Here is a 121,896-nt window from a genome sequence, read left to right as displayed (position 1 = left end):
TTTAATTTCTGAGCTTCCGCGGCTCAATGGTTAGCGCGTTCGGCTGTTAACCGAAAGGTTGGTGGTTCGAGCCCACCCGGAGAGGTGTTGTGAAGTCTCAGATGTAGCGTGAAAAGTCAAAGTTTTTCAACAATACCTGACGACCATTTAATTTCTGAGCTTCCGCGGCTCAATGGTTAGCGCGTTCGGCTGTTAACCGAAAGGTTGGTGGTTCGAGCCCATCCGGGAGCGGTGTTGTGAGGCCTCAGATGTGTCGTAAAAAGTCAGAGCTCTTCCACAATACCTGACGACCATTTAATTTTTGGGCTTCCGTGGCGCAATGGTTAGCGCGTTCAGCAGTTAACCGAAAGGTTGGTGGTTCGCGCACATCTTGGAGCGGTTTTGTGAGGTCTCAGATGTGACGTAAAAAGTCAAAGTTTTTCCAGAATACCTGACTAACATTCAATTTTTGGGCTTCCGTGGCGCAATGGTTAGCGCGTTCGGCTGTTAACCGAAAGGTTGGTGGTTCGAGCCCATCCGGGAGCAGTGTTGTGAGGTCTCAGATGTGTCGTAAAAAGTCAGAGCTTTTCCACAATACCTGACGACCATTTAATTTTTGGGCTTCCGTGGCGCAATGGTTAGCGCGTTCAGCAGTTAACCGAAAGGTTGGTGGTTCGCGCACATCTTGGAGCGGTTTTGTGAGGTCTCAGATGTGACGTAAAAGTCAGAGTTTTTCCACATTACCTGACGAACATTTAATTTTTGGGCTTCCGTGGCGCCATTGTTAGCGCGTTCACCTGTTAACCGAAAGGTTGGTGGTTCGAGCCCACCCGGGAGAGATGTTGTGGGGTCTCAGATGTAACGTAAAAAGTCAAAGCTTTCCAGAATACCTGACGAACGTTTCATTTATGGGCTTCCGTAGCGCAATGGTTAGCGCGTTCAGCTGTTAACCGAAAGGTTGGTGGTTCGAGCCCACCCGGGAGAGATGTTGTGGGGTCTCAGATGTAGCGAGAAAAGTCATAACTTTTCCACAATACCTTACAACCATTTAAGTTCCGAGCTTCCGTGGCTCAATGGTTAGCGCGTTCGGCTGTTAACCGAAAGGTTGGTGGTTCGAGGCTTCCCGGGAGAGGTGTTGTGTGGTCTCAGGTGTAGCGTGAAAAGTCATAACATTTCCACAATACCTGACAAACATTTAATTTCTGAGATTCCGTGGCGCAATGGTTAGCGCGCTCAGCTGCTATTCAAAAGGTTGGTGGTTCGAGCCCACCCGGGAGCAGTGTTGTGAGTTCTCAGATGTGACGTAAAAAGTCGGCGTTATTCCACAATACCTGACGACCATTTAATTTTTGGGCTTCCGTGGCGCAATGGTTTGCGCGTTCGGCTGTTAACCGAAAGGTTGGTGGTTCGGGCCCACCCAGGAGAGGTGTTGTGGGGTCTCAGATGTAGCGTGAAAAGTCATAACTTTTCCACAATACCTGACAACCATTTAATTTCCGAGCTTCCGTGGGTCAATGGTTAGCGCGTTCGGCTGTTAACCGAAAGGTTGGTGGTTCGAGCCCACCCGGGAGAGGTGTTGCGTGGTCTCAGATGTAGCGTGAAAAGTCAGAGTTTTTCCACAATACCTGACGAACGTTTCATTTATGGGCTTCCGTAGCGCAATGGTTAGCGCGTTCAGCTGTTAACCGAAAGGTTGGTGGTTCGAGCCCACCCGGGAGAGATGTTGTGGGGTCTCAGATGTAGCGAGAAAAGTCATAACTTTTCCACAATACCTTACAACCATTTAAGTTCCGAGCTTCCGTGGCTCAATGGTTAGCGCGTTCGGCTGTTAACCGAAAGGTTGGTGGTTCGAGCCCACCCGGGAGAGGTGTTGTGTGGTCTCAGGTGTAGCGTGAAAAGTCATAACATTTCCACAATACCTGACAAACATTTAATTTCTGAGATTCCGTGGCGCAATGGTTAGCGCGCTCAGCTGCTATTCAAAAGGTTGGTGGTTCGAGCCCACCCGGGAGCAGTGTTGTGAGTTCTCAGATGTGACGTAAAAAGTCGGCGTTATTCCACAATACCTGACGACCATTTAATTTTTGGGCTTCCGTGGCGCAATGGTTTGCGCGTTCGGCTGTTAACCGAAAGGTTGGTGGTTCGGGCCCACCCAGGAGAGGTGTTGTGGGGTCTCAGATGTAGCGTGAAAAGTCATAACTTTTCCACAATACCTGACAACCATTTAATTTCCGAGCTTCCGTGGGTCAATGGTTAGCGCGTTCGGCTGTTAACCGAAAGGTTGGTGGTTCGAGCCCACCCGGGAGAGGTGTTGCGTGGTCTCAGATGTAGCGTGAAAAGTCAGAGTTTTTCCACAATACCTGACGAACGTTTCATTTATGGGCTTCCGTAGCGCAATGGTTAGCGCGTTCACCTGTTAACCGAAAGGTTGGTGGTTCGAGCCCACCCGGGAGAGATGTTGTGGGGTCTCAGATGTAGCGAGAAAAGTCATAACTTTTCCACAATACCTTACAACCATTTAAGTTCCGAGCTTCCGTGGCTTAATGGTTAGCGCGTTCGGCTGTTAACCGAAAGGTTGGTGGTTCGAGCCCACCCGGGAGAGGTGTTGTGTGGTCTCAGGTGTAGCGTGAAAAGTCATAACATTTCCACAATACCTGACAAACATTTAATTTCTGAGATTCCGTGGCGCAATGGTTAGCGCGCTCAGCTGCTATTCAAAAGGTTGGTGGTTCGAGCCCACCCGGGAGCAGTGTTGTGAGTTCTCAGATGTGACGTAAAAAGTCGGCGTTATTCCACAATACCTGACGACCATTTAATTTTTGGGCTTCCGTGGCGCAATGGTTTGCGCGTTCGGCTGTTAACCGAAAGGTTGGTGGTTCGGGCCCACCCAGGAGAGGTGTTGTGGGGTCTCAGATGTAGCGTGAAAAGTCATAACTTTTCCACAATACCTGACAACCATTTAATTTCCGAGCTTCCGTGGGTCAATGGTTAGCGCGTTCGGCTGTTAACCGAAAGGTTGGTGGTTCGAGCCCACCCGGGAGAGGTGTTGCGTGGTCTCAGATGTAGCGTGAAAAGTCAGAGTTTTTCCACAATACCTGACGAACGTTTCATTTATGGGCTTCCGTAGCGCAATGGTTAGCGCGTTCAGCTGTTAACCGAAAGGTTGGTGGTTCGAGCCCACCCGGGAGAGATGTTGTGGGGTCTCAGATGTAGCGAGAAAAGTCATAACTTTTCCACAATACCTTACAACCATTTAAGTTCCGAGCTTCCGTGGCTCAATGGTTAGCGCGTTCGGCTGTTAACCGAAAGGTTGGTGGTTCGAGCCCACCCGGGAGAGGTGTTGTGTGGTCTCAGGTGTAGCGTGAAAAGTCATAACATTTCCACAATACCTGACAAACATTTAATTTCTGAGATTCCGTGGCGCAATGGTTAGCGCGCTCAGCTGCTATTCAAAAGGTTGGTGGTTCGAGCCCACCCGGGAGCAGTGTTGTGAGTTCTCAGATGTGACGTAAAAAGTCGGCGTTATTCCACAATACCTGACGACCATTTAATTTTTGGGCTTCCGTGGCGCAATGGTTTGCGCGTTCGGCTGTTAACCGAAAGGTTGGTGGTTCGGGCCCACCCAGGAGAGGTGTTGTGGGGTCTCAGATGTAGCGTGAAAAGTCATAACTTTTCCACAATACCTGACAACCATTTAATTTCCGAGCTTCCGTGGGTCAATGGTTAGCGCGTTCGGCTGTTAACCGAAAGGTTGGTGGTTCGAGCCCACCCGGGAGAGGTGTTGCGTGGTCTCAGATGTAGCGTGAAAAGTCAGAGTTTTTCCACAATACCTGACGAACGTTTCATTTATGGGCTTCCGTAGCGCAATGGTTAGCGCGTTCAGCTGTTAACCGAAAGGTTGGTGGTTCGAGCCCACCCGGAAGAGGTGTTGTGGGGTCTCAGATGTAGCGAGAAAAGTCATAACTTTTCCACAATACCTTACAACCATTTAAGTTCCGAGCTTCCGTGGCTCAATGGTTAGCGCGTTCGGCTGTTAACCGAAAGGTTGGTGGTTCGAGCCCACCCGGGAGAGGTGTTGTGTGGGCTCAGGTGTAGCGTGAAAAGTCATAACATTTCCACAATACCTGACAAACATTTAATTTCTGAGATTCCGTGGCGCAATGGTTAGCGCGCTCAGCTGTTATTCAAAAGGTTGGTGGTTCGAGCCCACCCGGGAGCAGTGTTGTGAGGTCTCAGATGTGACGTAAAAAGTCGGCGTTATTCCAAAATACCTGACGACCATTTAATTTTTGGGCTTCCGTGGCGCAATGGTTTGCGCGTTCGGCTGTTAACCGAAAGGTTGGTGGTTCGGGCCCACCCAGGAGAGGTGTTGTGGGGTCTCAGATGTAGCGTGAAAAGTCATAACTTTTCCACAATACCTGACAACCATTTAATTTCCGAGCTTCCGTGGGTCAATGGTTAGCGCGTTCGGCTGTTAACCGAAAGTTTGGTGGTTCGAGCCCACCCGGGAGAGGTGTTGTGTGGTCTCAGATGTAGCGTGAAAAGTCAGAGTTTTTCCACAATACCTGACGAACGTTTCATTTATGGGCTTCCGTAGCGCAATGGTTAGCGCGTTCAGCTGTTAACCGAAAGGTTGGTGGTTCGAGCCCACCCGGGAGCAGTGTTGTGAGGTCTCAGATGTGACGTAAAAAGTCGGCGTTATTCCAACATACCTGACGACCATTTAATTTTTGGGCTTCCGTGGCGCAATGGTTTGCGCGTTCGGCTGTTAACCGAAAGGTTGGTGGTTCGGGCCCACCCAGGAGAGGTGTTGTGGGGTCTCAGATGTAGCGTGAAAAGTCATAACTTTTCCACAATACCTGACAACCATTTAATTTCCGAGCTTCCGTGGGTCAATGGTTAGCGCGTTCGGCTGTTAACCGAAAGGTTGGTGGTTCGAGCCCACCCGGGAGAGGTGTTGTGTGGTCTCAGATGTAGCGTGAAAAGTCAGAGTTTTTCCACAATACCTGACGAACGTTTCATTTATGGGCTTCCGTAGCGCAATGGTTAGCGCGTTCAGCTGTTAACCGAAAGGTTGGTGGTTCGAGCCCACCCGGGAGAGATGTTGTGGGGTCTCAGATGTAGCGAGAAAAGTGATAACTTTTCCACATTACCTTACAACCATTTAAGTTCCGAGCTTCCGTGGCTCAATGGTTAGCGCATGCGGCTGTTAACCGAAAGGTTGGTGGTTCGAGCCCACCCGGGAGAGGTGTTGTGTGGTCTCAGGTGTAGCGTGAAAAGTCATAACATTTCCACAATACCTGACAAACATTTAATTTCTGAGATTCCGTGGCGCAATGGTTAGCGCGCTCAGCTGCTATTCAAAAGGTTGGTGGTTCGAGCCCACCCGGGAGCAGTGTTGTGAGTTCTCAGATGTGACGTAAAAAGTCGGCGTTATTCCACAATACCTGACGACCATTTAATTTTTGGGCTTCCGTGGCGCAATGGTTTGCGCGTTCGGCTGTTAACCGAAAGGTTGGTGGTTCGGGCCCACCCAGGAGAGGTGTTGTGGGGTCTCAGATGTAGCGTGAAAAGTCATAACTTTTCCACAATACCTGACAACCATTTAATTTCCGAGCTTCCGTGGGTCAATGGTTAGCGCGTTCGGCTGTTAACCGAAAGGTTGGTGGTTCGAGCCCACCCGGGAGAGGTGTTGTGTGGTCTCAGATGTGACGTAAAAAGTCAGAGTTTTTCCACAATACCTGACGACCATTTAATTTTTGGGCTTCCGTGGCGCAATGGTTAGCGCGTTCGGCTGTTAACCGAAAGGTTGGTGGTTCGAGCCCAACCAGGAACTGTGTTGTGAGGTCTCAGATGTGACGTAAAAAGCCAGAGTTTTTCCACAATACCTGACGAACGTTTAATTTTTGGGCTTCCGTAGCGCAATGGTTAGCGCGTTCAGTTGTTAACCGAAAGGCTGGTGGTTTGAGGCCATCCGGGATCTGTGTTGTGAGGTCTCAGATGTGACGTAAAATGTCAGAGTTTTTCCACAATACCTGACGAACATTTAATTTTTGGGCTTCCGTGGCGCAATGGTTAGCGCGTTCACCTGTTAACCGAAATGTTGGTGGTTCGAGCCCACCCGGGACAGGTGTAATGGGGTCTCAGATGTAGCGTGAAAAGTCATAACTTTTCCACAATAGCTGACAACCATTTACTTTCTGAGCTTCCGTGGCTCAATGGTTAGCGCGTTCGGCTGTTAACCAATAGGTTGGTGGTTCGAACCCACCCGGGAGCGGTTTTGTGGGATCTCAAATGTAACGTAAAAAGCCAAAGTTTTTCCACAATACCTGACGACCATTTAATTTTTGGCCTTCCGTGGCGCAATGGTCAGCGCGTTCGGCTGTTAACCGAAAGATTGGTGGTTCGAGCCCACCAGGGAGAGGTGTTGTGTGGTCTCAGGTGTAGCGTGAAAAGTCATAACATTTCCACAATACCTGACAAACATTTATTTTCTGAGATTCCGTGGCGCAATGGTTAGCGCGCTCAGCTGTTATTCAAAAGGTTGGTGGTTCGAGCCCACCCGGGAGCAGTGTTGTGAGGTCTCAGATGTGACGTAAAAAGTCGGCGTTATTCCAAAATACCTGACGACCATTTAATTTTTGGGCTTCCGTGGCGCAATGGTTTGCGCGTTCGGCTGTTAACCGAAAGGTTGGTGGTTCGAGCCCACCCGGGAGAGGTGTTGTGTGGTCTCAGATGTAGCGTGAAAAGTCAGAGTTTTTCCACAATACCTGACGAACGTTTCATTTATGGGCTTCCGTAGCGCAATGGTTAGCGCGTTCAGCTGTTAACCGAAAGGTTGGTGGTTCGAGCCCACCCGGGAGAGATGTTGTGGGGTCTCAGATGTAGCGAGAAAAGTCATAACTTTTCCACAATACCTTACAACCATTTAAGTTCCGAGCTTCCGTGGCTCAATGGTTAGCGCGTTCGGCTGTTAACCGAAAGGTTGGTGGTTCGAGCCCACCCGGGAGAGGTGTTGTGTGGTCTCAGGTGTAGCGTGAAAAGTCATAACATTTCCACAATACCTGACAAACATTTAATTTCTGAGATTCCGTGGCGCAATGGTTAGCGCGCTCAGCTGTTATTCAAAAGGTTGGTGGTTCGAGCCCACCCGGGAGCAGTGTTGTGAGGTCTCAGATGTGACGTAAAAAGTCGGAGTTATTCCACAATACCTGACGACCATTTAATTTTTGGGCTTCCGTGGCGCAATGGTTTGCGCGTTCGGCTGTTAACCGAAAAATTGGTGGTTCGGGCCCACCCAGGAGAGGTGTTCTGGGGTCTCAGATGTAGCGTGAAAAGTCATAACTTTTCCACAATACCTGACAACCATTTAACTTCCGAGCTTCCGTGGGTCAATGGCTAGCGCGTTCGGCTGTTAACCGAAAGGTTGGTGGTTCGAGCCCACCCGGGAGAGGTGTTGTGTGGTCTCAGATGTAGCGTGAAAAGTCAGAGTTTTTCCACAATACCTGACGAACGTTTCATGTATGGGCTTCCGTAGCGCAATGGTTAGCGCGTTCAGCTGTTAACCGAAAGGTTGGTGGTTCGAGCCCACCCGGAAGAGGTGTTGTGGGGTCTCAGATGTAACGAGAAAAGTCATAACTTTTCCACAATACCTTACAACCATTTAAGTTCCGAGCTTCCGTGGCTCAATGGTTAGCGCGTTCGGCTGTTAACCGAAAGGTTGGTGGTTCGAGCCCACCCGGGAGAGGTGTTGTGTGGTCTCAGGTGAAGCGTGAAAAGTCATAACATTTCCACAATACCTGACAAACATTTAATTTCTGAGATTCCGTGGCGCAATGGTTAGCGCGCTCAGCTGTTATTCAAAAGGTTGGTGGTTCGAGCCCACCCGGGAGCAGTGTTGTGAGGTCTCAGATGTGACGTAAAAAGTCGGAGTTATTCCACAATACCTGACGACCATTTAATTTTTGGGCTTCCGTGGCGCAATGGTTTGCGCGTTCGGCTGTTAACCGAAAGGTTGGTGGTTCGGGCCCACCCAGGAGAGGTGTTCTGGGGTCTCAGATGTAGCGTGAAAAGTCATAACTTTTCCACAATACCTGACAACCATTTAATTTCCGAGCTTCCGTGGGTCAATGGTTAGCGCGTTCGGCTGTTAACCGAAAGGTTGGTGGTTCGAGCCCACCCGGGAGAGGTGGTGTGTGGTCTCAGATGTAGCGTGAAAAGTCAGAGTTTTTCCACAATACCTGACGAACGTTTCATTTTTGGGCTTCCGTGGCGCAATGGTTAGCGCGTTAAGCTGTTAACCGAAAGGTTGGTGGTTCGAGCCCACCCAGAAGAGGTGTTGTGGGGTCTCAGAAGTAGCGTAAAAAGTCATAACTTTTCCACAATAACTGACAACCATTTACTTTCTGAGCTTCCGTGGCTCAATGGTTAGCGCGTTCGGCTGTTAACCAATAGGTTGGTGGTTCGAGCCTATCCGGGAGCGGTGTTGTGAGGTCTCAGATGTAACGTAAAATGTCAGAGTTTCTCCACAATACCTGACTAACATTCAATTTTTGGGCGTCCGTATCGCAATGGTTAGCGCGTTCAGCTGTTAACCCGAAAGGTTGGTGTTTCGAGCCCACCCGGGAGAGGTGTTGTGTGGTCTCAGATGTAGCGTGAAAAGTCAGAGTTTTTCCACAATACCTGACGAACGTTTCATTTATGGGCTTCCGTAGCGCAATGGTTAGCGCGTTCAGCTGTTAACCGAAAGGTTGGTGGTTCGAGCCCACCCGGGAGAGATGTTGTGGGGTCTCAGATGTAACGTAAAAAGTCAAAGTTTTTCCAGAATACCTGACGAACATTTAATTTTTGGGCTTCCGTGGCGCAATGGTTAGCGCGTTCAGCTGTTAACCGAAAGGTTGGTGGTTCGAGCCCACCCAGAAGCGGTGTTGTGGGGTCTCAGATGTAGCGTGAAAAGTCAAAGTTTTTCCACAATACCTGACAACCATTTAATTTCTGAGCTTCCGTGGCTCAATGGCTAGCGCGTTCGGCTGTTAACCAATAGGTTGGTGGTTCGAGCCTATCCGGGAGCGGTGTTGTGAGGTCTCAGATGTAACGTAAAATGTCAGAGTTTTTCCACAATACCTGACTAACATTCAATTTTTGGGCTTCCGTAGCGCAATGGTTAGCGCGTTCAGCTGTTAACCGAAAGGTTGGTGGTTCGAGCCCACCCGGGAGAGATGTTGTGGGGTCTCAGATGTAACGTAAATAGTCAAAGTTTTTCCACAATACCTGACGACCATTTAATTTTTCGGCTTCCTTGGCGCAATGGTTAGCGCGTTCGGCTGTTAACCGAAAGGTTGGTGGTTCGAGCCCATCCGGGAGCGGTGTTGTGAGGTCTCAGATGTAACGTAAAAAGTCAGATTTTTTCCACAATACCTGACAACCATTTAATTTCCGAGCTTCCGTGGGTCAATGGTTAGCGCGTTCGGCTGTTAACCGAAAGGTTGGTGGTTCGAGCCCACCCGGGAGAGGTGTTGTGTGGTCTCAGATGTGACGTAAAAAGTCAGAGTTTTTCCACAATACCTGACGACCATTTAATTTTTGGGCTTCCGTGGCGCAATGGTTAGCGCGTTCGGCTGTTAACCGAAAGGTTGGTGGTTCGAGCCCAACCAGGAACTGTGTTGTGAGGTCTCAGATGTGACGTAAAAAGCCAGAGTTTTTCCACAATACCTGACGAACGTTTAATTTTTGGGCTTCCGTAGCGCAATGGTTAGCGCGTTCAGTTGTTAACCGAAAGGCTGGTGGTTTGAGGCCATCCGGGATCTGTGTTGTGAGGTCTCAGATGTGACGTAAAATGTCAGAGTTTTTCCACAATACCTGACGAACATTTAATTTTTGGGCTTCCGTGGCGCAATGGTTAGCGCGTTCACCTGTTAACCGAAATGTTGGTGGTTCGAGCCCACCCGGGACAGGTGTAATGGGGTCTCAGATGTAGCGTGAAAAGTCATAACTTTTCCACAATAGCTGACAACCATTTACTTTCTGAGCTTCCGTGGCTCAATGGTTAGCGCGTTCGGCTGTTAACCAATAGGTTGGTGGTTCGAACCCACCCGGGAGCGGTTTTGTGGGATCTCAAATGTAACGTAAAAAGCCAAAGTTTTTCCACAATACCTGACGACCATTTAGTTTTTGGCCTTCCGTGGCGCAATGGTCAGCGCGTTCGGCTGTTAACCGAAAGATTGGTGGTTCGAGCCCACCAGGGAGAGGTGTTGTGTGGTCTCAGGTGTAGCGTGAAAAGTCATAACATTTCCACAATACCTGACAAACATTTATTTTCTGAGATTCCGTGGCGCAATGGTTAGCGCGCTCAGCTGTTATTCAAAAGGTTGGTGGTTCGAGCCCACCCGGGAGCAGTGTTGTGAGGTCTCAGATGTGACGTAAAAAGTCGGCGTTATTCCAAAATACCTGACGACCATTTAATTTTTGGGCTTCCGTGGCGCAATGGTTTGCGCGTTCGGCTGTTAACCGAAAGGTTGGTGGTTCGAGCCCACCCGGGAGAGGTGTTGTGTGGTCTCAGATGTAGCGTGAAAAGTCAGAGTTTTTCCACAATACCTGACGAACGTTTCATTTATGGGCTTCCGTAGCGCAATGGTTAGCGCGTTCAGCTGTTAACCGAAAGGTTGGTGGTTCGAGCCCACCCGGGAGAGATGTTGTGGGGTCTCAGATGTAGCGAGAAAAGTCATAACTTTTCCACAATACCTTACAACCATTTAAGTTCCGAGCTTCCGTGGCTCAATCGTTAGCGCGTTCGGCTGTTAACCGAAAGGTTGGTGGTTCGAGCCCACCCGGGAGAGGTGTTGTGTGGTCTCAGGTGTAGCGTGAAAAGTCATAACATTTCCACAATACCTGACAAACATTTAATTTCTGAGATTCCGTGGCGCAATGGTTAGCGCGCTCAGCTGTTATTCAAAAGGTTGGTGGTTCGAGCCCACCCGGGAGCAGTGTTGTGAGGTCTCAGATGTGACGTAAAAAGTCGGAGTTATTCCACAATACCTGACGACCATTTAATTTTTGGGCTTCCGTGGCGCAATGGTTTGCGCGTTCGGCTGTTAACCGAAAAATTGGTGGTTCGGGCCCACCCAGGAGAGGTGTTCTGGGGTCTCAGATGTAGCGTGAAAAGTCATAACTTTTCCACAATACCTGACAACCATTTAACTTCCGAGCTTCCGTGGGTCAATGGCTAGCGCGTTCGGCTGTTAACCGAAAGGTTGGTGGTTCGAGCCCACCCGGGAGAGGTGTTGTGTGGTCTCAGATGTAGCGTGAAAAGTCAGAGTTTTTCCACAATACCTGACGAACGTTTCATGTATGGGCTTCCGTAGCGCAATGGTTAGCGCGTTCAGCTGTTAACCGAAAGGTTGGTGGTTCGAGCCCACCCGGAAGAGGTGTTGTGGGGTCTCAGATGTAACGAGAAAAGTCATAACTTTTCCACAATACCTTACAACCATTTAAGTTCCGAGCTTCCGTGGCTCAATGGTTAGCGCGTTCGGCTGTTAACCGAAAGGTTGGTGGTTCGAGCCCACCCGGGAGAGGTGTTGTGTGGTCTCAGGTGAAGCGTGAAAAGTCATAACATTTCCACAATACCTGACAAACATTTAATTTCTGAGATTCCGTGGCGCAATGGTTAGCGCGCTCAGCTGTTATTCAAAAGGTTGGTGGTTCGAGCCCACCCGGGAGCAGTGTTGTGAGGTCTCAGATGTGACGTAAAAAGTCGGAGTTATTCCACAATACCTGACGACCATTTAATTTTTGGGCTTCCGTGGCGCAATGGTTTGCGCGTTCGGCTGTTAACCGAAAGGTTGGTGGTTCGGGCCCACCCAGGAGAGGTGTTCTGGGGTCTCAGATGTAGCGTGAAAAGTCATAACTTTTCCACAATACCTGACAACCATTTAATTTCCGAGCTTCCGTGGGTCAATGGTTAGCGCGTTCGGCTGTTAACCGAAAGGTTGGTGGTTCGAGCCCACCCGGGAGAGGTGGTGTGTGGTCTCAGATGTAGCGTGAAAAGTCAGAGTTTTTCCACAATACCTGACGAACGTTTCATTTTTGGGCTTCCGTGGCGCAATGGTTAGCGCGTTAAGCTGTTAACCGAAAGGTTGGTGGTTCGAGCCCACCCAGAAGAGGTGTTGTGGGGTCTCAGAAGTAGCGTAAAAAGTCATAACTTTTCCACAATAACTGACAACCATTTACTTTCTGAGCTTCCGTGGCTCAATGGTTAGCGCGTTCGGCTGTTAACCAATAGGTTGGTGGTTCGAGCCTATCCGGGAGCGGTGTTGTGAGGTCTCAGATGTAACGTAAAATGTCAGAGTTTCTCCACAATACCTGACTAACATTCAATTTTTGGGCGTCCGTATCGCAATGGTTAGCGCGTTCAGCTGTTAACCCGAAAGGTTGGTGTTTCGAGCCCACCCGGGAGAGGTGTTGTGTGGTCTCAGATGTAGCGTGAAAAGTCAGAGTTTTTCCACAATACCTGACGAACGTTTCATTTATGGGCTTCCGTAGCGCAATGGTTAGCGCGTTCAGCTGTTAACCGAAAGGTTGGTGGTTCGAGCCCACCCGGGAGAGATGTTGTGGGGTCTCAGATGTAACGTAAAAAGTCAAAGTTTTTCCAGAATACCTGACGAACATTTAATTTTTGGGCTTCCGTGGCGCAATGGTTAGCGCGTTCAGCTGTTAACCGAAAGGTTGGTGGTTCGAGCCCACCCAGAAGCGGTGTTGTGGGGTCTCAGATGTAGCGTGAAAAGTCAAAGTTTTTCCACAATACCTGACAACCATTTAATTTCTGAGCTTCCGTGGCTCAATGGCTAGCGCGTTCGGCTGTTAACCAATAGGTTGGTGGTTCGAGCCTATCCGGGAGCGGTGTTGTGAGGTCTCAGATGTAACGTAAAATGTCAGAGTTTTTCCACAATACCTGACTAACATTCAATTTTTGGGCTTCCGTAGCGCAATGGTTAGCGCGTTCAGCTGTTAACCGAAAGGTTGGTGGTTCGAGCCCACCCGGGAGAGATGTTGTGGGGTCTCAGATGTAACGTAAATAGTCAAAGTTTTTCCACAATACCTGACGACCATTTAATTTTTCGGCTTCCTTGGCGCAATGGTTAGCGCGTTCGGCTGTTAACCGAAAGGTTGGTGGTTCGAGCCCATCCGGGAGCGGTGTTGTGAGGTCTCAGATGTAACGTAAAAAGTCAGATTTTTTCCACAATACCTGACGAACATTTAATTTTTGGGCTTCCGTGGCGCAATGGTTAGCGCGTTCGGCTGTTAACCGAAAGGTTGGTGGTTCGAGCCCATCCGGGAGCGGTGTTGTGAGGTCTCAGATGTGTCTTAAAAAGTCAGAGCTTTTCCACAATACCTGACGACCATTTAATTTTTGGGCTTCCGTGGCGCAATGGTTAGCGCGTTCAGCAGTTAACCGAAAGGTTGGTGGTTCGCGCACATCTTGGAGCGGTTTTGTGAGGTCTCAGATGTGACGTAAAAAGTCAGAGTTTTTCCACATTACCTGACGAACATTTAATTCTTGGGCTTCCGTGGCGCAATTGTTAGCGCGTTCACCTGTTAACCGAAAGGTTGGTGGTTCGAGCCCACCCGGGAGAGATGTTGTGGGGTCTCAGATGTAACGTAAAAAGTCAAAGTTTTTCCAGAATACCTGACGAACATTTAATTTTTGGGCTTCCGTGGCGCGATGGTTAGCGCGTTCAGCTGGTAACCGAAAGGTTGGTGGTTCGAGCCCCTCCATTAGAGGTGTTGTGAAGTCTCAGATGTAGCGTGAAAAGTCATAACTTTTCCACAATACCTGACAAACATTTAATTTCTGAGCTTCCGCGGCTCAATGGTTAGCGCGTTCGGCTGTTAACCGAAAGGTTGGTGGTTCGAGCCCACCCGGGAGAGGTGTTGTGGGGTCTCAGATGTAACGTAAAAAGCCAAAGTTTTTCCACAATACCTGACGAACATTTAATTTCTGAGATTCCGTGACGCAATGGTTAGCGTGTTCAGCTGTTAACCGAAAGGTTGGTGGTTCGAGCCCACCCAGAAGAGGTGTTGTGGGGTCTCAGATGTAGCGTGAAAAGTCATAACTTTTCCACAATACCTGACAACCTTTTAATTTCTGAGCTTCCGTTTCTCAATGGTTAGCGCGTTCGGCTGTTAACCAATAGGTTGTTGGTTCGAGCCTATCCGGGAGCGGTGTTGTGAGGTCTCAGATGTAACGTAAAATGTCAGAGTTTTTCCACAATACCTGACTAACATTCAATTTTTAGGCTTCCGTAGCGCAATGGTTAGCGCGTTCAGCTGTTAACCGAAAGGTTGGTGGTTCGAGCCCACCCGGGAGAGATGTTGTGGGGTCTCAGATGTAACGTAAAAAGTCAAAGTTTTTCCAGAATACCTGACGAACATTTAATTTTTGGGCTTCCGTGGCGCAATGGTTAGCGCGTTCAGCTGTTAACCGAAAGGTTGGTGGTTCGAGCCCACCCAGAAGAGGTGTTGTGGGGTCTCAGATGTAGCGTGAAAAGTCATAACTTTTCCACAATACCTGACAACCTTTTAATTGCTGAGCTTCCGTGGCTCAATGGCTAGCGCGTTCGGCTGTTAACCAATAGGTTGGTGGTTCGAGCCTATCCGGGAGCGGTGTTGTGAGGTCTCAGATGTAACGTAAAATGTCAGAGTTTTTCCACAATACCTGACTAACATTCAATTTTTGGGCTTCCGTAGCGCAATGGTTAGCGCGTTCAGCTGTTAACCGAAAGGTTGGTGGTTCGAGCCCACCCAGAAGCGGTGTTGTGGGGTCTCAGATGTAGCGTGAAAAGTCAAAGTTTTTCCACAATACCTGACAACCATTTAATTTCTGAGCTTCCGTGGCTCAATGGCTAGCGCGTTCGGCTGTTAACCAATAGGTTGGTGGTTCGAGCCTATCCGGGAGCGGTGTTGTGAGGTCTCAGATGTAACGTAAAATGTCAGAGTTTTTCCACAATACCTGACTAACATTCAATTTTTGGGCTTCCGTAGCGCAATGGTTAGCGCGTTCAGCTGTTAACCGAAAGGTTGGTGGTTCGAGCCCACCCAGAAGCGGTGTTGTGGGGTCTCAGATGTAGCGTGAAAAGTCAAAGTTTTTCCACAATACCTGACAACCATTTAATTTCTGAGCTTCCGTGGCTCAATGGCTAGCGCGTTCGGCTGTTAACCAATAGGTTGGTGGTTCGAGCCTATCCGGGAGCGGTGTTGTGAGGTCTCAGATGTAACGTAAAATGTCAGAGTTTTTCCACAATACCTGACTAACATTCAATTTTTGGGCTTCCGTAGCGCAATGGCTAGCGCGTTCGGCTGTTAACCGAAAGGTTGGTGGTTCGAGCCCATCCGGGAGCGGTGTTGTGAGGTCTCAGATGTAACGTAAAAAGTCAGATTTTTTCCACAATACCTGACGAACATTTAATTTTTGGGCTTCCGTGGCGCAATGGTTAGCGCGTTCAGCTGTTAACCGAAAGGTTGGTGGTTCGAGCCCACCCGGGAGAGATGTTGTGGGGTCTCAGATGTAACGTAAATAGTCAAAGTTTTTCCACAATACCTGACGACCATTTAATTTTTCGGCTTCCTTGGCGCAATGGTTAGCGCGTTCGGCTGTTAACCGAAAGGTTGGTGGTTCGAGCCCATCCGGGAGCGGTGTTGTGAGGTCTCAGATGTAACGTAAAAAGTCAGATTTTTTCCACAATACCTGACGAACATTTAATTTTTGGGCTTCCGTGGCGCAATGGTTAGCGCGTTCGGCTGTTAACCGAAAGGTTGGTGGTTCGAGCCCATCCGGGAGCGGTGTTGTGAGGTCTCAGATGTGTCTTAAAAAGTCAGAGCTTTTCCACAATACCTGACGACCATTTAATTTTTGGGCTTCCGTGGCGCAATGGTTAGCGCGTTCAGCAGTTAACCGAAAGGTTGGTGGTTCGCGCACATCTTGGAGCGGTTTTGTGAGGTCTCAGATGTGACGTAAAAAGTCAGAGTTTTTCCACATTACCTGACGAACATTTAATTCTTGGGCTTCCGTGGCGCAATTGTTAGCGCGTTCACCTGTTAACCGAAAGGTTGGTGGTTCGAGCCCACCCGGGAGAGATGTTGTGGGGTCTCAGATGTAACGTAAAAAGTCAAAGTTTTTCCAGAATACCTGACGAACATTTAATTTTTGGGCTTCCGTGGCGCGATGGTTAGCGCGTTCAGCTGGTAACCGAAAGGTTGGTGGTTCGAGCCCCTCCATTAGAGGTGTTGTGAAGTCTCAGATGTAGCGTGAAAAGTCATAACTTTTCCACAATACCTGACAAACATTTAATTTCTGAGCTTCCGCGGCTCAATGGTTAGCGCGTTCGGCTGTTAACCGAAAGGTTGGTGGTTCGAGCCCACCCGGGAGAGGTGTTGTGGGGTCTCAGATGTAACGTAAAAAGCCAAAGTTTTTCCACAATACCTGACGAACATTTAATTTCTGAGATTCCGTGACGCAATGGTTAGCGTGTTCAGCTGTTAACCGAAAGGTTGGTGGTTCGAGCCCACCCAGAAGAGGTGTTGTGGGGTCTCAGATGTAGCGTGAAAAGTCATAACTTTTCCACAATACCTGACAACCTTTTAATTTCTGAGCTTCCGTTTCTCAATGGTTAGCGCGTTCGGCTGTTAACCAATAGGTTGTTGGTTCGAGCCTATCCGGGAGCGGTGTTGTGAGGTCTCAGATGTAACGTAAAATGTCAGAGTTTTTCCACAATACCTGACTAACATTCCATTTTTAGGCTTCCGTAGCGCAATGGTTAGCGCGTTCAGCTGTTAACCGAAAGGTTGGTGGTTCGAGCCCACCCGGGAGAGATGTTGTGGGGTCTCAGATGTAACGTAAAAAGTCAAAGTTTTTCCAGAATACCTGACGAACATTTAATTTTTGGGCTTCCGTGGCGCAATGGTTAGCGCGTTCAGCTGTTAACCGAAAGGTTGGTGGTTCGAGCCCACCCAGAAGAGGTGTTGTGGGGTCTCAGATGTAGCGTGAAAAGTCATAACTTTTCCACAATACCTGACAACCTTTTAATTGCTGAGCTTCCGTGGCTCAATGGCTAGCGCGTTCGGCTGTTAACCAATAGGTTGGTGGTTCGAGCCTATCCGGGAGCGGTGTTGTGAGGTCTCAGATGTAACGTAAAATGTCAGAGTTTTTCCACAATACCTGACTAACATTCAATTTTTGGGCTTCCGTAGCGCAATGGTTAGCGCGTTCAGCTGTTAACCGAAAGGTTGGTGGTTCGAGCCCACCCGGGTGAGATGTTGTGGGGTCTCAGATGTAACGTAAATAGTCAAAGTTTTTCCTGAATACCTGACGAACATTTAATTTTTGGGCTTCCGTGGCGCAATGGTTAGCGCGTTCAGCTGGTAACCGAAAGGTTGGTGGTTCGAGCCCACCCGGGAGAGGTGTTGTGAAGTCTCGGATGTAGCGTGAAAAGTCATAACTTTTCCACAATACCTGACAAACATTTAATTTCTGAGCTTCCGTGGCCCAATGGTTAGCGCGTTCAGCTGGTAACCGAAAGGTTGGTGGTTCGAGCCCATCCGGGAGCTGTGTTGTGAGGTCTCAGATGTGACGTAAAATGTCAGAGTTTTTCCACAATACCTGACGAACATTTAATTTTTGGGCTTCCGTGGTGCAATTGTTAGCGCGTTTACCTGTTAACCGAAAGGTTGGTGGTTCGAGCCCACCCGGGAGAGGTGTAATGGGGTCTCAGTTGTAGCGTGAAAAGTCATAACTTTTCCACAATAGCTGACAACCATTTAAGTTCTGAGCTTCCGTGGCTCAATGGTTAAGCCGCTCAGCTGTTATTCAAAAGGTTGGTGGTTCGAGCCCACCCGGAGAGGTGTTGTGAGGTCTCAGATGTGACGTAAAAAGTCAGAGTTTTTCCACAATACCTGACGAACATTTAATTTTTGGGCTTCCGTGGTGCAATGGTTAGCGCGTTTAGCTGTTAACCGAAAGGTTGGTGGTTCGAGCCCATCCGGGAGCGGTGTTGTGAGGTCTTAGATGTGACGTAAAAAGTCAGAGTTTTTCCACAATACCTGACGACCATTTAATTTTTGGGCTTCCGTGGCGCAATGGTTAGCGCGTTCAGCAGTTAACCGAAAGGTTGGTGGTTCGCGCACATCTTGGAGCGGTTTTGTGAGGTCTAAGATGTAGCGTAAAAAGTCAAAACTTTTCCACAATACGTAACAACCATTAAACTTCTGAGCTTCTGCGGCTCAATGGTTAGCGCGTTCGGCTGTTAACCAATATGTTGGTGGTTCGAGCCCACCCGGGAGCGGTTTTGTGGGATCTCAAATGTAACGTAGCAAGCCAAAGTTTTTCCACAATAACTGACGACCATTTAATTTTTGGGCTTCTGTGGCGCAATGGTTAGCGCGCTCGGCTGTTAACTAATAGGTTGGTGGTTCAAGCCTATCCGGGAGCGGTTTTGTGAGGTCTCAGATGTAACGTAAAATGTCAGAGTTTTTCCACAATACCTGACGAACATTTAATTTCTGGGCTTCCGTGGGGCAATTGTTAGCGCGTTTACCTGTTAACCGAAAGGTTGGTGGTTCGAGCCCACCCGGGAGAGGTGTAATGGGGTCTCAGTTGTAGCGTGAAAAGTCATAACTTTTCCACAATAGCTGACAACCATTTAATTTCTGAGCTTCCGTGGCTCAATGGTTAGCGCGCTCAGCTGTTAACCGAAAGGTTGGTGGTTCGAGCCTAACCAGGAACTGTGTTGTGAGGTCTCAGATGTGACGTAAAAAGTCAGAGTTTTTCCACAATACCTGACGAACGTTTAATTTTTGGGCTTCCGTAGCGCAATGGTTAGCGCGTTCAGCTGGTAACCGAAAGGTTGGTGGTTCGAGCCCACCCGGGAGAGGTGTTGTGAAGTCTCAGATGTGACGTAAAAATCAGAGTTTTTCCACAATACCTGACGACCATTTAATTTTTGGGCTTCCGTGGTGCAATTGTTAGCGCGTTTACCTGTTAACCGAAAGGTTGGTGGTTCGAGCCCACCCGGGAGAGGTGTAATGGGGTCTCAGTTGTAGCGTGAAAAGTCATAACTTTTCCACAATTATATAAAAAAGACTTGGTTTGCCCAAGCCTTAAAAACAAAACGATAAGAGTTTTTCCAGTTGTCTGAAGCGCGGATATTATTTTTTTTCTATTGAATTTTAAGGACAATCCGTATTTTACTACTCTTTAGAATTTAATTCAATCGCCTGATTTTACTGCTAATGGATTAGTTTCCTATAAATTAATTGAAATAAAAAATTACTTATCTCAGATTTTTCAACAACAATTCCATTTTCCGGAAACATTTTATCATGAAATTTTCTCTTTTCAATGAAGAACGTACTTTAATTTTCAAATAATACTCTCATTAATAATGTATTATATGCGGTCTTTTCGAATACAAAAGGGGGCTGTTATCACCTTTCTTATATTTGATAAAGGGGTTCGTTTCCTCTTTCAGCACAGTCACAATTATTGAACTGTGTATATCAGTACTTGTGGGGAAGATTTTAGAAGTGTTGGTTGAGTTGCTATTTAGTTGACAACATTATGAAAACTTGATGTGTTTAAAACCTTTTGAAAGGAAAATTCTCGGAAATTTAAAAAAAAGAGTCAATTTGATTAAATTTACACGATATCCCTCAAAATAATAAATGCATGATAAAAAGTATCAGGAAAATGGAATTGTTGTTGAAAAATCTGAGATAAGTAATTTTTTATTTCAATTAATTTATAGGAAACTAATCCATTAGCAGTAAAATCAGGCGATTGAATTAAATTCTAAAGAGTAGTAAAATACGGATTGTCCTTAAAATTCAATAGAAAAAAAATAATATCCGCGCTTCAGACAACTGGAAAAACTCTTATCGTTTTGTTTTTAAGGCTTGGGCAAACCAAGTCTTTTTTATATAATATCTGTTCCTTCAGCCTTAATTTGTATTAATCCATTATAAAAATAATAATATGCTTGTCAAACTTCATTAATTCGATGTTCCAGTAAGATGTTCGTGAGCATATTGGCTCACTCCAAGTGCCTCTCATTATTTTATGGGAAAGATTAAAATTTTAAATTATTTGGCAGGGGAGTGTAAATTAATTCACCATAGATAGGCGGGTGGTAACTTATTTCATATAAAAAGGCGGTTGGTGACTCAATTAAGTTTAGTTGACCTTTTTGTATAGATTTAAAAAAAAAAGTTATTTCTAAACCACGCGCCAGCACGCGCACATTTCATTGAAAGTTTGTTATTTAAGAATTTCCTAAGATTCTTCATCAAAAATAGACAACGAGCTTTCCAAGACTCGAACCTGCAATGTTTTGCTTCGAATGCAAACGCGTTATCCATTACGCCACAAGCCCGTACTTCATAACAATAAAATTATCCAAGCATAGTATTTATAGGATTATTTCATTTATGTTGAATAAAAGATCTGTAAAAATAAACACCGATCTTGCCAGGACTCGAACCTGCAATCTTCTGCTCCAGAGGCAGACGCGTTATCCTATGCGCCACAAACCCGATAAAGGCTGAACAAAATGATATGCAAACAGTGTAATATATGTAACGGTTTTACCATGATTTATAAATTAATTAAAATAAAATACTTAGACTTAATTGTTCTTAATCAAACTTCAGAAGTTCAACATTCTATAAATGCTTAATAATTCAAAAGTGTTCCGAACCTTAACTTCGCAGTAGTTTCTGAGTTATTCGATGGAGTGGACCACCAAAAATCCCATACTTTTTCTATGGGACGCTAAGCCTAAAATCTGTGAATTATTTCTTTAACATTACGGGAGGGTGTGGGTTCTTATCTAGAAGGGCCTACCGGCCCTCTAGAATAGCTGACAACCATTTAAGTTCTGAGCTTCCGTGGCTCAATGGTTAGCGCGCTCAGCTGTTATTCAAAAGGTTGGTGGTTCGAGCCCACCCGGAGAGGTGTTGTGAGGTCTCAGATGTGACGTAAAAAGTCAGAGTTTTTCACAATACCTGACGAACATTTAATTTTTGGGCTTCCGTGGTGCAATGGTTAGCGCGTTTAGCTGTTAACCGAAAGGCTGGTGGTTCGAGCCCATCCGGGAGCGGTGTTGTGAGGTCTTAGATGTGACGTAAAAAGTCAGAGTTTTTCCACAATACCTGACGACCATTTAATTTTTGGGCTTCCGTGGCGCAATGGTTAGCGCGTTCAGCAGTTAACCGAAAGGTTGGTGGTTCGCGCACATCTTGGAGCGGTTTTGTGAGGTCTAAGATGTGACGTAAAAAGTCAGAGTTTTTCCACATTACCTGACGAACATTTAATTTTTGGGCTTCCGTGGCGCAATGGTTTGCGCGTTCAGCTGTTAACCGAAAGCTTGGTGTTTCGAGCCCATCCAGGAGAGGTGTTGTGGGGTCTCAGATGTAGCGTAAAAAGTCAAAACTTTTCCACAATACGTAACAACCATTAAATTTCTGAGCTTCTGCGGCTCAATGGTTGGCGCGTTCGGCTGTTAACCAATATGTTGGTGGTTCGAGCCCACCCGGGAGCGGTTTTGTGGGATCTCAAATGTAACGTAGCAAGCCAAAGTTTTTCCACAATAACTGACGACCATTTAATTTTTGGGCATCTGTGGCGCAATGGTTAGCGCGCTCGGCTGTTAACTAATAGGTTGGTGGTTCAAGCCTATCCGGGAGCGGTTTTGTGAGGTCTCAGATGTAACGTAAAATGTCAGAGTTTTTCCACAATACCTGACGAACATTTAATTTTTGGGCTTCCGTGGGGCAATTGTTAGCGCGTTTACCTGTTAACCGAAAGGTTGGTGGTTCGAGCCCACCCGGGAGAGGTGTAATGGGGTCTCAGTTGTAGCGTGAAAAGTCATAACTTTTCCACAATAGCTGACAACCATTTAATTTCTGAGCTTCCGTGGCTCAATGGTTAGCGCGCTCAGCTGTTAACCGAAAGGTTGGTGGTTCGAGCCTAACCAGGAACTGTGTTGTGAGGTCTCAGATGTGACGTAAAAAGTCAGAGTTTTTCCACAATACCTGAAGAACGTTTAATTTTTGGGCTTCCGTAGCGCAATGGTTAGCGCGTTCAGCTGGTAACCGAAAGGTTGGTGGTTCGAGCCCACCCGGGAGAGGTGTTGTGAAGTCTCAGATGTGACGTAAAAATCAGAGTTTTTCCACAATACCTGACGACCATTTAATTTTTGGGCTTCCGTGGCGCAATGGTTAGCGCGTTCAGCTGGTAACCGAAAGGTTGGTGGTTCGAGCCCACCCGGGAGAGGTGTTGTGAAGTCTCGGATGTAGCGTGAAAAGTCATAACTTTTCCACAATACCTGACAAACATTTAATTTCTGAGCTTCCGTGGCCCAATGGTTAGCGCGTTCAGCTGGTAACCGAAAGGTTGGTGGTTCGAGCCCATCCGGGAGCTGTGTTGTGAGGTCTCAGATGTGACGTAAAATGTCAGAGTTTTTCCACAATACCTGACGAACATTTAATTTTTGGGCTTCCGTGGTGCAATTGTTAGCGCGTTTACCTGTTAACCGAAATTTTGGTGGTTCGAGCCCACCCGGGAGAGGTGTAATGGGGTCTCAGTTGTAGCGTGAAAAGTCATAACTTTTCCACAATAGCTGACAACCATTTAAGTTCTGAGCTTCCGTGGCTCAATGGTTAGCGCGCTCAGCGGTTATTCAAAAGGTTGGTGGTTCGAGCCCACCCGGAGAGGTGTTGTGAGGTCTCAGATGTGACGTAAAAAGTCAGAGTTTTTCCACAATACCTGACGAACATTTAATTTTTGGGCTTCCGTGGTGCAATGGTTAGCGCGTTTAGCTGTTAACCGAAAGGTTGGTGGTTCGAGCCCACCCGGGAGAGGTGTTGTGAAGTCTCAGATGTGACGTAAAAATCAGAGTTTTTCCACAATACCTGACGACCATTTAATTTTTGGGCTTCCGTGGCGCAATGGTTAGCGCGTTCGGCTTTTAACTAATAGGTTGGTGGTTCGAGCCTATACGGGAGGGGTTTTGTGAGGTCTCAGATGTAACGTAAAATGTCAGAGTATTTCCACAATACCTGACGACCATTTAATTTTTTGGCTTCCGTGGCGCAATGGTTAGCGCGTTCGGTTGTTAACCGAAAGGTTGGTGGTTCGAGCCTAACCAGGAACTGTGTTGTGAGGTCTCAGATGTGACGTAAAAAGTCATAACTTTTCCACAATACCTGACAACCATTTAAGTTCCGTGCTTCCGTGGCTCAATGGTTAGCGCGTTCGGCTGTTAACCGAAAGGTTGGTGGTTCGAGCCCACCCGGGAGAGGTGTTGTGTGGTCTCAGATGTAGCGTGAAAAGTCATAACTTTTCCACAATACCTGACAACCATTTAATTTCCGAGCTTCCGTGGCTCAATGGTTAGCGCGTTTGGCTGTTAACCAATAGGTTGGTGGTTCGAGCCTATCCGGTAGCGTTGCTTTGAGGTCTCAGATGTAACGTAAAATATCAGAGTTTTTCCACAATACCTGACTAACATTCATTTGTTGGGCTTCCGTGGCGCAATGATTAGCGCGTTCAGCTGTTAACCGAAAGTTTCGTGGTTCGAGCCCACCCGGGAGAGGTGTTGTGAAGTCTCAGATGTGACGTAAAAATCAGAGTTTTTCCACAATACCTGACGACCATTTAATTTTTGGACTTCCGTGGCGCAATGTTTAGCGCGTTCGGCTTTTAACTAATAGGTTGGTGGTTCGAGCCTATACGGGAGGGGTTTTGTGAGGTCTCAGATGTAACGTAAAATGTCAGAGTATTTCCACAATACCTGACGACCATTTAATTTTTTGGCTTCCGTGGCGCAATGGTTAGCGCGTTCGGCTGTTAACCGAAAGGTTGGTGGTTCGAGCTCACCCGGGAGAGATGTTGTGGGGTCTCAGATGTAGCGTGAAAAGTCATAACTTTTCCACAATACCTGACAACCATTTAATTTCCGAGCTTCCGTGGCTCAATGGTTAGCGCGTTTGGCTGTTAACCAATAGGTTGGTGGTTCGAGCCTATCCGGTAGCGTTGCTTTGAGGTCTCAGATGTAACGTAAAATATCAGAGTTTTTCCACAATACCTGACTAACATTCATTTGTTGGGCTTCCGTGGCGCAATGATTAGCGCGTTCAGCTGTTAACCGAAAGTTTCGTGGTTCGAGCCCACCCGGGAGAGGTGTTGTGGGGTCTCAGATGTAACGTAAAAAGCCAAAGATTTTCCACAATACCTGACGAACGTTTAATTTTTGGGCTTCCGTAGCGCAATGGTTAGCGCGTTCAGCTGGTAACCGAAAGGTTGGTGGTTCGAGCCCACCCGGGAGAGGTGTTGTGAAGTCTCAGATGTGACGTAAAAATCAGAGTTTTTCCACAATACCTGACGACCATTTAATTTTTGGACTTCCGTGGCGCAATGTTTAGCGCGTTCGGCTTTTAACTAATAGGTTGGTGGTTCGAGCCTATACGGGAGGGGTTTTGTGAGGTCTCAGATGTAACGTAAAATGTCAGAGTATTTCCACAATACCTGACGACCATTTAATTTTTTGGCTTCCGTGGCGCAATGGTTAGCGCGTTCGGTTGTTAACCGAAAGGTTGGTGGTTCGAGCCTAACCAGGAACTGTGTTGTGAGGTCTCAGATGTGACGTAAAAAGTCATAACTTTTCCACAATACCTGACAACCATTTAAGTTCCGTGCTTCCGTGGCTCAATGGTTAGCGCGTTCGGCTGTTAACCGAAAGGTTGGTGGTTCGAGCCCACCCGGGAGAGGTGTTGTGTGGTCTCAGAAGTAGCGTGATAAGTCAAAGTTTTTCCACAATACCTGACGACCATTTAATTTTTCGGCTTCCGTGGCACAATGGTTAGCGCGTTCGGCTGTTAACCGAAAGGTTGGTGGTTCGAGCTCACCCGGGAGAGATGTTGTGTGGTCTCAGATGTAGCGTGAAAAGTCATAACTTTTCCACAATACCTGACAAACATTTAATTTCTGAGCTTCCGTGGCGCAATGGTTAGCGCGCTCAGCTGTTATTCAAAAGGTTGGTGGTTCGAGCCCACCCGGGAGCAGTGTTGTGAGGTCTCAGATGTGACGTAAAAAGTCGGAGTTTTTCCACAATACCTGACGACCATTTAATTTTTGGGCTTCCGTGGCGCAATGGTTAGCGCGTTCAGCTGGTAACCGAAAGGTTGGTGGTTCGAGCCCACCCGGGAGAGGTGTTGTGAAGTCTCAGATGTGACGTAAAAATCAGAGTTTTTCCACAATACCTGACGACCATTTAATTTTTGGACTTCCGTGGCGCAATGTTTAGCGCGTTCGGCTTTTAACTAATAGGTTGGTGGTTCGAGCCTATACGGGAGGGGTTTTGTGAGGTCTCAGATGTAACGTAAAATGTCAGAGTATTTCCACAATACCTGACGACCATTTAATTTTTTGGCTTCCGTGGCGCAATGGTTAGCGCGTTCGGTTGTTAACCGAAAGGTTGGTGGTTCGAGCCTAACCAGGAACTGTGTTGTGAGGTCTCAGATGTGACGTAAAAAGTCATAACTTTTCCACAATACCTGACAACCATTTAAGTTCCGTGCTTCCGTGGCTCAAAGGTTAGCGCGTTCGGCTGTTAACCGAAAGGTTGGTGGTTCGAGCCCACCCGGGAGAGGTGTTGTGTGGTCTCAGAAGTAGCGTGATAAGTCAAAGTTTTTCCACAATACCTGACGACCATTTAATTTTTCGGCTTCCGTGGCACAATGGTTAGCGCGTTCGGCTGTTAACCGAAAGGTTGGTGGTTCGAGCTCACCCGGGAGAGATGTTGTGGGGTCTCAGATGTAGCGTGAAAAGTCATAACTTTTCCACCATACCTGACAAACATTTAATTTCTGAGCTTCCGTGGCGCAATGGTTAGCAGGCTCAGCTGTTATTCAAAAGGTTGGTGGTTCGAGCCCACCCGGGAGCAGTGTTGTGAGGTCTCAGATGTGACGTAAAAAGTCGGAGTTTTTCCACAATACCTGACGACCATTTAATTTTTGGGCTTCCGTGGCGCAATGGTTAGCGCGTTCAGCTGTTAACCGAAAGGTTGGTGGTTCGAGCCCACCCGGAGAGGTGTTGTGGGGTCTCAGATTTAGCGTGATAAGTCAAAGTTTTTCCACAATACCTGACGACCATTTAATTTTTCGGCTTCCGTGGCACAATGGTTAGCGCGTTCGGCTGTTAACCGAAAGGTTGGTGGTTCGAGCTCACCCGGGAGATATGTTGTGTGGTCTCTGATGTAGCGTGAAAAGTCATAACTTTTCCACAATACCTGAAAAACATTTAATTTCTGAGCTTCCGTGGCGCAATGGTTAACGCGTTCAGCTGTTAACCGAAAGGTTGGTGGTTCGAACCCACCCGGGAGAGGTGTTGTGGGGTCTCAGATGTAACGTAAAAAGCTAAAGACTTTCCACAATACCTGACGAACATTTAATTTTTGGGCTTCCGTGGCGCAAAGGTTAGCGCGTTCAGCTGTTAACCGAAAGGTTGGTGGTTCGAGCCAACCCGGGAGAGATGTTGTGGGGTCTCAGATGTAGCGTGAAAAGTCATAACTTTTCCAGAATACCTGACAACCATTTACTTTTTGGGCTTCCGTGGCGCAATGGTTAGCGCGTTCGGCTGTTAACCGAAAGGTTGGTGGTTCGAGCCTATCCGGGAGCGGTGTTGTAAGGTCTCAGATGTAACGTAAAATATCAGAGTTTTTCCACAATACCTGACTAATATTCATTTGTTGGGCTTCCGTGGTGCAATGATTAGCGCGTTCAGCTGTTAACCGAAAGGTTCGTGGTTCGAACCCACCCGGGAGAGGTGTTGTGGGGTCTCAGATGTAACGTAAAAAGCCAAAGTTTTTCCACAATACCTGACGAACATTTAATTTTTGGGCTTCCGTGGCGCAATGGTTAGCGCGTTCAGCTTTTAACCGAAAGGTTGGTGGTTCGAGCCCACCCGGGAGAGGTGTTGTGGGGTCTCAGATGTAGCGTGAAAAGTCATAACTTTTCCACAATACCTGACAACCATTTAATTTCCGAGCTTCCGTGGCTCAAGGGTTAGCGCGTTTGGCTGTTAACCAATAGGTTGGTGGTTCGAGCCTATCCGGTAGCGGTGCTTTGAGGTCTCAGATGTAACGTAAAATATCAGAGTTTTTCCACAATACCTGACTAACATTCATTTGTTGGGCTTCCGTGGCGCAATGATTAGCGCGTTCAGCTGTTAACCGAAAGTTTCGTGGTTCGAGCCCACCCGGGAGAGGTGTTGTGGGGTCTCAGATGTAACGTAAAAAGCCAAAGATTTTCCACAATACCTGACGAACATTTAATTTTTGGGCTTCCGTGGCGCAAAGGTTAGCGCGTTCAGCTGTTAACCGAAAGGTTGGTGGTTCGAGCCCACCCGGGAGAGGTGTTATGGAGTCTCAGATGTAGCGTGAAAAGTCATAACTTTTTCACAATACCTGACAAGCATTTAATTTCTGAGCTTCCGTGGCGCAATGGTTATTGCGCTCAGCTGTTATTCAAAAGGTTGGTGGTTCGAGCCCACCTGGGAGCAGTGTTGTGAGGTCTCAGATGTGACGTAAAATGTCAGAGTTTTTCCACAATACCTGACAACCATTTACTATTTGGGCTTCCGTGGAGCAATGGTTAGCGCGTTCAGCTGTTAACCGAAAGGTTGGTGGTTCGAGCCAACCCGGGAGAGGTGTTGTGGGGTCTCAGATGTAGCGTGAAAAGTCATAACTTTTCCACAATACCTGACAACCATTTACTTTTTGGGCTTCCGTGGCGCAGTGGTTAGCGCGTTCGGCTGTTAACCGAAAGGTTGGTGGTTCGAGCCCATCCGGGAGCGGTTTTGTGAGGTCTCAGATGTGACGTAAAGAGTCAGAGTTTTTCCACAATACCTGACGAACGTTTAATTTTTGGGCTTCCGTGGCTTAATGGTTAGCGCGTTCAGCTGTTAACCAAAAGGTTGTTGGTTCGAGCCTATCCGGGAGCGGTGTTGTGAGGTCTCAGATGTAACGTAAAATATCAGAGTTTTTCCACAATACCTGACTAATATTCATTTGTTGGGCTTCCGTGGCGCAATGGTTAGCGCGTTCAGCTGTTAACCGAAAGGTTGGTGGTTCGAGCCCACCCGGGAGAGGTGTTGTGGGGTCTCAGATGTAACGTAAAAAGCCAAAGATTTCCCACAATACCTGGAGAACATTTAAGTTTTGGGCTTCCGTGGCGCAAAGGTTAGCGCGTTCAGCTGTTAACCGAAAGGTTGGTGGTTCGAGCCCACCCGGGAGAGGTGTTATGGAGTCTCAGATGTAGCGTGAAAAGTCATAACTTTTTCACAATACCTGACAAGCATTTAATTTCTGAGCTTCCGTGGCGCAATGGTTATTGCGATCAGCTGTTATTCAAAAGATTGGTGGTTCGAGCCCACCCGGGAGCAGTGTTGTGAGGTCTCAGATGTGACGTAAAAAGTCAGAGTTTTTCCACAATACCTGACGAACATTTAATTTTTGGGCTTCCGTAGCGCAATGGTTAGCGCGTTCAGCTGTTAACCGAAAGGTTGGTGGTTCGAGCCCACCCGGGAGAGGTGTTGTGGGGTCTCATATGTAACGTAAAAAGCCAAAGTTTTTCCACAATACCTGACGAGCATTTAGTTTTTGGGCTTCCGTGGCGCAATGGTTAACGCGTTCAGCTGTTAACCGAAAGGTTGGTGGTTCGAGCCCACCCGGGAGAGGTGTTGTGGGGTCTCAGATGTAACGTAAAAAGCCAAAGATTTTCCACAATGCCTGACGAACATTTAATTTTTGGGCTTCCGTGGCGCAAAGGTTAGCGCGTTCAGCTGTTAACCGAAAGGTTGGTGGTTCGAGCCAACCCGGGAGAGGTGTTGTGCGGTCTCAGATGTAGCGTGAAAAGTCATAACTTTTCCACAATACCTGACAACCATTTACTTTTTGGGCTTCCGTGGCGCAATGGTTAGCGCGTTCGGCTGTTAACCGAAAGGTTGGTGGTTCGAGCCTATCCGGGAGCGGTTTTGTGAGGTCTCATATGTGACGTAAAGAGTCAGAGTTTTTCCACAATACCTGACGAACATTTAATTTTTGCGCTTCCGTGGCGTAATGGTTAGCGCGTTCGGCTGTTAACCGAAAGGTTAATGGTTCGAGCACAACCGGGAGCTGTGTTGTGAGGTCTCAGATGTGACGTAAAAAGTCAGAGTTTTTCCACAATACCTGACGAACGTTTAATTTTTGGGCTTCCGTGGCTTAATGGTTAGCGCGTTCAGCTGTTAACCAATAGGTTGTTGGTTCGAGCCTATCCGGGAGCGGTGTTGTGAGGTCTCAGATGTAACGTAAAATATCAGAGTTTTTCCACAATACCTGACTAATATTCATTTGTTGGGCTTCCGTGGCGCAATGATTAGCGCGTTCAGCTGTTAACCGAAAGTTTCGTGGTTCGAGCCCACCCGGGAGAGGTGTTGTGGGGTCTCAGATGTAACGTAAAAAGCCAAAGATTTTCCACAATACCTGACGAACATTTTATTTTTGGGCTTCCGTGGCGCAAAGGTTAGCGCGTTCAGCTGTTAACCGAAAGGTTGGTGGTTCGAGCCCACCCGGGAGAGGTGTTATGGAGTCTCAGATGTAGCGTGAAAAGTCATAACTTTTTCACGATACCTGACAAGCATTTAATTTCTGAGCTTCCGTGGCGCAATGGTTATTGCGCTCAGCTGTTATTCAAAAGGTTGGTGGTTCGAGCCCACCCGGGAGCAGTGTTGTGAGGTCTCAGATGTGACGTAAAAAGTCAGAGTTTTTCCACAATACCTGACAACCATTTACTATTTGGGCTTCCGTGGCGCAATGGTTAGCGCGTTCAGCTGTTAACCGAAAGGTTGGTGGTTCGAGCCAACCCGGGAGAGGTGTTGTGGGGTCTCAGATGTAGCGTGAAAAGTCATAACTTTTCCACAATACCTGACAACCATTTACTTTTTGGGCTTCCGTGGCGCAGTGGTTAGCGCGTTCAGCTGTTAACCAAAAGGTTGTTGGTTCGAGCCTATCCGGGAGCGGTGTTGTGAGGTCTCAGATGTAACGTAAAATATCAGATTTTTTCCACAATACCTGACTAATATTCATTTGTTGGGCTTCCGTGGCGCAATGATTAGCGCGTTCAGCTGTTAACCGAAAGTTTCGTGGTTCGAGCCCACCCGGGAGAGGTGTTGTGGGGTATCAGATGTAACGTAAAAAGCCAAAGATTTTCCACAATACATGACGAACATTTAATTTTTGGGCTTCCGTGGCTCAATGGTTAGCGTGTTCGGCTGGTAACCAAAAGGTTGGTGGTTCGAGCCTATCCGGTAGCGGTGTTTTGAGGTCTCAGATGTAACGTAAAATATCAGAGTTTTTCCACAATACCTGACTAACATTCATTTGTTGGGCATCCGTGGCGCAATGATTAGCGCGTTCAGCTGTTAACCGAAAGGTTGGTGGTTCGAGCCCACCCGGGAGAGGTGTTATGGAGTCTCAGATGTAGCGTGAAAAGTCATAACTTTTTCACAATACCTGACAAGCATTTAATTTCTGAGCTTCCGTGGCGTAATGGTTATTGCGCTCAGCTGTTATTCAAAAGGTTGGTGGTTCGAGCCCACCCCGGAGCAGTGTTGTGAGGTCTCAGATGTGACGTAAAAAGTCAGAGTTTTTCCACAATACCTGACGAACATTTAATTTTTGGGCTTCCGTAGCGCAATGGTTAGCGCGTTCAGCTGTTAACCGAAAGGTTGGTGGTTCGAGCCAACCCGGGAGAGGTGTTGTGAGGTCTCAGATGTGACGTAAAGAGTCAGAGTTTTTCCACAATACCTGACGAACATTTAATTTTTGGGCTTCCGTGGCGCAATGGTTATTGCGTTCGGCTGTTAACCGAAAGGGTCGTGGTTCGAGCCCACCCGGGAGAGGTGTTGTGGGGTCTCAGATGTAACGTAAAAAGCCAAAGTTTTTCCACAATACCTGACGAACATTTAATTTTTGGGCTTCCGTGGCGCAATGGTTAGCGCGTTCAGCTGTTAACCGAAAGGTTGGTGGTTCGAGCCCACCCGGGAGAGGTGTTGTGGGGTCTCAGATGTAACGTAAAAAGCCAAAGTTTAAATTCAAATTCAAAATGTTTGTTTTTTACTTTTCATTACGTATACAGTTTGCTACGGGGCTAAGTCACATTGTGACTTGTAAGCCCCGTGCCTATCTGCTTAATTTAATACAACAATTTAATTTAAAAAATAGATTTAACAATGGTGTATTATAATAATTAGTGTTAAAGATTCATGAAAAAAGAATTAATGAATTTATGTTATATCCACTTAAAATTGAACAGTGGCATGGTATAATATTAAAAATTTAACAATTGGTTATGCCAAAAGTGGCTTTATAAAAACAAATTAAATTAAAAAGTAAAGGTTTTATTATTTTTTTCTTCTATTAGTGATTTTCTAGTCTTTTTAAATCTAGTTAAAGTCGGTTTTGCTTGAATTTCAGGTGATATTGTGTTATATAATTTTATTCCCGTATAAAATATTGACGTGAATTTTTTTGAAGTGTTACATTTAGGTAAATCTAATAGCTCTAGTGATCTTGTATGTCTATTTTTCTGCTTCATTTTTAGTAGGCTATTTTTCCACAATACCTGACGAACATTTAATTTTTGGGCTTCCGTGGCGCAATGGTTAGCGCGTTCGGCTGTTAACCGAAAGGTTGGTGGTTCGAGCCTATCCTGGAGCGGTTTTGTGAGGTCTCAGATGTGACGTAAAGAGTCAGAGTTTTTCCACAATACCTGACGAACATTTAATTTTAGGGCTTCCGTGGCGCAATGGTTATTGCGTTCGGCTGTTAACCTAAAGGTTGGTGGTTCGAGCACAACCGGGAGCTGTGTTGTGAGGTCTCAGAAGTCAGAGTTTTTCCACAATACCTGACGAACGTTTAATTTTTGGGCTTCCGTGGCTTAACGGTTAGCGCGTTCAGCTGTTAACCAATAGGTTGTTGGTTCGAGCCTATCCGGGAGCGGTGTTGTGAGGTCTCAGATGTAACGTAAAAAGCCAAAGTTTTTCCACAATACCTGACGAACATTTAATTTTTGGGCTTCCGTGGCGCAATGGTTAGCGCGTTCAGCTGTTAACCGAAAGGTTGGTGGTTCGAGCCCACCCGGGAGAGATGTTGTGGGTCTCGGATGTAGCGTGAAAAGTCATAACTTTTCCACAATACCTGACTAATATTCATTTGTTGGGCTTCCGTGGCGCAATGATTAGCGCGTTCAGCTGTTAACCGAAAGGGTCGTGGTTCGAGCCCACCCGGGAGAGGTGTTGTGGGGTCTCAGATGTAACGTAAAAAGCCAAAGTTTTTCCACAATACCTGACGAACATTTAATTTTTGGGCTTCCGTGGCGCAATGGTTAGCGCGTTCAGCTGTTAACCGAAAGGTTGGTGGTTCGAGCCCACCCGGGAGAGATGTTGTGGGTCTCGGATGTAGCGTGAAAAGTCATAACTTTTCCACAATACCTGACAACCATTTAATTTCCGAGCTTCCGTGGCTCAATGGTTAGCGCGTTCGGCTGTTATTCAAAAGGTTGGTGGTTCAAGCCCACCCGGGAGCAGTGTGGTGAGGTCTCAGATGTGACGTAAAATATCAGAGTTTTTCCACAATACCTGACTAACATTCATTTGTTGGGCTTCCGTGGCGCAATGATTAGCGCGTTCGGCTGTTAACCGAAAGGTTGGTGGTTCGAGCCCACCCGGGAGAGGTGTTATGGAGTCTCAGATGTAGCGTGAAAAGTCATAACTTTTCCACAATACCTGACAAGCATTTAATTTCTGAGCTTCCGTGGCGCAATGGTTATTACGCTCAGCTGTTATTCAAAAGGTTGTTGGTTAGATCCTATCCGGGAGCGGTGTTGTGAGGTCTCAGATATAACGTAAAATATCATAGTTTTTCCACAATACCTGACGAACATTTAATTTTTGGGCTTCCGTGGCGCAATGGTTAGCGCGTTCGGCTGTTAACCGAAAGGTTGGTGGTTCGAGCACAACCGGGAGCTGTGTTGTGAGGTCTCAGATGTGACGTAAAAAGTCAGAGTTTTTCCACAATACCTGACGAACATTTAATTTTTGGGCTTCCGTGCCGCAATGGTTAGCGCGTTCAGCTGTTTACCGAAAGGTTGGTGGTTCGAGCCCACCCGGGAGAGGTGTTGTGGGGTCTCAGATGTAACGTAAAAAGCCAAAGATTTTCCACAATACCTGACGACCATTAAATTTTTCGGCTTCCGTGGCACAATGGTTAGCGCGTTCGGCTGTTAACCGAAAGGTTGGTGGTTCGAGCTCACCCGGGAGAGATGTTGTGTGGTCTCTGATGTAGCGTGAAAAGTCATAACTTTTCCACAATACCTGACAAACATTTAATTTCTGAGCTTCCGTGGCGCAATGGTTAACGCGTTCAGCTGTTAACCGAAAGGTTGGGGGTTCGAGCCCACCCGGGAGAGGTGTTGTGGGGTCTCAGATGTAACGTAAAAAGCTAAAGATTTTCCACAATACCTGACGAACATTTAATTTTTGGGCTTCCGTGGCGCAAAGGTTAGCGCGTTCAGCTGTTAACCGAAAGGTTGGTGGTTCGAGCCCACCCGGGAGAGGTGTTATGGAGTCTCAGATGTAGCGTGAAAAGTCATAACTTTTCCACAATACCTGACAAGCATTTAATTTCTGAGCTTCCGTGGCGCAATGGTTATTGCGCTCAGCTGTTATTCAAAAGGTTGGTGGTTCGAGCCCACCCGGGAGCAGTGTTGTGAGGTCTCAGATGTGACGTAAAAAGTCAGAGTTTTTCCACAATACCTGACGAACATTTAATTTTTGGGCTTCCGTAGCTCAATGGTTAGCGCGTTCAGCTGTTAACCGAAAGGTTCGTGGTTCCAGCCCACCCGGGAGAGGTGTTGTGGGGTCTCAGATGTAACGTAAAAAGCCAAAGTTTTTCCACAATACCTGACGAACATTTAATTTTTGGGCTTCCGTGGCGCAATGGTTAGCGCGTTCAGCTGTTAACCGAAAGGTTGGTGGTTCGAGCCCACCCCGGAGAGGTGTTGTGGGGTCTCAGATGTAGCGTGAAAAGTGATAACTTTTCCACAATACCTGACAACCATTTACTTTTTGGGCTTCCGTGGCGCAATGGTTAGCGCGTTCGGCTGTTAACCGAAAGGTTGGTGGTTCGAGCCCATACGGGAGCGGTTTTGTGAGGTCTCAGATGTGACGTAAAGAGTCAGAGTTTTTCCACAATACCTGACAAGCATTTAATTTCTGAGCTTCCGTGGCGCAATGGTTATTGCGCTCAGCTGTTATTCAAAAGGTTGTTGGTTAGATCCTATCCGGGAGCGGTGTTGTGAGGTCTCAGATATAACGTAAAATATCAGAGTTTTTCCACAATACCTGACGAACATTTAATTTTTGGGCTTCCGTGGCGCAATGGTTAGCGCGTTCGGCTGTTAACCGAAAGGTTGGTGGTTCGAGCACAACCGGGAGCTGTGTTGTGAGGTCTCAGATGTGACGTAAAAAGTCAGAGTTTTTCCACAATACCTGACGAACATTTAATTTTTGGGCTTCCGTGCCGCAATGGTTAGCGCGTTCAGCTGTTTACCGAAAGGTTGGTGGTTCGAGCCCACCCGGGAGAGGTGTTGTGGGGTCTCAGATGTAACGTAAAAAGCCAAAGATTTTCCACAATACCTGACGACCATTAAATTTTTCGGCTTCCGTGGCACAATGGTTAGCGCGTTCGGCTGTTAACCGAAAGGTTGGTGGTTCGAGCTCACCCGGGAGAGATGTTGTGTGGTCTCTGATGTAGCGTGAAAAGTCATAACTTTTCCACAATACCTGACAAACATTTAATTTCTGAGCTTCCGTGGCGCAATGGTTAACGCGTTCAGCTGTTAACCGAAAGGTTGGTGGTTCGAGCCCACCCGGGAGAGGTGTTGTGGGGTCTCAGATGTAACGTAAAAAGCTAAAGATTTTCCACAATACCTGACGAACATTTAATTTTTGGGCTTCCGTGGCGCAAAGGTTAGCGCGTTCAGCTGTTAACCGAAAGGTTGGTGGTTCGAGCCCACCCGGGAGCAGTGTTGTGAGGTCTCAGATGTGACGTAAAAAGTCAGAGTTTTTCCACAATACCTGACGAACATTTAATTTTTGGGCTTCCGTAGCTCAATGGTTAGCGCGTTCAGCTGTTAACCGAAAGGTTCGTGGTTCCAGCCCACCCGGGAGAGGTGTTGTGGGGTCTCAGATGTAACGTAAAAAGCCAAAGTTTTTCCACAATACCTGACGAACATTTAATTTTTGGGCTTCCGTGGCGCAATGGTTAGCGCGTTCAGCTGTTAACCGAAAGGTTGGTGGTTCGAGCCCACCCCGGAGAGGTGTTGTGGGGTCTCAGATGTAGCGTGAAAAGTGATAACTTTTCCACAATACCTGACAACCATTTACTTTTTGGGCTTCCGTGGCGCAATGGTTAGCGCGTTCGGCTGTTAACCGAAAGGTTGGTGGTTCGAGCCCATCCGGGAGCGGTTTTGTGAGGTCTCAGATGTGACGTAAAGAGTCAGAGTTTTTCCACAATACCTGACAAGCATTTAATTTCTGAGCTTCCGTGGCGCAATGGTTATTGCGCTCAGCTGTTATTCAAAAGGTTGTTGGTTAGATCCTATCCGGGAGCGGTGTTGTGAGGTCTCAGATATAACGTAAAATATCAGAGTTTTTCCACAATACCTGACGAACATTTAATTTTTGGGCTTCCGTGCCGCAATGGTTAGCGCGTTCAGCTGTTTACCGAAAGGTTGGTGGTTCGAGCCCACCCGGGAGAGGTGTTGTGGGGTCTCAGATGTAACGTAAAAAGCCAAAGATTTTCCACAATACCTGACGACCATTAAATTTTTCGTTTTCCGTGGCACAATGGTTAGCGCGTTCGGCTGTTAACCGAAAGGTTGGTGGTTCGAGCTCACCCGGGAGAGATGTTGTGTGGTCTCTGATGTAGCGTGAAAAGTCATAACTTTTCCACAATACCTGACAAACATTTAATTTCTGAGCTTCCGTGGCGCAATGGTTAACGCGTTCAGCTGTTAACCGAAAGGTTGGTGGTTCGAGCCCACCCGGGAGAGGTGCTGTGGGGTCTCAGATGTAACGTAAAAAGCTAAAGATTTTCCACAATACCTGACGAACGTTTAATTTTTGGGCTTCCGTGGCGCAATGGTTAGCGCGTTCAGCTGTTAACCGAAAGGTTGGTGGTTCGAACCCACCCGGGAGAGGTGTTGTGGGGTCTCAGATGTAACGTAAAAAGCCAAAGATTTTCCACAATACCTGACGAACATTTAATTTTTGGGTTTCCGTGGCGCAAAGGTTAGCGCGTTCAGCTGTTATTCAAAAGGTTGGTGGTTCGAGCCAACCCGGGAGCAGTGTTGTGAGGTCTCAGATGTGACGTAAAAAGTCAGAGTTTTTCCACAATACCTGACGAACATTTAATTTTTGGGCTTCCGTAGCGCAATGGTTAGCGCGTTCAGCTGTTAACCGAAAGGTTGGTGGTTCGAGCCGACCCGGGAGAGGTGTTGTGGGGTCTCAGATGTAGCGTGAAAAGTCATAACTTTTCCACAATACCTGACAACCATTTACTTTTTGGGCTTCCGTGGCGCAATGGTTAGCGCGTTCGGCTGTTAACCGAAAGGTTGGTGGTTCGAGCCTATCCGGGAGCGGTTTTGTGAGGTCTCAGATGTGACGTAAAAAGTCAGAGTTTTTCCACAATACCTGACGAACATTTAATTTTTGGGCTTCCGTAGCGCAATGGTTAGCGCGTTCAGCTGTTAACCGAAAGGTTGGTGGTTCGAGCCAACCCGGGAGAGGTGTTGTGGGGTCTCAGATGTAACGTAAAAAGCCAAAGTTTTTCCACAATACCTGACGAACATTTAATTTTTCGGCTTCCGTGGCGCAATGGTTAGCGCGTTCAGCTGTTAACCGAAAGGTTGGTGGTTCGAGCCCACCCGGGAGAGGTGTTGTGGGGTCTCAGATGTAACGTAAAAAGCCAAAGATTTTCCACAATACCTGACGAACATTTAATTTTTGGGCTTTCGTGGCGCAAAGGTTAGCGCGTTCAGCTGTTATTCAAAAGGTTGGTGGTTCGAGCCCACCCGGGAGCAGTGTTGTGAAATCTCAGATGTGACGTAAAAAGTCAGAGTTTTTCCACAATACCTGACGAACATTTAATTTTTGGGCTTCCGTAGCGCAATGGTTAGCGCGTACAGCTGTTAACCGAAAGGTTGGTGGTTCGAGCCCACCCGGAGAGGTGTTGTGGGGTCTCAGATGTAGCGTGATAAGTCAAAGTTTTTCCACAATACCTGACGAACATTTAATTTTTGGCCTTCCGTGGCGCAATGGTTAGCGCGTTCGGCTGTTAACCGAAAGGTTGGTGGTTCAAGCCCACCCGGGAGAGGTGTTTTGGAGTCTCAGATGTGACGTAAAAAGTCAGAGTTTTTCCACAATACCTGACGAACATTTAATTTTTGGGCTTCCGTAGCTCAATGGTTAGCACGTTCAGCTGTTAACCGAAAGGTTCGTGGTTCCAGCCCACCCGGGAGAGGTGTTGTGGGGTCTCAGATGTAACGTAAAAAGCCAAAGTTTTTCCACAATACCTGACGAACATTTAATTTTTGGGCTTCCGTGGCGCAATGGTTAGCGCGTTCAGCTGTTAACCGAAAGGTTGGTGGTTCGAGCCCACCCCGGAGAGGTGTTGTGGGGTCTCAGATGTAGCGTGAAAAGTGATAACTTTTCCACAATACCTGACAACCATTTACTTTTTGGGCTTCCGTGGCGCAATGGTTAGCGCGTTCGGCTGTTAACCGAAAGGTTGGTGGTTCGAGCCCATCCGGGAGCGGTTTTGTGAGGTCTCAGATGTGACGTAAAGAGTCAGAGTTTTTCCACAATACCTGACAAGCATTTAATTTCTGAGCTTCCGTGGCGCAATGGTTATTGCGCTCAGCTGTTATTCAAAAGGTTGTTGGTTAGATCCTATCCGGGAGCGGTGTTGTGAGGTCTCAGATATAACGTAAAATATCAGAGTTTTTCCACAATACCTGACGAACATTTAATTTTTGGGCTTCCGTGCCGCAATGGTTAGCGCGTTCAGCTGTTTACCGAAAGGTTGGTGGTTCGAGCCCACCCGGGAGAGGTGTTGTGGGGTCTCAGATGTAACGTAAAAAGCCAAAGATTTTCCACAATACCTGACGACCATTAAATTTTTCGGCTTCCGTGGCGCAATGGTTAGCGCGTTCAGCTGTTAACCGAAAGGTTGGTGGTTCGAGCCTATCCGGGAGCGGTTTTGTGAGGTCTCAGATGTGACGTAAAAAGTCAGAGTTTTTCCACAATACCTGACGAACGTTTAATTTTTGGGCTTCCGTGGCGCAATGGTTAACGCGTTCAGCTGTTAACCGAAAGGTTGGTGGTTCGAGCCCACCCGGGAGAGGTGTTGTGGGGTCTCAGATGTAACGTAAAAAGCCAAAGATTTTCCACAATACCTGACGAACATTTAATTTTTGGGCTTTCGTGGCGCAAAGGTTAGCGCGTTCAGCTGTTATTCAAAAGGTTGGTGGTTCGAGCCCACCCGGGAGCAGTGTTGTGAAGTCTCAGATGTGACGTAAAAAGTCAGAGTTTTTCCACAATACCTGACGAACATTTAATTTTTGGGCTTCCGTAGCGCAATGGTTAGCGCGTACAGCTGTTAACCGAAAGGTTGGTGGTTCGAGCCCACCCGGAGAGGTGTTGTGGGGTCTCAGATGTAGCGTGATAAGTCAAAGTTTTTCCACAATACCTGACGAACATTTAATTTTTGGCCTTCCGTGGCGCAATGGTTAGCGCGTTCGGCTGTTAACCGAAAGGTTGGTGGTTCAAGCCCACCCGGGAGAGGTGTTTTGGAGTCTCAGATGTGACGTAAAAAGTCAGAGTTTTTCCACAATACCTGACGAACATTTAATTTTTGGGCTTCCGTAGCTCAATGGTTAGCACGTTCAGCTGTTAACCGAAAGGTTCGTGGTTCCAGCCCACCCGGGAGAGGTGTTGTGGGGTCTCAGATGTAACGTAAAAAGCCAAAGTTTTTCCACAATACCTGACGAACATTTAATTTTTGGGCTTCCGTGGCGCAATTGTTAGCGCGTTCAGCTGTTAACCGAAAGGTTGGTGGTTCGAGCCCACCCCGGAGAGGTGTTGTGGGGTCTCAGATGTAGCGTGAAAAGTGATAACTTTTCCACAATACCTGACAACCATTTACTTTTTGGGCTTCCGTGGCGCAATGGTTAGCGCGTTCGGCTGTTAACCGAAAGGTTGGTGGTTCGAGCCCATCCGGGAGCGGTTTTGTGAGGTCTCAGATGTGACGTAAAGAGTCAGAGTTTTTCCACAATACCTGACAAGCATTTAATTTCTGAGCTTCCGTGGCGCAATGGTTATTGCGCTCAGCTGTTATTCAAAAGGTTGTTGGTTAGATCCTATCCGGGAGCGGTGTTGTGAGGTCTCAGATATAACGTAAAATATCAGAGTTTTTCCACAATACCTGACGAACATTTAATTTTTGGGCTTCCGTGCCGCAATGGTTAGCGCGTTCAGCTGTTTACCGAAAGGTTGGTGGTTCGAGCCCACCCGGGAGAGGTGTTGTGGGGTCTCAGATGTAACGTAAAAAGCCAAAGATTTTCCACAATACCTGACGACCATTAAATTTTTCGGCTTCCGTGGCGCAATGGTTAGCGCGTTCAGCTGTTAACCGAAAGGTTGGTGGTTCGAGCCTATCCGGGAGCGGTTTTGTGAGGTCTCAGATGTGACGTAAAAAGTCAGAGTTTTTCCACAATACCTGACGAACGTTTAATTTTTGGGCTTCCGTGGCGCAATGGTTAACGCGTTCAGCTGTTAACCGAAAGGTTGGTGGTTCGAGCCCACCCGGGAGAGGTGCTGTGGGGTCTCAGATGTAACGTAAAAAGCTAAAGATTTTCCACAATACCTGACGAACATTTAATTTTTGGGCTTCCGTGGCGCAAAGGTTAGCGCTTTCAGCTGTTAACCGAAAGGTTGGTGGTTCGAGCCCACCCGGGAGAGGTGTTATGGAGTCTCAGATGTAGCGTGAAAAGTCATAACTTTTCCACAATACCTGACAAGCATTTAATTTCTGAGCTTCCGTGGCGCAATGATTATTGCGCTCAGCTGTTATTCAAAAGGTTTGTGGTTCGAGCCCACCCGGGAGCAGTGTTGTGAGGTCTCAGATGTGACGTAAAAAGTCAGAGTTTTTCCACAATACCTGACGAACATTTAATTTTTGGGCTTCCGTAGCTCAATGGTTAGCGCGTTCAGCTGTTAACCGAAAGGTTCGTGGTTCCAGCCCACCCGGGAGAGGTGTTGTGGGGTCTCCGATGTAACGTAAATAGCCAAAGTTTTTCCACAATAATTGACGAACATTTAATTTTTGGGCTTCCGTGGCGCAATGGTTAGCGCGTTCAGCTGTTAACCGAAAGGTTGGTGGTTCGAGCCAACCCGGGAGAGGTGTTGTGGGGTCTCAGATGTAGCGTGAAAAGTCATAACTTTTCCACAATACCTGACAACCATTTACTTTTTGGGCTTCCGTGGCGCAATGGTTAGCTCGTTCGGAACCGAAAGGTTGGTGGTTCGAGCCTATCCGGGAGCGGTTTTGTGAGGTCTCAGATGTGACGTAAAAAGTCAGAGTTTTTCCACAATACCTGACAAACATTTAATTTTTGGGCTTCCGTAGCGCAATGGTTAGCGCGTTCAGCTGTTAACCGAAAGGTTGGTGGTTCGAGCCAACCCGGGAGAGGTGTTGTGGGGTCTCAGATGTAACGTAAAAAGCCAAAGTTTTTCCACAATACCTGACGAACATTTAATTTTTGGGCTTCCGTGGCGCAAAAGGTTAGCGCGTTCAGCTGTTATTCAAAAGGTTGGTGGTTCGAGCCCACCCGGGAGCAGTGTTGTGAAGTCTCAGATGTGACGTAAAAAGTCAGAGTTTTTCCACAATACCTGACGAACATTTAATTTTTGGGCTTCCGTAGCGCAATGGTTAGCGCGTTCAGCTGTTAACCGAAAGGTTGGTGGTTCGCGCCCATCCGGGAGCGGTTTTGTGAGGTCTCAGATGTGACGTAAAAAGTCAGAGTTTTTCCACATTACCTAACGAACATTTAACTTTTGGGCTTCCGTGGCGCAATGGTTAGCGCGTACAGCTGTTAACCGAAAGGTTGGTGGTTCGAGCCCACCCGGAGAGGTGTTGTGGGGTCTCAGATGTAGCGTGATAAGTCAAAGTTTTTCCACAATACCTGACGAACATTTAATTTTCGGGCTTCCGTGGCGCAATGGTTAGCGCGTTCGGCTGTTAACCGAAAGGTTGGTGGTTCAAGCCCACCCAGGAGAGGTGTTTTGGAGTCTCAGATGTAACGTAAAAAGCCAAAGTTTTTCCACATTACCTGACGAACATTTAATTTCCGAGCTTCCGTGGCGCAATGGTTAGCGCGTTCAGCTGTTAACCGAAAGGTTGGTGGTTCGAGCCAACCCGGGAGAGGTGTTGTGGGGTCTCAGATGTAACGTAAAAAGCCAAAGTTTTTCCACAATACCTGACGAACATTTAATTTTTGGGCTTCCGTGGCGCAAAGGTTAGCGCGTTCAGCTGTTATTCAAAAGGTTGGTGGTTCGAGCCCACCCGGGAGCAGTGTTGTGAAGTCTCAGATGTGACGTAAAAAGTCAGAGTTTTTCCACAATACCTGACGAACATTTAATTTTTGGGCTTCCGTGGCGCAATGGTTAGCGCGTTTAGCTGTTAACCGCAAGGTTGGTGGTTCGCGCCCATCCGGGAGCGGTTTTGTGAGGTCTCAGATGTGACGTAAAAATCAGAGTTTTTCCACATTACCTGACGAACATTTAATTTCCGAGCTTCCGTGGCGCAATGGTTAGCGCGTACAGCTATTAACCGAAGGGTTGGTGGTTCGAGCCCACACGGGGAGGTGTTGTGGGGTCTCAGATGTAACGTAGAAAGCCAAAGTTGTTCCACAATACCTGACGACCATTTAATTTTTCGGCTTCCGTGGCACAATGGTTAGCGCGTTCAGCTGCTAACCGAAAGGTTTGTGGTTCGAGCCCACCCGGAAGAGGTGTTGTGGGGTCTCAGATGTAGCGTGAAAAGTCATAACTTTTCCACAATACCCGACAACCATTTAATTTCTGAGCTTCCGTGGCGCAATGGTTAGCGCGTTCGGCTGTTAACCACTAGGTTGGTGATTCGAGCCTATCCGGGAGCGGTGTTGTGAGGTCTCAGATGTGACGTAAAAAGTCAGAGTTTTTCCACAATACCTGACGACCATTTAATTTTTGGGCTTCCGTGGCGCAGTGGTTAGCGCGTTCGGCTGTTAACCGAAAGGTTGGTGGTTCAAGCCCACCCGGGAGAGGTGTTGTGGGGTCTCAGATGTAACGTAAAAAGCCAAGGTTTTTCCACAATTCCTGACGAACATTTAATTTTTGGGCTTCCGTGACGCAATGGTTAGCGCGTTCAGCTGTTAACCGAAAGGTTTGTGGTTCGAGCCCACCCGGAAGAGGTGTTGTGGGGTTTCAGATGTAGCGTGAAAAGTCATAACTTTACCACAATACCTGACAACCATTTAATTTCTGAGCTTCCGTGGCGCAATGGTTAGCGCGCTCAGCTGTTATTCAAAAGATTGGTGGTTCGAGCGCACCCGGGAACAGTGTTGTGAGGTCTCAGATGTGATGTAAAAAGTCAGAGTTTTTCCACAATACCTGACGACCATTTAATTTTTGGGCTTCCGTGGCGCAATGGTTAGCGCGTTCGGCTGTTAACCGAAAGGTTGGTTGTTGAAAAAGCTAACGGTACGCAGCGTTCCTAAGTGGTCTCCCTCCCAAGTACTGACTGCGCTCGACGCTGCTTAACTTCGGTGATCGGACGAGAACCGGTGTTTTCAGCGTGATATCGCCGTTGCCGAGAGTGCTACTTAATAATTCGAATTTAAAGTAAGTGAGACAAATTAACCTTCATCTTTATAAAACAATAATAAAATGAAGATATGTTTGCTTTTTTCATATCTGGTGGAATTTAAAAGAGAAAACAAAAAGGAAAAAGCCAACGGCACGCAGTGTTCCCAAGTACTGACTGCGCTCGACGCTGCTTAACTTCGGTGATCGGACGAGAACCGGTGTTTTCAGCGTGATATGGCCGTTGCCGAGAGTGCTAGTTAATTATTCGAATTTAGATTAAGTGAGACAAATTAACCTTCATCTTTTTAAAACAATAACAAAAAGAAAATGTGTTTGCTTTTTTTATATCTATTGGAATTTAAAAGAGGAAAAAAATTGAGAAAGCTAACGGTACGCAGTGTTCCTAAGTGGTCTCCCTCCCAAGTACTGACTGCGCTCGACGCTGCTTAACTTCGGTGATCGGACGAGAACCGTTGTTTTCAGCGTGATATGGCCGTTGCCGAGAGTGCTAGTTAATAATTCGAATTTAAATTAAGTGAGACAAATTAACCATCTTTTTAAAACAATAACAAAAAGAAAATGTGTTTGCTTTTTTCATATCTCTAGGAATTTAAAAGAGGAAAAAAAAGTGAAAAAGCTAACGGCAAGCAGTGTTCCTAAGTGTCCTCCCTCATAAGTACTGACTGCGCTCGACGCTGCTTAACTTCGGTGATCGGACGAGAACCGTTGTTTTCAGCTGATATGGCCGTTGCCGAGAGTGCTAGTTAATTATTCGAATTTAAATTAAGTGAGACAAATTAACCTTCATCTTTTTAAAACAATAACAAAAAGAAAATGTGTTTGCTTTTTTTATATCTATTGGAATTTAAAAGAGGAAAAAAATTGAGAAAGCTAACGGTACGCAGTGTTCCTAAGTGGTCTCCCTCCCAAGTACTGACTGCGCTCGACGCTGCTTAACTTCGGTGATCGGACGAGAACCGGTGTATTCAGCGTGACATGGCCGTTGCCGACAGTGCTAGTTAATAATTTGAATTTAATTAACCTTCATCTTTATAAAACAATAACAAAAAGAAGATATATTTGCTTTTTTCATATCTGGTGAAAATTAAAAGAGGAAACAAAAAGGAAAAAGCCAACGGCACGCAGTGTTCAAAAGTACTGACTGCGCTCGACGCTGCTTAACTTCGGTGATCGGACGAGAACCGGTGTTTTCAGCGTGATATGGTCGTTGCCGAGAGTGCTAGTTAATAATTCGAATTTAAATTAAGTAAGACAAATTAACCTTCATCTTTTTAAAACAATAACAAAAAGAAAATATGTTTGCTTTTTTCATATCTATTGGAATTTAAAAGACAAAAAAAAAGTGAAAAAGCTAACGGCATGCAGTGTTCCTAAGTGGCCTCCCTCCCAAGTACTGACTGCGCTCGACGCTGATTAACTTCGGTGATCGGACGAGAACCGGTGTTTTCAGCGTGATATGGCCGTTGGCGAGAGTGCTAGTTAATAATTCGAATTTAAAGTAAGTGAGACAAATTAACATTCATCTTTATAAAACAATAACAAAATGAAGATATGTTTGCTTTCTTCATATCTGGTGGAATTTAAAAGAGGAAACAAAAAGGAAAAAGCCAACGGCACGCTGTGTTCCCAAGTACTGACTGCGCTCGACGCTGCTTAACTTCGGTGATCGGACGAGAAGCGGTGTTTTCAGCGTGATATGGCCGTTGCCGAGAGTGCTAGTTAATAATTCGAATTTTAATTAAGTGAGACAAATTAACCTTCATCTTTTTAAAACAATAACAAAAAGAAAATATGTTTGCTTTTTTCATATCTGGTGGAATTTAAAAGAGGAAACAAAAAGGAAAAAGCCAACGGCACGCTGTGTTGCCAAGTACTGACTGCGCTCGACGCTGCTTAACTTCGGTGATCGGACGAGAACCGGTGTTTTCAGCGTGATATGGCCGTTGCCGAGAGTGCTAGTTAATAATTCGAATCTAAATTAAGTTAGACGAACTAACCTTTATCTATTTAAAACAATAACAAAAAGAAAATATGTTTGCTTTTTTTATATCTATTGGAATTTAAAAGAGGAAAAAAATTGAGAAAGCTAACGGTACGCAGTGTTCCTAAGTGGTCTCCCTCCCAAGTACTGACTGCGCTCGACGCTGCTTAACTTCGGTGATCGGACGAGAACCGGTGTATTCAGCGTGATATGGCTGTTGCCGAGAGCGCTAGCTAATAATTCGAATTTAAATTAAGTGAGACAAATTAACCTTCATCTTTTTAAAACAGTAACAAAAAGAAAATATGTTTGCTTTTTTCATATCTATAGGAATTTAAAAGAGGAAAAAAAAGTGAAAAAGCCAACGGCAAGCAGTGTTCCTAAGTGGTCTCCCTCCCAAGTACTGACTGCGCTCGACGCTGCTTAACTTCGGTGATCGGACGAGAACTGTTGTTTTCAGCGTGATATGGCCGTTACCGATAGTGCTAGTTAATAATTTGAATTTCATTAACCTTCATCTTTATAATTCAATAACAAAAAGAAGATATGTTTGCTTTTTTCATATCTGGTGGAAATTAAAAGAGGAAACAAAAAGGAAAAAGCCAACGGCAAGCAGTGTTCTAAAGTACTGACTGCGCTCGACGCTGCTTAACTTCGGTGACCGGACAAAAACCAGTGTTTTCAGCGTGATATGGCCGTTGCCGAGAGCGCTAGCTAATAATTTGAATTTAAATTAAGTGAGACAAATTAACCTTCATCTTTTTAAAACAATAACAAAAAGAAAATATGTTTGCTTTTTTCATACCTGGTGGAATTTAAAAGAGGAAACAAAAAGGAAAAAGCCAACGGCACGCAGTGTTCCCTAGTACTGACTGCGCTCGACGCTGCTTAACTTCGGTGATCGGACGAGAACCGGTGTTTTCAGCGTGATATGGCCGTTGCCGAGAGTGCTAGTTAATAATTCGAATCTAAATTAAGTGAGACAAACTAACCTTTATCTATTTAAAACAATAACAAAAAGAAAATATGTTTGCTTTTTTTATATCTATTGGAATTTAAAAGAGGAAATAAATTGAGAAAGCTAACGGTACGCAGTGTTCCTAAGTGGTCTCCCTCCCAAGTACTGACTGGGCTCGACGCTGCTTAACTTCGGTGATCGGACGAGAACCGGTGTATTCAGCGTGATATGGCCGTTGCCGACAGTGCTAGTTAATAATTTGAATTTAATTAACCTTCATCTTTATAATTCAATAACAAAAAGAAAATATGTTTGCTTTTTTCATATCTGGTGGAATTTAAAAGAGGAAACAAAAAGGAAAAAGCCAACGGCACGCTGTGTTCCCAAGTACTGACTGCGCTCGACGCTGCTTAACTTCGGTGATCGGACGAGAACCGGTGTTTTCAGCGTGATATGGCCGTTGTCGAGAGTGCCAGTTAATAATTCGAATTTAAATTAAGTGAGACAAATTAACCTTCATCTTTTTAAAACAATAACAAAAAGAAAATATGTTTGCTTTTCTCATATCTATAGGAATTTAAAAGAGGAAAAAAAGTGAAAAGGCCAACGGCATGCAGTGTTCCTAAATGGTCTCCCTCCCAATTTACGTTACATCTGAGACCTCACAACACCGCTCCCGGATAGACTCGAACCACCAAACTATTAGTTAACAGCCGAACGCGCTAACCATTGAGCCACGGAAGCTCAGAAATTAAATGGTTTTCAGGTATTGTGGAAAAGTTATGACTTATCACGCTACATCTGAGACCCCCATTACACCTCTCCCGGGTGGGCTCGAACCACCAACCTTTCGGTTAACAGGTGAACGCGCTAACCATTGCGCCACGGAAGCCCAAAAATTAAATGTTCGTCAGGTATTGTGGAAAAACTCTGACATTTTACGTTACATCTGAGACCTCACAACACCGCTCCCGGATAGAATCGAACCACCAACCTATAAGTTAACAGCCGAACGCGCTAACCATTGAGTCACGGAAGCTCAGAAGTTAAATGGTTGTCAGGTATTGTGGAAAGGATATGACTTTTCACGCTACATCTGAGACCCCATTACACCTCTTCCGGGTGGGCTCGAACCACCAACCTTTCGGTTAACAGGTGAACGCGCTAACCATTGCGCCACGGAAGCTCAGAAATTAAATGGTTGTCAGGTATTGTGGAAAAGTTATGACTTTTCACGCTACATCTGAGACCCCACAACATCTCTCCCGGGTGGGCTTGAACCTCCAACCTATCGGTTAACAGCTGAACGCGCTAACCATTGAGCCACGGAAGCTCAGATATTAAATGGTTGTTACGTATTGTGGAAAAGTTTTGACTTTTTACGCTACATCTGAGACACCACAACACCTCTCCTGGATGGGCTCGAAACACCAACCTTTCGGTTAACAGCTGAACGCGCAAACCATTGCGCCACGGAAGCCCAAAAATTAAATGTTCGTCAGGTAATGTGGAAAAGTTATGACTTTTCACGTTACATCTGAGACTTCACAACACCTCTCCCGGGTGGGCTCGAACCACCAACCTTTCGGTTACCAGCTGAACGCGCTAACCATTGCCCCACGGAAGCCCAAAAATTAAATGTTCGTCAGATATTGTGGAAAAAACTCTGACATTTTACGTTACATCTGAGCCCTTACAACACCGCTCCCGGATAGACTCGAACCACCAAACTATTAGTTAACAGCCGAACGCGCTAACCATTGAGCCACGGAAGCTCAGAAATTAAATGGTTGTCAGGTATTGTGGAAAAGTTATGACTTTTCACGCTACATCTGAGACCCCCATTACACCTCTCCCGGGTGGGCTCGAACCACCAACCTTTCGGTTAACAGGTGAACGCGCTAACCATTGCGCCACGGAAGCCCAAAAATTAAATGTTCGTCAGGTATTGTGGAAAAACTCTGACATTTTACGTTACATCTGAGACCTCACAACACCGCTCCCGGATAGACTCGAACCACCAACCTATTAGTTAACAGCCGAACGCGCTAACCATTGCGCTTCGGAAGCCCAAAAATTAAACGTTCGTCAGGTATTGTGGAAAAACTCTGACTTTTTACGTCACATCTGAGACCTCACAACACAGTTCCCGGTTGGGCTCGAACCACCATCCTTTCGGTTAACAGCCGAAGGCGCTAACCATTGCGCCACGGAAGCCCAAAAATTAAATGTTCGTCAGATATTGTGGAAAAAACTCTGACATTTTACGTTACATCTGAGCCCTCACATCACCGCTCCCGGATAGACTCGAACCACCAAACTATTAGTTAACAGCCGAACGCGCTAACCATTGAGCCACGGAAGCTCAGAAATTAAATGGTTGTCAGGTATTGTGGAAAAGTTATGACTTTTCACGCTACATCTGAGACCCCCATTACACCTCTCCCGGGTGGGCTCGAACCACCAACCTTTCGGTTAACAGGTGAACGCGCTAACCATTGCGCCACGGAAGGCCAAAAATTAAATGTTCGTCAGGTATTGTGGAAAAACTCTGACATTTTACGTTACATCTGAGACCTCACAACACCGCTCCCGGATAGACTCGAACCACCAACCTATTAGTAAACAGCCGAACGCGCTAACCATTGAGTCACGGAAGCTCAGAAGTTAAATGGTTGTCAGGTATTGTGGAAAGGATATGACTTTTCACGCTACATCTGAGACCCCATTACACCTCTTCCGGGTGAGCTCGAACCACCAACCTTTCGGTTAACAGGTAAACGCGCTAACCATTGCGCCACGGAAGCTCAGAAATTAAATGGTTGTCAGGTATTGTGGAAAAACTCTGATATTTTACGTTACATCTGAGACCTCACAACACCGCTCCCGGATAGACTCGAACCACCGGGTGTACCTCGTATGAGCAGTTCCCGGTAGAGCAGTTCTCGAAATAGCAGCCGCGATTCCAAAAAAAACAGCGGCGTTCTTCAAAACTGCTGTTTTAGAAATAACGGCTGCTGGTTTAGAAATAGCGGCCGCTGTTTTAGAAATAGCGGCTGCTATTTTGGGAAATAGCAGTGTTTGTCTTCAGTTTCGAGTATTTCTTAACAATACAGTTATATTCGTTGTTTTCGAAAACTACCTTATTCTGTGATCATTTAGTCAGTAATGTGACCTACTAACGGATCGTGTTTTTAAAGTACACTTCAATATTACACTATTCTTCAGGCTGTATCAGTTTACAATTCTAATACCAGAATAGAAAATATTTCAAATTCAAATCAAACTGTAATGTAATGAAAAGTAAAAAATAAACATTTTTGAATTTGATTTGAATTTGATTTGATTTGTTACATCTGAGACCCCACAACACCTCTCCCGGGTGGGCTCGAACAATTCTAATACCAGAATAGAAAATATTTCAAATTCAAATCAAATTCAAATCAAACTGTAATGTAATGAAAAGTAAAAAATAAACATTTTTGAATTTGATTTGAATTTGATTTGATTTGTTACATCTGAGACCCCACAACACCTCTCCCGGGTGGGCTCGAACAATTCTAATACCAGAATAGAAAATATTTCAAATTCAAATCAAATTCAAATCAAACTGTAATGTAATGAAAAGTAAAAAATAAACATTTTTGAATTTGATTTGAATTTGATTTGATTTGTTACATCTGAGACCCCACAACACCTCTCCCGGGTGGGCTCGAACAATTCTAATACCAGAATAGAAAATATTTCAAATTCAAATCAAATTCAAATCAAACTGTAATGTAATGAAAAGTAAAAAATAAACATTTTTGAATTTGATTTGAATTTGATTTGATTTGTTACATCTGAGACCCCACAACACCTCTCCCGGGTGGGCTCGAACAATTCTAATACCAGAATAGAAAATATTTCAAGAAAGCTTATTTTATTTCGGAAGTAGATAATTGTAAACAGTATTTTTTTGGAAAAGGCATATTATTATTTGGGAAGTGAAAGAAGATAAACAACAATATTTTGGAAAAGGCGTAACATTGTTACACCATTTCCAAAATATTACTAACCTAAGTCTAACCAATCAAAACAAAACCTAAAAAACCCAACCGAACCGAACCGAACCCAACCCAACCCAACCCAACCTAACCTAACCTAACCAAACCTTACCAAACCACACCACACCTAATCAAACCTAACCTAACCTAACCTAACCTAACCTAACCTAACCAAACCTAACCTAACCTAACCTAACCAAACCTAACCAAACCTAACCTAACCTAACCTAACCTAACCTAACCAAACCTAACCTAACCTAACCTAACCTAACCAAACCTAACCTAACCTAACCTAACCTAATCTAACACTATTGGGGGTTCAAATAATCAACTTGAAGCAAACCATATCTGGCCTAGTTCTATTTAAGTTCATTTTACACAGCGTACTTCATAACAAACAACAGTCGTTTTTCGCATTCCTGTTTTTCTGCTCTTTTGAGAACTGCAGTAATGGTACGCCGCGTTTACAAGAACCGCTGTAATGGTACGCCGCGTTTACGAGAACCGCTGTATCGGTAACTGTTGTAACGGGTAAACTGCCATTTCGGGAAACCGCTATTTAGGGAACTGCTGATATGAGGACCGCTATTATGGAATCCGCTTATACGGGAACCGCTCATCTGAGGGCTTCCCGAACCACCAACCTATTAGTTAACAGCCGAACGCGCTAACCATTGAGTCACGGAAGCTCAGAAGTTAAATGGTTGTCAGGTATTGTGGAAAGGATATGACTTTTCACGCTACATCTGAGACCCCATTACACCTCTTCCGGGTGAGCTCGAACCACCAACCTTTCGGTTAACAGGTGAACGCGCTAACCATTGCGCCACGGAAGCCAAAAAATTAAATTGTTTATCAAAGGAATATCCTTCCACGCGTTTCCAAAGCCAAAAACCCAGATAGAAAAATGTAAAAGATGGATATTAGCTTGTGGAAGACCGATTTCTACGAGCTTCTATTCACTTTCAATAAATTTCAAGCTTTGTTTTTGGTTTGGGAAATGGTTTGAAAACGATATTTACCATGTCGGGTCTTGTTAAATACTTAGGGTTACTTGAACAATTATAAAACAACACTTCTTATAGTTAACCATGGCAGAAATGCAAACACGACCTTCCCCTTCTAGTTCAAAGCCGGTTTTTAAATTTGACGCATGCGCGCGGACACCGCGATGAGTCCCCGAGTCAGCGCCAGATAGAGACGAGTTTAGCCAGGAAAGCGAACGAACGCGCCTATTCACTTTAACACTCCCTCTCAAGTCTCTCCTCCCTGCTCGAACCACCAACCTATTAGTTAACAGCCGAACGCGCTAACCATTGCGCCACGGAAGCCTAAAAATTAAATGGTCGTCAGGTATTGTGGAAAAACTTTGGCTTTTTACGTTACATTTGAGATCCCACAACACAGTTCCCGGACGGGCTCGAACCACCAACCTTTCGGTTACCAGCCGAACGCGCTAACCATTGAGCCACGGAAGCTCAGATATTAAATGGTTGTTACGTATTGTGGAAAAGTTTTGACTTTTTACGCTACATCTGAGACACCACAACACCTCTCCTGGATGGGCTCGAAACACCAACCTTTCGGTTAACAGCTGAACGCGCAAACCATTGCGCCACGGAAGCCCAAAAATTAAATGTTCGTCAGGTAATGTGGAAAAGTTATGACTTTTCACGTTACATCTGAGACTTCACAACACCTCTCCCGGGTGGGCTCGAACCACCAACCTTTCGGTTACCAGCTGAACGCGCTAACCATTGCCCCACGGAAGCCCAAAAATTAAATGTTCGTCAGATATTGTGGAAAAAACTCTGACATTTTACGTTACATCTGAGCCCTCACAACACCGCTCCCGGATAGACTCGAACCACCAAACTATTAGTTAACAGCCGAACGCGCTAACCATTGAGCCACGGAAGCTCAGAAATTAAATGGTTGTCAGGTATTGTGGAAAAGTTATGACTTTTCACGCTACATCTGAGACCCCCATTACACCTCTCCCGGGTGGGCTCGAACCACCAACCTTTCGGTTAAAAGGTGAACGCGCTAACCATTGCGCCACGGAAGCCCAAAAATTAAATGTTCGTCAGGTATTGTGGAAAAACTCTGACATTTTACGTTACATCTGAGACCTCACAACACCGCTCCCGGATAGACTCGAACCACCAACCTATTAGTTAACAGCCGAACGCGCTAACCATTGCGCTTCGGAAGCCCAAAAATTAAACGTTCGTCAGGTATTGTGGAAAAACTCTGACTTTTTACGTCACATCTGAGACCTCACAACACAGTTCCCGGTTGGGCTCGAACCACCATCCTTTCGGTTAACAGCCGAAGGCGCTAACCATTGCGCCACGGAAGCCCAAAAATTAAATGTTCGTCAGATATTGTGGAAAAAACTCTGACATTTTACGTTACATCTGAGCCCTCACATCACCGCTCCCGGATAGACTCGAACCACCAAACTATTAGTTAACAGCCGAACGCGCTAACCATTGAGCCACGGAAGCTCAGAAATTAAATGGTTGTCAGGTATTGTGGAAAAGTTATGACTTTTCACGCTACATCTGAGACCCCCATTACACCTCTCCCGGGTGGGCTCGAACCACCAACCTTTCGGTTAACAGGTGAACGCGCTAACCATTGCGCCACGGAAGGCCAAAAATTAAATGTTCGTCAGGTATTGTGGAAAAACTCTGACATTTTACGTTACATCTGAGACCTCACAACACCGCTCCCGGATAGACTCGAACCACCAACCAATTAGTAAACAGCCGAACGCGCTAACCATTGAGTCACGGAAGCTCAGAAGTTAAATGGTTGTCAGGTATTGTGGAAAGGATATGACTTTTCACGCTACATCTGAGACCCCATTACACCTCTTCCGGGTGAGCTCGAACCACCAACCTTTCGGTTAACAGGTAAACGCGCTAACCATTGCGCCACGGAAGCTCAGAAATTAAATGGTTGTCAGGTATTGTGGAAAAACTCTGACATTTTACGTTACATCTGAGACCTCACAACACCGCTCCCGGATAGACTCGAACCACCGGGTGTACCTCGTATGAGCAGTTCCCGGTAGAGCAGTTCTCGAAATAGCAGCCGCGATTCCAAAAAAACAGCGGCGTTCTTCAAAACTGCTGTTTTAGAAATAACGGCTGCTGTTTTAGAAATAGCGGCCGCTGTTTTAGAAATAGCGGCTGCTATTTTGGGAAATAGCAGTGTTTGTCTTCAGTTTCGAGTATTTCTTAACAATACAGTTATATTCGTTGTTTTCGAAAACTACCTTATTCTGTGATCATTTAGTCAGTAATGTGACCTACTAACGGATCGTGTTTTTAAAGTACACTTCAATATTACACTATTCTTCAGGCTGTATCAGTTTACAATTCTAATACCAGAATAGAAAATATTTCAAATTCAAATCAAACTGTAATGTAATGAAAAGTAAAAAATAAACATTTTTGAATTTGATTTGAATTTGATTTGAATTGTTACATCTGAGACCCCACAACACCTCTCCCGGGTGGGCTCGAACAATTCTAATACCAGAATAGAAAATATTTCAAATTCAAATCAAATTCAAATCAAACTGTATTGTAATGAAAAGTAAAAAATAAACATTTTTGAATTTGATTTGAATTTGATTTGATTTGTTACATCTGAGACCCCACAACACCTCTCCCGGGTGGGCTCGAACAATTCTAATACCAGAATAGAAAATATTTCAAATTCAAATCAAATTCAAATCAAACTGTAATGTAATGAAAAGTAAAAAATAAACATTTTTGAATTTGATTTGATTTGTTACATCTGAGACCCCACAACACCTCTCCCGGGTGGGCTCGAACAATTCTAATACCAGAATAGAAAATATTTCAAATTCAAATCAAATTCAAATCAAACTGTAATGTAATGAAAAGTAAAAAATAAACATTTTTGAATTTGATTTGAATTTGATTTGATTTGTTACATCTGAGACCCCACAACACCTCTCCCGGGTGGGCTCGAACAATTCTAATACCAGAATAGAAAATATTTCAAGAAAGCTTATTTTATTTCGGAAGTAGATAATTGTAAACAGTATTTTTTTGGAAAAGGCATATTATTATTTGGGAAGTGAAAGAAGATAAACAACAATATTTTGGAAAAGGCGTAACATTGTTACACCATTTCCAAAATATTACTAACCTAAGTCTAACCAATCAAAACAAAACCTAAAAAACCCAACCGAACCGAACCGAACCCAACCCAACCCAACCCAACCTAACCTAACCTAACCAAACCTTACCAAACCACACCACACCAAATCAAACCTAACCTAACCTAACCTAACCTAACCAAACCTAACCTAACCTAACCTAACCAAACCTAACCAAACCTAACCTAACCTAACCTAACCTAACCAAACCTAACCTAACCTAACCTAACCTAACCAAACCTAACCTAACCTAACCTAACCTAATCTAACACTATTGGGGGTTCAAATAATCAACTTGAAGCAAACCATATCTGGCCTAGTTCTATTTAAGTTCATTTTACACAGCGTACTTCATAACAAACAACAGTCGTTTTTCGCATTCCTGTTTTTCTGCTCTTTTGAGAACTGCAGTAATGGTACGCCGCGTTTACAAGAACCGCTGTAATGGTACGCCGCGTTTACGAGAACCGCTGTATCGGTAACTGTTGTAACGGGTAAACTGCCATTTCGGGAAACCGCTATTTAGGGAACTGCTGATATGAGGACCGCTATTATGGAATCCGCTTATACGGGAACCGCTCATCTGAGGGCTTCCCGAACCACCAACCTATTAGTTAACAGCCGAACGCGCTAACCATTGAGTCACGGAAGCTCAGAAGTTAAATGGTTGTCAGGTATTGTGGAAAGGATATGACTTTTCACGCTACATCTGAGACCCCATTACACCTCTTCCGGGTGAGCTCGAACCACCAACCTTTCGGTTAACAGGTAAACGCGCTAACCATTGCGCCACGGAAGCTCAGAAATTAAATGGTTGTCAGGTATTGTGGAAAAACTCTGACATTTTACGTTACATCTGAGACCTCACAACACCGCTCCCGGATAGACTCGAACCACCAACCTATTAGTTAACAGCCGAACGCGCTAACCATTGAGTCACGGAAGCTCAGAAGTTAAATGGTTGTCAGGTATTGTGGAAAGGATATGACTTTTCACGCTACATCTGAGACCCCATTACACCTCTTCCGGGTGAGCTCGAACCACCAACCTTTCGGTTAACAGGTGAACGCGCTAACCATTGCGCCACGGAAGCCAAAAAATTAAATTGTTTATCAAAGGAATATCCTTCCACGCGTTTCCAAAGCCAAAAACCCAGATAGAAAAATGTAAAAGATGGATATTAGCTTGTGGAAGACCGATTTCTACGAGCTTCTATTCACTTTCAATAAATTTCAAGCTTTGTTTTTGGTTTGGGAAATGGTTTGAAAACGATATTTACCATGTCGGGTCTTGTTAAATACTTAGGGTTACTCAACAATTATAAAACAACACTTCTTATAGTTAACCATGGCAGAAATGCAAACACGACCTTCCCCTTCTAGTTCAAAGCCGGTTTTTAAATTTGACGCATGCGCGCGGACACCGCGATGAGTCCCCGAGTCAGCGCCAGATAGAGACGAGTTTAGCCAGGAAAGCGAACGAACGCGCCTATTCACTTTAACACTCCCTCTCAAGTCTCTCCTCCCTGCTCGAACCACCAACCTATTAGTTAACAGCCGAACGCGCTAACCATTGCGCCACGGAAGCCTAAAAATTAAACTTTCGTCATGTATTGTGGAAAAACTCTGACTTTTTACGTACATCTGAGACCTCACAACACAGTTCCCGGTTGGGCTCGAACCACCAACCTTTCGGTTAACAGCCGAAGGCGCTAACCATTGCGCCACGGAAGCCCAAAAATTAAATGTTCGTCAGATATTGTGGAAAAAACTCTGACATTTTACGTTACATCTGAGACCTCACAACACCGCTCCCGGATAGACTCGAACCACCAAACTATTAGTTAACAGCCGAACGCGCTAACCATTGAGCCACGGAAGCTCAGAAATTAAATGGTTGTCAGGTATTGTGGAAAAGTTATGACTTTTCACGCTACATCTGAGACCCCCATTACACCTCTCCCGGGTGGGCTCGAACCACCAACCTTTCGGTTAACAGGTGAACGCGCTAACCATTGCGCCACGGAAGCTCAGAAATTAAATGGTTGTCAGGTATTGTGGAAAAACTCTGACATTTTACGTTACATCTGAGACCTCACAACACCGCTCCCGGATAGACTCGAACCACCAACCTATTAGTTAACAGCCGAACGCGCTAACCATTGAGTCACGGAAGCTCAGAAGTTAAATGGTTGTCAGGTATTGTGGAAAGGATATGACTTTTCACGCTACATCTGAGACCCCATTACACCTCTTCCGGGTGGGCTCGAACCACCAACCTTTCGGTTAACAGGTGAACGCGCTAACCATTGCGCCACGGAAGCTCAGAAATTAAATGGTTGTCAGGTATTGTGGAAAAGTTATGACTTTTCACGCTACATCTGAGACTTCACAACACCTCTCCCGGGTGGGCTCCAACCACCAACCTTTCGGTTACCAGCTGAACGCGCTAACCATTGCGCTACGGAAGCCCAAAAATTAAACGTTCGTCAGGTATTGTGGAAAAACTCTGACTTTTTACGTCACATCTGAGACCTCACAACACAGTTCCTGGTTGGGCTCGAACCACCAACCTTTCGGTTAACAGCCGAACGCGCTAACCATTGCGCCACGGAAGCCAAAAAATTAAATGGTCGTCAGGTATTGTGGAAAAACTCTGACATTTTACGTTACATCAGAGACCTCACAAAACCACTCCCGAATAGGCTCGAACCAGGGAGTAAGGAACGTTAGAGGGAGTTTTGATGTTATGCTGAAAAAACCGTCATACAGTGGCAAATAGGAAAGAAAGTGGGGGGTAGGAATTTTTATCTCCGTTCCTCAATTTTAGCTAACGCGCAGGCGCGAGTGACGTCGTTTACTACCGCCAGCAGGGAGAATTTAAAAATTCTATCTGCCGCCACACGGCCAACTTAGATCAACTCCTAAGTTGGCCATGGCCGCCAGCGCCAGCTTCCGCTTCCATCGACTGCTGCCCCACTCACTCTGTTCAACCAACAATCAACGTCTGTTGGGAGGAAACCGAGGCTTAATAAAATGCCAAATTGTTTTTGTAACGGTTGTAGGAATGATTCAAGGTATTCGCTGAAAAATATATCAAAGGAATATCCTTCCACGCGTTTCCAAAGCCAAAAACCCAGATAGAAAAATGTAAAAGATGGATATTAGCTTGTGGAAGACCGATTTCTACGAGCTTCTATTCACTTTCAATAAATTTCAAGCTTTGTTTTTGGTTTGGGAAATGGTTTGAAAACGATATTTACCATGTCGGGTCTTGTTAAATACTTAGGGTTACTTGAACAATTATAAAACAACACTTCTTATAGTTAACCATGGCAGAAATGCAAACACGACCTTCCCCTTCTAGTTCAAAGCCGGTTTTTAAATTTGACGCATGCGCGCGGACACCGCGATGAGTCCCCGAGTCAGCGCCAGATAGAGACGAGTTTAGCCAGGAAAGCGAACGAACGCGCCTATTCACTTTAACACTCCCTCTCAAGTCTCTCCTCCCTGCTCGAACCACCAACCTATTAGTTAACAGCCGAACGCGCTAACCATTGCGCCACGGAAGCCCAAAAATTAAATGTTCGTCAGATATTGTGGAAAAAACTCTGACATTTTACGTTACATCTGAGACCTCACAACACCGCTCCCGGATAGACTCGAACCACCAAACTATTAGTTAACAGCCGAACGCGCTAACCATTGAGCCACGGAAGCTCAGAAATTAAATGGTTGTCAGTTATTGTGGAAAAGTTATGATTTTTCACGCTACATCTGAGACCCCCATTACACCTCTCCCGGGTGGGCTCGAACCACCAACCTTTCGGTTAACAGGTGAACGCGCTAACCATTGCGCCACGGAAGCTCAGAAATTAAATGGTTGTCAGGTATTGTGGAAAAACTCTGACATTTTACGTTACATCTGAGACCTCACAACACCGCTCCCGGATAGACTCGAACCACCAACCTATTAGTTAACAGCCGAACGCGCTAACCATTGAGTCACGGAAGCTCAGAAGTTAAATGGTTGTCAGGTATTGTGGAAAGGATATGACTTTTCACGCTACATCTGAGACCCCATTACACCTCTTCCGGGTGAGCTCGAACCACCAACTTTTCGGTTACCAGCTGAACGCGCTAACCATTGCGCCACGGAAGCTCAGAAATTAAATGGTTGTCAGGTATTGTGGAAAAGTTATGACTTTTCACGCTACATCTGAGACTTCACAACACCTCTCCCGGGTGGGCTCCAACCACCAACCTTTCGGTTACCAGCTGAACGCGCTAACCATTGCGCTACGGAAGCCCAAAAATTAAACGTTCGTCAGGTATTGTGGAAAAACTCTGACTTTTTACGTCACATCTGAGACCTCACAACACAGTTCCTGGTTGGGCTCGAACCACCAACCTTTCGGTTAACAGCCGAACGCGCTAACCATTGCGCCACGGAAGCCAAAAAATTAAATGGTCGTCAGGTATTGTGGAAAAACTCTGACATTTTACGTTACATCAGAGACCTCACAAAACCACTCCCGAATAGGCTCGAACCAGGGAGTAAGGAACGTTAGAGGGAGTTTTGATGTTATGCTGAAAAAACCGTCATACAGTGGCAAATAGGAAAGAAAGTGGGGGGTAGGAATTTTTATCTCCGTTCCTCAATTTTAGCTAACGCGCAGGCGCGAGTGACGTCGTTTACTACCGCCAGCAGGGAGAATTTAAAAATTCTATCTGCCGCCACACGGCCAACTTAGATCAACTCCTAAGTTGGCCATGGCCGCCAGCGCCAGCTTCCGCTTCCATCGACTGCTGCCCCACTCACTCTGTTCAACCAACAATCAACGTCTGTTGGGAGGAAACCGAGGCTTAATAAAATGCCAAATTGTTTTTGTAACGGTTGTAGGAATGATTCAAGGTATTCGCTGAAAAATATATCAAAGGAATATCCTTCCACGCGTTTCCAAAGCCAAAAACCCAGATAGAAAAATGTAAAAGATGGATATTAGCTTGTGGAAGACCGATTTCTACGAGCTTCTATTCACTTTCAATAAATTTCAAGCTTTGTTTTTGGTTTGGGAAATGGTTTGAAAACGATATTTACCATGTCGGGTCTTGTTAAATACTTAGGGTTACTTGAACAATTATAAAACAACACTTCTTATAGTTAACCATGGCAGAAATGCAAACACGACCTTCCCCTTCTAGTTCAAAGCCGGTTTTTAAATTTGACGCATGCGCGCGGACACCGCGATGAGTCCCCGAGTCAGCGCCAGATAGAGACGAGTTTAGCCAGGAAAGCGAACGAACGCGCCTATTCACTTTAACACTCCCTCTCAAGTCTCTCCTCCCTGCTCGAACCACCAACCTATTAGTTAACAGCCGAACGCGCTAACCATTGCGCCACGGAAGCCTAAAAATTAAATGGTCGTCAGGTATTGTGGAAAAACTTTGGCTTTTTACGTTACATCAGAGACCTCACAAAACCACTCCCGAATAGGCTCGAACCAGGGAGTAAGGAACGTTAGAGGGAGTTTTGATGTTATGCTGAAAAAACCGTCATACAGTGGCAAATAGGAAAGAAAGTGGGGGGTAGGAATTTTTATCTCCGTTCCTCAATTTTAGCTAACGCGCAGGCGCGAGTGACGTCGTTTACTACCGCCAGCAGGGAGAATTTAAAAATTCTATCTGCCGCCACACGGCCAACTTAGATCAACTCCTAAGTTGGCCATGGCCGCCAGCGCCAGCTTCCGCTTCCATCGACTGCTGCCCCACTCACTCTGTTCAACCAACAATCAACGTCTGTTGGGAGGAAACCGAGGCTTAATAAAATGCCAAATTGTTTTTGTAACGGTTGTAGGAATGATTCAAGGTATTCGCTGAAAAATATATCAAAGGAATATCCTTCCACGCGTTTCCAAAGCCAAAAACCCAGATAGAAAAATGTAAAAGATGGATATTAGCTTGTGGAAGACCGATTTCTACGAGCTTCTATTCACTTTCAATAAATTTCAAGCTTTGTTTTTGGTTTGGGAAATGGTTTGAAAACGATATTTACCATGTCGGGTCTTGTTAAATACTTAGGGTTACTTGAACAATTATAAAACAACACTTCTTATAGTTAACCATGGCAGAAATGCAAACACGACCTTCCCCTTCTAGTTCAAAGCCGGTTTTTAAATTTGACGCATGCGCGCGGACACCGCGATGAGTCCCCGAGTCAGCGCCAGATAGAGACGAGTTTAGCCAGGAAAGCGAACGAACGCGCCTATTCACTTTAACACTCCCTCTCAAGTCTCTCCTCCCTGCTCGAACCACCAACCTATTAGTTAACAGCCGAACGCGCTAACCATTGCGCCACGGAAGCCTAAAAATTAAATGGTCGTCAGGTATTGTGGAAAAACTTTGGCTTTTTACGTTACATTTGAGATCCCACAAAACCGCTCCCGGGTGGCCTCGAACCACCAACCTTTTGAATAACAGCTGAGCGCGCTAACCATTGCGCCACGGAAGCACAGAAATTAAATGGTTGTCAGGTATTGTGGAAAAGTTATAACTTTTCACGCTACATCTGAGACCACAACACCTCTCCCGGGTGGGCTCGAACCACCAACCTTTCGGTTAACAGCCGAACGCGCTAACCATTGAGCCACGGAAGCTCGGAACTTAAATGGTTGTCAGGTATTGTGGAAAAGTTATGACTTTTCACGCTACATCTGAGACCCCACAACACCTCTTCCGGGTGGGCTCGAACCAACAACCTTTCGGTTACCAGCTGAACGCGCTAACCAATGCGCCACGGAAGCCCAAAAATTAAATGTTCGTCAGGTATTGTGGAAAAACTTTGGCTTTTTACGTTACATCTGAGACCCCACAACACCTCTCCCGGGTGGGTTCGAACCACCAACCTTTCGGTTAACAACCGAACGCGCTAACCACTGCGCCACGTAAAAATTAAATGGTCGTCAGGTATTGTGGAAAAACTCTGACCTTTACGTCACATCTGAGACCTCACTACACTGCTCCCGGGTGGGCTCGAACCACCAACCTTTTGAATAACAGCTGAGTGCGCTAACCATTGCGCCACGGAAGCTCAGAAATTAAATGGTTGTCAGGTATTGTGAAAAAGTTATGACTTTTCACGCTACATCTGAGACCACACAACACCTCTCCCGGGTGGGCTCGAACCACCAACCTTTCGGTTAACAGCCGATCGCGCTAACCATTGAGCCACGGAAGCTCGGAAATTAAATGGTTGTCAGGTATTGAGGAAAAGTTATGACTTTTCACGCTACATCTGAGACCCCACAACACCTCTCACGGGTGGCCTCGAACCACCAGCGTTTCGGTTAACAGCCGAACGCGCTAACCATTGCGCCACGGAAGCCCAAAAATTAAATGGTCGTCAGGTTTTGTGGAAAAACTTTGGCTTTTTCCGTTACATTTGAGATCCCACAAAACCGTTCCCGGGTGGGCTCGAACCACCAACCTATTGGTTAACAGCCGAACGCGGTAACCATTGAGCCGCGGAAGCTCAGATATTATATGGTTGTTACGTATTGTGGAAAAGTTTTGACTTTTTACGCTACATCTGAGACCCCACAACACCTCTCCTGGATGGGCTCGAAACACCAACCTTTCGGTTAAAGGCTCGTTTACACGTTCGAGAGAATTAAGCTCAAAGCGGAAAGTTGAAGTTGAAAGTCGAATCTTCTTCTCGCGTCTAAAAAAAATCGCGTCTGCCAAAAGCGTTTGTTCCCGTTGCTCCACCCGCTCCTTTGTTTACATACCAGCTGGGCGGTAGCATGAGCCTAGATTTCAGAGTTGCCTTTCAGTCGGAAGTAAACAACTAAAATGGCGTCGACTGTCGTTAGTTTTCTTCTGGTTAAAAAGAAACTATTGCTTTTGAAAAACATTCGATATTTATAACAAAAATAGAATGGAACGTCGTTGGTAGGTACAGACTGTTAAAAAAGTCTTAGCGCGTTGCGTTTTTCGCACATATTTTACTATATTTCAAAAACTATTCAAGCTAGCGCTCTGGAATAAAGTGCGTTATAAAAGTTTTGCATTTCTCTTTCATATTTTACCCGTTCCAAAGTTGACCTTTGCATACTTATACCGGAAACCGGAAATGTCAAAATTATCAACTTTGAAAATATTGGATTCTCGAGGATACAAATGCGATTTTCGGAATCCTTGGGGTCGATTCATATTTGAAAAGTGTTCACCAAATTCAATTCGGATGAATAGGTCACGAGTAATCAGCCTTTATTCAAAATCTGGCAAACTTTTTTAGATTGGCGATAATTCATAATCGAGTATCGAATCTTTGTCGTAATAATGCTCGTTAGATGTTATGACACTTTATGCATATATATATGATTGGTCTTTTGGCGCAATACTTTGAAACAAATCAGACGTTCATTAAAGGGATGGTGAAGTGGAAAATAAAGTAATTTTTTATTAATTCTTCTATAAGACCAATCTGCATCGTGAAACATCCAGGAAATAAAACCGATCGATTTTTAAACGACAATTAGTTTGAAATTTCATAGATAATTTTAAATAGGGATCTCCGACCAATCGCGTAGCGCCCCGCCTTTTTATCAACAATTTTCTCTTGGCACGCTCCGTATTGAATAAATTTATCGCGAGACTTGAAAAAATTTGCACGATGTGACAATTGTGGCGCGAGGCATGGAGTGTGCCACGAAAATTTTGTTGACGAAAAGGCACGGCGTTACGGGATTGGTCGGAGTTCCTTTTTTGAAATTATTCTTAAAATCTTAACCTAATTTGAATATTAAAATCAATGGGAGGTATTTCCTGAATTTTTCATTATGCATACTGGTAGAAGAATCAATAAAAAAATCACTTTATTTTCCACTTCCCACTCCCTTTAAGAGAAAACTCGCGTCTTTTGAAGAGGAGAAGCGGTTTGAAAATTTTGTTATTTGGGCCATGATATCATAATATTTAGAACTCATATTAATTACGTCTAGGTCTTCAGCCCGATTCATTGCAGCCTAGAGAAAATCTCATTCATGATGGCGTATGCGCTTCACGAGATCCCTTCAAATATTCGACTATTCCAAATAAGAAACAACTTGAGAGGAGAGGGCTTCTATGCTAGGAATGTTCGCTATGCGATTGAGCTTCGCTAAACGGAGCCTGAGGTTGGCTATAGCCTCCCGCGTTTAGCGCAAATGTGAGGCCAGGGATAGATTTAATTTTAGAAGTGGGAATAGAGAATAGAGTAATCTAGGAACGCGTCAAATTCCCGGACCCCCTTCCACGGAAAGGAGGGGTATGAAAGAAGAGGCGTGTCAAAGCGACAAAGGTTAAAAGGAATAACGTATTTTTTGCCGATCCCGTCAGTAACGTCAGCAAAACGTAGTTTAATTGAGCAATACGAAAATTTAAACTTTTCATCACGCGTTAGAGGGAGGGCTCTACACTGGGCTATGAGTCGGACTGAATTAAACGCTAACCGTTCTCGTATCCTGCTTCTAAAATTAAATCTATCTCTATTGAGGCTTAATAATAAAGCCGACCACAACCAAAGCATAGGCAAAGGCGTATTTCACAACTGACGTTCAAAGCTACCGATGGAAAAACCTAAAAATTAATTAAAAAAAATGAATGCCGGTAAGAATGATCACAACTGAAAATAACAGCTAACAGCTAAAACTAACCCGAACGGTAAAGACTTGAAGTTGGCCTCTCTGCGCTGCTGGTCTGCTACTCCTTTCGATTATTTTCTATGGCAAAAAATACTAACTTTGGGAGGTATTGGGATATTAGGCCATTTGTGTTTTAACTTTTTAAGACTTTTATTGTGTAGGAAAGAAAAAACGACCCTGTTTAAAGACACTTTGGATAAATTTTAATATTTAGTTAAAAGTTGAAATTTTTTTATAAAATTTGGACGAAAATATTTAAATAACAAGACTTCCTTTGAGTTTCAAATTGAAGAATGTTCGTGTGCTTTATTGAACTATTTTTTTTACAAAAAAGACAGTCACTTTCAGTTTCAATTGTTGCTTTTATTGGGCATCCCCTAGTCGTTAAAGGAAGGATGAAGAGGAAAAATAAAGTGATTTTTTGATCGATTGTTCTTATTATAAGACCATTATATGCACAGTGAAACATCCAGAAAATACAGTCTCCGAATGATTTTAAAATTCAAATTAGGTTCAGATTTTAAAGATAATTTGAAGTAAGCACCACCGACTAATAGCTTAACGCCCTGCCTTCCTGTTAACAAAATTTCCGTTGCACGCTCTATATCTCGCGCCACGATAGTCAGATCGCAAGCAACTTTTATTAAATCACGCGATAAATTTCATTCGGCATGGAGCGTGCCACGAGAATTTTGTCAATAGGAAGGCAGGGCGTTAAGGTCCGTCCACACTATGGCTTTTTTCGCGTCGTAAGCGCTCGCGCGCGCGGTACGTCGCTTCGCTCGGATCGTTTACACTACTGAAATTCGCGCCAAAGCCATGCTCGCAAGGTCTTGCAAACCTCGCGAAAATCTTTGGCGTGTCAAAGATTTTCGCAAGGATTGCAGCCTCGCAGCCAATCAGAGGTCTCCTGGTTGGCGCAGACGCCGTGTATTCGAGATATTTTCACGAAAACAAATATGTCTCCGGCTATTAGGCCTAGTGTTTCTCGTAAACGAGTGGAAATCAACAACTATTTTCGTTTTTATTAATAAAGCACCTTAATAGAAACTGCACGAGAAGAAGGATATGGGTTCGCGAAGTTTTTGCAGAGAGAAAGAGTTGGTAATTACCATAATTTAATTCCAAAACTTCAGTTAAATAAAGAGCTTAATGGTGATTCCCTATATGTTCAATATTGTTGACCAACCCCCTTCTCAGTTTGATTATTTATTAAGGTCTAAAGTTAACCCGGATATAATATTCAGCCAATGAAGCTCTCTGATATGCTGCGAAGTTTGTCAAAACGAGGGCGTATACCTTAGCGAATTTCTATAATGTAAACGATCCGAGCGAAGCGACCTACCGCGCGCGCGAGCGTTACGTAGCTTGCGACGCGAAAAAAAGCCATAGTGTGGACGGACCTTTACGCGATGGGTCGGAGGTCATTATTTCAAATTTTCTGTAAAATCTGAACCTAATTGGAGTTTCAAAACCATTGGGAAATATTTTCTGGATGTTTCACTATGCAGAATGGTGTTATAATTAGTAGAAGAATCGATAAAAAATTATTTGATTTTTCATTTCACCCTCCCATTAAACACATTCTTAATCGTATTCTAAAAGACAGACATAAACTCTAATGAAATTAGGAGGTAAAGCATTGTAATATTAAAAATAGAGATGCGCCCTGTTCGCTGGTATTTTTTCTCCGTATGAGTAACCAGCCCAAGTCGTGACCGGTATTAATATTAATAACCTGATAGTTATTCTTGACTAACTTAAAACATTGTTTTAGTGTATGGTTTCAGGCTCAGCAGGACAATCGTCCAACCCATACGTCCCGACTCGTTGCAAGATTTTTGGACAACGAAGGAATTAACGCTTTGGATTGGCCCGACTTGAACCCGATTTAGCGTTTATGTCTGTCATTTAATAAAAGATTAAAAATGTGTTTAAGGGCTACGGGAGGTTAAGTAAAATATTAAGCTACAATTGAACTGTTTGTAATAGATAGTTCAAGAACGCAGACGGTATTTCCTGGATGTTTCACTATGCAAAATGGTCTTATAATTAGAAGAAGAATCGATAAAAAAAATCACTTTATTGTCCTCTTCATCCTCCCTTTAAGGGCTAGGGGATGTCCAATAAAATATCAAGCAACAATTCAAGCTGAAAGTGACTGTCTTGTTTGTATAAAATAGTTCAATAAAGCACACGAGCATTCTTCAATTTGAAACTCGAAGGAAGTCTTGTTATTTGAAAATTTTCGTCCAAATTTTATAAATATTTTTCAACTTTTAACTAGTTATCAATAATGATATTAATAGTTATCCAAAATTTCTTTAAAAAGGCTAGTTATCTTTCCTACACAATAAAAGTCTTAAAACACAAAATGGCCTAAGTTAGTATTTTTGCCATAGAAAATAAACGAAAGGAGTAGCAGACCAGCAGCGCAGAGAGGCCAATTTCAAGTGTTTACCGTTCGGGTTCGTTTTAGCTGTAAGCTGTTATTTTCAGTTGTGATCATTCTTACCGGCATTAATTTTTTTTCATTTAATTTTTAGGTTTTTCCATCGGTAGCTTTGAACGTCAGTTGTGAAATACGCCTTTGCCCATGCTTTGGTTGTGGTCGGCTTTATTATTAAGCCTCAATAGAGATAGATTTAATTTTAGAAGCAGGATTCGAGAAGGGTTAGTGTTTAATTCAGTCCGACTCATTGCCCAGTATAGAGCCCTCCCTCTAACGCGTGATGAAAAGTTTAAATTTTCGTATTGCTCAATTAAACTACGTTTTGCTGACGTTACTGACGGGATCGGCAAAAAATACGTTATTCCTTTTAACCTTTGTCGCTTTGACACGCCTCTTCATTCATACCCCTCCTTTCCGTGGAAGGGGGTCCGGGAATTTGACGCGTTCCTAGATTACTCTATTCTCTATTCCCACTTCTAAAATTAAATCTATCCCTGGCCTCACATTTGCGCTAAACGCGGGAGGCTATAGCCAACCTCAGGCTCCGTTTAGCGAAGCTCAATCGCTTAGCAAACATTCCTAGCATAGAAGCCCTTTCCTCTCAAGTTGTTTCTTATTTGGAATAGTCGAATATTTGAAGGGATCTCGTGAAGCGCATACGCCATCATGAATGAGATTTTCTCTAGGCTGCAATGAATCGGGCTGAAGACCTAGACGTAATTAATATGAGTTCTAAATATTACGATATCATGGCCCAAATAAAAAAAAATTCCAAACCGCTTCTCCTCTTCAAAAGACGCGAGGTTTCTCTTAAAGGGAGTGGGAAGTGGAAAATAAAGTGATTTTTTTATTGATTCTTCTACCAGTATGCATAATGAAAAATTCAGGAAATACCTCCCATTGATTTTAATATTCAAATTAGGTTAAGATTTTAAGAATAATTTCAAAAAAGGAACTCCGACCAATCCCGTAACGCCGTGCCTTTTCGTTAACAAAATTTTCGTGGCACACTCCATGTCTCGCGCCACAATTGTCACATCGTGCAAATTTTTTCAAGTCTCGCGATAAATTTATTCAACACGGAGCGTGCCAAGAGAAAATTGTTGATAAAAAGGCGGGGCGCTACGCGATTGGTCGGAGATCCCTATTTAAAATTATCCAATTAACTAATTGTCGTTTAAAAATCGTTCGGTGTTATTTCCTGGATGTTTCACGATGCAGATTGGTCTTATAGAAGAATTAATAAAAAATTACTTTATTTTCCACTTCACCATCCCTTTAATGAACGTCTGATTTGTTTCAAAGTATTGCGCCAAAAGACCAATCATATATATATGCATAAAGTGTCATAACATCTAACGAGCATTATTACGACAAAGATTCGATACTCGATTATGAATTATCGCCAATCTAAAAAAGTTTGCCAGATTTTGAATAAAGGCTGATTACTCGTGACCTATTCATCCGAATTGAATTTGGTGAACACTTTTCAAATATGAATCGACCCCAAGGATTCCGAAAATCGCATTTGTATCCTCGAGAATCCAATATTTTCAAAGTTGATAATTTTGACATTTCCGGTTTCCGGTATAAGTATGCAAAGGTCAACTTTGGAACGGGTAAAATATGAAAGAGAAATGCAAAACTTTTATAACGCACTTTATTCCAGAGCGCTAGCTTGAATAGTTTTTGAAATATAGTAAAATATGTGCGAAAAACGCAACGCGCTAAGACTTTTTTAACAGTCTGTACCTACCAACGACGTTCCATTCTATTTTTGTTATAAATATCGAATGTTTTTCAAAAGCAATAGTTTCTTTTTAACCAGAAGAAAACTAACGACAGTCGACGCCATTTTAGTTGTTTACTTCCGACTGAAAGGCAACTCTGCAATCTAGGCTCATGCTACCGCCCAGCTGGTATGTAAACAAAGGAGCGGGTGGAGCAGCGGGAACAAACGCTTTTGGCAGACGCGATTTTTTTTAGACGCGAGAAGAAGATTCGACTTTCAACTTCAACTTTCCGCTTTGAGCTTAATTCTCTCGAACATGTAAACGAGCCTTTAACCGAAAGGTTGGTGTTTCGAGCCCATCCAGGAGAGGTGTTGTGGGGTCTCAGATGTAGCGTAAAAAGTCAAAACTTTTCCACAATACGTAACAACCATATAATATCTGAGCTTCCGCGGCTCAATGGTTACCGCGTTCGGCTGTTAACCAATAGGTTGGTGGTTCGAGCCCACCCGGGAACGGTTTTGTGGGATCTCAAATGTAACGGAAAAAGCCAAAGTTTTTCCACAATACCTGACGACCATTTAATTTTTGGGCTTCCGTGGCGCAATGGTTAGCGCGTTCGGCTGTTAACCGAAAGGTTGGTGGTTCGAGCCCACCCGTGAGAGGTGTTGTGGGGTCTCAGATGTAGCGTGAAAAGTTATAACTTTTCCTCAATACCTGACAACCATTTAATTTCCGAGCTTCCGTGGCTCAATGGTTAGCGCGATCGGCTGTTAACCGAAAGGTTGGTGGTTCGAGCCCACCCGGGAGAGGTGTTGTGTGGTCTCAGATGTAGCGTGAAAAGTCATAACTTTTTCACAATACCTGACAACCATTTAATTTCTGAGCTTCCGTGGCGCAATGGTTAGCGCACTCAGCTGTTATTCAAAAGGTTGGTGGTTCGAGCCCACCCGGGAGCAGTGTGGTGAGGTCTCAGATGTGACGTAAAGGTCAGAGTTTTTCCACAATACCTGACGACCATTTAATTTTTACGTGGCGCAGTGGTTAGCGCGTTCGGTTGTTAACCGAAAGGTTGGTGGTTCGAACCCACCCGGGAGAGGTGTTGTGGGGTCTCAGATGTAACGTAAAAAGCCAAAGTTTTTCCACAATACCTGACGAACATTTAATTTTTGAGCTTCCGTGGCGCATTGGTTAGCGCGTTCAGCTGGTAACCGAAAGGTTGTTGGTTCGAGCCCACCCGGAAGAGGTGTTGTGGGGTCTCAGATGTAGCGTGAAAAGTCATAACTTTTCCACAATACCTGACAACCATTTAAGTTCCGAGCTTCCGTGGCTCAATGGTTAGCGCGTTCGGCTGTTAACCGAAAGGTTGGTGGTTCGAGCCCACCCGGGAGAGGTGTTGTGGTCTCAGATGTAGCGTGAAAAGTTATAACTTTTCCACAATACCTGACAACCATTTAATTTCTGAGCTTCCGTGGCGCAATGGTTAGCGCGCTCAGCTGTTATTCAAAAGGTTGGTGGTTCGAGCCCACCCGGGAGCGGTTTTGTGGGATCTCAAATGTAACGTTAAAAGCCAAAGTTTTTCCACAATACCTGACGACCATTTAATTTTTAGGCTTCCGTGGCGCAATGGTTAGCGCGTTCGGCTGTTAACTAATAGGTTGGTGGTTCGAGCAGGGAGGAGAGACTTGAGAGGGAGTGTTAAAGTGAATAGGCGCGTTCGTTCGCTTTCCTGGCTAAACTCGTCTCTATCTGGCGCTGACTCGGGGACTCATCGCGGTGTCCGCGCGCATGCGTCAAATTTAAAAACCGGCTTTGAACTAGAAGGGGAAGGTCGTGTTTGCATTTCTGCCATGGTTAACTATAAGAAGTGTTGTTTTATAATTGTTCAAGTAACCCTAAGTATTTAACAAGACCCGACATGGTAAATATCGTTTTCAAACCATTTCCCAAACCAAAAACAAAGCTTGAAATTTATTGAAAGTGAATAGAAGCTCGTAGAAATCGGTCTTCCACAAGCTAATATCCATCTTTTACATTTTTGTATCTGGGTTTTTGGCTTTGGAAACGCGTGGAAGGATATTCCTTTGATATATTTTTCAGCGAATACCTTGAATCATTCCTACAACCGTTACAAAAACAATTTGGCATTTTATTAAGCCTCGGTTTCCTCCCAACAGACGTTGATTGTTGGTTGAACAGAGTGAGTGGGGCAGCAGTCGATGGAAGCGGAAGCTGGCGCTGGCGGCCATGGCCAACTTAGGAGTTGATCTAAGTTGGCCGTGTGGCGGCAGATAGAATATTTAAATTCTCCCTGCTGGCGGTAGTAAACGACGTCACTCGCGCCTGCGCGTTAGCTAAAATTGAGGAACGGAGATAAAAATTCCTACCCCCCACTTTCTTTCCTATTTGCCACTGTATGACGGTTTTTTCAGCATAACATCAAAACTCCCTCTAACGTTCCTTACTCCCTGGTTCGTGCCTATTCGGGAGTGGTTTTGTGAGGTCTCTGATGTAACGTAAAAGGTCAGAGTTTTTCCACAATACCTGACGACCATTTAATTTTTTGGCTTCCGTGGCGCAATGGTTAGCGCGTTCGGCTGTTAACCGAAAGGTTGGTGGTTCGAGCCCAACCAGGAACTGTGTTGTGAGGTCTCAGATGTGACGTAAAAAGTCAGAGTTTTTCCACAATACCTGACGAACGTTTAATTTTTGGGCTTCCGTAGGGCAATGGTTAGCGCGTTCAGCTGGTAACCGAAAGGTTGGTGGTTGGAGCCCACCCGGGAGAGGTGTTGTGAAGTCTCAGATGTAGCGTGAAAAGTCATAACTTTTCCACAATACCTGACAACCATTTAATTTCTGAGCTTCCGTGGCGCAATGGTTAGCGCGTTCACCTGTTAACCGAAAAGTTGGTGGTTCGAGCTCACCCGGAAGAGGTGTAATGGGGTCTCAGATGTAGCGTGAAAAGTCATATCCTTTCCACAATACCTGACAACCATTTAACTTCTGAGCTTCCGTGACTCAATGGTTAGCGCGTTCGGCTGTTAACTAATAGGTTGGTGGTTCGAGTCTATCCGGGAGCGGTGTTGTGAGGTCTCAGATGTAACGTAAAATGTCAGAGTTTTTCCACAATACCTGACAACCATTTAATTTCTGAGCTTCCGTGGCGCAATGGTTAGCGCGTTCACCTGTTAACCGAAAGGTTGGTGGTTCGAGCCCACCCGGGAGAGGTGTAATGGGGGTCTCAGATGTAGCGTGAAAAGTCATAACTTTTCCACAATACCTGACAACCATTTAATTTCTGAGCTTCCGTGGCTCAATGGTTAGCGCGTTCGGCTGTTAACTAATAGTTTGGTGGTTCGAGTCTATCCGGGAGCGGTGTTGTGAGGTCTCAGATGTAACGTAAAATGTCAGAGTTTTTTCCACAATATCTGACGAACATTTAATTTTTGGGCTTCCGTGGCGCAATGGTTAGCGCCTTCGGCTGTTAACCGAAAGGTTGGTGGTTCGAGCCCAACCGGGAACTGTGTTGTGAGGTCTCAGATGTACGTAAAAAGTCAGAGTTTTTCCACAATACATGACGAAAGTTTAATTTTTGGGCTTCCGAAGCGCAATGGTTAGCGTGTTCAGCGGTTAACCGAAAGGTTGGTGGTTCGAGACCACCCTGGAGAGATGTTGTGGGGTCTCAGATGTAACGTAAAAAGTCAAAGTTTTTCCAGAATACCTGACGAACATTTAATTTTTGGGCTTCCGTGGCGCAATGGTTAGCGCGTTCACCTGTTAACCGAAAGGTTGATGGTTCGAGCCCACCCGTGAGAGGTGTAATGGTGTCTCAGATGTAGCGTGAAAAGTCATAACTTTTCCACAATACCTGACAACCATTTAATTTCTGAGCTTCCGTGGCTCAATGGTTAGCGCGTTCGGCTGTTAACTAATAGTTTGGTGGTTCGTGTCTATCCGGGAGCGGTGTTGTGAGGTCTCAGATGTAACGTAAATTGTCAGAGTTTTTTCCACAATATCTGACGAACATTTAATTTTTGGGCTTCCGTGGGGCAATGGTTAGCGCGTTCAGCTGGTAACCGAAAGGTTGGTGGTTCGAGCCCACCCGGGAGAGGTGTTGTGAAGTCTCAGACGTAACGTGAAAAGTCATAACTTTTCCACAATACCTGACAACCATTTAATTTCTGAGCTTCCGTGGCCCAATGGTTAGCGCGTTCAGCTGGTAACCGAAAGGTTGGTGGTTCGCGCCCATCTTGGAGCAGTTTTGTGAGGTCTCAGATGTGACGTAAAAATTCAGAGTTTTTCCACATTACCTGACGAACATTTAATTTTTGGGCTTCCGTGGCGCAATGGTTTGCGCGTTCAGCTGTTAACCGAAAGGTTGGTGTTTCGAGCCCATCAAGGAGAGGTGTTGTGGTGTCTCAGATGTAGCGTAAAAAGTCAAAACTTTTCCACAATACGTAACAACCATTTAATATCTGAGCTTCCGTGGCGCAATGGTTAGCGCGTTCACCTGTTAACCGAAAGGTTGGTGGTTCGAGCCCAACCGGGAACTGTGTTGTGAGGTCTCAGATGTGACGTAAAAAGTCAGAGTTTTTCCACAATACCTGACGAGCATTTAATTTTTGGGCTTCCGTGGCGCAATGGTTTGCGCGTTCAGCTGTTAACCGAAAGGTTGGAGGTTCGAGCCCACCCGGGAGAGATGTTGTGGGGTCTCAGATGTAGCGTGAAAAGTCATAACTTTTCCACAATACCTGACAACCATTTAATTTCTGAGCTTCCGTGGCTCAATGGTTAGCGCGTTCGGCTGTTAACTAATAGTTTGGTGGTTCGAGTCTATCCGGGAGCGGTGTTGTGAGGGCTCAGATGTAACGTAAAATGTCAGAGTTTTTCCATAATATCTGACGAACATTTAATTTTTGGGCTTCCGTGGCGCAATGGTTAGCGCATTCGGCTGTTAACCGAAAGGTTGGTGGTTCGAGTCCAACCGGGAACTGTGTTGTGAGGTCTCAGATGTGACTAAAAAGTCAGAGTTTTTCCACAATACCTGACGAACGTTTAATTTTTGGGCTTCCGTGGCGCAATGGTTAGCGCGTTCACCTGTTAACCGAAAGGTTGATGGTTCGAGCCCACCCGGGAGAGGTGTAATGGGGTCTCAGATGTAGCGTGAAAAGTCATAACTTTTCCACAATACCTGACAACCATTTAATTTCTGAGCTTCCTTGGCTCAATGGTTAGCGCGTTCGACTGTTAACTAATAGTTTGGTGGATCGAGTCTCTCCAGGAGCGGTGTTGTGAGGTCTAAGATGTAACGTAAATTGTCAGAGTTTTTTCCACAATATCTGACGAACATTTAATTTTTGGGCTTCCGTGGGGCAATGGTTAGCGCGTTCAGCTGGTAACCGAAAGGTTGGTGGTTCGAGCCCACCCGGGAGAGGTGTTGTGAAGTCTCAGATGTAACGTGAAAAGTCATAACTTTTCTACAATACCTGACAACCATTTAGTTTCTGAGCTTCCGTGGCCCAATGGTTAGCGCGTTCAGCTGGTAACCGAAAGGTTGGTGGTTCGCGCCCATCTTGGAGCAGTTTTGTGAGGTCTCAGATGTGACGTAAAAATTCAGAGTTTTTCCACATTACCTGACGAACATTTAATTTTTGGGCTTCCGTGGCGCAATGGTTTGCGCGTTCAGCTGTTAACCGAAAGGTTGGTGTTTCGAGCCCATCCAGGAGAGGTGTTGTGGTGTCTCAGATGTAGCGTAAAAAGTCAAAACTTTTCCACAATACGTAACAACCATTTAATATCTGAGCTTCCGTGGCTCAATGGTTAGCGCGTTCGGATGGTAACCGAAAGGTTGGTGGTTCGAGCCCAACCGGGAACTGTGTTGTGAGGTCTCAGATGTGACGTAAAAAGTCAGAGTTTTTCCACAATACCTGACGAGCATTTAATTTTTGGGCTTCCGTGGCGCAATGGTTTGCGCGTTCACCTGTTAACCGAAAGGTTGGTGGTTCGAGCCCACCCGGAAGAGGTGTAATGGGGTCTCAGATGTAGCGTGAAAAGTCATATCCTTTCCACAATACCTGACAACCATTTAACTTTTGAGCTTCCGTGACTCAATGGTTAGCGCGTTCGGCTGTTAACTAATAGGTTGGTGGTTCGAGTCTATCCGGGAGCGGTGTTGTGAGGTCTCAGATGTAACGTAAAATGTCAGAGTTTTTCCACAATACCTGACGAACATTTAATTTTTGGGCTTCCGTGGCTCAATGGTTAGCGCGTTCACCTGTTAACCGAAAGGTTGGTGGTTCGAGCCCACCCGGGAGAGGTGTAATGGTGGTCTCAGATGTAGCGTGAAAAGTCATAACTTTTCCACAATACCTGACAACCATTTAATTTCTGAGCTTCCTTGGCTCAATGGTTAGCGCGTTCGACTGTTAACTAATAGTTTGGTGGTTCGAGTCTCTCCAGGAGCGGTGTTGTGAGGTCTAAGATGTAACGTAAATTGTCAGAGTTTTTTCCACAATATCTGACGAACATTTAATTTTTGGGCTTCCGTGGGGCAATGGTTAGCGCGTTCAGCTGGTAACCGAAAGGTTGGTGGTTCGAGCCCACCCGGGAGAGGTGTTGTGAAGTCTCAGATGTAACGTGAAAAGTCATAACTTTTCTACAATACCTGACAACAATTTAGTTTTTGAGCTTCCGTGGCCCAATGGTTAGCGCGTTCAGCTGGTAACCGAAAGGTTGGTGGTTCGCGCCCAACCGGCAACTGTGTTGTGGTGTCTCAGATGTGACGTAAAAAGTCGGAGTTTTTCCACAATACCTGACGAGCATTTAATTTTTGGGCTTCCGTGGCGCAATGGTTTGCGCGTTCAGCTGTTAACCGAAAGGTTGGTGTTTCGAGACCATCCAGGAGAGGTGTTGTGGTGTCTCAGATGTAGCGTAAAAAGTCAAAACTTTTCCACAATACGTAACAACCATTTAATATCTGAGCTTCCGTGGCTCAATGGTTAGCGCGTTCGGCTGGTAACCGAAAGGTTGGTGGTTCGAGCCCAACCGGCAACTGTGTTGTGGTGTCTCAGATGTGACGTAAAAAGTCGGAGTTTTTCCACAATACCTGACGAGCATTTAATTTTTGGGCTTCCGTGGCGCAATGGTTTGCGCGTTCAGCTGTTAACCGAAAGGTTGGTGTTTCGAGACCATCCAGGAGAGGTGTTGTGGTGTCTCAGATGTAGCGTAAAAAGTCAAAACTTTTCCACAATACGTAACAACCATTTAATATCTGAGCTTCCGTGGCTCAATGGTTAGCGCGTTCGGCTGGTAACCGAAAGGTTGGTGGTTCGAGCCCAACCGGCAACTGTGTTGTGGTGTCTCAGATGTGACGTAAAAAGTCGGAGTTTTTCCACAATACCTGACGAGCATTTAATTTTTGGGCTTCCGTGGCGCAATGGTTTGCGCGTTCGGCTGTTAACTAATAGGTTGGTGGTTCGAGTCTATCCGGGAGCGGTGTTGTGAGGTCTCAGATGTAACGTAAAATGTCAGAGTTTTTTCCACATTACCTGACGAACATTTAATTTTTGGGCTTCCGTGGCGCAATGGTTTGCGCGTTCAGCGGTTAACCGAAAGGTTGGTGTTTCGAGACCATCCAGGAGAGGTGTTGTGGTGTCTCAGATGTAGCGTAAAAAGTCAAAACTTTTCCACAATACGTAACAACCATTTAATATCTGAGCTTCCGTGGCTCAATGGTTAGCGCGTTCGGCTGGTAACCGAAAGGTTGGTGGTTCGAGCCCAACCGGCAACTGTGTTGTGGTGTCTCAGATGTGACGTAAAAAGTCGGAGTTTTTCCACAATACCTGACGAGCATTTAATTTTTGGGCTTCCGTGGCGCAATGGTTTGCGCGTTCGGCTGTTAACTAATAGGTTGGTGGTTCGAGTCTATCCGGGAGCGGTGTTGTGAGGTCTCAGATGTAACGTAAAATGTCAGAGTTTTTCCACAATACCTGACGAACATTTAATTTTTGGGCTTCCGTGGCGCAATGGTTAGCGTGTTCAGCGGTTAACCGAAAGGTTGGTGGTTCGAGACCACCCTGGAGAGATGTTGTGGGGTCTCAGATGTAACGTAAAAAGTGAAAGTTTTTCCAGAATACCTGACGAACATTTAATTTTTGGGCTTCCGTGGCGCAATGGTTAGCGCGTTCACCTGTTAACCGAAAGGTTGATGGTTCGAGCCCACCCGTGAGAGGTGTAATGGTGTCTCAGATGTAGCGTGAAAAGTCATAACTTTTCCACAATACCTGACAACCATTTAATTTCTGAGCTTCCGTGGCTCAATGGTTAGCGCGTTCGGCTGTTAACTAATAGTTTGGTGGTTCGTGTCTATCCGGGAGCGGTGTAGTGAGGTCTCAGATGTAACGTAAATTGTCAGAGTTTTTTCCACAATATCTGACGAACATTTAGTTTTTGGGCTTCCGTGGGGCAATGGTTAGCGCGTTCAGCTGGTAACCGAAAGGTTGGTGGTTCGAGCCCACCCGGGAGAGGTGTTGTGAAGTCTTAGATGTAACGTGAAAAGTCATAACTTTTCCACAATACCTGACAACCATTTAATTTCTGAGCTTCCGTGGCCCAATGGTTAGCGCGTTCAGCTGGTAACCGATAGGTTGGAGGTTCAAGCCCACCCGGGAGAGATGTTGTGGGGTCTCAGATGTAGCGTGAAAAGTCATAACTTTTCCACAATACCTGACAACCATTTAATTTCTGAGCTTCCGTGGCGCAATGGTTAGCGCGTTCACCTGTTAACCGAAAGGTTGGTGGTTCGAGCCCACCCGGAAGAGGTTTAATGGGGTCTCAGATGTACCGTGAAAAGTCATATCCTTTCCACAATACCTGACAACCATTTAACTTCTGAGCTTCCGTGACTCAATGGTTAGCGCGTTCGGCTGTTAACTAATAGGTTGGTGGTTCGAGTCTATCCGGGAGCGGTGTTGTGAGGTCTCAGATGTAACGTAAAATGTCAGAGTTTTTCCACAATACCTGACGAACATTTAATTTTTGGGCTTCCGTGGCGCAATGGTTAGCGCGTTCACCTGTTAACCGAAAGGTTGATGGTTCGAGCCCACCCGTGAGAGGTGTAATGGTGTCTCAGATGTAGCGTGAAAAGTCATAACTTTTCCACAATACCTGACAACCATTTAATTTCTGAGCTTCCGTGGCTCAATGGTTAGCGCGTTCGGCTGTTGACTAATAGTTTGGTGGTTCGTGTCTATCCGGGAGCGGTGTTGTGAGGTCTCAGATGTAACGTAAATTGTCAGAGTTTTTTCCACAATATCTGACGAACATTTAATTTTTGGGCTTCCGTGGGGCAATGGTTAGCGCGTTCAGCTGGTAACCGAAAGGTTGGTGGTTCGAGCCCACCCGGGAGAGGTGTTGTGAAGTCTTAGATGTAACGTGAAAAGTCATAACTTTTCCACAATACCTGACAACCATTTAATTTCTGAGCTTCCGTGGCCCAATGGTTAGCGCGTTCAGCTGGTAACCGATAGGTTGGAGGTTCAAGCCCACCCGGGAGAGATGTTGTGGGGTCTCAGATGTAGCGTGAAAAGTCATAACTTTTCCACAATACCTGACAACCATTTAATTTCTGAGCTTCCGTGGCGCAATGGTTAGCGCGTTCACCTGTTAACCGAAAGGTTGGTGGTTCGAGCCCACCCGGAAGAGGTTTAATGGGGTCTCAGATGTACCGTGAAAAGTCATATCCTTTCCACAATACCTGACAACCATTTAACTTCTGAGCTTCCGTGACTCAATGGTTAGCGCGTTCGGCTGTTAACTAATAGGTTGGTGGTTCGAGTCTATCCGGGAGCGGTGTTGTGAGGTCTCAGATGTAACGTAAAATGTCAGAGTTTTTCCACAATACCTGACGAACATTTAATTTTTGGGCTTCCGTGGCGCAATGGTTAGCGTGTTCAGCGGTTAACCGAAAGGTTGGTGGTTCGAGACCACCCTGGAGAGATGTTGTGGGGTCTCAGATGTAACGTAAAAAGTGAAAGTTTTTCCAGAATACCTGACGAACATTTAATTTTTGGGCTTCCGTGGCGCAATGGTTAGCGCGTTCACCTGTTAACCGAAAGGTTGATGGTTCGAGCCCACCCGTGAGAGGTGTAATGGGGTCTCAGATGTAGCGTGAAAAGTCATATCCTTTCCACAATACCTGACAACCATTTAACTTCTGAGCTTCCGTGACTCAATGGTTAGCGCGTTCGGCTGTTAACTTATAGGTTGGTGGTTCGATTCTATCCGGGAGCGGTGTTGTGAGGTCTCAGATGTAACGTAAAATGTAAGTTTTTCCACAATACCTGACGAACATTTAATTTTTGGGCTTCCGTGGCGCAATGGTTAGCGCGTTCACCTGTTAACCGAAAGGTTGGTGGTTCGAGCCCACCCGGGAGAGGTGTAATGGGGGTCTCAGATGTAGCGTGATAAGTCATAACTTTTCCACAATACCTGACAACCATTTAATTTCTGAGCTTCCGTGGCTCAATGGTTAGCGCGTTCGGCTGTTAACTAATAGTTTGGTGGTTCCAGTCTATCCGGGAGCGGTGTTGTGAGGTCTCAGATGTAACGTAAATTGGGAGGGAGACCATTTAGGAACACTGCATGCCGTTGGCCTTTTCACTTTTTTTCCTCTTTTAAATTCCTATAGATATGAGAAAAGCAAACATATTTTCTTTTTGTTATTGTTTTAAAAAGATGAAGGTTAATTTGTCTCACTTAATTTAAATTCGAATTATTAACTAGCACTCTCGACAACGGCCATATCACGCTGAAAACACCGGTTCTCGTCCGATCACCGAAGTTAAGCAGCGTCGAGCGCAGTCAGTACTTGGGAACACAGCGTGCCGTTGGCTTTTTCCTTTTTGTTTCCTCTTTTAAATTCCACCAGATATGAAAAAAGCAAACATATTTTCTTTTTGTTATTGTTTTAAAAAGATGAAGGTTAATTTGTCTCACTTAATTTAAATTCAAATTATTAGCTAGCGCTCTCGGCAACGGCCATATCACGCTGAAAACACTGGTTCACGTCCGATCACCGAAGTTAAGCAGCGTCGAGCGCAGTCAGTACTTTTGAGCACTGCGTGCCGTTGGCTTTCTCCTTTTTGTTTCCTCTTTTAATTTCCACCAGATATGAAAAAAGCAAACATATCTTCTTTTTGTTATTGAATTATAAAGATGAAGGTTAATTAAATTCAAATTATTAACTAGCACTGTCGGCAACGGCCATATCACGCTGAATACACCGGTTCTCGTCCGATCACCGAAGTTAAGCAGCGTCGAGCGCAGTCAGTACTTGGGAGGGAGACCACTTAGGAACACTTGCGTACCGTTAGCTTTCTCTATTTATTTCCTCTTTTAAATTCCAATAGATATAAAAAAAGCAAACATATTTTCTTTTTGTTATTGTTTTAAATAGATAAAGGTTAGTTTGTCTCACTTAATTTAGATTCGAATTATTAACTAGCACTCTCGGCAACGGCCATATCACGCTGAAAACACCGGTTCTCGTCCGATCACCGAAGTTAAGCAGCGTCGAGCGCAGTCAGTACTAGGGAACACTGCGTGCCGTTGGCTTTTTCCTTTTTGTTTCCTCTTTTAAATTCCACCAGATATGAAAAAAGCAAACATATTTTCTTTTTGTTATTGTTTTAAAAAGATGAAGGTTAATTTGTCTCACTTAATTTAAATTCAAATTATTAGCTAGCGCTCTCGGCAACGGCCATATCACGCTGAAAACACTGGTTTTTGTCCGGTCACCGAAGTTAAGCAGCGTCGAGCGCAGTCAGTACTTTAGAACACTGCTTGCCGTTGGCTTTTTCCTTTTTGTTTCCTCTTTTAATTTCCACCAGATATGAAAAAAGCAAACATATCTTCTTTTTGTTATTGAATGATAAAGATGAAGGTTAATGAAATTCAAATAATTAACTAGCACTGTCGGCAACGGCCATATCACGCTGAAAACAACAGTTCTCGTCCGATCACCGAAGTTAAGCAGCGTCGAGCGCAGTCAGTACTTGGGAGGGAGACCACTTAGGAACACTGCTTGCCGTTGGCTTTTTCACTTTTTTTTCCTCTTTTAAATTCCTATAGATATGAAAAAAGCAAACATATTTTCTTTTTGTTACTGTTTTAAAAAGATGAAGGTTAATTTGTCTCACTTAATTTAAATTCGAATTATTAGCTAGCGCTCTCGGCAACAGCCATATCACGCTGAAAACACTGGTTCTCGTCCGATCACCGAAGTTAAGCAGCGTCGAGCGCAGTCAGTACTTTTGAACACTGCGTGCCGTTGGCTTTTTCCTTTTTGTTTCCTCTTTTAATTTTCACCAGATATGAAAAAAGCAAACATATCTTCTTTTTGTTATTGTTTTATAAAGATGAAGGTTAATTAAATTCAAATTATTAACTAGCACTGTCGGCAACGGCCATATCACGCTGAATACACCGGTTCTCGTCCGATCACCGAAGTTAAGCAGCGTCGAGCGCAGTCAGTACTTGGGAGGGAGACCACTTAGGAACACTGCGTACCGTTAGCTTTCTCAATTTTTTTCCTCTTTTAAATTCCAATAGATATAAAAAAAGCAAACATATTTTCTTTTTGTTATTGTTTTAAATAGATAAAGGTTAGTTTGTCTAACTTAATTCAAATTCGAATTATTAACTAGCACTCTCGGCAACGGCCATATCACACTGAAAACACCGCTTCTCGTCCGATCACCGAAGTTAAGCAGCGTCGAGCGCAGTCAGTACTTGGGAACACAGCGTGCCGTTGGCTTTTTCCTTTTTGTTTCCTCTTTTAAATTCCACCAGATATGAAGAAAGCAAACATATCTTCATTTTGTTATTGTTTTATAAAGATGAATGTTAATTTGTCTCACTTACTTTAAATTCGAATTATTAACTAGCACTCTCGCCAACGGCCATATCACGCTGAAAACACCGGTTCTCGTCCGATCACCGAAGTTAATCAGCGTCGAGCGCAGTCAGTACTTGGGAGGGAGGCCACTTAGGAACACTGCATGCCGTTAGCTTTTTCACTTTTTTTTTGTCTTTTAAATTCCAATAGATATGAAAAAAGCAAACATATTTTCTTTTTGTTATTGTTTTAAAAAGATGAAGGTTAATTTGTCTTACTTAATTTAAATTCGAATTATTAACTAGCACTCTCGGCAACGACCATATCACGCTGAAAACACCGGTTCTCGTCCGATCACCGAAGTTAAGCAGCGTCGAGCGCAGTCAGTACTTTTGAACACTGCGTGCCGTTGGCTTTTTCCTTTTTGTTTCCTCTTTTAATTTTCACCAGATATGAAAAAAGCAAATATATCTTCTTTTTGTTATTGTTTTATAAAGATGAAGGTTAATTAAATTCAAATTATTAACTAGCACTGTCGGCAACGGCCATGTCACGCTGAATACACCGGTTCTCGTCCGATCACCGAAGTTAAGCAGCGTCGAGCGCAGTCAGTACTTGGGAGGGAGACCACTTAGGAACACTGCGTACCGTTAGCTTTCTCAATTTTTTTCCTCTTTTAAATTCCAATAGATATAAAAAAAGCAAACACATTTTCTTTTTGTTATTGTTTTAAAAAGATGAAGGTTAATTTGTCTCACTTAATTTAAATTCGAATAATTAACTAGCACTCTCGGCAACGGCCATATCACGCTTAAAACAACGGTTCTCGTCCGATCACCGAAGTTAAGCAGCGTCGAGCGCAGTCAGTACTTATGAGGGAGGACACTTAGGAACACTGCTTGCCGTTAGCTTTTTCACTTTTTTTTCCTCTTTTAAATTCCTAGAGATATGAAAAAAGCAAACACATTTTCTTTTTGTTATTGTTTTAAAAAGATGAAGGTTAATTTCTCTCACTTAATTTAAATTCGAATTATTAACTAGCACTCTCGGCAACGGCCATATCACGCTGAAAACAACGGTTCTCGTCCGATCACCGAAGTTAAGCAGCGTCGAGCGCAGTCAGTACTTGGGAGGGAGACCACTTAGGAACACTGCGTACCGTTAGCTTTCTCAATTTTTTTCCTCTTTTAAATTCCACCAGATATGAAAAAAGCAAACATATATTCTTTTTGTTATTGTTTTAAAAAGATGGTTATTTTGTCTCACTTAATTCAAATTCGAATTATTTTTAACTAGCACTCTCGGCAACGGCCATATCACGCAGAAAACATCGCTTCTCGTCCGATCACCGAAGTTAAGCAGCGTCGAGCGCAGTCAGTACTTGGGAGGGAGGCCACTTAGGAACACTGCATGCCGTTAGCTTTTTCACTTTTTTTTTGTCTTTTAAATTCCAATATATATGAAAAAAGCAAACATATTTTCTTTTTGTTATTGTTTTAAAAAGATGAAGGTTAATTTGTCTCACTTAATTTAAATTCGAATTATAAACTAGCACTCTCGGCAACGACCATATCACGCTGAAAACACCGGTTCTCGTCCGATCACCGAAGTTAAGCAGCGTCGAGCGCAGTCAGTACTTGGGAACACTGCGTGCCGTTGGCTTTTTCCTTTTTGTTTTCTCTTTTAAATTCCACCAGATATGAAAAAAGCAAACATATCTTCATTTTATTATTGTTTTATAAAGATGAAGGTTAATTTGTCTCACTTACTTTAAATTCGAATTATTAAGTAGCACTCTCGGCAACGGCGCTATCACGCTGAAAACACCGGTTCTCGTCCGATCACCGAAGTTAAGCAGCGTCGAGCGCAGTTAGTACTTGGGAGGGAGACCACTTAGGAACGCTGCGTACCGTTAGCTTTTTCAACAACCAACCTTTCGGTTAACAGCCGAACGCGCTAACCATTGCGCCACGGAAGCCCAAAAATTAAATGGTCGTCAGGTATTGTGGAAAAACTCTGACTTTTTACATCACATCTGAGACCTCACAACACTGTTCCCGGGTGCGCTCGAACCACCAACCTTTTGAATAACAGCTGAGCGCGCTAACCATTGCGCCACGGAAGCTCAGAAATTAAATGGTTGTCAGGTATTGTGGTAAAGTTATGACTTTTCACGCTACATCTGAAACCCCACAACACCTCTTCCGGGTGGGCTCGAACCACAAACCTTTCGGTTAACAGCTGAACGCGCTAACCATTGCGTCACGGAAGCCCAAAAATTAAATGTTCGTCAGGAATTGTGGAAAAACCTTGGCTTTTTACGTTACATCTGAGACCCCACAACACCTCTCCCGGGTGGGCTTGAACCACCAACCTTTCGGTTAACAGCCGAACGCGCTAACCACTGCGCCACGGAAGCCCAAAAATTAAATGGTCGTCAGGTATTGTGGAAAAACTCTGACTTTTTACGTCACATCTGAGACCTCACAACACCGCTCCCGGATAGGCTCGAATCACCAACCTAGTGGTTAACAGCCGAACGCGCTAACCATTGCGCCACGGAAGCTCAGAAATTAAATGGTTGTCGGGTATTGTGGAAAAGTTATGACTTTTCACGCTACATCTGAGACCCCACAACACCTCTTCCGGGTGGGCTCGAACCACAAACCTTTCGGTTAACAGCTGAACGCGCTAACCATTGTGCCACGGAAGCCGAAAAATTAAATGGTCGTCAGGTATTGTGGAACAACTTTGGCTTTCTACGTTACATCTGAGACCCCACAACACCTCCCCGTGTGGGCTCGAACCACCAACCCTTCGGTTAACAGCTGTACGCGCTAGCCATTGCGCCACGGAAGCCCAAAAATTAAATGTTCGTCAGGTAATGTGGAAAAACTCTGACTTTTTACGTCACATCTGAGACCTCACAAAACCGCTCCCGGATGGGCGCGAACCACCAACCTTGCGGTTAACAGCTAAACGCGCTAACCATTGCGCCACGGAAGCCCAAAAATTAAATGTTCGTCAGGTATTGTGGAAAAACTCTGACTTTTTACGTCACATCTAAGACCTCACAAAACCGCTCCCGGATGGGCGCGAACCACCAACCTTGCGGTTTACAGCTAAACGCGCTAACCATTGCGCCACGGAAGCTCGGAAATTAAATGTTCGTCAGGTAATGTGGAAAAACTTTGGCTTTTTACGTTACATCTGAGACTCCAAAACACCTCTCCCGGGTGGGCTTGAACCACCAACCTTTCGGTTAACAGCCGAACGCGCTAACCATTGCGCCACGGAAGCCCGAAAATTAAATGTTCGTCAGGTATTGTGGAAAGACTTTGACTTATCACGCTACATCTGAGACCCCACAACACCTCTCCGGGTGGGCTCGAACCACCAACCTTTCGGTTAACAGCTGTACGCGCTAACCATTGCGCCACGGAAGCCCAAAAGTTAAATGTTCGTTAGGTAATGTGGAAAAACTCTGACTTTTTACGTCACATCTGAGACCTCACAAAACCGCTCCCGGATGGGCGCGAACCACCAACCTTTCGGTTAACAGCTGAACGCGCTAACCATTGCGCTACGGAAGCCCAAAAATTAAATGTTCGTCAGGTATTGTGGAAAAACTCTGACTTTTTACGTCACATCTGAGACTTCACAACACTGCTCCCGGGTGGGCTCGAACCACCAACCTTTTGAATAACAGCTGAACGCGCTAACCTTTGCGCCACGGAAGCCCAAAAATTAAATGTTCGTCAGGTATTGTGGAAAAACTTTGGCTTTTTACGTTACATCTGAGACCCCACAACACCTCTCCCGGGTTGGCTCGAACCACCAACCTTTCGGTTAACAGCTGAACGCGCTAACCATTGCGCTACGGAAGCCCAAAAATTAAATGTTCGTCAGGTATTGTGGAAAAACTCTGACTTTTTACGTCACATCTGAGACCTCACAAAACCGCTCCCGGATAGGCTCGAACCACCAACCTTTCGGTTAACAGCCGAACGCGCTAACCATTGCGCCACGGAAGCCCAAAAAGTAAATGGTTGTCAGGTATTGTGGAAAAGTTATGACTTTTCACGCTACATCTGAGACCCCACAACACCTCTCCCGGGTTGGCTCGAACCACCAACCTTTCGGTTAACAGCTGAACGCGCTAACCATTGCGCTACGGAAGCCCAAAAATTAAATGTTCGTCAGGTATTGTGGAAAAACTCTGACTTTTTACGTCACATCTGAGACCTCACAACACTGCTCCCGGGTTGGCTCGAACCACCAACCTTTTGAATAACAGCTGAACGCGCTAACCTTTGCGCCACGGAAACCCAAAAATTAAATGTTCGTCAGGTATTGTGGAAAATCTTTGGCTTTTTACGTTACATCTGAGACCCCACAACACCTCTCCCGGGTGGGTTCGAACCACCAACCTTTCGGTTAACAGCTGAACGCGCTAACCATTGCGCCACGGAAGCCCAAAAATTAAACGTTCGTCAGGTATTGTGGAAAAACTCTGACTTTTTACGTCACATCTGAGACCTCACAACACAGCTCCCGGTTGTGCTCGAACCACCAACCTTTCGGTTAACAGCCGAACGCGCTAACCATAGCGCCACGGAAGCCCAAAAATTAAATGTTCGTCAGGTATTGTGGAAAAACTCTGACTCTTTACGTCACATCTGAGACCTCACAAAACCGCTCCCGGATGGGCTCGAACCACCAACCTTTCGGTTAACAGCCGAACGCGCTAACCATTGCGCCACGGAAGCCCAAAAGTAAATGGTTGTCAGACATTGTGGAAAAGTTATCACTTTTCACGCTACATCTGAGACCCAACAACACCTCTCCGGGGTGGGCTCGAACCACCAACCTTTCGGTTAACAGCTGAACGCGCTAACCATTGCGCCACGGAAGCCCAAAAATTAAATGTTCGTCAGGTATTGTGGAAAATCTTTGGCTTTTTACGTTACATCTGAGACCCCACAACACCTCTCCCGGGTGGGCTCGAACCACCAACCTTTCGGTTAACAGCTGAACGCGCTAACCTTTGTGCCACGGAAGCCCAAAAATTAAATGTTCGTCAGGTATTGTGGAAAATCTTTAGCTTTTTACGTTACATCTGAGACCCCACAGCACCTCTCCCGGGTGGGCTCGAACCACCAACCTTTCGGTTAACAGCTGAACGCGTTAACCATTGCGCCACGGAAGCTCAGAAATTAAATGTTTGTCAGGTATTGTGGAAAAGTTATGACTTTTCACGCTACATCAGAGACCACACAACATCTCTCCCGGGTGAGCTCGAACCACCAACCTTTCGGTTAACAGCCGAACGCGCTAACCATTGTGCCACGGAAGCCGAAAAATTTAATGGTCGTCAGGTATTGTGGAAAATCTTTGGCTTTTTACGTTACATCTGAGACCCCACAACACCTCTCCCGGGTGGGCTCGAACCACCAACCTTTCGGTAAACAGCTGAACGCGCTAACCATTGCGGCACGGAAGCCCAAAAATTAAATGTTCGTCAGGTATTGTGGAAAAACTCTGATATTTTACGTTATATCTGAGACCTCACAACACCGCTCCCGGATAGGATCTAACCAACAACCTTTTGAATAACAGCTGAGCGCAATAACCATTGCGCCACGGAAGCTCAGAAATTAAATGCTTGTCAGGTATTGTGGAAAAACTCTGACTCTTTACGTCACATCTGAGACCTCACAAAACCGCTCCCGGATGGGCTCGAACCACCAACCTTTCGGTTAACAGCCGAACGCGCTAACCATTGCGCCACGGAAGCCCAAAAAGTAAATGGTTGTCAGGTATTGTGGAAAAGTTATCACTTTTCACGCTACATCTGAGACCCCACAACACCTCTCCGGGGTGGGCTCGAACCACCAACCTTTCGGTTAACAGCTGAACGCGCTAACCATTGCGCCACGGAAGCCCAAAAATTAAATGTTCGTCAGGTATTGTGGAAAAACTTTGGCTTTTTACGTTACATCTGAGACCCCACAACACCTCTCCCGGGTGGGCTGGAACCACGAACCTTTCGGTTAACAGCTGAACGTGCTAACCATTGAGCTACGGAAGCCCAAAAATTAAATGTTCGTCAGGTATTGTGGAAAAACTCTGACTTTTTACGTCACATCTGAGACTCCAAAACACCTCTCCCGGGTGGGCTTGAACCACAAACCTTTCGGTTAACAGCCGAACGCGCTAACCATTGCGCCACGGAAGGCACAAAATTAAATGTTCGTCAGGTATTGTGGAAAAACTTTGACTTATCACGCTACATCTGAGACCCCACAACACCTCTCCGGGTGGGCTCGAACCACCAACCTTTCGGTTAACAGCTGTACGCGCTAACCATTGCGCCACGGAAGCCCAAAAGTTAAATGTTCGTTAGGTAATGTGGAAAAACTCTGACTTTTTACGTCACATCTGAGACCTCACAAAACCGCTCCCGGATGGGCGCGAACCACCAACCTTTCGGTTAACAGCTGAACGCGCTAACCATTGCGCCACGGAAGCCCAAAAATTAAATGTTCGTCAGGTATTGTGGAAAAGTTATGACTTTTCACGCTACATCTGAGACCTCACAACACCTCTCCCGGGTTGGCTCGAACCACCAACCTTTCGGTTAACAGCTGAACGCGCTAACCATTGCGCTACGGAAGCCCAAAAATTAAATGTTCGTCAGGTATTGTGGAAAAACTCTGACTCTTTACGTCACATCTGAGACCTCACAACACTGCTCCCGGGTTGGCTCGAACCACCAACCTTTTGAATAACAGCTGAACGCGCTAACCTTTGCGCCACGGAAACCCAAAAATTAAATGTTCGTCAGGTATTGTGGAAAATCTTTGGCTTTTTACGTTACATCTGAGACCCCACAACACCTCTCCCGGGTGGGTTCGAACCACCAACCTTTCGGTTAACAGCTGAACGCGCTAACCATTGCGCCACGGAAGCCCAAAAATTAAATGTTCGTCAGGTATTGTGGAAAAACTTTGGCTATTTACGTTACATCTGAGACCCCACAACACCTCTCCCGGGTGGGCTGGAACCACGAACCTTTCGGTTAACAGCTGAACGCGCTAACCATTGAGCTACGGAAGCCCAAAAATTAAATGTTCGTCAGGTATTGTGGAAAAACTCTGACTTTTTACGTCACATCTGAGACCTCACAACACTGCTCCCGGGTGGGCTCGAACCACCAACCTTTTGAATAACAGCTGAGCGCAATAACCATTGCGCCACGGAAGCTCAGAAATTAAATGCTTGTCAGGTATTGTGGAAAAGTTATGACTTTTCACGCTACATCTGAGACTCCATAACACCTCTCCCGGGTGGGCTCGAACCACCAACCTTTCGGTTAACAGCTGAACGCGCTAACCTTTGCGCCACGGAAGCCCAAAAATTAAATGTTCGTCAGGTATTGTGGAAAATCTTTAGCTTTTTACGTTACATCTGAGACCCCACAGCACCTCTCCCGGGTGGGCTCGAACCACCAACCTTTCGGTAAACAGCTGAACGCGCTAACCATTGCGGCACGGAAGCCCAAAAATTAAATGTTCGTCAGGTATTGTGGAAAAACTCTGATATTTTATGTTATATCTGAGACCTCACAACACCGCTCCCGGATAGGATCTAACCAACAACCTTTTGAATAACAGCTGAGCGCAATAACCATTGCGCCACGGAAGCTCAGAAATTAAATGCTTGTCAGGTATTGTGGAAAAACTCTGACTCTTTACGTCACATCTGAGACCTCACAAAACCGCTCCCGGATGGGCTCGAACCACCAACCTTTCGGTTAACAGCCGAACGCGCTAACCATTGCGCCACGGAAGCCCAAAAAGTAAATGGTTGTCAGGTATTGTGGAAAAGTTATCACTTTTCACGCTACATCTGAGACCCCACAACACCTCTCCGGGGTGGGCTCGAACCACCAACCTTTCGGTTAACAGCTGAACGCGCTAACCATTGCGCCACGGAAGCCCAAAAATTAAATGTTCGTCAGGTATTGTGGAAAAACTTTGGCTTTTTACGTTACATCTGAGACCCCACAACACCTCTCCCGGGTGGGCTGGAACCACGAACCTTTCGGTTAACAGCTGAACGTGCTAACCATTGAGCTACGGAAGCCCAAAAATTAAATGTTCGTCAGGTATTGTGGAAAAACTCTGACTTTTTACGTCACATCTGAGACTCCAAAACACCTCTCCCGGGTGGGCTTGAACCACCAACCTTTCGGTTAACAGCCGAACGCGCTAACCATTGCGCCACGGAAGGCCAAAAATTAAATGTTCGTCAGGTATTGTGGAAAAACTTTGACTTATCACGCTACATCTGAGACCCCACAACACCTCTCCGGGTGGGCTCGAACCACCAACCTTTCGGTTAACAGCTGTACGCGCTAACCATTGCGCCACGGAAGCCCAAAAGTTAAATGTTCGTTAGGTAATGTGGAAAAACTCTGACTTTTTACGTCACATCTGAGACCTCACAAAACCGCTCCCGGATGGGCGCGAACCACCAACCTTTCGGTTAACAGCTGAACGCGCTAACCATTGCGCTACGGAAGCCCAAAAATTAAATGTTCGTCAGGTATTGTGGAAAAACTCTGACTTTTTACGTCACATCTGAGACTTCACAACACTGCTCCCGGGTGGGCTCGAACCACCAACCTTTTGAATAACAGCTGAACGCGCTAACCTTCGCCACGAAAGCCCAAAAATTAAATGTTCGTCAGGTATTGTGGAAAATCTTTGGCTTTTTACGTTACATCTGAGACCCCACAACACCTCTCCCGGGTGGGCTCGAACCACCAACCTTTCGGTTAACAGCTGAACGCGCTAACCATTGCGCCACGGAAGCCGAAAAATTAAATGTTCGTCAGGTATTGTGGAAAAACTTTGGCTTTTTACGTTACATCTGAGACCCCACAACACCTCTCCCGGGTTGGCTCGAACCACCAACCTTTCGGTTAACAGCTGAACGCGCTAACCATTGCGCTACGGAAGCCCAAAAATTAAATGTTCGTCAGGTATTGTGGAAAAACTCTGACTTTTTACGTCACATCTGAGACCTCACAAAACCGCTCCCGGATAGGCTCGAACCACCAACCTTTCGGTTAACAGCCGAACGCGCTAACCATTGCGCCACGGAAGCCCAAAAAGTAAATGGTTGTCAGGTATTGTGGAAAAGTTATGACTTTTCACGCTACATCTGAGACCCCACAACACCTCTCCCGGGTCGGCTCGAACCACCAACCTTTCGGTTAACAGCTGAACGCGCTAACCATTGCGCTACGGAAGCCCAAAAATTAAATGTTCGTCAGGTATTGTGGAAAAACTTTGACTTATCACGCTACATCTGAGACCCCACAACACCTCTCCGGGTGGGCTCGAACCACCAACCTTTCGGTTAACAGCTGTACGCGCTAACCATTGCGCCACGGAAGCCCAAAAGTTAAATGTTCGTTAGGTAATGTGGAAAAACTCTGACTTTTTACGTCACATCTGAGACCTCACAAAACCGCTCCCGGATGGGCGCGAACCACCAACCTTTCGGTTAACAGCTGAACGCGCTAACCATTGCGCTACGGAAGCCCAAAAATTAAATGTTCGTCAGGTATTGTGGAAAAACTCTGACTTTTTACGTCACATCTGAGACTTCACAACACTGCTCCCGGGTGGGCTCGAACCACCAACCTTTTGAATAACAGCTGAACGCGCTAACCTTTGCCACGAAAGCCCAAAAATTAAATGTTCGTCAGGTATTGTGGAAAATCTTTGGCTTTTTACGTTACATCTGAGACCCCACAACACCTCTCCCGGGTGGGCTCGAACCACCAACCTTTCGGTTAACAGCTGAACGCGCTAACCATTGCGCCACGGAAGCCGAAAAATTAAATGTTCGTCAGGTATTGTGGAAAAACTTTGGCTTTTTACGTTACATCTGAGACCCCACAACACCTCTCCCGGGTTGGCTCGAACCACCAACCTTTCGGTTAACAGCTGAACGCGCTAACCATTGCGCTACGGAAGCCCAAAAATTAAATGTTCGTCAGGTATTGTGGAAAAACTCTGACTTTTTACGTCACATCTGAGACCTCACAAAACCGCTCCCGGATAGGCTCGAACTACCAACCTTTCGGTTAACAGCCGAACGCGCTAACCATTGCGCCACGGAAGCCCAAAAAGTAAATGGTTGTCAGGTATTGTGGAAAAGTTATGACTTTTCACGCTACATCTGAGACCCCACAACACCTCTCCCGGGTCGGCTCGAACCACCAACCTTTCGGTTAACAGCTGAACGCGCTAACCATTGCGCTACGGAAGCCCAAAAATTAAATGTTCGTCAGGTATTGTGGAAAAACTTTGACTTATCACGCTACATCTGAGACCCCACAACACCTCTCCGGGTGGGCTCGAACCACCAACCTTTCGGTTAACAGCTGTACGCGCTAACCATTGCGCCACGGAAGCCCAAAAGTTAAATGTTCGTTAGGTAATGTGGAAAAACTCTGACGTTTTACGTCACATCTGAGACCTCACAAAACCGCTCCCGGATGGGCGCGAACCACCAACCTTTCGGTTAACAGCTGAACGCGCTAACCATTGCGCTACGGAAGCCCAAAAATTAAATGTTCGTCAGGTATTGTGGAAAAACTCTGACTTTTTACGTCACATCTGAGACTTCACAACACTGCTCCCGGGTGGGCTCGAACCACCAACCTTTTGAATAACAGCTGAACGCGCTAACCTTCGCCACGAAAGCCCAAAAATTAAATGTTCGTCAGGTATTGTGGAAAATCTTTGGCTTTTTACGTTACATCTGAGACCCCACAACACCTCTCCCGGGTGGGCTCGAACCACCAACCTTTCGGTTAACAGCTGAACGCGCTAACCATTGCGCCACGGAAGCCGAAAAATTAAATGTTCGTCAGGTATTGTGGAAAAACTTTGGCTTTTTACGTTACATCTGAGACCCCACAACACCTCTCCCGGGTTGGCTCGAACCACCAACCTTTCGGTTAACAGCTGAACGCGCTAACCATTGCGCTACGGAAGCCCAAAAATTAAATGTTCGTCAGGTATTGTGGAAAATCTTTAGCTTTTTACGTTACATCTGAGACCCCACAGCACCTCTCCCGGGTGGGCTCGAACCACCAACCTTTCGGTAAACAGCTGAACGCGCTAACCATTGCGGCACGGAAGCCCAAAAATTAAATGTTCGTCAGGTATTGTGGAAAAACTCTGATATTTTATGTTATATCTGAGACCTCACAACACCGCTCCCGGATAGGATCTAACCAACAACCTTTTGAATAACAGCTGAGCGCAATAACCATTGCGCCACGGAAGCTCAGAAATTAAATGCTTGTCAGGTATTGTGGAAAAACTCTGACTCTTTACGTCACATCTGAGACCTCACAAAACCGCTCCCGGATGGGCTCGAACCACCAACCTTTCGGTTAACAGCCGAACGCGCTAACCATTGCGCCACGGAAGCCCAAAAAGTAAATGGTTGTCAGGTATTGTGGAAAAGTTATCACTTTTCACGCTACATCTGAGACCCCACAACACCTCTCCGGGGTGGGCTCGAACCACCAACCTTTCGGTTAACAGCTGAACGCGCTAACCATTGCGCCACGGAAGCCCAAAAATTAAATGTTCGTCAGGTATTGTGGAAAAACTTTGGCTTTTTACGTTACATCTGAGACCCCACAACACCTCTCCCGGGTGGGCTGGAACCACGAACCTTTCGGTTAACAGCTGAACGTGCTAACCATTGAGCTACGGAAGCCCAAAAATTAAATGTTCGTCAGGTATTGTGGAAAAACTCTGACTTTTTACGTCACATCTGAGACTCCAAAACACCTCTCCCGGGTGGGCTTGAACCACCAACCTTTCGGTTAACAGCCGAACGCGCTAACCATTGCGCCACGGAAGGCCAAAAATTAAATGTTCGTCAGGTATTGTGGAAAAACTTTGACTTATCACGCTACATCTGAGACCCCACAACACCTCTCCGGGTGGGCTCGAACCACCAACCTTTCGGTTAACAGCTGTACGCGCTAACCATTGCGCCACGGAAGCCCAAAAGTTAAATGTTCGTTAGGTAATGTGGAAAAACTCTGACTTTTTACGTCACATCTGAGACCTCACAAAACCGCTCCCGGATGGGCGCGAACCACCAACCTTTCGGTTAACAGCTGAACGCGCTAACCATTGCGCTACGGAAGCCCAAAAATTAAATGTTCGTCAGGTATTGTGGAAAAACTCTGACTTTTTACGTCACATCTGAGACTTCACAACACTGCTCCCGGGTGGGCTCGAACCACCAACCTTTTGAATAACAGCTGAACGCGCTAACCTTCGCCACGAAAGCCCAAAAATTAAATGTTCGTCAGGTATTGTGGAAAATCTTTGGCTTTTTACGTTACATCTGAGACCCCACAACACCTCTCCCGGGTGGGCTCGAACCACCAACCTTTCGGTTAACAGCTGAACGCGCTAACCATTGCGCCACGGAAGCCGAAAAATTAAATGTTCGTCAGGTATTGTGGAAAAACTTTGGCTTTTTACGTTACATCTGAGACCCCACAACACCTCTCCCGGGTTGGCTCGAACCACCAACCTTTCGGTTAACAGCTGAACGCGCTAACCATTGCGCTACGGAAGCCCAAAAATTAAATGTTCGTCAGGTATTGTGGAAAAACTCTGACTTTTTACGTCACATCTGAGACCTCACAAAACCGCTCCCGGATAGGCTCGAACCACCAACCTTTCGGTTAACAGCCGAACGCGCTAACCATTGCGCCACGGAAGCCCAAAAAGTAAATGGTTGTCAGGTATTGTGGAAAAGTTATGACTTTTCACGCTACATCTGAGACCCCACAACACCTCTCCCGGGTCGGCTCGAACCACCAACCTTTCGGTTAACAGCTGAACGCGCTAACCATTGCGCTACGGAAGCCCAAAAATTAAATGTTCGTCAGGTATTGTGGAAAAACTTTGACTTATCACGCTACATCTGAGACCCCACAACACCTCTCCGGGTGGGCTCGAACCACCAACCTTTCGGTTAACAGCTGTACGCGCTAACCATTGCGCCACGGAAGCCCAAAAGTTAAATGTTCGTTAGGTAATGTGGAAAAACTCTGACTTTTTACGTCACATCTGAGACCTCACAAAACCGCTCCCGGATGGGCGCGAACCACCAACCTTTCGGTTAACAGCTGAACGCGCTAACCATTGCGCTACGGAAGCCCAAAAATTAAATGTTCGTCAGGTATTGTGGAAAAACTCTGACTTTTTACGTCACATCTGAGACTTCACAACACTGCTCCCGGGTGGGCTCGAACCACCAACCTTTTGAATAACAGCTGAACGCGCTAACCTTTGCCACGAAAGCCCAAAAATTAAATGTTCGTCAGGTATTGTGGAAAATCTTTGGCTTTTTACGTTACATCTGAGACCCCACAACACCTCTCCCGGGTGGGCTCGAACCACCAACCTTTCGGTTAACAGCTGAACGCGCTAACCATTGCGCCACGGAAGCCGAAAAATTAAATGTTCGTCAGGTATTGTGGAAAAACTTTGGCTTTTTACGTTACATCTGAGACCCCACAACACCTCTCCCGGGTTGGCTCGAACCACCAACCTTTCGGTTAACAGCTGAACGCGCTAACCATTGCGCTACGGAAGCCCAAAAATTAAATGTTCGTCAGGTATTGTGGAAAAACTCTGACTTTTTACGTCACATCTGAGACCTCACAAAACCGCTCCCGGATAGGCTCGAACTACCAACCTTTCGGTTAACAGCCGAACGCGCTAACCATTGCGCCACGGAAGCCCAAAAAGTAAATGGTTGTCAGGTATTGTGGAAAAGTTATGACTTTTCACGCTACATCTGAGACCCCACAACACCTCTCCCGGGTCGGCTCGAACCACCAACCTTTCGGTTAACAGCTGAACGCGCTAACCATTGCGCTACGGAAGCCCAAAAATTAAATGTTCGTCAGGTATTGTGGAAAAACTTTGACTTATCACGCTACATCTGAGACCCCACAACACCTCTCCGGGTGGGCTCGAACCACCAACCTTTCGGTTAACAGCTGTACGCGCTAACCATTGCGCCACGGAAGCCCAAAAGTTAAATGTTCGTTAGGTAATGTGGAAAAACTCTGACGTTTTACGTCACATCTGAGACCTCACAAAACCGCTCCCGGATGGGCGCGAACCACCAACCTTTCGGTTAACAGCTGAACGCGCTAACCATTGCGCTACGGAAGCCCAAAAATTAAATGTTCGTCAGGTATTGTGGAAAAACTCTGACTTTTTACGTCACATCTGAGACTTCACAACACTGCTCCCGGGTGGGCTCGAACCACCAACCTTTTGAATAACAGCTGAACGCGCTAACCTTCGCCACGAAAGCCCAAAAATTAAATGTTCGTCAGGTATTGTGGAAAATCTTTGGCTTTTTACGTTACATCTGAGACCCCACAACACCTCTCCCGGGTGGGCTCGAACCACCAACCTTTCGGTTAACAGCTGAACGCGCTAACCATTGCGCCACGGAAGCCGAAAAATTAAATGTTCGTCAGGTATTGTGGAAAAACTTTGGCTTTTTACGTTACATCTGAGACCCCACAACACCTCTCCCGGGTTGGCTCGAACCACCAACCTTTCGGTTAACAGCTGAACGCGCTAACCATTGCGCTACGGAAGCCCAAAAATTAAATGTTCGTCAGGTATTGTGGAAAAACTCTGACTTTTTACGTCACATCTGAGACCTCACAAAACCGCTCCCGGATAGGCTCGAACCACCAACCTTTCGGTTAACAGCCGAACGCGCTAACCATTGCGCCACGGAAGCCCAAAAAGTAAATGGTTGTCAGGTATTGTGGAAAAGTTATGACTTTTCACGCTACATCTGAGACCCCACAACACCTCTCCCGGGTCGGCTCGAACCACCAACCTTTCGGTTAACAGCTGAACGCGCTAACCATTGCGCTACGGAAGCCCAAAAATTAAATGTTCGTCAGGTATTGTGGAAAAACTCTGACTTTTTACGTCACATCTGAGACCTCACAACACTGCTCCCGGGTTGGCTCGAACCACCAACCTTTTGAATAACAGCTGAACGCGCTAACCTTTGCGCCACGGAAACCCAAAAATTAAATGTTCGTCAGGTATTGTGGAAAATCTTTGGCTTTTTACGTTACATCTGAGACCCCACAACACCTCTCCCGGGTGGGTTCGAACCACCAACCTTTCGGTTAACAGCTGAACGCGCTAACCATTGCGCCACGGAAGCCCAAAAATTAAACGTTCGTCAGGTATTGTGGAAAAACTCTGACTTTTTACGTCACATCTGAGACCTCACAAAACCGCTCCCGGATAGGCTCGAACCACCAACCTTTCGGTTAACAGCTGAACGCGCTAACCATTGCGCCACGGAAGCCCAAAAATTAAATGTTCGTCAGGTATTGTGGAAAAACTTTGGCTATTTACGTTACATCTGAGACCCCACAACACCTCTCCCGGGTGGGCTGGAACCACGAACCTTTCGGTTAACAGCTGAACGCGCTAACCATTGAGCTACGGAAGCCCAAAAATTAAATGTTCGTCAGGTATTGTGGAAAAACTCTGACTTTTTACGTCACATCTGAGACCTCACAACACTGCTCCCGGGTGGGCTCGAACCACCAACCTTTTGAATAACAGCTGAGCGCAATAACCATTGCGCCACGGAAGCTCAGAAATTAAATGCTTGTCAAGTATTGTGGAAAAGTTATGACTTTTCACGCTACATCTGAGACTCCATAACACTTCTCCCGGGTGGGCTCGAACCACCAACCTTTCGGTTAACAGCTGAACGCGCTAACCTTTGCGCCACGGAAGCCCAAAAATTAAAGGTTCGTCAGGTATTGTGGAAAATCTTTAGCTTTTTACGTTACATCTGAGACCCCACAGCACCTCTCCCGGGTGGGCTCGAACCACCAACCTTTCGGTTAACAGCTGAACGCGTTAACCATTGCGCCACGGAAGCTCAGAAATTAAATGTTTGTCAGGTATTGTGGAAAAGTTATGACTTTTCACGCTACATCAGAGACCACACAACATCTCTCCCGGGTGAGCTCGAACCACCAACCTTTCGGTTAACAGCCGAACGCGCTAACCATTGTGCCACGGAAAACGAAAAATTTAATGGTCGTCAGGTATTGTGGAAAATCTTTGGCTTTTTACGTTACATCTGAGACCCCACAACACCTCTCCCGGGTGGGCTCGAACCACCAACCTTTCGGTAAACAGCTGAACGCGCTAACCATTGCGGCACGGAAGCCCAAAAATTAAATGTTCGTCAGGTATTGTGGAAAAACTCTGATATTTTACGTTATATCTGAGACCTCACAACACCGCTCCCGGATAGGATCTAACCAACAACCTTTTGAATAACAGCTGAGCGCAATAACCATTGCGCCACGGAAGCTCAGAAATTAAATGCTTGTCAGGTATTGTGGAAAAACTCTGACTCTTTACGTCACATCTGAGACCTCACAAAACCGCTCCCGGATGGGCTCGAACCACCAACCTTTCGGTTAACAGCCGAACGCGCTAACCATTGCGCCACGGAAGCCCAAAAAGTAAATGGTTGTCAGGTATTGTGGAAAAGTTATCACTTTTCACGCTACATCTGAGACCCCACAACACCTCTCCGGGGTGGGCTCGAACCACCAACCTTTCGGTTAACAGCTGAACGCGCTAACCATTGCGCCACGGAAGCCCAAAAATTAAATGTTCGTCAGGTATTGTGGAAAAACTTTGGCTTTTTACGTTACATCTGAGACCCCACAACACCTCTCCCGGGTGGGCTGGAACCACGAACCTTTCGGTTAACAGCTGAACGCGCTAACCATTGAGCTACGGAAGCCCAAAAATTAAATGTTCGTCAGGTATTGTGGAAAAACTCTGACTTTTTACGTCACATCTGAGACCTCACAACACTGCTCCCGGGTGGGCTCGAACCACCAACCTTTCGGTTAACAGCTGAACGCGCTAACCTTTGCGCCACGGAAGCCCAAAAATTAAATGTTCGTCAGGTATTGTGGAAAATCTTTAGCTTTTTACGTTACATCTGAGACCCCACAACACCTCTCCCGGGTGGGCTCGAACCACCAACCTTTCGGTTAACAGCTGAACGCGTTAACCATTGCGCCACGGAAGCTCAGAAATTAAATGTTTGTCAGGTATTGTGGAAAAGTTATGACTTTTCACGCTACATCAGAGACCACACAACATCTCTCCCGGGTGGGCTCGAACCACCAACCTTTCGGTTAACAGCCGAACGCGCTAACCATTGTGCCACGGAAGCCGAAAAAGTAAATGGTTGTCAGGTATTGTGGAAAAGTTATCACTTTTCACGCTACATCTGAGACCCCACAACACCTCTCCCGGGTGGGCTCGAACCACCAACCTTTCGGTAAACAGCTGAACGCGCTAACCATTGCGGCACGGAAGCCCAAAAATTAAATGTTCGTCAGGTATTGTGGAAAAACTCTGACTTTTTACGTCACATCTGAGACCTCACAACACAGCTCCCGGTTGTGCTCGAACCACCAACCTTTCGGTTAACAGCCGAACGCGCTAACCATTGCGCCACGGAAGCCCAAAAATTAAATGTTCGTCAGGTATTGTGGAAAAACTCTGACTTTTTACGTCACATCTGAGAACTCACAAAACCGCTCCCGGATAGGATCTAACCAACAACCTTTTGAATAACAGCTGAGCGCAATAACCATTGCGCCACGGAAGCTCAGAAATTAAATGCTTGTCAGGTATTGTGGAAAAACTCTGACTCTTTACGTCACATCTGAGACCTCACAAAACCGTTCCCGTATGGGCTCGAACCACCAACCTTTCGGTTAACAGCCGAACGCGCTAACCATTGCGCCACGGAAGCCCAAAAAGTAAATGGTTGTCAGGTATTGTGGAAACGTTATCACTTTTCACGCTACATCTGAGACCCCACAACACCTCTCCGGGGTGGGCTCGAACCACCAACCTTTCGGTTAACAGCTGAACGCGCTAACCATTGCGCCACGGAAGCCCAAAAATTAAATGTTCGTCAGGTATTGTGGAAAAACTTTGGCTTTTTACGTTACATCTGAGACCCCACAACACCTCTCCCGGGTGGGCTCGAACCACGAACCTTTCGGTTAACAGCTGAACGCGCTAATCATTGCGCCACGGAAGCCCAACAAATGAATATTAGTCAGGTATTGTGGAAAAACTCTGATATTTTACGTTACATCTGAGACCTCACAACACCGCTCCCGGATAGGCTCGAACCAACAACCTATTGGTTAACAGCTGAACGCGCTAACCGTTAAGCCACGGAAGCCCAAAAATTAAACGTTCGTCAGGTATTGTGGAAAAACTCTGACTTTTTACGTCACATCTGAGACCTCACAACACAGCTCCCGGTTGTGCTCGAACCACCAACCTTTAGGTTAACAGCCGAACGCAATAACCATTGCGCCACGGAAGCCCTAAAATTAAATGTTCGTCAGGTATTGTGGAAAAACTCTGACTCTTTACGTCACATCTGAGACCTCACAAAACCGCTCCAGGATAGGCTCGAACCACCAACCTTTCGGTTAACAGCCGAACGCGCTAACCATTGCGCCACGGAAGCCCAAAAATTAAATGTTCGTCAGGTATTGTGGAAAAATAGCCTACTAAAAATGAAGCAGAAAAATAGACATACAAGATCACTAGAGCTATTAGATTTACCTAAATGTAACACTTCAAAAAAATTCACGTCAATATTTTATACGGGAATAAAATTATATAACACAATATCACCTGAAATTCAAGCAAAACCGACTTTAACTAGATTTAAAAAGACTATAAAATCACTAATAGAAGAAAAAAATAATAAAACCTTTACTTTTTAATTTAATTTGTTTTTATAAAGCCACTTTTGGCATAACCAATTGTTAAATTTTTAATATTATACCATGCCACTGTTCAATTTTAAGTGGATATAACATAAATTCATTAATTCTTTTTTCATGAATCTTTAACACTAATTATTATAATACACCATTGTTAAATCTATTTTTTAAATTAAATTGTTGTATTAAATTAAGCAGATAGGCACGGGGCTTACAAGTCACAATGTGACTTAGCCCCGTAGCAAACTGTATACGTAATGAAAAGTAAAAAACAAACATTTTGAATTTGAATTTAAACTTTGGCTTTTTACGTTACATCTGAGACCCCAAAACACCTCTCCCGGGTGGGCTCGAACCACCAACCTTTCGGTTAACAGCTGAACGCGCTAACCATTGCGCCACGGAAGCCCAAAAATTAAATGTTCGTCAGGTATTGTGGAAAAACTTTGGCTTTTTACGTTACATCTGAGACCCCACAACACCTCTCCCGGGTGGGCTCGAACCACGACCCTTTCGGTTAACAGCCGAACGCAATAACCATTGCGCCACGGAAGCCCAAAAATTAAATGTTCGTCAGGTATTGTGGAAAAACTCTGACTCTTTACGTCACATCTGAGACCTCACAAAACCGCTCCCGGATAGGCTCGAACCACCAACCTTTCGGTTAACAGCCGAACGCGCTAACCATTGCGCCACGGAAGCCCAAAAAGTAAATGGTTGTCTGGTATTGTGGAAAAGTTATGACTTTTCACGCTACATCTGAGACCCCACAACACCTCTCCCGGGTTGGCTCGAACCACCAACCTTTCGGTTAACAGCTGAACGCGCTAACCATTGCGCTACGGAAGCCCAAAAATTAAATGTTCGTCAGGTATTGTGGAAAAACTCTGACTTTTTACGTCACATCTGAGACCTCACAACACTGCTCCCGGGTGGGCTCGAACCACCAACCTTTTGAATAACAGCTGAGCGCAATAACCATTACGCCACGGAAGCTCAGAAATTAAATGCTTGTCAGGTATTGTGAAAAAGTTATGACTTTTCACGCTACATCTGAGACTCCATAACACCTCTCCCGGGTGGGCTCGAACCACCAACCTTTCGGTTAACAGCTGAACGCGCTAATCATTGCGCCACGGATGCCCAACAAATGAATGTTAGTCAGGTATTGTGGAAAAGTTATGACTTTTCACGCTACATCTGAGACCGCACAACACCTCTCCCGGGTTGGCTCGAACCACCAACCTATTGGTTAACAGCCGAACGCGCTAACCATTGAGCCACGGAAGCTCGGAAATTAAATGGTTGTCAGGTATTGTGGAAAAGTTATGACTTTTCACGCTACATCTGAGACCGCACAACACCTCTCCCGGGTTGGCTCGAACCACCAACCTTTCGGTTAACAGCTGAACGCGCTAACCTTTGCGCCACGGAAGCCCAAAAATTAAATGTTCGTCAGTCATTGTGGAAAATCTTTGGCTTTTTACGTTACATCTGAGACCCCACAACACCTCTCCCGGGTGGGCTCGAACCACCAACCTTTTGAATAACAGCTGAGCGCAATAACCATTGCGCCACGGAAGCTCAGAAATTAAATGCTTGTCAGGTATCGTGAAAAAGTTATGACTTTTCACGCTACATCTGAGACTCCATAACACCTCTCCCGGGTGGGCTCGAACCACCAACCTTTCGGTTAACAGCTGAACGCGCTAACCTTTGCGCCACGGAAGCCCAAAAATTAAATGTTCGTCAGGTATTGTGGAAAATCTTTGGCTTTTTACGTTACATCTGAGACCCCACAACACCTCTCCCGGGTGGGCTCGAACCACCAACCTTTCGGTTAACAGCTGAACGCGTTAACCATTGCGCCACGGAAGCCCAAAAACTAAATGCTCGTCAGGTATTGTGGAAAAACTTTGGCTTTTTACATTACATATGAGACCCCACAACACCTCTCCCGGGTGGGCTCGAACCACCAACCTTTCGGTTAACAGCTGAACGCGCTAACCATTGCGCCACGGAAGCCCAAATAGTAAATGGTTGTCAGGTATTGTGGAAAAACTCTGACATTTTACGTCACATCTGAGACCTCACAACACTGCTCCCGGGTGGGCTCGAACCACCAACCTTTTGAATAACAGCTGAGCGCAATAACCATTGCGCCACGGAAGCTCAGAAATTAAATGCTTGTCAGGTATTGTGAAAAAGTTATGACTTTTCACGCTACATCTGAGACTCCATAACACCTCTCCCGGGTGGGCTCGAACCACCAACCTTTCGGTTAACAGCTGAACGCGCTAACCTTTGCGCCACGGAAGCCCAAAAATTAAATGTTCGTCAGGTATTGTGGAAAATCTTTGGCTTTTTACGTTACATCTGAGACCCCACAACACCTCTCCCGGGTGGGCTCGAACCACGAAACTTTCGGTTAACAGCTGAACGCGCTAATCATTGCGCCACGGAAGCCCAACAAATGAATGTTAGTCAGGTATTGTGGAAAAACTCTGATATTTTACGTTACATCTGAGACCTCAAAGCACCGCTACCGGATAGGCTCGAACCACCAACCTATTGGTTAACAGCCAAACGCGCTAACCATTGAGCCACGGAAGCTCGGAAATTAAATGGTTGTCAGGTATTGTGGAAAAGTTATGACTTTTCACGCTACATCTGAGACCCCACAACACCTCTCCCGGGTGGGCTCGAACCACCAACCTTTCGGTTAAAAGCTGAACGCGCTAACCATTGCGCCACGGAAGCCCAAAAAATTAAATGTTCGTCAGGTATTGTGGAAAAACTTTGGCTTTTTACGTTACATCTGAGACCCCACAACACCTCTCCCGGGTGGGTTCGAACCACGAACCTTTCGGTTAACAGCTGAACGCGCTAATCATTGCACCACGGAAGCCCAACAAATGAATATTAGTCAGGTATTGTGGAAAAACTCTGATATTTTACGTTACATCTGAGACCTTACAACACCGCTCCCGGATAGGCTCGAACCACCAACCTTTCGGTTAACAGCCGAACGCGCTAACCATTGCGCCACGGAAGCCCAAAAAGTAAATGGTTGTCAGGTATTCTGGAAAAGTTATGACTTTTCACGCTACATCTGAGACCCCACAACATCTCTCCCGGGTTGGCTCGAACCACCAACCTTTCGGTTAACAGCTGAACGCGCTAACCTTTGCGCCACGGAAGCCCAAAAATTAAATGTTCGTCAGGTATTGTGGAAAGTCTTTAGCTTTTTACGTTACATCTGAGACCCCACAACACCTCTCCCGGGTGGGCTCGAACCACCAACCTTTCGGTTAACAGCTGAACGCGCTAACCATTGTGCCACGGAAGCCGAAAAATTAAATGGTCGTCGGGTATTGTGGAAAAACTTTGACTTATCACGCTAAATCTGAGACCCCACAACACCTCTCCGGGTGGGCTCGAACCACCAACCTTTCGGTTAACAGCTGAACGCGCTAACCATTGCGCCACGGAAGCTCAGAAATTAAATGTTTGTCAGGTATTGTGGAAAAGTTATGACTTTTCACGCTACATCAGAGACCACACAACATATCTCCCGGGTGAGCTCGAACCACCAACCTTTCGGTTAACAGCCGAACGCGCTAACCATTGTGCCACGGAAGCCGAAAAATTAAATGGTCGTCGGGTATTGTGGAAAAACTTTGACTTATCACGCTAAATCTGAGACCCCACAACACCTCTCCGGGTGGGCTCGAACCACCAACCTTTCGGTTAACAGCTGAACGCGCTAACCATTGCGCCACGGAAGCCCAAAAATTAAATGGTCGTCAGGTATTGTGGAAAAACTCCGACTTTTTACGTCACATCTGAGACCTCACAACACTGCTCCCGGGTGGGCTCGAACCACCAACCTTTTGAATAACAGCTGAGCGCGCTAACCATTGCGCCACGGAAGCTCAGAAATTAAATGTTTGTCAGGTATTGTGGAAAAGTTATGACTTTTCACGCTACATCTGAGACCCCACAACATCTCTCCCGGGTGAGCTCGAACCACCAACCTTTCGGTTAACAGCCGAACGCGCTAACCATTGTGCCACGGAAGCCGAAAAATTAAATGGTCGTCAGGTATTGTGGAAAAACTTTGACTTATGACGCTACTTCTGAGACCACACAACACCTCTCCCGGGTGGGCTCGAACCACCAACCTTTCGGTTAACAGCCGAACGCGCTAACCATTGAGCCACGGAAGCACGGAACTTAAATGGTTGTCAGGTATTGTGGAAAAGTTATGACTTTTTACGTCACATCTGAGACCTCACAACACAGTTCCTGGTTAGGCTCGAACCACCAACCTTTCGGTTAACAACCGAACGCGCTAACCATTGCGCCACGGAAGCCAAAAATTAAATGGTCGTCAGGTATTGTGGAAATACTCTGACATTTTACGTTACATCTGAGACCTCACAAAACCCCTCCCGTATAGGCTCGAACCACCAACCTATTAGTTAAAAGCCGAACGCGCTAACCATTGCGCCACGGAAGCCCAAAAATTAAATGGTCGTCAGGTATTGTGGAAAAACTCCGACTTTTTACGTCACATCTGAGACCTCACAACACTGCTCCCGGGTGGGCTCGAACCACCAACCTTTTGAATAACAGCTGAGCGCGCTAACCATTGCGCCACGGAAGCTCAGAAATTAAATGTTTGTCAGGTATTGTGGAAAAGTTATGACTTTTCACGCTACATCTGAGACCCCACAACATCTCTCCCGGGTGAGCTCGAACCACCAACCTTTCGGTTAACAGCCGAACGCGCTAACCATTGTGCCACGGAAGCCGAAAAATTAAATGGTCGTCAGGTATTGTGGAAAAACTTTGACTTATGACGCTACTTCTGAGACCACACAACACCTCTCCCGGGTGGGCTCGTACCACCAACCTTTCGGTTAACAGCCGAACGCGCTAACCATTGAGCCACGGAAGCACGGAACTTAAATGGTTGTCAGGTATTGTGGAAAAGTTATGACTTTTTACGTCACATCTGAGACCTCACAACACAGTTCCTGGTTAGGCTCGAACCACCAACCTTTCGGTTAACAACCGAACGCGCTAACCATTGCGCCACGGAAGCCAAAAAATTAAATGGTCGTCAGGTATTGTGGAAATACTCTGACATTTTACGTTACATCTGAGACCTCACAAAACCCCTCCCGTATAGGCTCGAACCACCAACCTATTAGTTAAAAGCCGAACGCGCTAACCATTGCGCCACGGAAGCCCAAAAATTAAATGGTCGTCAGGTATTGTGGAAAAACTCTGATTTTTACGTCACATCTGAGACTTCACAACACCTCTCCCGGGTGGGCTCGAACCACCAACCTTTCGGTTACCAGCTGAACGCGCTAACCATTGCGCTACGGAAGCCCAAAAATTAAACGTTCGTCAGGTATTGTGGAAAAACTCTGACTTTTTACGTCACATCTGAGACCTCACAACACAGTTCCTGGTTAGGCTCGAACCACCAACCTTTCGGTTAACAGCTGAGCGCGCTAACCATTGCGCCACGGAAGCTCAGAAATTAAATGTTTGTCAGGTATTGTGGAAAAGTTATGACTTTTCACGCTACATCTGAGACCCCACAACATCTCTCCCGGGTGAGCTCGAACCACCAACCTTTCGGTTAACAGCCGAACGCGCTAACCATTGTGCCAAGGAAGCCGAAAAATTAAATGGTCGTCAGGTATTGTGGAAAAACTTTGACTTATCACGCTACTTCTGAGACCACACAACACCTCTCCCGGGTGGGCTCGAACCACCAACCTTTCGGTTAACAGCCGAACGCGCTAACCATTGAGCCACGGAAGCACGGAACTTAAATGGTTGTCAGGTATTGTGGAAAAGTTATGACTTTTTACGTCACATATGAGACCTCACAACACAGTTCCTGGTTAGGCTCGAACCACCAACCTTTCGGTTAACAACCGAACGCGCTAACCATTGCGCCACGGAAGCCAAAAAATTAAATGGTCGTCAGGTATTGTGGAAATACTCTGACATTTTACGTTACATCTGAGACCTCACAAAACCCCTCCCGTATAGGCTCGAACCACCAACCTATTAGTTAAAAGCCGAACGCGCTAACCATTGCGCCACGGAAGCCCAAAAATTAAATGGTCGTCAGGTATTGTGGAAAAACTCTGATTTTTACGTCACATCTGAGACTTCACAACACCTCTCCCGGGTGGGCTCGAACCACCAACCTTTCGGTTACCAGCTGAACGCGCTAACCATTGCGCTACGGAAGCCCAAAAATTAAACGTTCGTCAGGTATTGTGGAAAAACTCTGACTTTTTACGTCACATCTGAGACCTCACAACACAGTTCCTGGTTAGGCTCGAACCACCAACCTTTCGGTTAACAGCTGAGCGCGCTAACCATTGAGCCACGGAAGCTCAGAAATTAAATGGTTGTCAGCTATTGTGGAAAAGTTATGACTTTTCACGCTACAACTGAGACCCCATTACACCTCTCCCGGGTGGGCTCGAACCACCAACCTTTCGGTTAACAGGTAAACGCGCTAACAATTGCCCCACGGAAGCCCAAAAATTAAATGTTCGTCAGGTATTGTGGAAAAACTCTGACATTTTACGTTACATCTGAGACCTCACAAAACCGCTCCCGGATAGGCTTGAACCACCAACCTATTAGTTAACAGCCGAGCGCGCTAACCATTGCGCCACAGAAGCCCAAAAATTAAATGGTTGTTACGTATTGTGGAAAAGTTTTGACTTTTTACGCTACATCTGAGACCCCACAACACCTCTCCTGGATGGGCTCGAAACACCAAGCTTTCGGTTAACAGCTGAACGCGCAAACCATTGCGCCACGGAAGCCCAAAAATTAAATGTTCGTCAGGAAATGTGGAAAAACTCTGACTTTTTACGTCACATCTTAGACCTCACAAAACCGCTCCAAGATGTGCGCGAACCACCAACCTTTCGGTTAACTGCTGAACGCGCTAACCATTGCGCCACGGAAGCCCAAAAATTAAATGGTCGTCAGGTATTGTGGAAAAACTCTGACTTTTTACGTCACATCTGAGACCTCACAACACCTCTCCGGGTGGGCTCGAACCACCAACCTTTTGAATAACAGCTGAGCGCGCTAACCATTGAGCCACGGAAGCTCAGAACTTAAATGGTTGTCAGCTATTGTGGAAAAGTTATGACTTTTCACGCTACAACTGAGACCCCATTACACCTCTCCCGGGTGGGCTCGAACCACCAACCTTTCGGTTAACAGGTAAACGCGCTAACAATTGCACCACGGAAGCCCAAAATTTAAATGTTCGTCAGGTATTGTGGAAAAACTCTGACATTTTACGTCACATCTGAGACCTCACAACACAGCTCCCGGATGGGGTCGAACCACCAACCTTTCGGTTACCAGCTGAACGCGCTAACCATTGGGCCACGGAAGCTCAGAAATTAAATGTTTGTCAGGTATTGTGGAAAAGTTATGACTTTTCACGCTACATCCGAGACTTCACAACACCTCTCCCGGGTGGGCTCGAACCACCAACCTTTCGGTTACCAGCTGAACGCGCTAACCATTGCGCCACGGAAGCCCAAAAATTAAATGTTCGTCAGGTATTCAGGAAAAACTTTGACTATTTACGTTACATCTGAGACCCCACAACATCTCTCCCGGGAGGGCTCGAACCACCAACCTTTCGGTTAACAGCTGAACGCGCTAACCATTGCGCTACGGAAGCCCAAAAATTGAATGTTAGTCAGGTATTGTGGAAAAACTCTGACATTTTACGTTACATCTGAGACCTCACAACACCGCTCCCGGATAGGCTCGAACCACCAACCTATTGGTTAACAGCCGAACGCGCTAACCATTGCGCTACGGAAGCCTAAAAATTGAATGTTAGTCAGGTATTGTGGAAAAACTCTGACATTTTACGTTACATCTGAGACCTCACAACACCGCTCCCGGATAGGCTCGAACCAACAACCTATTGGTTAACAGCCGAACGCGCTAACCATTGAGAAACGGAAGCTCAGAAATTAAAAGGTTGTCAGGTATTGTGGAAAAGTTATGACTTTTCACGCTACATCTGAGACCCCACAACACCTCTTCTGTGAGGGCTCGAACCACCAACCTTTCGGTTAACAGCTGAACACGCTAACCATTGCGTCACGGAATCTCAGAAATTAAATGTTCGTCAGGTATTGTGGAAAAACTTTGGCTTTTTACGTTACATCTGAGACCCCACAACACCTCTCCCGGGTGGGCTCGAACCACCAACCTTTCGGTTAACAGCCGAACGCGCTAACCATTGAGCCGCGGAAGCTCAGAAATTAAATGTTTGTCAGGTATTGTGGAAAAGTTATGACTTTTCACGCTACATCTGAGACTTCACAACACCTCTAATGGAGGGGGTCGAACCACCAACCTTTCGGTTACCAGCTGAACGCGCTAACCATCGCGCCACGGAAGCCCAAAAATTAAATGTTCGTCAGGTATTCTGGAAAAACTTTGACTTTTTACGTTACATCTGAGACCCCACAACATCTCTCCCGGGTGGGCTCGAACCACCAACCTTTCGGTTAACAGGTGAACGCGCTAACAATTGCGCCACGGAAGCCCAAGAATTAAATGTTCGTCAGGTAATGTGGAAAAACTCTGACTTTTTACGTCACATCTGAGACCTCACAAAACCGCTCCAAGATGTGCGCGAACCACCAACCTTTCGGTTAACTGCTGAACGCGCTAACCATTGCGCCACGGAAGCCCAAAAATTAAATGGTCGTCAGGTATTGTGGAAAAGCTCTGACTTTTTACGACACATCTGAGACCTCACAACACCGCTCCCGGATGGGCTCGAACCACCAACCTTTCGGTTAACAGCCGAACGCGCTAACCATTGCGCCACGGAAGCCCAAAAATTAAATGTTCGTCAGGTATTGTGGAAAAAATCTGACTTTTTACGTTACATCTGAGACCTCACAACACCGCTCCCGGATGGGCTCGAACCACCAACCTTTCGGTTAACAGCCGAACGCGCTAACCATTGCGCCAAGGAAGCCGAAAAATTAAATGGTCGTCAGGTATTGTGGAAAAACTTTGACTATTTACGTTACATCTGAGACCCCACAACATCTCTCCCGGGTGGGCTCGAACCACCAACCTTTCGGTTAACAGCTGAACGCGCTAACCATTGCGCTACGGAAGCCCAAAAATTGAATGTTAGTCAGGTATTGTGGAAAAACTCTGACATTTTACGTTACATCTGAGACCTCACAACACCGCTCCCGGATAGGCTCGAACCACCAACCTATTGGTTAACAGCCGAACGCGCTAGCCATTGAGCCACGGAAGCTCAGAAATTAAATGGTTGTCAGGTATTGTGGAAAAGTTATGACTTTTCACGCTACATCTGAGACCCCACAACACCTCTTCTGGGTGGGCTCGAACCACCAACCTCCTTTCGGTTAACAGCTGAACGCGCTAACCATTGCGCCACGGAAGCCCAAAAATTAAATGTTCGTCAGGTATTCTGGAAAAACTTTGACTTTTTACGTTACATCTGAGACCCCACAACATCTCTCCCGGGTGGGCTCGAACCACCAACCTTTCAGTTAACAGCTGAACGCGCTAACCATTGCGCTACGGAAGCCCAAAAATTGAATGTTAGTCAGGTATTGTGGAAAAACTCTGACATTTTACGTTACATCTGAGACCTCACAACACCGCTCCCGGATAGGCTCGAACCAACAACCTATTGGTTAACAGCCGAACGCGCTAACCATTGAGAAACGGAAGCTCAGAAATTAAAAGGTTGTCAGGTATTGTGGAAAAGTTATGACTTTTCACGCTACATCTGAGACCCCACAACACCTCTTCTGGATGGGCTCGAACCACCAACCTTTCGGTTAACAGCTGAACACGCTAACCATTGCGTCACGGAATCTCAGAAATTAAATGTTCGTCAGGTATTGTGGAAAAACTTTGGCTTTTTACGTTACATCTGAGACCTCACAAAACCCCTCCCGTATAGGCTCGAACCACCAACCTATTAGTTAAAAGCCGAACGCGCTAACCATTGCGCCACGGAAGCCCAAAAATTAAATGGTCGTCAGGTATTGTGGAAAAACTCTGATTTTTACGTCACATCTGAGACTTCACAACACCTCTCCCGGGTGGGCTCGAACCACCAACCTTTCGGTTACCAGCTGAACGCGCTAACCATTGCGCTACGGAAGCCCAAAAATTAAACGTTCGTCAGGTATTGTGGAAAAACTCTGACTTTTTACGTCACATCTGAGACCTCACAACACAGTTCCTGGTTAGGCTCGAACCACCAACCTTTCGGTTAACAGCTGAGCGCGCTAACCATTGAGCCACGGAAGCTCAGAAATTAAATGGTTGTCAGCTATTGTGGAAAAGTTATGACTTTTCACGCTACAACTGAGACCCCATTACACCTCTCCCGGGTGGGCTCGAACCACCAACCTTTCGGTTAACAGGTAAACGCGCTAACAATTGCCCCACGGAAGCCCAAAAATTAAATGTTCGTCAGGTATTGTGGAAAAACTCTGACATTTTACGTTACATCTGAGACCTCACAAAACCGCTCCCGGATAGGCTTGAACCACCAACCTATTAGTTAACAGCCGAGCGCGCTAACCATTGCGCCACAGAAGCCCAAAAATTAAATGGTCGTCAGTTATTGTGGAAAAACTTTGGCTTGCTACGTTACATTTGAGATCCCACAAAACCGCTCCCGGGTTGGCTCGAACCACCAACATATTGGTTAACAGCCGAACGCGCTAACCATTGAGCCGCAGAAGCTCAGAAATTTAATGGTTGTTACGTATTGTGGAAAAGTTTTGACTTTTTACGCTACATCTGAGACCCCACAACACCTCTCCTGGATGGGCTCGAAACACCAAGCTTTCGGTTAACAGCTGAACGCGCAAACCATTGCGCCACGGAAGCCCAAAAATTAAATGTTCGTCAGGAAATGTGGAAAAACTCTGACTTTTTACGTCACATCTTAGACCTCACAAAACCGCTCCAAGATGTGCGCGAACCACCAACCTTTCGGTTAACTGCTGAACGCGCTAACCATTGCGCCACGGAAGCCCAAAAATTAAATGTTCGTCAGGTATTGTGGAAAAACTCTGACTTTTTACGTCACATCTGAGACCTCACAACACCTCTCCGGGTGGGCTCGAACCACCAACCTTTTGAATAACAGCTGAGCGCGCTAACCATTGAGCCACGGAAGCTCAGAACTTAAATGGTTGTCAGCTATTGTGGAAAAGTTATGACTTTTCACGCTACAACTGAGACCCCATTACACCTCTCCCGGGTGGGCTCGAACCACCAACCTTTCGGTTACCAGCTGAACGCGCTAACCATTGCGCCACGGAAGCCCAAAAATTAAATGTTCGTCAGGTATTCAGGAAAAACTTTGACTATTTACGTTACATCTGAGACCCCACAACATCTCTCCCGGGTGGGCTCGAACCACCAACCTTTCGGTTAACAGCTGAACGCGCTAACCATTGCGCTACGGAAGCCCAAAAATTGAATGTTAGTCAGGTATTGTGGAAAAACTCTGACATTTTACGTTACATCTGAGACCTCACAACACCGCTCCCGGATAGGCTCGAACCAACAACCTATTGGTTAACAGCCGAACGCGCTAACCATTGAGAAACGGAAGCTCAGAAATTAAAAGGTTGTCAGGTATTGTGGAAAAGTTATGACTTTTCACGCTACATCTGAGACCCCACAACACCTCTTCTGTGAGGGCTCGAACCACCAACCTTTCGGTTAACAGCTGAACACGCTAACCATTGCGTCACGGAATCTCAGAAATTAAATGTTCGTCAGGTATTGTGGAAAAACTTTGGCTTTTTACGTTACATCTGAGACCCCACAACACCTCTCCCGGGTGGGCTCGAACCACCAACCTTTCGGTTAACAGCCGAACGCGCTAACCATTGAGCCGCGGAAGCTCAGAAATTAAATGTTTGTCAGGTATTGTGGAAAAGTTATGACTTTTCACGCTACATCTGAGACTTCACAACACCTCTAATGGAGGGGGTCGAACCACCAACCTTTCGGTTACCAGCTGAACGCGCTAACCATCGCGCCACGGAAGCCCAAAAATTAAATGTTCGTCAGGTATTCTGGAAAAACTTTGACTTTTTACGTTACATCTGAGACCCCACAACATCTCTCCCGGGTGGGCTCGAACCACCAACCTTTCGGTTAACAGGTGAACGCGCTAACAATTGCGCCACGGAAGCCCAAGAATTAAATGTTCGTCAGGTAATGTGGAAAAACTCTGACTTTTTACGTTACATCTGAGACCTCACAACACCGCTCCCGGATGGGCTCGAACCACCAACCTTTCGGTTAACAGCCGAACGCGCTAACCATTGCGCCAAGGAAGCCGAAAAATTAAATGGTCGTCAGGTATTGTGGAAAAACTTTGACTATTTACGTTACATCTGAGACCCCACAACATCTCTCCCGGGTGGGCTCGAACCACCAACCTTTCGGTTAACAGCTGAACGCGCTAACCATTGCGCTACGGAAGCCCAAAAATTGAATGTTAGTCAGGTATTGTGGAAAAACTCTGACATTTTACGTTACATCTGAGACCTCACAACACCGCTCCCGGATAGGCTCGAACCACCAACCTATTGGTTAACAGCCGAACGCGCTAGCCATTGAGCCACGGAAGCTCAGAAATTAAATGGTTGTCAGGTATTGTGGAAAAGTTATGACTTTTCACGCTACATCTGAGACCCCACAACACCTCTTCTGGGTGGGCTCGAACCACCAACCTCCTTTCGGTTAACAGCTGAACGCGCTAACCATTGCGCCACGGAAGCCCAAAAATTAAATGTTCGTCAGGTATTCTGGAAAAACTTTGACTTTTTACGTTACATCTGAGACCCCACAACATCTCTCCCGGGTGGGCTCGAACCACCAACCTTTCGGTTAACAGCTGAACGCGCTAACCATTGCGCTACGGAAGCCTAAAAATTGAAAGTTAGTCAGGTATTGTGGAAAAACTCTGACATTTTACGTTACATCTGAGACCTCACAACACCGCTCCCGGATAGGCTCGAACCAACAACCTATTGGTTAACAGCCGAACGCGCTAACCATTGAGAAACGGAAGCTCAGAAATTAAAAGGTTGTCAGGTATTGTGGAAAAGTTATGACTTTTCACGCTACATCTGAGACCCCACAACACCTCTTCTGGGTGGGCTCGAACCACCAACCTTTCGGTTAACAGCTGAACACGCTAACCATTGCGTCACGGAATCTCAGAAATTAAATGTTCATCAGGTATTGTGGAAAAACTTTGGCTTTTTACGTTACATCTGAGACCCCACAACACCTCTCCCGGGTGGGCTCGAACCACCAACCTTTCGGTTAACAGCCGAACGCGCTAACCATTGAGCCGCGGAAGCTCAGAAATTAAATGTTTGTCAGGTATTGTGGAAAAGTTATGACTTTTCACGCTACATCTGAGACTTCACAACACCTCTAATGGAGGGGCTCGAACCACCAACCTTTCGGTTACCAGCTGAACGCGCTAACCATCGCGCCACGGAAGCCCAAAAATTAAATGTTCGTCAGGTATTCTGGAAAAACTTTGACTTTTTACGTTACATCTGAGACCCCACAACATCTCTCCCGGGTGGGCTCGAACCACCAACCTTTCGGTTAACTGCTGAACGCGCTAACCATTGCGCCACGGAAGCCCAAAAATTAAATGGTCGTCAGGTATTGTGGAAAAGCTCTGACTTTTTACGACACATCTGAGACCTCACAACACCGCTCCCGGATGGGCTCGAACCACCAACCTTTCGGTTAACAGCCGAACGCGCTAACCATTGCGCCACGGAAGCCCAAAAATTAAATGTTCGTCAGGTATTGTGGAAAAAATCTGACTTTTTACGTTACATCTGAGACCTCACAACACCGCTCCCGGATGGGCTCGAACCACCAACCTTTCGGTTAACAGCCGAACGCGCTAACCATTGCGCCAAGGAAGCCGAAAAATTAAATGGTCGTCAGGTATTGTGGAAAAACTTTGACTATTTACGTTACATCTGAGACCCCACAACATCTCTCCCGGGTGGGCTCGAACCACCAACCTTTCGGTTAACAGCTGAACGCGCTAACCATTGCGCTACGGAAGCCCAAAAATTGAATGTTAGTCAGGTATTGTGGAAAAACTCTGACATTTTACGTTACATCTGAGACCTCACAACACCGCTCCCGGATAGGCTCGAACCACCAACCTATTGGTTAACAGCCGAACGCGATAGCCATTGAGCCACGGAAGCTCAGAAATTAAATGGTTGTCAGGTATTGTGGAAAGGTTATGACTTTTCACGCTACATCTGAGACCCCACAACACCTCTTCTGGGTGGGCTCGAACCACCAACCTCCTTTCGGTTAACAGCTGAACGCGCTAACCATTGCGCCAAGGAAGCCGAAAAATTAAATGGTCGTCAGGTATTGTGAAAAAACTTTGACTTATCACGCTACATCTGAGACCCCACAACACCTCTCCGGGTGGGCTCGAACCACCAACCTTTCGCTTAACAGCTGTACGCGCTAACCATTGCGCCACGGAAGCCCAAAAATGAAACGTTCGTCAGGTATTTTGGAAAAACTCTGACTTTTCACGCTACATCTGAGACCACACAACACCTCTCCCGGGTGGGCTCGAACCACCAACCTTTCGGTTAACAGCCGAACGCGCTAACCATTGACCCACGGAAGCTCGGAAATTAAATGGTTGTCAGGTATTGTGGAAAAGTTATGACTTTTCACGCTACATCTGAGACCCCAGAACACCTCTCCTGGGTGGGCCCGAACCACCAACCTTTCGGTTAACAGCCGAACGCGCAAACCATTGCGCCACGGAAGCCCAAAAATTAAATGGTCGTCAGGTATTGTGGAATAACTCCGACTTTTTACGTCACATCTGAGACCTCACAACACTGCTCCCGGGTGGGCTCGAACCACCAACCTTTTGAATAACAGCTGAGCGCGCTAACCATTGCGCCACGGAATCTCAGAAATTAAATGTTTGTCAGGTATTGTGGAAATGTTATGACTTTTCACGCTTCACCTGAGACCACACAACACCTCTCCCGGGTGGGCTCGAACCACCAACCTTTCGGTTAACAGCCGAACGCGCTAACCATTGAGCCACGGAAGCTCGGAACTTAAATGGTTGTAAGGTATTGTGGAAAAGTTATGACTTTTCTCGTTACATCTGAGACCCCACAACACCTCTTCCGGGTGGGCTCGAACCACCAACCTTTCGGTTAACAGCTGAACGCGCTAACCATTGCGCTACGGAAGCCCATAAATGAAACGTTCGTCAGGTATTGTGGAAAAACTCTGACTTTTCACGCTACATCTGAGACCACACAACACCTCTCCCGGGTGGGCTCGAACCACCAACCTTTCGGTTAACAGCTGAACGCGCTAACCATTGCGATACGGACGCCCAAAAATTGAATGTTAGTCAGGTATTGTGGAGAAACTCTGACATTTAACGTTACATCTGAGACCTCACAACACCGCTCCCGGATAGGCTCGAACCACCAACCTATTGGTTAACAGCCGAACGCGCTAACCATTGAGCCACGGAAGCTCGGAACTTAAATGGTTGTAAGGTATTGTGGAAAAGTTATGACTTTTCTCGTTACATCTGAGACCCCACAACACCTCTTCCGGGTGGGCTCGAACCACCAACCTTTCGGTTAACAGCTGAACGCGCTAACCATTGCGCTACGGAAGCCCATAAATGAAACGTTCGTCAGGTATTGTGGAAAAACTCTGACTTTTCACGCTACATCTGAGACCACACAACACCTCTCCCGGGTGGGCTCGAACCACCAACCTTTCGGTTAACAGCTGAACGCGCTAACCATTGCGATACGGACGCCCAAAAATTGAATGTTAGTCAGGTATTGTGGAGAAACTCTGACATTTTACGTCACATCTTAGACCTCACAAAACCGCTCCAAGATGTGCGCGAACCACCAACCTTTCGGTTAACTGCTGAACGCGCTAACCATTGCGCCACGGAAGCCCAAAAATTAAATGGTCGTCAGGTATTGTGGAAAAGCTCTGACTTTTTACGACACATCTGAGACCTCACAACACCGCTCCCGGATGGGCTCGAACCACCAACCTTTCGGTTAACAGCCGAACGCGCTAACCATTGCGCCACGGAAGCCCAAAAATTAAATGTTCGTCAGGTATTGTGGAAAAAATCTGACTTTTTACGTTACATCTGAGACCTCACAACACCGCTCCCGGATGGGCTCGAACCACCAACCTTTCGGTTAACAGCCGAACGCGCTAACCATTGCGCCAAGGAAGCCGAAAAATTAAATGGTCGTCAGGTATTGTGGAAAAACTTTGACTATTTACGTTACATCTGAGACCCCACAACATCTCTCCCGGGTGGGCTCGAACCACCAACCTTTCGGTTAACAGCTGAACGCGCTAACCATTGCGCTACGGAAGCCCAAAAATTGAATGTTAGTCAGGTATTGTGGAAAAACTCTGACATTTTACGTTACATCTGAGACCTCACAACACCGCTCCCGGATAGGCTCGAACCACCAACCTATTGGTTAACAGCCGAACGCGATAGCCATTGAGCCACGGAAGCTCAGAAATTAAATGCTTGTCAGGTATTGTGGAAAAGTTATGACTTTTCACGCTACATCTGAGACCCCACAACACCTCTTCTGGGTGGGCTCGAACCACCAACCTCCTTTCGGTTAACAGCTGAACGCGCTAACCATTGCGCCAAGGAAGCCGAAAAATTAAATGGTCGTCAGGTATTGTGGAAAAACTTTGACTTATCACGCTACATCTGAGACCCCACAACACCTCTCCGGGTGGGCTCGAACCACCAACCTTTCGCTTAACAGCTGTACGCGCTAACCATTGCGCCACGGAAGCCCAAAAATGAAACGTTCGTCAGGTATTGTGGAAAAACTCTGACTTTTCACGCTACATCTGAGACCACACAACACCTCTCCCGGGTGGGCTCGAACCACCAACCTTTCGGTTAACAGCCGAACGCGCTAACCATTGACCCACGGAAGCTCGGAAATTAAATGGTTGTCAGGTATTGTGGAAAAGTTATGACTTTTCACGCTACATCTGAGACCCCAGAACACCTCTCCTGGGTGGGCCCGAACCACCAACCTTTCGGTTAACAGCCGAACGCGCAAACCATTGCGCCACGGAAGCCCAAAAATTAAATGGTCGTCAGGTATTGTGGAATAACTCCGACTTTTTACGTCACATCTGAGACCTCACAACACTGCTCCCGGGTGGGCTCGAACCACCAACCTTTTGAATAACAGCTGAGCGCGCTAACATTTGCGCCACGGAATCTCAGAAATTAAATGTTTGTCAGGTATTGTGGAAATGTTATGACTTTTCACGCTTCACCTGAGACCACACAACACCTCTCCCGGGTGGGCTCGAACCACCAACCTTTCGGTTAACAGCCGAACGCGCTAACCATTGAGCCACGGAAGCTCGGAACTTAAATGGTTGTAAGGTATTGTGGAAAAGTTATGACTTTTCTCGTTACATCTGAGACCCCACAACACCTCTTCCGGGTGGGCTCGAACCACCAACCTTTCGGTTAACAGCTGAACGCGCTAACCATTGCGCTACGGAAGCCCATAAATGAAACGTTCGTCAGTTATTGTGGAAAAACTCTGACTTTTCACGCTACATCTGAGACCACACAACACCTCTCCCGGGTGGGCTCGAACCACCAACCTATTGGTTAACAGCCGAACGCGCTAACCATTGAGCCACGGAAGCTCAGAAAGTAAATGGTTGTCAGGTATTGTGGAAAAGTTATGACTTTTTACGCTACTTCTGAGACCCCACAACACCTCTTCTGGGTGGGCTCGAACCACCAACCTTTCGGTTAACAGCTTAACGCGCTAACCATTGCGCCACGGAAGCCCAAAAATGAAACGTTCGTCAGGTATTGTGGAAAAACTCTGACTTTTCACGCTACATCTGAGACCACACAACACCTCTCCCGGGTGGGCTCGAACCACCAACCTTTCGGTTAACAGCCGAACGCGCTAACCATTGACCCACGGAAGCCCAAAAATTAAATGGTCGTCAGGTATTGTGGAATAACTCCGACTTTTTACGTCACATCTGAGACCTCACAACACTGCTCCTGGGTGGGCTCGAACCACCAACCTTTTGAATAACAGCTGAGCGCGCTAACCATTGCGCCACGGAATCTCAGAAATTAAATGTTTGTCAGGTATTGTGGAAATGTTATGACTTTTCACGCTTCACCTGAGACCACACAACACCTCTCCCGGGTGGGCTCGAACCACCAACCTTTCGGTTAACAGCCGAACGCGCTAACCATTGACCCACGGAAGCTCGGAACTTAAATGGTTGTAAGGTATTGTGGAAAAGTTATGACTTTTCTCGTTACATCTGAGACCCCACAACACCTCTTCCGGGTGGGCTCGAACCACCAACCTTTCGGTTAACAGCTGAACGCGCTAACCATTGCGCTACGGAAGCCCATAAATGAAACGTTCGTCAGGTATTGTGGAAAAACTCTGACTTTTCACGCTACATCTGAGACCACACAACACCTCTCCCGGGTGGGCTCGAACCACCAACCTTTCGGTTAACAGCCGAACGCGCTAGCCATTGACCCACGGAAGCTCGGAAGTTAAATGGTTGTCAGGTATTGTGGAAAAGTTATGACTTTTAACGCTACATCTGAGACCCCAGAACACCTCTCCTGGGTGGGCCCGAACCACCAACCTTTCGGTTAACAGCCGAACGCGCAAACCATTGCGCCACGGAAGCCCAAAAATTAAATGGTCGTCAGGTATTGTGGAATAACTCCGACTTTTTACGTCACATCTGAGACCTCACAACACTGCTCCCGGGTGGGCTCGAACCACCAACCTTTTGAATAACAGCTGAGCGCGCTAACCATTGCGCCACGGAATCTCAGAAATTAAATGTTTGTCAGGTATTGTGGAAATGTTATGACTTTTCACGCTACACCTGAGACCACACAACACCTCTCCCGGGTGGGCTCGAACCACCAACCTTTCGGTTAACAGCCGAACGCGCTAACCATTGAGCCACGGAAGCTCGGAACTTAAATGGTTGTAAGGTATTGTGGAAAAGTTATGACTTTTCTCGCTACATCTGAGACCCCACAACATCTCTCCCGGGTGGGCTCGAACCACCAACCTTTCGGTTAACAGCTGAACGCGCTAACCATTGCGCTACGGAAGCCCATAAATGAAACGTTCGTCAGGTATTGTGGAAAAACTCTGACTTTTCACGCTACATCTGAGACCACACAACACCTCTCCCGGTTGGGCTCGAACCACCAACCTTTCGGTTAACAGCCGAACGCGCTAACCACTACGCCATGGAAGCCCAAAAATTAAATGGTCGTCAGGTATTGTGGAAAAACTCTGACTTTTTACGTCACATCTGAGACCTCACAACACTGCTCCCAGGTGGGCTCGAACCACCAACCTTTTGAATAACAGCTGAGCGCGCTAACCATTGCGCCAAGGAAGCTCAGAAATTAAATGGTTGTCAGGTATTGTGGAAAAGTTATGACTTTTCACGCTACATCTGAGACCCCACAACACCTCTCCTGGGTGGGCTCGAACCACCAACCTTTTGGTTAACAGCCGAACGCGCTAACCACTGCGCCACGGAAGCCGAAAAATTAAATGGTCGTCAGGTATTGTGGAAAAACTCCGACTTTTTACGTCACATCTGAGACATCACAACACTGCTCCCGGGTGGGCTCGAACCACCAACCTTTTGAATAACAGCTGAGCGCGCTAACCATTGCGCCAAGGAAGCTCAGAAATTAAATGGTTGTCAGGTATTGTGGAAAAGTTATGACTTTTCACGCTACATCTGAGACCACACAACACCTCTCCCTGGTGGGCTCGAACCACCAACATTTCGGGCAACAGCCGAACGCGCTAACCATTGAGCCACGGAAGCTCGGAACTTAAATGGTTGTCAGGTATTGTGGAAAAGTTATGACTTTTCACGCTACATCTGAGACCCCACAACACCTCTTCCGGGTGGGCTCGAACCACCAACCTTTCGGTTAACAGCTGAACGCGCTAACCATTGCGTCACGGAAGCCCAAAAATTAAATGTTCGTCAGGAATTGTGGAAAAACTTTGGCTTTTTACGTTACTTCTGAGACCCCACAACACCTCTCCCGGGTGGGCTCGAACCACCAACCTTTCGGTTAACAGCCGAACGCGCTAACCACTGCGCCACGGAAGCCCAAAAATTAAATGGTCGTCAGGTATTGTGGAAAAACTCTGACTTTTTACGTCACGTCTGAGACCTCACAACACTGCTCCCGGGTGGGTTCGAACCACCAACCTTATGAATAACAGCTGAGCGCGCTAACCATTGCGCCAAGGAAGCTCAGAAATTAAATGATTGTCAGGTATTGTGGAAAAGTTATGACTTTTCACGCTACATCTGAGACCCCAAAACACCTCTCCTGGGTGGGCTCGAACCACCAACCTTTTGGTTAACAGCCAAACGCGCTAACCATTGAGCCACGGAGGCTCGGAACTTAAATGGTTGTCAGGTATTGTGGAAAAGTTATGACTTTTCACGCTACATCTGAGACCCCACAACACCTCTTCCGGGTGGGCTCGAACCACCAACCTTTCGGTTAACAGCTGAACGCGCTAACCATTGCGTCACGGAAGCCCAAAAATTAAATGTTCGTCAGGAATTGTGGAAAAACTTTGGCTTTTTACGTTACTTCTGAGACCCCACAACACCTCTCCCGGGTGGGCTCGAACCACCAACCTTTCGGTTAACAGCCGAACGCGCTAACCACTGCGCCACGGAAGCCCAAAAATTAAATGGTCGTCAGGTATTGTGGAAAAACTCTGACTTTTTACGTCACGTCTGAGACCTCACAACACTGCTCCCGGGTGGGTTCGAACCACCAACCTTATGAATAACAGCTGAGCGCGCTAACCATTGCGCCAAGGAAGCTCAGAAATTAAATGATTGTCAGGTATTGTGGAAAAGTTATGACTTTTCACGCTACATCTGAGACCCCAAAACACCTCTCCTGGGTGGGCTCGATCCACCAACCTTTTGGTTAACAGCCAAACGCGCTAACCATTGAGCCACGGAGGCTCGGAACTTAAATGGTTGTCAGGTATTGTGGAAAAGTTATGACTTTTCACGCTACATCTGAGACCCCACAACACCTCTCCCGGGTGGGCTCGAACCACCAACCTTTCGGTTAACAGCCGAACGCGCTAACCACTACGCCACGGAAGCCCAAAAATTAAATGGTCGTCAGGTATTGTGGAAAAACTCTGACTTTTTACGTCACATCTGAGACCTCACAACACTGCTCCCGGGTGGGCTCGAACCACCAACCTTTTGAATAACAGCTGAGCGCGCTAACCATTGCGCCAAGGAAGCTCAGAAATTAAATGGTTGTCAGGTATTGTGGAAAAGTTATGACTTTTCACGCTACATCTGAGACCCCACAACACCTCTCCTGGGTGGGCTCGAACCACCAACCTTTTGGTTAACAGCCGAACACGCTAACCACTGCGCCACGGAAGCCCAAAAATTAAATGGTCGTCAGGTATTGTGGAAAAACTCCGACTTTTTACGTCACATCTGATACATCACAACACTGCTCCCGGGTGGACTCGAACCACCAACCTTTTGAATAACAGCTGAGCGCGCTAACCATTGCGCCACGGAAGCTCAGAAATTAAATGGTTGTCAGGTATTGTGGAAAAGTTATGACTTTTCACG

The 121,896-nt window shown here is 45.8% G+C and overlaps 26 non-coding genes and 27 pseudogenes across 26 annotated transcripts; 29 read left to right on the top strand and 24 right to left on the bottom strand.

The window, feature by feature from the left end:
• The first annotated feature begins 17,357 nt into the window (after positions 1 to 17,357).
• On the top strand, positions 17,358 to 17,430 carry TRNAT-GGU (transfer RNA threonine (anticodon GGU)). Its single transcript has one exon. It is a non-coding gene; the product is annotated as a tRNA-Thr (tRNA).
• Positions 17,431 to 17,504: 74 nt separating this feature from the next.
• On the top strand, positions 17,505 to 17,577 carry TRNAT-GGU (transfer RNA threonine (anticodon GGU)). Its single transcript has one exon. It is a non-coding gene; the product is annotated as a tRNA-Thr (tRNA).
• A 1,249-nt stretch (positions 17,578 to 18,826) lies between these two features.
• TRNAT-GGU (transfer RNA threonine (anticodon GGU)) lies at positions 18,827 to 18,899 on the top strand. The gene has a single exon. It is a non-coding gene; the product is annotated as a tRNA-Thr (tRNA).
• A 3,179-nt stretch (positions 18,900 to 22,078) lies between these two features.
• Positions 22,079 to 22,151, top strand: TRNAT-GGU (transfer RNA threonine (anticodon GGU)). Its single transcript has one exon. It is a non-coding gene; the product is annotated as a tRNA-Thr (tRNA).
• A 73-nt stretch (positions 22,152 to 22,224) lies between these two features.
• On the top strand, positions 22,225 to 22,297 carry TRNAT-GGU (transfer RNA threonine (anticodon GGU)). Its single transcript has one exon. It is a non-coding gene; the product is annotated as a tRNA-Thr (tRNA).
• A 74-nt stretch (positions 22,298 to 22,371) lies between these two features.
• On the top strand, positions 22,372 to 22,444 carry TRNAT-GGU (transfer RNA threonine (anticodon GGU)). The gene has a single exon. It is a non-coding gene; the product is annotated as a tRNA-Thr (tRNA).
• Positions 22,445 to 24,279: 1,835 nt separating this feature from the next.
• On the top strand, positions 24,280 to 24,352 carry TRNAT-GGU (transfer RNA threonine (anticodon GGU)). Its single transcript has one exon. It is a non-coding gene; the product is annotated as a tRNA-Thr (tRNA).
• Positions 24,353 to 25,160: 808 nt separating this feature from the next.
• Positions 25,161 to 25,233, top strand: TRNAT-GGU (transfer RNA threonine (anticodon GGU)). The gene has a single exon. It is a non-coding gene; the product is annotated as a tRNA-Thr (tRNA).
• A 17,684-nt stretch (positions 25,234 to 42,917) lies between these two features.
• On the bottom strand, positions 42,918 to 43,036 carry LOC149619882 (5S ribosomal RNA; annotated as a pseudogene).
• A 137-nt stretch (positions 43,037 to 43,173) lies between these two features.
• On the bottom strand, positions 43,174 to 43,276 carry LOC149619881 (5S ribosomal RNA; annotated as a pseudogene).
• Positions 43,277 to 43,412: 136 nt separating this feature from the next.
• Positions 43,413 to 43,531, bottom strand: LOC149619880 (5S ribosomal RNA; annotated as a pseudogene).
• A 388-nt stretch (positions 43,532 to 43,919) lies between these two features.
• On the bottom strand, positions 43,920 to 44,038 carry LOC149619879 (5S ribosomal RNA; annotated as a pseudogene).
• Positions 44,039 to 44,160: 122 nt separating this feature from the next.
• LOC149619878 (5S ribosomal RNA) lies at positions 44,161 to 44,263 on the bottom strand (annotated as a pseudogene).
• A 137-nt stretch (positions 44,264 to 44,400) lies between these two features.
• Positions 44,401 to 44,519, bottom strand: LOC149619877 (5S ribosomal RNA; annotated as a pseudogene).
• A 377-nt stretch (positions 44,520 to 44,896) lies between these two features.
• LOC149619876 (5S ribosomal RNA) lies at positions 44,897 to 44,999 on the bottom strand (annotated as a pseudogene).
• Positions 45,000 to 45,135: 136 nt separating this feature from the next.
• On the bottom strand, positions 45,136 to 45,254 carry LOC149619875 (5S ribosomal RNA; annotated as a pseudogene).
• Positions 45,255 to 45,391: 137 nt separating this feature from the next.
• On the bottom strand, positions 45,392 to 45,510 carry LOC149619874 (5S ribosomal RNA; annotated as a pseudogene).
• A 362-nt stretch (positions 45,511 to 45,872) lies between these two features.
• LOC149619873 (5S ribosomal RNA) lies at positions 45,873 to 45,975 on the bottom strand (annotated as a pseudogene).
• A 136-nt stretch (positions 45,976 to 46,111) lies between these two features.
• LOC149619872 (5S ribosomal RNA) lies at positions 46,112 to 46,230 on the bottom strand (annotated as a pseudogene).
• Positions 46,231 to 46,352: 122 nt separating this feature from the next.
• Positions 46,353 to 46,455, bottom strand: LOC149619871 (5S ribosomal RNA; annotated as a pseudogene).
• A 1,089-nt stretch (positions 46,456 to 47,544) lies between these two features.
• Positions 47,545 to 47,617, bottom strand: TRNAT-GGU (transfer RNA threonine (anticodon GGU)). The gene has a single exon. It is a non-coding gene; the product is annotated as a tRNA-Thr (tRNA).
• Positions 47,618 to 51,441: 3,824 nt separating this feature from the next.
• Positions 51,442 to 51,514, bottom strand: TRNAT-GGU (transfer RNA threonine (anticodon GGU)). Its single transcript has one exon. It is a non-coding gene; the product is annotated as a tRNA-Thr (tRNA).
• Positions 51,515 to 51,735: 221 nt separating this feature from the next.
• Positions 51,736 to 51,808, bottom strand: TRNAT-GGU (transfer RNA threonine (anticodon GGU)). Its single transcript has one exon. It is a non-coding gene; the product is annotated as a tRNA-Thr (tRNA).
• Positions 51,809 to 56,634: 4,826 nt separating this feature from the next.
• TRNAT-GGU (transfer RNA threonine (anticodon GGU)) lies at positions 56,635 to 56,707 on the bottom strand. The gene has a single exon. It is a non-coding gene; the product is annotated as a tRNA-Thr (tRNA).
• Positions 56,708 to 58,472: 1,765 nt separating this feature from the next.
• TRNAT-GGU (transfer RNA threonine (anticodon GGU)) lies at positions 58,473 to 58,545 on the bottom strand. The gene has a single exon. It is a non-coding gene; the product is annotated as a tRNA-Thr (tRNA).
• Positions 58,546 to 60,966: 2,421 nt separating this feature from the next.
• TRNAT-GGU (transfer RNA threonine (anticodon GGU)) lies at positions 60,967 to 61,039 on the bottom strand. Its single transcript has one exon. It is a non-coding gene; the product is annotated as a tRNA-Thr (tRNA).
• An 8,235-nt stretch (positions 61,040 to 69,274) lies between these two features.
• Positions 69,275 to 69,347, top strand: TRNAT-GGU (transfer RNA threonine (anticodon GGU)). The gene has a single exon. It is a non-coding gene; the product is annotated as a tRNA-Thr (tRNA).
• A 2,792-nt stretch (positions 69,348 to 72,139) lies between these two features.
• On the top strand, positions 72,140 to 72,212 carry TRNAT-GGU (transfer RNA threonine (anticodon GGU)). The gene has a single exon. It is a non-coding gene; the product is annotated as a tRNA-Thr (tRNA).
• A 1,250-nt stretch (positions 72,213 to 73,462) lies between these two features.
• Positions 73,463 to 73,535, top strand: TRNAT-GGU (transfer RNA threonine (anticodon GGU)). Its single transcript has one exon. It is a non-coding gene; the product is annotated as a tRNA-Thr (tRNA).
• Positions 73,536 to 74,640: 1,105 nt separating this feature from the next.
• TRNAT-GGU (transfer RNA threonine (anticodon GGU)) lies at positions 74,641 to 74,713 on the top strand. The gene has a single exon. It is a non-coding gene; the product is annotated as a tRNA-Thr (tRNA).
• Positions 74,714 to 76,553: 1,840 nt separating this feature from the next.
• On the top strand, positions 76,554 to 76,626 carry TRNAT-GGU (transfer RNA threonine (anticodon GGU)). The gene has a single exon. It is a non-coding gene; the product is annotated as a tRNA-Thr (tRNA).
• An 810-nt stretch (positions 76,627 to 77,436) lies between these two features.
• Positions 77,437 to 77,509, top strand: TRNAT-GGU (transfer RNA threonine (anticodon GGU)). The gene has a single exon. It is a non-coding gene; the product is annotated as a tRNA-Thr (tRNA).
• Positions 77,510 to 78,890: 1,381 nt separating this feature from the next.
• On the top strand, positions 78,891 to 78,993 carry LOC149619858 (5S ribosomal RNA; annotated as a pseudogene).
• Positions 78,994 to 79,130: 137 nt separating this feature from the next.
• LOC149619857 (5S ribosomal RNA) lies at positions 79,131 to 79,233 on the top strand (annotated as a pseudogene).
• A 122-nt stretch (positions 79,234 to 79,355) lies between these two features.
• Positions 79,356 to 79,475, top strand: LOC149619856 (5S ribosomal RNA; annotated as a pseudogene).
• A 136-nt stretch (positions 79,476 to 79,611) lies between these two features.
• On the top strand, positions 79,612 to 79,714 carry LOC149619855 (5S ribosomal RNA; annotated as a pseudogene).
• A 362-nt stretch (positions 79,715 to 80,076) lies between these two features.
• LOC149619854 (5S ribosomal RNA) lies at positions 80,077 to 80,195 on the top strand (annotated as a pseudogene).
• A 137-nt stretch (positions 80,196 to 80,332) lies between these two features.
• Positions 80,333 to 80,435, top strand: LOC149619853 (5S ribosomal RNA; annotated as a pseudogene).
• Positions 80,436 to 80,557: 122 nt separating this feature from the next.
• On the top strand, positions 80,558 to 80,676 carry LOC149619852 (5S ribosomal RNA; annotated as a pseudogene).
• A 376-nt stretch (positions 80,677 to 81,052) lies between these two features.
• Positions 81,053 to 81,171, top strand: LOC149619851 (5S ribosomal RNA; annotated as a pseudogene).
• Positions 81,172 to 81,308: 137 nt separating this feature from the next.
• LOC149619850 (5S ribosomal RNA) lies at positions 81,309 to 81,411 on the top strand (annotated as a pseudogene).
• A 122-nt stretch (positions 81,412 to 81,533) lies between these two features.
• LOC149619849 (5S ribosomal RNA) lies at positions 81,534 to 81,652 on the top strand (annotated as a pseudogene).
• A 136-nt stretch (positions 81,653 to 81,788) lies between these two features.
• LOC149619848 (5S ribosomal RNA) lies at positions 81,789 to 81,907 on the top strand (annotated as a pseudogene).
• Positions 81,908 to 82,044: 137 nt separating this feature from the next.
• Positions 82,045 to 82,163, top strand: LOC149619847 (5S ribosomal RNA; annotated as a pseudogene).
• A 136-nt stretch (positions 82,164 to 82,299) lies between these two features.
• LOC149619846 (5S ribosomal RNA) lies at positions 82,300 to 82,418 on the top strand (annotated as a pseudogene).
• Positions 82,419 to 82,555: 137 nt separating this feature from the next.
• On the top strand, positions 82,556 to 82,658 carry LOC149619845 (5S ribosomal RNA; annotated as a pseudogene).
• A 137-nt stretch (positions 82,659 to 82,795) lies between these two features.
• On the top strand, positions 82,796 to 82,914 carry LOC149619844 (5S ribosomal RNA; annotated as a pseudogene).
• A 22,388-nt stretch (positions 82,915 to 105,302) lies between these two features.
• On the bottom strand, positions 105,303 to 105,375 carry TRNAT-GGU (transfer RNA threonine (anticodon GGU)). Its single transcript has one exon. It is a non-coding gene; the product is annotated as a tRNA-Thr (tRNA).
• An 808-nt stretch (positions 105,376 to 106,183) lies between these two features.
• Positions 106,184 to 106,256, bottom strand: TRNAT-GGU (transfer RNA threonine (anticodon GGU)). Its single transcript has one exon. It is a non-coding gene; the product is annotated as a tRNA-Thr (tRNA).
• Positions 106,257 to 107,358: 1,102 nt separating this feature from the next.
• Positions 107,359 to 107,431, bottom strand: TRNAT-GGU (transfer RNA threonine (anticodon GGU)). Its single transcript has one exon. It is a non-coding gene; the product is annotated as a tRNA-Thr (tRNA).
• A 74-nt stretch (positions 107,432 to 107,505) lies between these two features.
• On the bottom strand, positions 107,506 to 107,578 carry TRNAT-GGU (transfer RNA threonine (anticodon GGU)). The gene has a single exon. It is a non-coding gene; the product is annotated as a tRNA-Thr (tRNA).
• A 2,575-nt stretch (positions 107,579 to 110,153) lies between these two features.
• Positions 110,154 to 110,226, bottom strand: TRNAT-GGU (transfer RNA threonine (anticodon GGU)). Its single transcript has one exon. It is a non-coding gene; the product is annotated as a tRNA-Thr (tRNA).
• Positions 110,227 to 111,328: 1,102 nt separating this feature from the next.
• On the bottom strand, positions 111,329 to 111,401 carry TRNAT-GGU (transfer RNA threonine (anticodon GGU)). Its single transcript has one exon. It is a non-coding gene; the product is annotated as a tRNA-Thr (tRNA).
• Positions 111,402 to 121,896: the final 10,495 nt, after the last annotated feature.

Source organism: Phalangium opilio, unplaced genomic scaffold, assembly GCF_054372755.1.
Source record: "Phalangium opilio isolate 3A_F unplaced genomic scaffold, DU_Popi_V2 ptg000209l_1, whole genome shotgun sequence".
NCBI classification, from domain to species: Eukaryota; Metazoa; Arthropoda; class Arachnida; order Opiliones; family Phalangiidae; genus Phalangium; species Phalangium opilio.
The sequence above is the reverse complement of the archived record's forward strand: the minus strand, read 5'-3'. Positions and strand labels throughout refer to the sequence as shown.